The sequence below is a fragment of the Taudactylus pleione genome, unplaced genomic scaffold, assembly GCF_031769625.1.
Source record: "Taudactylus pleione unplaced genomic scaffold, aTauple2 ptg000421l, whole genome shotgun sequence".
NCBI lineage: Eukaryota > Metazoa > Chordata > Amphibia > Anura > Myobatrachidae > Taudactylus > Taudactylus pleione.
This window is the reverse complement of record NW_028284823.1, coordinates 10,738-154,916: the sequence shown is the minus strand read 5'-3', so window position 1 is coordinate 154,916 and position 144,179 is coordinate 10,738. Positions and strand designations below refer to the sequence as shown.

Sequence of the window (144,179 nt, the reverse complement as noted above, 5' to 3'; positions counted from 1 at the left end):
GGCCCAACTCTCAATGGCCTTAGCCACCCAGAAAATGGCCATGGACGGGCGAGTAATTGCTCCCGAGAGGGAATAAATAGACTTAAGGCAAGCCTCAACCTTTCTGTCTGTGGGATCCTTTAACGAGGAAACTGACGGTATTGGTAGTGTAGCACTCCTAAGGCGTGTGACGTGGGAATCCACCGCCGGTGGAGCTTCCCACTTCCTACAATGCGCCTCCGGGAATGGATAATTGGAAGCCAACCTCTTTTGAGGCACAAATCTCTTACTGGGTGTCTGCCAAGCCACCGCCATATGATCCGTTAATTGATCAGACAGGGGGAACACCGCCGAAGTCACCTTAGTCTTTTTAAAACTAGGGAATTTCGACTTAGGAGCAGGTGCCTCATCCTCTATTAGGAGAATGGCACGCACCGCGCTAACCAGAGCTCGTACATTAATACTCGACCGAGATTCCACCTCCTGAGCCGAGGTGTACGAATCGGAGTCGTCCTGGACCTCACCCTCATCTGAGGACCCTTCAGTGTCCGAAATCTGCACCCCATGCAACTTATGTGCACTCTTAGACGCCCCTGCAGACCTGTCATTCTGCAACATTGACTGAAAAGTCGAAGATGCAGCTGCCAGACTCTGGACTGAACTGGAGAGCACGTCCACCCATGGTGGATGAGCTGCCACATTGGCCTGGAAAGGCACCACACACTGTCGTGTAGCAGGAGTGGCCTGTAAATAGATAGGCAATCCCGAATAAGGGTCCACAGTCTGTGACCCAGAGGAACTCCGCAATAATTGCGGGGTACCCTGGGAATGGGAAATAGTAGGCTGGGACAGAGTCCTCGTAGGGACAGCAGACGGAGCCGCAAGGCGGTCCGCCAGAGACACCAGCACCTGTGAAAACATAGCCCATGGTGGCTCTTGTGTCATAGGGGGTCTGGATTGACCCGGAGTCAACTGACATCGCTCACAAAGGCCATCCAGAGATGCCTCTTCCCTATGTGATCCCGCAGAGCAGCGCCTGCAGGAAAACAACACTGGAGTCACGGAGTGCTCAACTTCACCCTCAGACATGACCAAATATAATGTACAGACAAAATATATATGGCAATAGAGGAAAAAAGAATTGCACTTCCCTGTGTGCTGAACAACAGTCCTGAATATGGCACTGTGTAGCACACAACTGTATGTGACAGACCTCACAAATACTTGATTTATATATGTGAGGTTAGTAGAAAAGCCCCTCCTCCACACCTGTAGGGCTAACTAAGAAGGAAAGAGATAGATATAAGCGGACAGTAATAAGAGAAAAATACAGACAGCAGCACTAGCAAAAGTCACATACCATGCAGGAAGATATACTCACTGCACCTTTACACTACACTCAACCGCCCAGATTCAGTGTCTGGGAGGGCTATAGTGCTGTGTACGCTGTCCTAACAGGGGAGAGGTACACAGGGGGACCGGTCCGCGTGCTCCCTGAGGGATCTGCGCTGCCACATGTAAAAAAAAATGGCCACCAGAGACCTCAGAGGAGGAGTGGCCGAGTGAACTGCAGCTCAGGGACGCTAGACATGCAGGCTGAAAAGCGCGCTGAGCTGAGGGGAGGAGCCGCTTAACAGGGAAAGTCTTCCTCCCCTGGCTGACCATTAACCCCAGGGATGCTGACTTCCCGCTTGCCGGTTATCCCTGGTGGTCTAGTGGTCCCACGGGTTATGGGGGGGGGCCCGCCACCACTGCCAGCAGCCTCCGGTCTGTCCCCAGGACCGGAGGCTAAAGGACTGCATTTTAAGGTCTTCCGCGCGCCGCCACTAGCCAGCGACGCGCGGCTTACCTTAATCCCCGGCGACTCCGGCAGCAGTCCTGGGAGGTAGACAGAGTCCAGCTAGTACAGATTCTGTCCTCCCGCCGCGATCCCCAGATCAGTACTGGCGTCGCGGCGCCAGTCGGGGATCAGAGCGGCAGCGTGGGCGTCTGTACAGACAGCCCTTCGCTGCCGTCTGAAGTAAAAAGAGAACTAAAATAAATAAAAATCTATTTAGAAAACAAAAAGCTTCTGGGGGCTGCTCCTGCAGCCCCCCTGCGCGGTGACCGACTCCGGCCGGGCACCAACTTACACTGAGGTGCCTGTGGCTTGGGGTATAGAGGAGGATCCAAGTGCATCCTGGGAGCTAAAAGTTAAACTGTGTGGTGCCCGTGGATCCTGATCCAGCTATCTCCCCAAGGTCAACTCTGTGGACCCCCTATGGACCCTGAAGTAGAAATAATAAATATATAATACATAAGGTGAATTTGTGTCCAAAGTGATGCTTATTGCCAATTCTTCCTATAGCTTACAATTTTACATATGGTTATACTCTCTAAGTTCAACATCATTGCCCATGTTCACAAATACAGATGGCTTTACAAAAAAGACACTATGTCAATATTTTCATTCAAACCATTGGGAACAATGGTTTTAAGAGTAAAAATCCAATAGGACTCCCTTTTTGATAACTGCAGTTCTCTATCACCTCCTCTCTCATTCTCCCTAACATGCTCTAATGCTGTAAAAGTGAGACTTTTTGTGTCTGAGTGATGGAATTCTTGAAAATGTCTGGGTAAGCTATGTGTGGTAATTTTATTTTTGATGTTCCTTAAATGCTCCTGTATATGGATTTTGAGACATCTTTTAGTCTGACCTATATATGTTTTATTGCATCCACAGGTTATCCTATAGACTACAAATTCTATAGACTACAAATTCAGTATTACAAGTCATTATATCTCTGATCTTATAAGATATATTTCCTTTTATTGGCCATACAAACGTTTTTTTCTCCATAACTTTACAACAGATGCACTTCTTACATGGGAAACAACCCATTTTTTTATAAAAAAAATATTTTCTTTTTGAGCTGTTGGTTCACCTTCTTTGATTTTTATTAATTTACTGGGGGCTACAATGCTTTTCTTATTATTTGCCCGTTTATAAACAATTATTGGTTTAGATGGAAGACTAGGGCCCAAAATAGGGTCCTTCTGTAGAATGTACCAATGCCGATCCAAAACCTTATTAATCAGTTTATTTTCCCTATTGTACTGTGTAACAAAAGGTCTGTTAAATTTTTTCTCATTAATAGGGTCCAATTTTTCTTTAAGAATGTCCTCTCTATTAAACCGTGAAGCCTTATCTACTGTCTTCATTATTTTTTCCTCCTGATAACCTCTCTCCAAAAATCTATCTTTAAGCATCTCTGATTGTAACCGGAATTGATCATCATTGCTACAATTCTTTCTTATTCTCAAAAATTGTGATTAAGATACATTGTTAAGCCAAACCGGGAAATGGCAGCTTGTTGCAGGAATAAAACTATTTGCATCTACTTCTTTAATATGGGTTTTAGTGATGACTTCCTGATCAATTTCACCACTAAGGACAATATCAAGATAGTCAATAGTGTTTTCATGTTGTTTATATGTGAATTTTAAATTGTATTCATTTATATTAATGTGTGATATCAAATTATTGATACTATCCTCATCTCCAGACCAGATTAGAATAAGATCATCAATATATCTCTGGAACAACATGATGTTATTCTTATCAAAAATTGAATCGTAGACTTATTGCTGCTCCCACTTTCCCATCAAAATATTAACATAAGATGGTGCAACTTTCGTGCCCATTGCTGTACCAAGCTTTTGTAGAAAAAATTCTCCCTCAAATTAAAAAAAAGTTATGTTCTAAAATGAATTTTAATCCATTCAGAATAAAATTCCTTTCATTTATTGTTATTTCAGGTGAATTCAATAATAATTCCTCAACCGCCTCTATACCTTTCTGATGTGGTATGGATGAATATAAAGCCTGAACATCGACTAACCCACCCATAAGAAGGTGACCATTTTATGTCTTTAATCTTAATAAACTAGTTGAATCCTTCAAGTAGGACTTCAAATTATTTACAAAAGGTTGCAATTTTAAGTCTAAAAAGTGTGAGAGGTTCGAAGTTAAAGAGTCGACACCCAAAATTATTGGGCGACTGAGAGGACTATCCCTATTCTTGTGTACTTTTGGGATGATAAAACAGAGGGATCCTTGGATGTTTAATGAATAAAAAATCAAATTCCTCTTTACAGATTGACCCTTCTTTATATGCCTTAGTGAGAAAATTTAATAGCTCATCTTGGTATCGATTCATGGGATTATTAAGAAGTCTTTCATAGGTGTTAGTATCATTGAGGATACTATACGCTTCCTTCAAATAGGCTGATCTATTTTGTACGACCACTGCCCCTCCTTTATCCGACGATTTTATAACCAAACTCTGATCTATCTTAAGTTCTTAAGTTGTTTCAAGGCCTGTTTTTCTTCAAAACTCAGGTTACTGTTATATTTATTTTTGCCAATTTTTAGATTTCTAAAATCCTCCCTCACACAATTATAAAAAACATCAATATGACTTCCCCTTGATTCTACGGGGTAAAACTTTGAAGGTAAGGATACAAAAATTGGACCCTATTAATGAGAAAAAAATTTAACAACAGACCTTTTGTTACACAGTACAATAGAGAAAATAAACTAATTAATAAGGTTTTGGATCGGCATTGCTACATTCTACAGAAGGACCCTATTTTGGGCCCTAGTCTTCCATCTAAACCAAGAATTGTTTATAAATGGGCAAATAATATGAAAAGCATTCGAGCCCCCAGTAAATTAATAAAAATCAAAGGTGAACCAACATCTCAAAAAGAAATTTTTTTAAAAAAATGGTTGTTTCCCATGTAAGAAATGCATCTGTTGTAAATTTATGGAGAAAAAAAGCGTTTGTATGGCCAATAAAAGGAAATATATCTTATAAGATCAGAGATATAATCACTTGTAATACTGAATTTGTAGTATTACAAGTGATGCAATAAAACATATATAGGCAAGACTAAAAGATGTCTCAAAATCCATATACAGGAGCATTTAAGGAACATCAAAAATAAAATGACCACACATAGCTTACCCAGACATTTTCAAGAATTCCATCACTCAGACACAAAAAGTCTCACTTTTACAGCATTAGAGCAAGTTAGGGAGAATGAGAGAGGATGTGATAGAGAACTGCAGTTATCAAAAAGGGAGTCCTATTGGATTTTTACTCATAATACCATTGTTCCCAATGGTTTGAATTAAAATATTGACACAGTGTCTTTTTTGTAAAGCCATCTGTATTTGTGAACATGAGCAATGATGTTGAACTTAGAGAGTATAACCATATGTAAAATTGTAAGCTATATGAAGAATTGGCAATAAGCACCACTTTGGACACAAATTCACGTTATGTATTTATTACATATTTATTATATAGATCACATTATTTCAAACACATAATATTAGTGTATTATTTTGTTAAGATAATAGCATTTAATAATCAGTAAACTTTTGGGATTAATTGTCTCACAAAAGTGAACAAATTCCAGGTGTCTTTAAGGATTAAAATAATCCTGACTAAAAGACCACTATTAGCAGTAATTAAGTAATTGTTGGTGCACTAGTTTTCAAAAATACTTTTAAGACACACATTATTTAATACGTGTAGTTATTATGAATTTATTCATTTAGCGAAAATGTCATTATTAATATTTGTTTCCGTCTATTTAAGGAATATATTCTACAGTATAATATAAAATTTGGATTTAAAATTCTTGGAATGTCTATTTAAAATCTCTATTGCAATAGCGATTTCAGTATAGCGATACAGCGAATAGCGATACACAAAATGGCCGCCGCAACGAAATCCTATAGTTGTTGTTCCCCTTTTCTAAAAGACAAGTTAATTGATTTGAAGACAAATCTTCTACAAAATGATTACCGTTTATGTAAATTAATAGGGGTGAGAATGGTGATTTTAGTCATACACAAAATGGCCGCCGCAACTAAGTCCCGTCACTGTTTAAAGTTAAAGATGTCTGACGCGGGAGTAGGGGGAGGCGCATAGGGTCTATTTGGTCACGTTGCTATGTGGTGTAATATAACACCTCCGTGATTGGTCCTAGGTGGAACGCTGAATCATGTGATTTTCCAGGAAGGACATGATGCGATAATTCCATTGGCCACTGTTGGAACGCTGTAACAGAGTGGAACGCATAATCCCGGAAGTCAGTTATTTTATCGAATATTTACGGTCTGTTTAGGGTCATTTGGGGATATAAAAAGTTTACACTATATTGCGACAATACTACTAAACGGTAGGGAGTCATCATTTGTAGGTAGTCATAATCCTTCACTTAGTTTAGACTTCTTACTTTGAACTGCTATTAAAGGAAGTGATGTCACTCCCTAGGATGAATAAAAGGCAGGCTAAGTCAGCTCACTCTCACACACACATGGAGAGGAGCTGTCTGTAGGATCTATTCAGAGCAATTGTTGTAAGTAAACTGCCAAATTCTTTATTTAGTTTACAATTATGTTTTATTGGATGTAATTATTCTTATTTAACATGTTGAGAATATTGTCTGTTTTTTATTATATGCGATAACATTTATACCTATGTTATTCATATGATATATTAGTACCAATCTGGGTATAATTAAGTCCCGGCTGTTTTCTGTGGTATTTTACTATGAAGATGCTACAATTGGTCATACAATTTATTTAAAGAGAAATATTTAATTTATTTCAATATAAATTGCATTAGAATCCTATATAGTAGGTTCTTTGATTTTGATTTTAATTGATTGTTACGGTCCATATAGGCTATTGAGTGTCTGGAGACTATTGTTGTCCAGATTTCTGACCATTGAAGACTAACCATTTGGAAGTCTCCCGTTTTTGTGAGCTTCACATTTGGAAAAGTATTTTGGTATGTATTAACATCACATTAAAATGGAATGTAGAAATCTACGATATATTAATACTTATTTGGGTATAATTAAGCGTCGGTTGTTTTCCGTGATACTTTATTATGAAGCTGCTAAAATTAATCATACAATTTGTTTAAAGAGAATTATTTTATTTAATATAAACTGTATCAGAATCCTCTAATATAGTGGGTTCTTTGATCTTAATTGATTGGTATGGTCCATATAGGCTATTTGGTGTCTGGAGACTATTGTTGTCCAGATTTTTGACCATTGAAGATCAACCATTTGGAAGTCTCCCGGCTTCTGTGAGTTCCATATTTGGAAAAGTGTTCTGGTATGTATTAACATCACATTAAAATGGAATGTAGAAATTTATTATCTTGCACCACCAGTATTCTGTACCTGTTCTTTCTTGTTGTTTAAGATATACCCCTGATGAAGTCCTCCTAAGGACGAAACGCGTTGGGTGTTTTTTTCTGATTACTTCTACCAATACTATAAGTTGGGACAGTGATATTGACCACCCATTCCATAATTGCCTATTTTCTAAATATTCATTATGTTGTATACAATAATTTAATAAATTATATTTTTAGGATACTAATAGTGGCCGTTGGGCCTTATTGGTTGATTTTTTTTCTTGGTGCGAGGGTTCTTGTTCTAGATTTAACTTAAGGAGCATTCTACCACTCTAAGGAGAGGTTTCCAGCTTCAACATTTTGATTGTCATTACTGTAAAGCTTTGATATTGATCAACGTCATCAGAAGAATAGTCCACGCCAAGTCTATATTTACAGCTAACCGTTGGGTGATGTTCCTATAAAAACGTCAGAACATCATTTGAAATCTGTTCCACAATATCGGTTTGAGACTAATTTTTTTGTTATTTATAAGGACTATGGCCCTCATTCAGAGCCACTCGCAAACAGCAGTACGCTCGTTGCGTTCCGATGTTGACTAACCGCGCATGCGTCGGTGTAACACTGCGCATGTGCGTACGGAAGATTGCGAGTTTTTTTGGTCTCGTTCGTCAAATAGCGTACAGGAAGTGACATGTCAAATGTGATTGACAGAACAGGGCGTTTTTGGGTGTTGACGGGGGTGGAGATGGAAAAACGCAGGCGTGGCGAGGCGTTTTTGGGGCGTACATACATTAGCAGATGCGAGCGTAAAATGTGTTCGGACCGACTCATACGTCACTGGATGATCCTCTTTCCCTTCAAAATGCTCGCACAGCTTAGGGTCTGGATTACTCGACCACATTGGCGATGGCCTTCTCCTCCGTCCCGGGACTCCACGATGTTGTTGCGATTAATCGCGGGTGGTCTGAAAAGCAATTAGTGTTGGATTGAAAACCGGCTTGGTATGTGTTTTGAAATCAGTTTTTTGGGATAGCACAAAACCGTATGCAGGTGGAAATCAGAGCTGCTAATGTCAGGATGACACAATCAATTTGCGTACATTTGTGGGGGTTTATTTTGGCCTCAATTTGGTGGTTAGGGCCTATTGTAACAATAATTTCATCATGTTTTAATTTTCTCACCTTTTTATTTTTGCCTGTTGAATTTGCCTCGTTATGTGAATTTTTAAACGTTCCTTAAAGAGCCCTTTTTTTAAAAATTGTTTTGTTTTTTTTTGCAAGTTTTTGCCTTTTGGGCCAGGATTAAATGTAACCCATTTGTACAATAATGTCACAATACAATGTCAGATTTTTGGCGTCAATTTATTGGTCAAACCAAAACTAAATTAATAAAAAATTTGGGGACATCTTTTTTTGGCAAAGATCAGTCCCAAAATCAAACAAATTGGCCCAACATAACTGTAGACATAAACGTACAACAAAAAATTTAAAACATTTCACAAGAAAGGAGAGGGAAGTTTTGACCAGAAAGGAATATGAGCCAAGCACAGAAGGAGTGTGGGAAAAGTCGCCATTGCTGTCACCGTTTTTTCACCCGTTTGGATGGGGGAGGGAGGGCGCCAGACCGGGTCCGGGATGTCATCGGGCTGGCCTGTCCAGAGGCAGATGTTGTGGCCTCTGGACTAGGCACAGGGCTAGGCACATTTGGAGGATTGGCTGATGTTGTGCCAGAGGTGGAGGATCCTGATGTTCCGGCAGGAAGGGAGGTCGGCTCCACCATGTGCTGGCGAACGAGCTGCTCCAGGGCATTGGCGATGCGGATGTTGGCCCTGGTATTTTCTGCCAGGGCCTGACCAATGGTCATGTTGGCCGCAGCATTTTGCTCCAGGGCCTCAGCCACCCGTACCAGACTGGCGTCCATCCTCTGCAGAATCTCCGTATGGAAATCCGATTTGAAATTGAGTTCTGTGAGGAGGGACACTGCCTGCGAGGGGGATTGCCCTGGACTGGCTTCTGCAGGGTCCTCAGCCGGATGTACTGGTTCCTCCCCTGCAGAGCCAGCAGAAATTCGGCGGCCAAGGCTCCCCTCTGGAGCAGACTCATCCGCCTGTGTCTCTGTTAGGAAAAATGAGAAAAGACTCACATTAGAATCTACATATTGGCCCACTAACATTTCAGAGTTGGTGACATCAAAAGATTTACCTGGGACAACATGAGGAGCCGCAAAGTCTGGCATGTCCGTATCCATGTTGGACATGCCAAACACCTCCACAGGCTGCACACACCCCTGTGCCAGCTCTTCTAAATCCGTCAACTCCAATGACACAGGGGTGGGACCCCCACCTGTCCCCCTTGCATGCCTAGCCCTGTCCGCCAGTTTTTGCTTTAGGCGATATTTGAAGTCGGCCCATCTGTGGGAAAAAATGGAAGCCATTATCCTTTTGTTTAAAATGGTGTTTGTTTTTAGGGGGGGCAAGTGTTTACTTACCGCCGTTTGACATCCCGGGCTAGACGGACATAATCACCCACCCTATTGACAGCAACGGCTACCTCTTCCCACATTCTCCACTTCTGGCTTAGACTCATATTCCTGTCTGCCTGTGGCAGGATGTCCACACACTTCTGAATCAAAACCTCCATCTCCTTTCTTGTGAAATGTGGCTGCCTTTTTTTTTTTGCAGCTTTGGCAGGAATACTGGGCCCAGCAGCCTCTTCCATGTCATCCTCCTCACCTATTTGTGTAAATATTCAGATTTCTCAAATTCACAACTTGCCCAATCTTATGTTTCAAATTAATCATTGATACAAAATGCATGAAAGACTTACCGCCTGACTCTTGGGCATTGTTTCCCTGGTCTGTCGCCATGTCTGAGGTCCAAACAAGAAATACACCAGAATTTAAATGTGTTTTCGTGACGTATTTATACATGCGTCCTTATTTTGCGGCCGCATCATTGATTGTGCGTTCCTATGATCCCTCCTTAATTGGTGCGGGAAACAAAACACTATTTATGGCTTGGTGTGTCTCGAGTCGAGGTGGCATTTTTGGATTGTTGGAGGTTACCTTGGTTGGAGTTTCTTGTTTGCGGATAAAGGAGTTGGCGTTTGGAGTTTATTTTGTTTGCTAGATTTGCGTTTTTATTTTCCGTTCTCTTTTTTGGTATATTTTTTTTTGGCCTCGTTTCTTGATTTGGTAAGTTTTGTGAAGTCTAACTTTGGTTCAATTGGTGTCTCATTGTGTTTCTTCTTGTTTTTAATTTTTGGATCCATAATTTCATATCTTTTAGCTTTTTATTAATTTCGGACCCAAAGACCTTTTGATTTGGAATCTTATATATTTGCTCTTGGTAAGTCCATTTTTTATCTTGTATTTGTGAACTAATTAGCGCATTTTTCTCTGTTTGTATAGTGACTTGTATTTGCGAACTAATTAGCGCATTTTTACTACTTACTATTGTGACTTGTATTTGCGAACTAATTAGCGCATTTTTACTACTTACTATTGTGACTTGTATTTGCGAACTAATTAGCGCATTTTTCTCAGTTTGTTTATTAACTTGTATTTGCGAACTAATTAGCGCATTTTTACTACTTACTATTGTGACTTGTATTTGCGACCTAATTAGCACATTTTTCTCAGTTTGTTTATTAACTTGTATTTGCGAACTAATTAGCGCATTTTTTAATGCTTATTAATCCTGTAAAAATTTTTGTGGTTGCCCTTTCGCTTTTTTGGCTTACATTTCAACCCATTTTGATGTACTGTGTGCAATGTCGTTTTGCTCTTTGGCCAAATGTGTGTTTCGCATATTTTAAGTTTTGCCTAGCACAAAATTTAGAAACATAAATGCACAGAGTAAAATGTCAAATTATTTTTGTGATTAATTTCAGTTTGGACGTATCATGACAATACCCCGGCATGTAAGCAGCAATGGATGGTATCATCAAGCTAAGTTGTTCTTAATTTTCTTTTGGGGTGGGTAAAAAGCCTTACATTCCAATCTTGCCATTTCAGGTTGATCTTGGGCGGATTGTTCTGGCCATGCTCCCGGAAGCCGACCAACCTCAATCTCGTCCCAGGCGTAGGCATCGTAGGCGTGCAAGGCCCCAGATATTTCGAACACGTGTCACCCTTTTTGGAATGCCCGATGATGAGGTTTTAAGATGCTACCATCTTCCTCCCAAAATCATCATAGACACTCTCTCATTAATAGAGAGTGATCTTGAGCGGCAAATTGACAGTCCAACAGCAATACCACCACTTACGCAAATTATGGCGGTGTTACATTTCTGTGCCTCAGGATCGTTTCAAACAACGGTGGGAATAGTGGTGGGCATCTCACAATCCTCCTTTTCCCGGATCCTGAGGGCAGTGATGGAGGCACTTTTCAAGCACCTCCATCATTTTATTCAAATGCCTTTGGATATGGGTGCCCTTAGTGTGGCCAAAGCCAATTTTTACCAAATAGCTGGCTTCCCACACATCATAGGGGTTGTGGATGGTACTCACATACCACTTCAGCCTCCAGCACGGCTGGAGGCCATATTTCGAAACAGGAAACACTATCACTCCCTGAATGTAATGGTGGTATGTGATGCCTCCCTCCAGATCCTGTCCCTGAATGCAAAACTACCAGGAAGTGCACATGACTCCTTCGTCATCCGGCAATCAGGGATATGGCACAAATTAACCAACCTACAAGCTGGTGATGCGTGGCTTCTGGGTAAGTGGAGACCTTTAGTACATAACAATGTTAAGCTTGATACACAGTGATCCTGATGTTGTCACTTCTTTTTCACAGGAGACAGTGGATACCCTTGCATGCCCTGGCTGCTCACTCCTTATTTGGCTCCCACACCAGGTCCACAAAGTGAGTTTAATACCGCACTTACAGCCACCAGGCAAGTGGTGGAGCGCTGTATCGGCCTTTTAAAAGGCCGATTCAGATGCCTCCACCGCTCTGGTGGCGAGCTCATGTATTTGCCGGATATGGTTTCGAAAATTGTGGTCCTGTGTGGGATCTTTCACAACATCGCCATAAGGAGTGGTGTTCCAATGCAGCCAGAGGATGCCTTACCTGAGGATGGCCCCCCCGAGGTTGGTCGGAGGTCAGTATGTGGGGGGGCCATACGCGATGATGTGGTGGCCCGATATTTTAGGTAATTATTGACCAAACAACAGTGTGTATACCCAATGTGTTACGGTTTTTTAGCGTTCATCTTTTTTTATATTAATTCTTGCACCATCTTCTGTTTGTTTGCATAATCTTTGGCACTCCCACGATGACTACTTCCTGCTACCCTTCAAAAACCTTTATGTGGAAACTTCGGGAATATATTCTGACACCAATATTGCAACGCCATATTTTTTAAATCATGTGGGAATGGACCTTCGTCAACCAGTTCTTGATTTGTTGTGTGTTTGTTTCGTGTTTTTGGTATGTGGTGTATTTCTGATTATCACTGTGTGTTTTGTTTGTGAGTGACCACTTTGTATTTTGATTTCTGTTGTGAATAAATATTTGGAGAGTGTAATTTGTTTCCTTTTTGGGCACGTTAGAAGCAAGTGTAAACAAACTCCCAAACGTTAATTTTATCTAAGGGGTAACCCAGTAATGAAGCAAGTGGAGCTAAAATTTAATATGTTTTCGGGGTACAAACCAACACAACAAGGAATCCTGTACAATCAGTTGCCTTCGTAAGATTGTCCTAAGCAGTTTGGCCACCAAATAGGAACCTGAAAAATGGTGTAAACTATCATGTTGACCACCACAAAAAAGGAAAATGACATTGGTACTGGGAGGTGTTTCTTGTGCCTGTTTGCATTAATAATACAACACACAATCTGTAGTGAGATTCTGTGGCAATCCTTGCTTGAAGAGTCTACTTATGTCAGTGTAAAGAATCTTGGATTTACTCCAAACGCATGAGACAGAGCTTGATTTAAAACTGATTTATTATGAAACAATTCGAAAATAAAATAAAAAAGAAACTAATTCCTAAGGAGGACCAACAGATGGTCAAGGCCCTGCATAAGCCCGGTGACCTGCTCCCGCATACGGCCCACACAATTCAGTATTTCTTCCCGACACCTCTGTTCCTCTGTGGGTGACAAAAGTTTGGGGATTAATAAATCGATAATGAAGCAACATTCTAAAAAAACACAAAACAAGCAAAACAAAACTTACAAGCTTGTGGGCCAAAAAAACATTACACGGATAAAACCCAGCACCCCAAAATGTCGTAGGCCAAAAATACAAGGGCCCTAAAAAAAGGCAGACAGGTGTGATATGTGTATGGTGACATCAGCAGGAACAGGTAAAGACAACCCCCAAAAATACCCTAAGGCGACAGAAAGGCAAAAAAAATGGGGACGACACATGATTACATACAAACAGTTTGTGGTGTCCAAAATAAAATTTAAAAACATACCGTTCTCAAAAACGACAGAGCCAGAAGCCACTCCTGGACCACCTCGGAGGTGGCTACATTCCCCAAACCTAGGGGCAAGGTGTTTGAGGAATCCTGGGAGGGGGTATTTGGAGGGACGGATGGAGGAGAGGGGGAATTGGGCTGGAGGGGAAGTAGGCCTGAAATTTCGGCCACAGGGTCTGGGGAGGAGGGGGTAATAGACGAATTGGGGGTTGGAGAGAGGGGCCGGGACCGGCGTCTTGTCTGGCGATGCCGCCGTAGTGTTTGCTGTGCCCCTAAAAATTGAAAAAAATATTGTGGTTAGTTTCAACAGGAATCCAAAAAAAAAAAAAAAAAAGACTCAATAGGACAGACATGAAAACATGCACATGCAGATATGACTACAATGACTCAATAGGACAGACATGAAAACATGCACATGCAGATATGACTACAATGACTCAATAGGACAGACATGAAAACATGCACATGCAGATATGACTACAATGACTCAATAGGACAGACATGAAAACATGCACATGCAGATATGACTACAATGACTCAATAGGACAGACATGAAAACATGCACACGCAGTTAGGGCCCACAAGACAAACTTGAAAACCACAGTCCAGAACACTTACTTTCCGCAATCTGCATGCGAAAGCATGCCAGCAAGCGGGGCGTCCGCCGGTGCAGGTCCGACCACCTGCGCTCCAGCTGGCCAATATGTCGGTGTGAGCCGAAGGAGCGCAGGCGTCGACGTACCTCCGCATATGCGGAACGCTTGCGCCTATTGGAGATGGGTGGAGGCTGACTGGTGATCCGCCTGTCCATCACCTCCGTCAGCACCAGCAGTTCGCGCCTGGTGAATGCGGCGGATCTCATGATGGCAATGGTGTTTTTTTGGCAAAATATTTTTAATAAAGCACCCCAAAAAAATTTGATTGGCTAATGTATTTGGGAAATTAACAGGACAAATTCTATTGGTTAGTGTATGAGTCATGTGTTCGACAGGGCCACATATCTCTTGAGAGTTATGATAGGCTTGATGCAGTGACATGCGTAAGCAAATTTAAATAAAGAAATGAACCACAGAAAAATTGTGGGGAGACAAACAAATAGAACAATTGTTTAATTGGGGCTAACATGTCTTTTGAACAATAAAAGCGAATGTTTCAGCCGTACGTATTCTGCGAGCAAATACAAACACGGACAAGATTAAAGTTTATTGCATTGTGTTGAAAAAAAACAAAACAATTAAGCTAATTGATACATTGATTGCCATGATACGATTGAGGGAGGTAGGCAGAAAAAACAAGCAGGTAATCGGAATCTGACAGTCCCACTTCCGGTTTGTACTTGTGCGTGCGTTCCCTTCAAGCCATTTCGGGGATGTACGCTCGCTATTTGGCACGCTCGTTAGTTAGAGGAGGGGTCGCCTGAGTTTGGGGAGGATTTTTAGCTGCGTACGAAAATACGAGCGAGTGCTTGAATTTAAATATTTTTTTACGTACGCCGAACGTGCGTACGCCCACTTGCGAGTGGGTCTGAATCAGGGCCTATATCTAATAATAATTGAGGACTACATCTGTGATTTTTAGACATTGGTCCAGGACTGCAATTCTACGGACTATATGTATGAAATTGCCATTATTTTTAATTCAATTAAAAATGTTTTAATTATTAATTCTTAAGCACACTCTTATTTTTTGTTGGAATTAATATGTGTTGATCCTTCTAACAGGGGGTCTAAAAGGGGTTGCTGCTGAGTATCTAATAATAGACTGAAGTTCTTTTAAATTTACCTTTCCATAATTTAACACAGGTTAAAGGCTTTTTTTTGTATATATATATATATATATATACATATATATATATATATATATATATATATATATATATATATATATATACACACACACACACATATACATACATACATACATAGGCAGAGCTGCTACTTCTACAAGCTGGAAACAGGGGGCTATATATCGTACCTTTTCAACCTCGGGCTTTGTATTATTATAATTTCTATCTTCTCCACAGGAGGGTGCTATATCATTCCTTGTCAACACCCAAATTACGTTCCCTGGAAAAATGGATGCCACAACAGGGAGCTATAATACAGACATTTCCAACCTCCAACTATATATAATGTGAATTTCAAAGTTTTAATCTTTTCTTAATTTAATGACCTATGCAACTTTCTATGATTTCTATAAGACAATTTCCATTCCCTAACTTTTTTATTACAATAATAAATTATATGCCAACATCCCTCTCATGTCTTTATCTGTCTACTATAATCCAGTCTGGTTGTATCACTAATTTTGTTAATAACTGTACAACACAGCAGACTATGCTGATGCTATATAAATATATGTTAATAAAGAATGCTAATTGCCTGCAATTTTCTCTAGTTTTAATAATGCAAGCAGTTTTTTAAACATTCACAAGATGGTGCTATTTATCATATTCCTTTCCAATGACACTTATTTATTAATGGGCACAGAGAAAAGGATTACAAACCCGCATATAAGTGCAGTAAATGTGTATCGGTTGGGAGCAGTGGTATCCAAAACACCATATACTTAGCTCATGTATCGGATAATGATCACCCATCCAAAGCTCTGCTTGTCAGTATATATGATCGCAGCCAGCGGAAGTCTGTGTGTGTATATCACGGCGAGGAACAGGTCGGAGTGGTGAGAACAACGGGAGACTTCTTCCACACTGCTACACAGGATGGTGCCTGACCGCTCCGTCTGCTGACCTCACTCTAATGCCTCATGATAAAGCAAATTAGCTGTACTGTTACTACAGGCTAATTATTCTATTTATGCATGCAATTTCAAGGATTTATGATCACTTTAGGAATTTTAAAAAAATTATTAGAGGTGTTGAGCTTCAGTAATTTGATGTATTATAATTAGGCAAACCAGGCAGTTTTTCTGACTATGTTCAGATAGTTTTGTATTAATTGGTGTGTGTATTATTATCAAAGCCAATTAAGCGCTTTATTGAATTAATCACTTTATATTCGCATAGATAGACGGTAACTTTATGTTCATTGTATTACTGTCAATTATATGTTATGTGATTGGTGTTTGTCTTTTGTTTGTATTTACTACTATTTTACTTCTTAATTCATTAAAAGTTAAATTTTAACTATTGTTCATAGCAGTGTCCCCAAAAAGTAGTCTTCCTTTTCTCTGTGCCCATTACTGTGCTTTGCTGACTCTGGGGAGCACCACCAACGCCTTAATTGATATATGACTTGTGGTTTTGGGATTGTCTAATAAGTTGGTCCTGATAATTAGAAAACTTTACCTTTCTTTGATCTAATTGGACAAAGTGGGGTATTATACAATAATCCTGTGCAACTTCAACCCCCTTGTGCTATATTAGACACTTATTTATTATAATGCCTGCACTTTTGATAGAATCCACAAGATGGTGCTATATCACTTTTCTGCAATTCCAGTCTCCAAATTTAATGTTTTATAAATTGTAACTCAGACACTTCTCTATAAGATTCCACAAAATTGTGCAGCATTCCATTCCATCCTCCAATGTTCTTTTAATAATATATGAAATAAGGACGAACATCTATAATTTTCTCTCTTTCAATGGTAGTGTTTTTACCATTCAATGGCAGCGTTCCGATGTTTGACACCATTGAATGGTAATGAAGCAATGGTCTTCCAATGATTACATTTTTTTTTTTTTTAATTCTGTCAGTTGCATCTCTGGTGTGTCTATGCTGGCTGCGGCATGCCTCAGATCACTAGCAGCCATGTCCTCCTTCTTCTCCACCCACACTGTAGGCGTATTGTGCATGTGCAGATCCAGAAAAGTGCGCATTCATGAACCAGTGCTATACATTTACCATTTAATGCTTTTGACGTGATGGTTACCTACTATCGCATTGCAACATTCAATGATGGGCTTCTATTCCTAATATGAAGTTCAAAGGGAATTCCAAAAGAGAAGCTAGAATATGGACATTCCATTTAAACATCCACTGTATTCTTAGTTTAGTAGTGAATGCAGTCAGGCAGTTTCTGCAAGGAAAGAAACAGGAAAACTTCCAGCTTCTGCTGGAGCTATGTGGAGAGAAGCTGGTGAAGGATGCAAGGGAGAAACTGGGGGGAAACGTTCACCTTCTGCTAGAGCTGCATGATCTGAAATTACAATATAGTCTAGGTTTGCTATTTTTAATCTAGCCATGAGAACGTCCGATAATAAAATATAATCAATTCGGGGCAAGGAACCATGCGCTGCTGATAAATGGGTACATGAATGATTTGTAGGATTGAGCAGCTGCCAAGTATCTGTCAAGTTTAGTGTGTTTAGTAGAGACGGAAGTATTTTCCACGTGGCTATATCTTGTCGAAGGGGTGGAGGGGCCTTATCCATGTGTGGGTCTAGTGTTATATTATAGTCTCCACCCATAATCAAGGGATAATTGCCTCTTTGATGTAATAGTTTGGTTAAGTGGTTAAAGAAAGACAGAAAGGTTGTATTTGATTCAGGATATTATATAGTAAGTCATGTTTAAATAAAATAGCGACACCTTATTGTGAAGGCAAGCTGTGACACAAGTGCCTAACCACGGGGCTCGGAGGACAGCCTAATCCCACAATTGCCTGTGTGTTTCCTGTAGAAACATTATGTCCGGATGTTGTCTTTTAAGGTGTGTTATGACCCTCTTGCGTTTTATAGGTGAATTTAATCCCCCGACATTCCAAGAGACAATTTTTAATTCCACAAGGTTACAAGTAGGTAACTCATCTATTTGAAATCTAGTATCTGCATTCCCTGTCGACATTTACATTATAGATTGTTTTCAATTTACAAAATATGTCTGCAATGTTTGGTGGGTCCAATAAAAATTTGGTATATGTAGGCCCCAGGGTGAACACCAGACGGATATCTACACAAAACATCAAATATGTCACATAACATTGACAGAAGACAAAAACAATAAAACCACATATGATTCCCTACTTCATTTTTCTCCACTTTTCAATTTTCCAACCAACGAAAAAAATGAATAGGTGTGGTCTGGGGTTGACTGCACTTATCCAGACTATCCACCAAAACAATAACATCAATTTCAATTTCACCCTAAGAGGGTGGGGGTATCTAATCTTATAAACTGCTAGATAACCCTTCACAATATTAATTTACCTCATACAACCCAAAGAAAAATAAAGATATTTAGGCTATAAGATCTAAACGGAGTTACTTTATTATATTTATCATTCATCTTTTATATAATTCTCTGGGATGATTTTGTAGAGGTATATCCTTTCCTTATAAATAAAGGTAAAAATAATCCCTCTTTTTTTTCTCCCTTTTCTTCTTCGTACTATTATGATTTTCGATCATGTACAGTACGACTCGTTAATTACAGTCAGGTCCATAAATATTGGGACATTGACAGAATTTTCATATTTTGGCCTCTATTCACCACCACAATGGTTTTGAAATGAAACAAACAAGATGTGCTTTAACTGCAGACTTTCAGATTTAATTTGATGGTAATTACATCCAAATCAGGTGAACGGTGTAGGAATTACAACAGTTTTAATATGTGCCTCCCACTTTTTAAGGGGCCAAAAGTAATGGGACTATCAACTCAAAAGCTATTTCATGGACAGGTGTGGGCTATTCCCTCGTTATTTCATTATCAATTAAGCAGGTAAGAGGTCTGGAGTTGATTCTAGGTGTGACATTTGCATTTGGAATCAGTTGCTGTCAACTCTCAATAGAGATCCAAAGAGCTGTCACTATCAGTGAAGCAAGCCATCATTAGGCTGAAAAATCAAAACAAACCCATCAGAGAGATCGCAAAAACATTAGGTGTGGTCAAATCAACTGTTTGGAACATTCTTAAAAAGAAAGAACGCACCGGAGAGCTCAGCAACACCAAAAGACCCAGAACACCACGAAAAACAACTGTGGTGGATGACAAAAGAGTTATTTCCCTGGTGAAGAAAAACCCCTTCACAACAGTTGGCCAAATCAAGAACACTCTAAAGGAGATAGATGTATATGTGTCAAAGTCAACAATCAAGAGAAGACTTCACAAGAGTGAATATAGAGGGTTCACCACAAGATGCAAACCATTGGTGAGCCACAAAAACAGAAAGACCAGATTAGAGTTTGCCAAACAACATCTAAAAAAGCCATTACAGTTCTGGAACAACATTCTATGGACAGATGAGACAAAGATCAACTTGTACCAGAGTGATGGGAAGAGAAGAGAAGGAAAGGAACTGCTCATGATCCAAAACATACCACCTCATCAGTGAAGCATGGTGGTGGTAGTGTCATGGCGTGGGCATGTATGGCTGCCAATGGAACTGGTTCCCTTGTATTTATTGATGATGTGACTGCTGATAAAAGCAGCAGAATGAATTCTGAAGTGTTTCGGGCAATATTATATGCTCATATTCAGTCAAATGCTTCAGAACTCATTAGACGGCGCTTCACAGTGCAGATGGACAATGACCCGAAGCATACTGCAAAAGCAACCAAAGAGTTTTTTAAGGCTAAAAAGTGGAATGTTATGCAATGGCCAAGTCAATCCCCTGACCTGAATCCGATTGAGCATGCATTTCACTTGATGAAGACAAAACTGAAGGGAAAATGCCCCAAGAACAAGCAGGAACTGAAGACATTTGCAGTAGAGGCCTGGCAGAGCATCACCAGGGATGAAACCCAGCGTCTGGTGATCTCTATGCGTTCCAGACTTCAGGCTGTAATTGCCTGCAAAGGATTTGCAACAAAGTATTAAAAAGTGAAAGTTAGATTTAGGATTGTTTAGTTTGTCCCATTACTTTTGGCCCCTTAAAAAGTGGGAGGCACATATAGAAACCGTTGTAATTCCTACACCGTTCACCTGATTTGGATGTAATTACCCTCAAATTAAATCTGAAAGTCTGCAGTTAAAGCACATCTTGATTGTTTCATTTCAAAGCCATTGTGGTGGTGAATAGAGGCCAAAATATGAAAATTCTGTCAATGTCCTAATATTTATGGACCGGACTGTATTTTTAGTATTTGACTCTCCATCTATTTTATAGTCATGGTGACCTAGGAGGTGAGTGAGAAGGCCAAAAAATGGCGTTTTGCTTGTGCAGGGCCATCAAAGAATACTGGGCGGCCATCTTCAAATACTCTCAATTTGGCTGGATATAGGAGGGCAAATCTACGGTTGTAGGAATGAAGATAGCTGCACACCTCCGAGAAAGCTTTCAGTTTCTGAGCCACCAACACTGAAAAATCTTGGAAAACCATAATTTGTGTGTTTGGATTGTCAGTGGATTCGACTTTCTATAAACAGTCAGAATTTGTTCTTTAGCTCTATAGTCTAAAAATTTTGCTACGACAGGACGGGGTCTAATGTTTTCACCCTGCCTTTCTGAGCACAAACGATGAGCTCTCTCCATTTGAGGGGTACCCAAATTATCAATAATATCTAATGCCAAAGGTAAATCCTTGGCAAGACAGTCGAGAAGTTGTGGGCCTTTGTACGATTCGGGGATTCCAATGAACCGTAAATTATTTCTACGGTGTCGATTTTCCAGGTCATCAATCTTATCCTGGAGAGACTGGATAATGGAAGAGTAAGAGGAGGTATCATCCTGGACATTCTGGACCCTGTCTTCTACATCACTAACTCTTGCCTCTAGAGTAGTTTAACGTGCAGCGTGTGCATCTATTCTTGGCTAAGGCTGCTTCTATTTTCATTTCAGTTCCCTCTAGTCTTTTATCAAATTGAGGCATCAATACTTTAGAAATGGCCTCCGCCATTTCTAGCATGGATAATGAGGCTATGGGAATAGCTCCTGAAAGTACAGAGCTTGAAGGATCTGTGACATCCTGTGTCTCTTGAGGGGAAGGTGAGGGGGCGTTTTCCATGAAGTTATATTTGATTTATCCATGTTAGCCGTTGATAGTGTAGGAGATGTAGAAGCTTTAGGGAAATATTTGTCTGTAGGCCAATAGGACAGAGCAAAGAGGGAGATTTATAAAGCTAAATCGGTCACACCAGCACCTCTAAGTTCACGATATTGTTATTTATTTAAAGGGTTATAGTAATAGAATTGTAAACGACACCCCTTTTTCGTTTTATGTAATTACATACTACTTAACGTCAAAAAATATCACAAAATATAGTGGTCACCAATAATATACTATCATTAGAAACTGTACTAGTTAAGTTTTACTCAAATCACAGTAGTAAATTTGAAGCTATGCCCCTGAAACAGTATATAGAATCACAAAATTACTTTTCCAAAGTAATTAACAAAAAAGACCACCCCACAATAAAGAATGGAAAATGTTTAAAAAAAATAATAATAATGGAGAACACAGCGAATAAATACAATCGTTATACAATATAATCCTGCTGTGGCACAATACCATCAATATATAAGACAGGTTATTTATCTGTCAGATATAATTAAATGAGAACTTATCTATTATTAGTAACAACTACAATATATTTGATAAGTATAATACCGATACAGTGGCTTTGTAATACCACTAGATAGGGGTGTTGCTTAAGTAAAAGTATAACTATTTAAAAGAACACAAATACAATTGTAGAAAGGAGAAAAGTTATGATGATATGGTTGCGAATTATAGCACATTATTATTTTAGTAGCATAATGAACTTGCTGGAGGTGTATAATTCTCTAAAGAAACAAAAATATAGGATCTCAAGATAGCAGGCAAAAGAAACAATTTCTTAAAAAAGTAGATGGACGAATTGGTATGTGTAATAGTCAGTCTCAAGTGGGAGAAAGAACAGCCATTTCAGGGGAGACGGATATTACTAGCACCAATTTTAAAAATAAGGATTAAGTAAGAGTGAGAGAAAGGATAAATAGGATAATGGGGATGGAGAGGGGGTTTTAGGAGGGCAGGGGTAAGACACAAGGGAGGTTAGGGACCAAGTAAAGGAAGGAAAGGATAAGTATGTAGAATTATTAGTTTAGAGAGGGGTGACAAACAATATTAGTACCAGGAAAGCTGTTGAATGACTATCAGGGCACCACCAATCCAGGGGAATGCGGGGGCTGCAGAGCAAATATTAGGGACATTCAGGAGTGTCAGATCAGTCACTTCTTGGTGTGGCGTCAGGGTCTCTCCAACGAAGTTGAAGCAGCCATATCCACCAACAAACAGCCTCCAGATAAGTGATTCGATATCCAGCGGAACTGACAAACGTGGGGGAGGTATATACTGCGATGTAGTGGCAGTATCAAATGCGGACACGAAACCAGCTTTCAGGGGACCACGAAGGAGCAAGGAAGATGGACCAGGGGAGAGGACCAGATGTGCAGTAGTCTGGCCGGGCTCTCGGATCAGCAGTAGCAAAGAGTCGGATATTCAGATGTTGCCAGTGGGGTGATGATCTCCGTCACAGCGGTAAGCAGGTAAGTGGACCAGCTTTGTGGGGATGGTAGCCTACTATGCCAGGTGTGTCCAGAAGCACTATCCGACTTGCAGCAGCATGTCACGCAAAGAAATTCCGACAGTAGGATAATAGTCTCTGTCACAGCGGGGCTTAAAAATGTAATGGTGCCAGCCTTGCGGGATGATCCAGCTACAATGGCAGGTGGTAAAAATCCAGGGGTATCCGGAGTCCTCGACCAGAAACAGCAGAAAGCTGGACAATTAGGTGTCACCAGCAGGGCGATTCTCTTCATCGCAGCGGGGCTAAGTAGCCAGCTGCCAGCCCTGCAGAGATGGCCACGGGATGGGCTCTATAGAGGCAGGTGTACAGAAGTTCTGCAATGTCCGGGGTTCTCCAAACAACAAAGGCAGAAGGCCTAAATAGCTGAATGATGGTCACTTCACCAGGGCGATGATCTCCCTCACCGCGGGGCTCAGGTAGGCAAGATGGCCACCGCATGAGCTCTTCGTAGAACAAAGGGGAAGGCAGCGGCACTATACCTGGTTGAAATAGAGCCACAGGGGAGATGGCCGTCACAAGTATAGCAACGATAACAAGCCATTTTGGGTACAGCAGCTTAAGCGGCCATGATGTCTTCCACGCCAAATTTTGCGCCAAACTCCACTGGTGTGCAGGCCGCAGCTATTCTTAGCAGAAATCCGGTGGAATGTGAGTGGGCAGTGGTAATATAGGTACCAAATGAATCCCTGATGCATAAACCAGATGATAGGGTAACTAAAAACCCTCCATTAGTGCATATGATGGGGGATTAGGCAAGATTTTAGGAGCCACTGCCCGGGAGTCAGTTAAAAGGCGGCCATTCCAGATGCCCCGCCCACCGGAAGTCCGTCATTAGATATTTTAAATGTCTAACTAAATTGCTGGAATATAAATCATGCTTCAGAGACAGTTGGTCTCATAGGAAAGATACCAGACAAATCTAAACGCTCTCATAAACCTATTTTGTTAAAGCCAACGTTTAGGATGTACTCTCCATGGGCCTGATTGGGAAAATGGCTTCCACAGCCGCCGGCAACTACAGCTTCTTTCCATGCTACACAGAAACAGCCTGTGTGTAATATGTACAGAACTATTTTCAAAGTCATAAGCTGCTGGTAAAGCCATCTTATTTATGTAATGACTGATGGTTTCACAATATGTTCTGCTGTATTTTTAAATTATTCTTTTATTTAATAACATAATTTCTGCTGGTTTTGCAATACGGTGTTATATGGATGAGTGACATACTGTATGCCACACTCTATACTGCTCACAATATATAAGGGAGCATCTGAAGATGGATGATATTAACCATTAGGTATGCAAACACACTGATATATACTATATATACACACAAATACACAATTTTTCCCCCCATTGGCTTTGGAAAATACAAATTTGATTCACTCGCTGTTATCAGCCTCTTCATGTCTTATTTTATTATCTTTTAACAAAAACATTTACTCCTCCAGCTTAATTCTATTACCCCTAATTCTAGCAGCCTTTCACAAGCCCAACTGTACCAACAGGTCAAAGTTAGTCTTCAATTCTAGACCATCATCCTAATGCTGGATTTACCAGACCCCTGCTTTATACTGTATATTTCACACTCTATTCTACAACTATATATCTTTTCTCCTTCCTATATTGTACCAGCTAAGAATAATAATAATTTCAATTATTAAAACTGGGTGCTGGTAAGGTCCCTCTGCACAGTGGCAAACTGTATAGAAGTAGTTAGTAGTACCAACACTGAGTAGTAATGTTCAATCTAAAGTTAGGCTGTTAGAGCACTATTTTATTTAGATGATCCTCTTGTTACAGGATAGAGTAAAGCTGCATACACACACGATTATTTGAACGATTATCGTTAAACAATATCGTTTAATGAAAATCGTTCACTTTGAGTCAAACGATGAACGATAATCGTTGCGCGTTCACGTTTGTAGTTCAGTCAGACTTGTCAACTCAACGATTTCTATTAAGGGAAGATGCAAAAATCGTTTGTAGTTAAAAAAAAATTGTTCATTACACTTTAAAAAATCTGACAGATAATCTGACAGAAAATAGTTCATAAAATCGTTGTGTGTGTATGCAGCTTAAGCGAGGATAAGATGTCTTGCTGCACAGGAGAAAACAAAAAATGACATAGCACAGCATTAAGGGGTTCACGTCCGGGATGGTCCTTGGCTGGAATTTTTTGGGGGTACCTTGCTTCTCGGACATGAACCCCTTACTGTTAGGGACGCCAGTATAGAGGAGCCTTGACGATTGGCCTGGCGCTTATTCATATATTTGCAAATGTATGTAACTAATACCTCTGAATCTCTATTATCATGTAGGATTTAAGTATTTTTTGTTGACTTTGCTACAGTGTGCTGGAGGGCAAATCCCCTTTTTTCTGTGTTCAGTGTAAACCCCACCCTTTACAAGCACCTATGCCAAGTCATTAAGCTGATATGAGTGACCACCATACTTTTTGTTTGCAGTCTTGAGAGGCATGAAGGGAGCCAGCATTAGGAGGAGGTGCTGATCCTTATATTGCCATGTGGAGGTTTCTGGGGTACCTCCTAGGTGAGTCAGCTCTCGGCTTATACATGTGCTGTTATCATGCAGTACACCAATTTGTAATTATATGACCCAGAGTGGGTGCTACCATTATGTAGCAATAATTATTTTGGGTTGAGCATTTGGGAGTGGGGCCCCCGGAGTTGTTCTGGCTGGACCTTTTTCAGGGCATCACCACTTAATCCACATAGATTATTTTTATCACTTTTCTAATTGTTTATTATTTATGTTGTTTTAATTCTTTCACATTTCATTAACACTTATTGAAATATCTTTACACATCTATCCTTTACACTTCACTATCACCTTTTTTTCCCCTTTTCGTGTTATGCCCTGGGGATGGTCTTTGGCCGGAATTTTTTTGGGGTACCTTGCTTCTCGGACGTGAACACCTTAATGTTAGGGACGCCAGTATAGAGGAGCCTTGATGATTGGCCTGGCGCTTATTCATATATTTGCAAATGTATGTAACTAATATCTCTGAATCTCTATTATCATGTAGGATTTAAGTATTTTTTGTTGACTTTGCTACAGTGTGCTGGGGGGCAAATCCCCTTTTTTCTGTGCACAGGAGAAAAAAAAGCTGTAACAATAAAATTTGGAGGCGCTATCCGGACAGGAACACCATTTTACAAGCCGAAGTTCTAAATATTGCATTTGCTTTTAAATTCTAGGTTGTAAATATTGTATAATATATTCAGTAAAAAGGCATGTGATGTAGTATTGTTACTGAGCTGTGGTTATAAGCCCAAATCCTTATAGCTGAATATCTATATTGAGCCATCAGTGGATTGTCGATAATAAAACAATGTACGAGTTGCTTTTCTTAATACAAAACGGAGAAGAAACATACACAAGGTAATGGCTCATTCACACCACAAGGTTTAATTGTTTTTGTTGCCCTTGGGGAAAGCAGATTGTTTTTGAAAAGCTACAGTATCATAGCTTGAACTGGCCCTTAAGGGACAATGCATGTTATTTTCAAATAGTTACAAGATTGGAAAATATGCTCCACAACCATTATAAAAATATATAACATGTAAGCTGGACACATTGATAACTCAGTAGTAATGAGACTGATTAGTTGTTTGAAATTATCCCCTTTAATTTGAGTCACCAGCAAATGTTCAGTGTTTTTTAGTGCAGAGAAAAACCAGCATATCTAATCTGGTAAATAAAACTACATACAATTGCTGACAATAATTAGAATAATTTGCATAAACTACAAAGCATCTTATTTCAAATGTTTAAACAAAAATGTGTCACTCCTGTGTGAGAAAGGGCCACGGGGGCCCTAAACTACATTGTATTCTTAAGCTTTGATCTTCAACACAAAAGGAATCTACTTCCCTTAATTAGGGCATTGCCACCACTTCTGCCGTCATTCCCAACGCCTGGAATGGGAGATAGGGATCAATAACCCATCAAATAAAAAAATATAACTTCTCTTTTTTGACGGCCTTGTCTACCATCGTGCCATATCTATGCGCAAGGAGTTTGTATGACAGAAATAGCAGAATGGGTGCAACCTATTGTACAGTACATACACACCACATGGGAGATGGAAGCTACATACGGCAATATGATGCTGCACAATTGCTACACTACACTAATATGCATGCTGTGTGTTACACACTGTACTGGAACAAAAAATACCTACATACCCCGAGTTATAAGATGGCCTGAGTGATTTCACTACAATGAACTGCTGTATTAGTGTAGCAAGGTAACTTGTTTTAAGGTCAAATTATTTCTTTACAAATACGCAACGAACTTAAAACGTGAAAAATCATTTAAACTGTATTTTCAGCAGCTTAACAAAAACAGACCCATGTAAAGGATGTGATTGATACCCTTACATAGCCAGTCCCCCTTTTTGACAGTTACTAAACCATGTATCCACTCGAAGTTGTCCGCTAGACTTTGCCAAGATCAGGAACCCAGTACAGCAAGCTGCCAGGGCTGGAGGCCAACCGAGCCGCAGGGCCTAGGGCTACTTTTGTTGAACTCCTAGCAATTTTGAAGTTTTGGAATCCCATAAATGTGTTGCTCCCTTTTATTGTTTGACTTGAGGCTTCATCCAAAAGAATAAAAGTATTTTTCAGAGTTGGGCTTTCTTCTGCTGGTTGCGGCGAACAGCGATCTGCAGATACAAGAACATTTTCTTAAAAATTCATTGATTATAGCCTACGTCCCCAGCAAATGTTTCTTTCAATATATAGCGTAATAAACTTATATTGTGAATGCCTCACATGGTTAATACCCTATAGACTACATAATAGGTTTGATATAAAAGGGACTTTATTTTTTTCCCAACGATACCTGCAGTCTTTTGTCACGCTATATATCTCCCAAGATGGGCATGTGCATTCAGAGGGGGGGTGTGAACATGTGGCCCCGATACATCAGGTGGCATTTCGCAGACTGGACCAGAACAGCAGATCCGCTAGTCAGAAGTGCCAACGTGCGGCTATCGAAGATCGCCGATCAGTCTGGGAATCTGTGAAATTCTTCATGTTAAAAATGTCCGATTTGATGATCTCGATCTTATTTGGGTCAAGATCGGCAAATCTGCAGATCAGTGAATTAGCCCAATACATCGCAGATGTAGGGGAGGGGGGGCTTAAGTGGAGCATTGGCTGGATCCAATATACTAGTACGACATAAATGCCTCTTTAATGTCTATCATGCTTTGACATTAATCAGTTGGGGTGCTCCCTAGAGTTAATATGAAGGTCATATTTACAGAACAACTCGAATGATTGAAACATAGTTAAAATAGGACTTTAAATGTCAAAAAGATACAGAAGTACACAGACACATAAATATACACAAATATATAGCAGGGGCAAAAATGATCTGCTAGAATAAGGCAAACTATTCTTAACATAGGACAGCAGTGTAATATTTATACACAATTATAAGTCACAGTCAATTGGACATTGCATAACTACTGTGCAAACCCATTGGAATGGAGCATAGTAATTTGTATGCAATTTCCACAATAAAAAATTCCTATCCCTCAGTAACAGCTGATTTATAGAGATGTTATTGTGTAAATGCTATTCCAAAGATGTACACATTGGGCCTTATTTTGTGTCAGATGTAAAATGGCTGTATTTGTAGTAAGCCGGTCTTATGGTGGGTACACACTGGGCGATATTACTGAGCGACTACACGATTACGACATCGTAATCGTGCAATCACTCAGTAATCGGGCACAAATCGTGCACGGTTATGTCGGAAACGACCAGCGATGCGCAGTCCCGCTGGTCGTTTACGACATTGTCCATCGCCTGAACATGCAGCACTATCTGACGACCTCGTCAGGTTGCTGCATGTTGGGGAATGGGGGACAGAGCCCGGCGCTGAACGATATCGTTAATGATATCGTTCAGCGACGGTGCTCAATGTCATGAACGACACTGAGCACAGCCTGCCAGGGACCCACTACACGATATCGTTCAGGGAGCATATCGTGTAGTGTGTACGCACCATTATTAAGTTATGCCAATGAGAGTATATGTAGGTCTAATGCGAGTATCCCTGTGACTTCAAGCAGGAAGATGCAATGCCTGCTGTTTTTCTTTAAAAACCGCAACCGTCATGTGCTGGGTGTCAAAGTTTTGTCAAAAAGGCTTCCCTTTGCTGTACACGTGCCTAAGAAAAGCACGGCCGATGTATAACTAAACTACCCAACACTCCCAGAAGCGATCTCTTGTGTGCAATAACAGCGTTGTCATTCAGAGATGTCCATTTCAGCAAAGAGGAACCCGGCCAGCATTCATCCGATGTGCAAATGCACTTTGATGCATACGCAGGTTGCTGAAATTCACTATTTGTAGCAGTATAATGAGCTGGGTCAGACTCAGAAGCAGTCGCACTGTGTTAAAGCACTGAAGTATAAGAACAGCCAGATAAGCACTATCATCAAGTGCATAACTGTACTGGAACTCAAATGCAAAACAGTAGAGGTTAGTAATTCAACTCTCATACAATTAGTACACACACACTAAATTAAGTTTATGTTAATATACCACCTTTTGTCAAATTTAAGATGTTTCTATCTCAAATTTTCCAAGACACAGCATTTCAGAGTGTTCCCACTAGGCTGTGTTAGTGGGGCGCCATTCCCTGCCCGATTTTAAAGGGGCGAAATTCGCCCTGCTCTTTCAACCTGCCCTGTACCTTCCCAACCAGCAGGCCGCAGAGTCCCACGGGTGTGAAAAGTTGTGGTGACTAATCACCACCAGGTGAATAGATGCCGTGTGCACGTGAGAGGAGAGTCGGGGGGAAATCCCAGCAGCTCCTTATCAAATGTTGCATATCAAATTAATCAGCAGTGTCTCCTAGTGCATTTTAGTCTTATCGCATTGCAACTTGGACGCCTTTTCTGCAAAAATAAGCTACAAAGAAAAGACAATCGGTGCTAGCAGAGTCTCACGGGACCTGGTATGTAAAGAGTGGCTTTTTAACGTGACTGCATCAAAGATGTATAGGGCCACATTTGTAGTATGCCCCTTTTTTGTTTTACCTTTTGGTACCTCAACCCTTATTTGATCCTAATGGGCTCCCAACCACGGTCCTCAAGGCACAGTCCAGGTTTTTAGCACCTCAGTTATATTGATTGTTATATTGGTTTAACCATCTCTGCACAAGCATGGATATCACTAAAACCAGGACTGTTAGCGTGCCTTGAGGACAGAGGTTGGAAATCACTGCACTAGACGATATGTCGTATGATCGTTAAATGTGTACCCAGCTTTAGTACTTTTGTAAAGATATTCTTATGCCTATCCCAAGCATGTTTTCCAACCTCGGTCCTCAAGGCACACTAGCAGTCCAGGTTTTAGTGATATCCATGCTTGAGCACAGATGGTTAAATCAAAATTATTGGGGCACTAATTAAGACACCTGTGCTCAAGTATGGCTATCCTTAAAACCTGTTACTGTGCCTTGAGGACTGTGGTTGGGAACCCCTGCTCTACTGTATTGGCCTCTACCACCTCTGATGGGAGGTTATTCCACTTAACTACCCTTTCTGTGAAGTAATTTTTCCTCAAATTTCCTTTGAATCTCTCTCTCTATGTCCACGTGTTCTAGTATTGCTCTTCCTTTGAATTTCCCTCATGTACCCTTAAAACCCTTGATATATTTGAAAGTTTCTATCATGTCCCCCATTTTCCTTCTCTGCTCCAAACTACACATATTAAGATCTTTTAGTCTTTCCTGGCCATGCACCATTTTAGTTGCCCTTTGTACTGTCTCTAATGTATTTATGTCCTTCTAGAGATATGGCCTCCAGAACTGAACACAGTAATCAAAATGAAGCCGCATCAATTACCTATACAGTACAGTGGCATTATTACTTCTTTCTTTCTGCTACCAATTCCTCTCCCTATGCAACCAAGCATCTGACTTGCTCTTCTCATTGCTTTGTTACATTGGTAATCAGGCTTTTAGTCACCTGAAATAGTTACTCCTAGGTACCTTTGCGCCTCAGTAGTTTCCATTATAGTACCGCTAATACTATAATTTTTTGAAACCCAAGTGCATGATTTTGCATTTTTTTGGCATCAAACTGTAATTGTCATGTTCTTGACCAGTTCTTTAGACTACCTAGATCCTCAATCATTTTATTTCACCCCTCCTGGTGTGTCTACCCCTATTGAATACCTTTGTCTCATATGCAAAATGGCATACTTTCCCTTCAATAGCATTTGCAATGCCCCTAACAAAGATATTAAAAAGCACTGGTCCAAGTACAGATCGTGGAGTGAACCGCTTGTAACCTTTCCCTACTGAGACTACACTCCATTTATTACAACTCTGTTTCCTATCCTGCAATCAGGTTCTTATTCATTCAAGTCTTGGAATCCAATCCCATTCCTCATATAAATTCTGAATTCCATGGACACTAATGAGGCCCATACATCTAGCCGCGATTGGGGCGATTCCCTGTTCTGCCGACGATGGGGGATTGGAGAAATCAAAATCTTGATTTACAGATTTCGACCCGAAAATAGCCGGAATAGGAGAGTTGAAGATTTTTAACATGTTGAATTTCCTAGATGGATCATCAATGTTTGATAATCTGCGTTTTTGATCGGCAGTACAGGGATTCAGACAATAGATGTATGGCCCCGCATAATATTCTGGTTTTCATTCCCTTAATTAAAATGATTCTTCAGCGATTGTTTCTGTGCACCCATTTCCTCTCTGCAATTTGTATCCTTTGGAGTACCACCACTATGGCCCTTGCTCTTCTCTATCCATACCATTTCTCTTGGAGATCTAATAAGCTCCTCTGGATTTCAGTATCACCTCCATGGGGATGACAGCCGAATTAAGATGTCCTCTCTGGATAATTCACATGTGTTGGCTCACATTATTAGAGGTGTTTTCTGTCACTTCATTTCGGATTTCCTCTCCCCACCACAAAATCAGATCTCAAAAATTTAATCTTCCCCATCTGTCATTTGTATTTCCCATCAAGAACTTTCACAAGATACAATCTGATCAATAAAAATATACAGTATGCTTCTTATACGTGCTTGATAAAGGTATTTATATATAATATATATATATGTATATATATATATATATATATATATATATATATATATATATATATATGTCAGAGTATGTATTCTGAAAGCTCCCAACTGCACTTGCAGCATCATCTACCATGAACCCTATCTGTCCTCCTCATTTGAGATTCATTATATTTGATGGTCCTTCTCCATGTAGCAGTTATCACCCTGGGGTCTCCTACACCATTTGCTTAACAACTTTGCAGCCTGGCTCTCCTCCTTTGCAGACATCCACTTTCTTATTCTTGACTTCAACATCCCTCTGTCTTGCCACTTCCAAACGCTTCATCTTAACCTCCTCTTAAAGACTCTAGTCAAGTATTGTCCCTCACATATTGTGGTTGCCACTATTAACCTCGTCATCACCCAAAACTGTTTCCACACTCGGACAATCTCCTCTTTAATCTCTAACTTCCACCCATACCCAAAGCGGTTTGCACTCAAGGTTGCCTTAAAAACCTTGATCAACTTCTCCATCACAACCTCTATTGAGCTTTTCCTATTGCCATCTCCTCCCAGTCCTGCCATCTCTCTCTCTCCATAACAATCCTCTCCAAAGCTCTGAGACTGCCCCTTCCAACCCACCTCACATCTGCAGAACTAAACCCCACCATGGAAACAAACTAGATAAGTCCAAAAAGCACTCCCACTCCATCAAGCGCCAATGGAGGAAATTCTTCAGTCACGTAAACACTCCCATCAGCTAATCCTCACTACACTGTCCTCTTGCATGTCAATCAATTTTACTTTAAATCTCATAACTCCACTATGAACAACAACCCACACAAATTTTCGCCATATCTCCCTTGCATGCTCTTTAAAAAATCTTAGTGGCTTGATTTCAACTAACTCCATTTATTTCTTCTCACACCCACCTCGACTATATAGTCTGGCTTCCACCCACTACACTCCATGGAATATGCCCTCATCAAAGTAACCACAGACCATCTCCTAGTAAAGTCCACTGGTTAGTTCTCCCTCATCATTTTTTCTTGATCATTCTGTTGCAGTTGACCTCTTTCTCCTCCTCCATCACACTGTTCCCTTGGCACTCAGGACATCATGCCACTCTCTTCATGCAATTCCCCATCTCCTTCACTCCATCTATATTGATAATTAACTCCGCCCACAGTGTCTCAATGTTTGGTCCCTCTGGTCGTGCTACCTATTCCTCAGCTACTGTACATTGCCAAAATTCACCCCTTCCTCGCTCAGGAGTTGACCAAAACTCTGGTCCACTTAATCGTTTCACTACTCCTCAATGGCCTTCTATTCATCTGAATTTCCTTTTTAAAGTCCATCATGAACACTGTGACCAGGCTAATCTCCTTCTGCAGCTGCTCCTCATCTGCTACACACCTTTGCCAATCTCCCCAGTGTGTGTGTGTAATAAATATATATATATATATATATATATATATATATAGGCAAGGGAGAGCTCTCACCTGAGGTCGACCTAGGTGACCCCACAAGCACATCCCACCACCATCATATTACAACTAGGGTAGTCCATATTAGTGGAGCAACACTACAGCTTCTACCACCGGTATAGTGGATGGGACACCTGGGGGTTACATGGAAAAAATAAGCAGTGTGTCTCAATTATCGGTTCATTCCAATGAACAGCTGCCTCTCCATTTATATGTGTGTTGGTCATTCTTACAGTTATCCGCACCACTAACACACACGCATACAACTCATGGTGAAATACTCCTCCTTGCTTTCTTTGCTGCGCTGCCTCATCTTTTTGATTTGTACAAATTCAGGGAGGCCATACCCTTCCAGAGACAGCTGCGCTCTACCCTCTCCCCTTCCCTTGAGAGCAGTGTACCACAGCTTTAAGTATTAATTTTATGCCTAAAATGCATACAGAAATGGCACAGTATAAATAAGATAACTTAAACTGGCATAAGATAAAACTGTAATCACTTGATCAAAAAGTTTGACAGCAGATGCTTCTAGATAAGCATTCAACTGATAACTGATAACTTCTAATTTAATGTTGGTCCATATTTATTTAAACCTGTTAAATAGGATTTTGTGTTCTTACCTGTTAAATCCTTTTCTATGATTCCATGGGGTCAATGGAGACTCTGGGTAGAGCAGGTGCGAGAGAGTCTGGGCACTACAAGGTTGAAATCCTTCCAGCACAGACTCCTCCCCGTCTATATTCCACCCCCTGCCAGCTAGTTTGCCAGCCAGTTTATACTAATAAAGCCAAAGAATAGGGGGAGGTTTGAGCAACCACCACAGAAGGGACTGGCTTGTCCGGGGAGACGGATGACCCAAGAGTGGATCTGGAGGGGGGACCTGTTCCATTTGGATAACAGTTTCCTCTGAAGTTTTCGAGTGTGGAACTACTAAGCAAACTTTACCATGTCGAATCTCGACACCAGTTTGAGAAGCAGAACAAGTGACTGAACTACTGAGATCTTGTCTGCCGGCAGGAAGATCCGTTGCAATCTTGTTTCCAAAAAAGCTCCCAGGTATACCATCTGCTGGTACGGAAGAAGAGAGGGCTTTCAGGATCCAACCATGTGCCTGTAATGAGGAGGTTGTCTAGGTAGGGAAAAAGTTTGGCCCCCTGTTGACGAAGGACAGCGGCCATGACGGACCTCACTTGCTGAGCACTGCGAAACAGAGAAGGGACTGATGACCCCGCCAGATTGGGACATTTAAATAAGCGTCCTTAGACGCCATGAAGACTAGGCTTCCAAAGATTAAATCATTAATTTGAGGGATTCCATCTTGAATTCAAAGTTGGAGATTCATCGATTTTAGATTCAAAATGGGACAGAAAGATCCATCTGGCTTTGGAACGAGGAAGAGGTTGGAACAGAAGCCTCTTCCCCGCTGATGAGATGGCACAGAATGTATGACTGCTGATGCTAAAAGGGAAAGGATGGACACTTATAGAGCCACTGCATTTAAAGCATGAGGGAAGAACCGACGAGGAGGTGAGCCCGAAGGTCAAGGGCGCAACCCCTGGAGACTCCGAATCCACCTTTCCGTAGTCAAAAGAAGCCAATGGTCTCTTAACTTAAGTAGACAAGCCCTCACCAATAAATCCCTGAGGGTGCAGAGAGGGGCGGATAAGACAGTCATGCAGCAGGCTTGTCGGCCAGCTTGGGAACAAATCAGTCATGCAGTGGGCTTGTCAACCGGCTAGAGGGGGAGGGGAAAACTTGGTCTCCCCTGGGGACAAAAGAGCCGAATGGAAGGCCTTGGTTTTGGAGCAGAGGAAGGTAGAAAGGTGGTTTTGGATGCAACTGCTGCCGCAATGATCTTCTCTGACTCCGGTCCGAACAGGAATTCTCATGCAAATGGAAAAGACTCCAAATAGTTTTTCGATTCCCATCCGCCTGCCAAGTGCGTAATCACAGGGCACGACGGGCAGCAATGGCAGATGCAGAGGCCCGAGATGACAAAATTACTGAATTCATGGCAGCCTCCTCTAAATACCTGGATGCCAATCTGAGATTATCCACCAAAGGAAACAGCTCAGCCCGTGGTGTACTACAGAGAAGGCCTTCATCTAAAGAATCCTCCCAGCCTTCCATGGCCTTCTAGACCCAAGAAGCAGACAGTGTTGGACGTAGAGAGATAAATAGAATTGATTTGAGGAAATCATCACATATCCTATTGGTCACATCCTTCAGGGAGATTTGAAGCATTTTAACCCTTTACTGCCGAGACTCTCACACACCTCCTATACCCAAAGTCTCCAGGGTTTCCCCCGGAAGAAAGCGAAAAAGGACGAGTTTTTAAAAAAGAAATAAGTATATTAATCTGATATATATGAGCACATAAAAAGGAGATTTATGGTTTTACCTTGTTAAATCCTTTACTTCGACTCCATAGGGGGCACAGGGATCACACTGGGCATAGCCTGGTGAGGAGAGTCTGGGCACCAAATAGTTATTTTTTTCCCCAGCAGCACAGGCTCCCTCTCCAGTACACCCCGACCCCAGCTTACCGTCCAGCCAGTTAAGTTAGCAAGCCTATAGCAGGAGCGAGGGACATCCTAAAGCCGTCCCCCAATGGAAGGGTACGCTCCAACTGCGAACCCCTTTGCCCGAAAGGCTGCACCTGAAGATGTAAAGGTATCAAATGTATAGAAACGAAACAAAGTGTAGGCAGAGGACCATGTGACAACTGTGCACAGCTGCTTCGCAGAAGCGCTACACTAAACAACCAAAGAGGCTCCCACTGACCCGGGAGTAATAGGCAGATCACGGCAAGGGTAGGAAGATCTGCCACAGAGTATGCGTGGCGGATAGTCAAGCGGAGCCACAAGGATAATCTGATTAGAAGCCAGCCAGCCACCAGTCATGCAAGGCGGGCCAGAGTCTGATGGAAGTAAGAGCCTGGAGACCAAAGATCCGACTGCAGAAGAAGACGCTGCGGAGTGCGCATCGCGGTCGCCAATTCGTAGCAACAATGATCACTGTGCACCCTTCCAAATGCAACCCGCACAGGTCCCACGGAAGCATGGAGTGCGGAGGAAAGACTTATATGGATGGGGAACGTTCACTGCACTGCCAGAACGGCCACCAGAAAAGTTTCAGGATCATTGGAGTGGGAACGGTATCTCGGCAACCTGTGGTTGTGTGAGACGCCATACTATCGACGCTCATCAAGCCCCAGCGATGAACTAGAAGCTGAAAGGCATCTGTATGTAGAGTCCACTCACTCAAGTAAACGTCAAGGCAGCCTAAGAAGTCTGCTTTCCAATGGTGTACTGCAGGGAGGAAGAATGCTGACAGAGCCACAAAATAATGCTGTGCACAAATGAGGCAGCGGCTAACTGCCTTTATGGCTCTGCAACTGAAACTGATGGTTTATTTAGGAGACAGCTGCTGCACTGTCAGACCATACCTGGACTGGACAATGCTGGAGTGTCAGTGGGGAGGAGGACCCTGTCCTTAATCCCAAAGGAGGGGCCCATATCCAAGTGGACCACCGTAGCCACACTACAAGAGAGAGACTGTCGTTTGCATTCACAGTAATGGATTGGATTTGCGCCATAGGGCCAGATTTTCCATGTGAAGAAGTCGGAAAAAAAACTGAGCAAACTCCACACTACCGAAGGGCCCAGGAACTACATATGCAAGAGTGTAATAACACTCAGCGGAGACACAAGAATGGAAGAAATGGTAACCGGACCCAAATGTAACATCTCCTAAGATGGCGCAAAGGAGAAAAGCTTCCAATGATGAGCCATCTATGGGACCAAAGCAGATCTATCATGATGTATATATGGAAAAAAGAGAAGATAAGAAATTTCATTGCACAGGAGATAAAGTAATGTAATTCACTCAAGAACTGGGTTAGAGGATAAATAGGAGGTGCTCCCAGGAGTATACAAAGTATTATAGTAGAGAGTAAAGAACAGGACTTCTATTTAGGGCACATTCCAAGAGGGTAAGGGGAAAGGGAGGGGGAAAAAATTATATCACAATAAAATGTACCTATTATTGGTTGCAGGTAGAATGGAGGGATGCCTCTAACTACCGTACTTTCATTGAGATAACAAGAGATATGGTAAGAACTTACCTTTGTTATCTCTGTTTCTACGAAGTCCATAGGGTCCACAGGGTTGACCTTGGGGTATAGGTTGGGAACCAAATCCGGGCACCACGCAGTTAAAGCTTGTAGCTCCCAGGATGCACTGGGTCCACTCTCCCTATAACCCCACCCCCAAGCCAGAGGCACCTCAGTTTGTAAGTAGCCAAAGGCCGGAGGAGGAGAGAAAAAGAGAGAGAAAACTGGAACACTCAATAACCATACTCACAGAAATGGGAGACGGAAAACCGGTGACCAGCCACACAGCCCATATGAAGCCAGGTGCGTCAGGGCGGGCGCCCTGTGGACCCTATGGACTTCGTAGAAACAGAGATAACAAAGGTAAGTTCTTACCATATCTCTTGTTTTCTACTTCAGGGTCCATAGGGGGTCCACAGGGTTGACCTTGGGGATGTCCCAAAGCAGTTCAACCAAGGGTGGGGACGCTCCTGTGCTGAGAGGAGAATCCGTCGCCAAAAAGGAAGCATCCTGAGAGGCAAAGGAAACCAATGCCTAGAACCTTAAAAAGGTGTGGACAGAAGACCACGTGGCCACCTAGTAAGGCAAAACAGCCGAGGCGCCACAGCGAGCCGCACACGAGGGTCACATGGCCCGAGAAAAAACAAGCATCAACAACAGGAAGGCCTACCCATGGGTAGGCCCCTGAGGAAGACCTACGAGGCCATCCAGCCAACATTTGGTTATAGGCCGGCCATCCTTTCCTGTGAAAACCAGAAATCTCAGACCACCAATAAGGAGTCCGATTTCCGTAAGGAACCTGAACGGATCACATAAATCCAAAGAGGCCAGACCACAGTCAATGAGGCCACACCAGCCGAGAGGACTGGGGACAGAATGGCCGTACCATAAGTTCCAGAATAATATGGAACCTGAAAACCACTAAGAAGAAACACAGGGCGAGAGCAACTCCCACCCTGACATGATGCCCTCCAGAAGAGGGAGCCACATGAGAACGCTCCCAATTCAGACAGACACTCTCCTGGTTGATATAAACACCCTGAGAGAAAGAGAGAGCCTAAGCAATAGACCATGTAATGGCTATCACAACCAGCGGTTCCATTGACTGTCCCCGGAGGTAACGAAGAACCACTACTTACTCCCAAGGAGTCCCTAGGGAGGACAAATGGAGGCATAATCAAGAAAACACTCCAAAGGATGAACTGGATACCAGAGTGGAGCAATTCCATATCTTAACCATACTGACAGTGTAGAGATCCGCACTGTCAGGAAGACCAGGCCAAGTGTGAAACCCAAGCCAGCCGGAAGGAATGCCAGAATATCTGGAAATCCTGGACACCGGAGGATTGTATCGACAGGTACAATACCATAAGATTTATGGCTGCCACAGTTTGTGGTAGGTCCCAGCAAAAGCTGATCCATGTGCTCTAATCATTCCAACGATGACAAAGCCAGGGAAGCCGTAAGACCACTGTAAGGACACAGTCAAAGACAAACGACCCAGGTCCAAGGCAAAACCAAGGACCCTGAGACAACAGGTCCGGGCAGTGAAGCATCAGGGATGGAGTATCGATGTAGAGACTCCGAAGATCCAAGTACCCCTGACATCTGGGGCAATCAGGAGCCACCAGCAGGAAAGCATCTCCGTCTCGATTGAAAACACTTCCAAAGACCTCGAGGAAGAAGGGAGACCGGAGAACACAGGTACACAAAGTGGAAGGACCACTTCACCGACAAAGAGTCGCTGAAGGTTGCTTCAGAATCCCCAGAGCTGGACTGTAACACCATAGTGTGATAAAGTCAGAAGGCCATGAGGGTCACCTCAGGGGGGCCCCCCCTGCTCACCAGGAGATGAAACCTCTCTTGGGGAAGAGACTAGTCCCCGGGATGCACGTCGTGACGGCTGAGGACTCCCGCTTCCCAATGGAGAGCTCCTGAAATGAACGCTGCCGAGATGGTCGGGAGGAGACCCTCGGACTATGTCCGAATATGTGACATACCTGTCATTGCCACCCAACGAACAGTGTTGCTAAAAAGGAAGCCACTGTCCTGACCCTGTCGGACTGAACCTTTTCAGGTTCACCGGGAAACAAGAGTTATGCCAGAGTAAGTTAATTGACAGGGTGGAATCGACAGACGTCCAACTGCACTGAAAAGGATTCGATCCAGACACTGTCCATAGCAAAGAAAACCCTGGACGAGATGGCCATAGCCACCCGGACAGGGACCGACTTGCCTCCGGAGAGAGCATCATCGTTTGAACAGTTATCCGACAGAAAAAACTCGTTCCATCTGGAGATGAGCCAATTATGGAAAGGCCTGGAATGGAACTGAGCCCATTCCACCATGCATCCCAGAGTGTAAAGACATCTGTCGACTGCGCAGACAACCATGTACTCCTAATGGAAGAGTGGAGATTCCGTCTTACGCCAGAAGAATTCTCAGATTCTGAGAATCCAGCAGGGATCCTAGATGAAGAATACCCAGAGAGGGATGCAGGGAGGACTTTTTCCCCGTTGATTAAACGTCTGCACCCTGAAGAAGCCACAGTCATCCTGACCTGGCCGTAAAGTACCCCGGTGATCCCGCTAAGAGCAGGAGGCCGTCCAGGTACAGGAGCATTGGGATATACTGAACAGAAGAACTGTCAGAAAATCCAAAACGCTGGTAAACCCCTGTGGGGCTGAGGACAGTCCCAACAGGCAGAGCCCGAAAAATTGTAAGTGTTGCTGTGATACAGCAAACCTCAGCCCATGCTGAGGAAAGGTCTCTGTAAGTACCCGTAGGCACGCGTCCTGTATATCCAGTGATACCATAAAGTCCCCAGGTTCCAAACATCGTATGATGGAGCATAGGGATTTCCTCCTGAGCCAAGGTAGCTTTAGGAACTGGTTCAGGGAATTGAGACAGAGAATAGGCCAAAGAGGACCATTCAGCCACCGCACCAGAAAGAAAACAGAACAACCAGTCCCTCACTGAGATAGTGGGGATGGCCTAATTAGCTCCGCTTACCGCAACAACTGCATAGCTTTCTGGATCTGTAAGGCCCTTGTAAAGAGGGCGTACCCTCCTACCCACGTAGCCGCGGCAACTTGACACTAATACCGGGCGAACTGAGAAAATCGGTATCTCTCAGTTGTAGGCCTGTCCCGGCAGGCTGAAGAGATATCCGTAGGTTCAGAAGCAGGATCGGCTGGCAGTCCAGGCCTGCTCGGTACTGGATATGTCGGCCCTTGTAGATGCCGACAGTCTACGAAGAAACAGACCTTTAGGCTGACCCAGAGGACAAAAAAGACTTAACAGACTTAGTCTGAGGCCTTGTAGTGGGCATAGCTGAAAGCGGTAAACTTGTCGTTAGTAATACTGCCAATGTTACTACAATCTTGTCAAGGTCAGGACCAAACAAGATCAACCCTAAAGATGGTATCTGCACCTCTGCATTCCCAGAGCGCAGCCATAGGGTATTACGGAGGATACAGTCGCAGCCGGAACTCTGAAAGTTAGGAGACTGGTATCCAATATAGGCATTTCCACCTATGACAACAGCATATATTACGTGAGCGACCAAATACATTTGAACCCCCGACGTGTTGGAGGGGAAAAAACGTTACAAATGCATCAATCCAATATGCAATAGTATTAACCAACCATGCTATAGCCATGGTAGGATGGGTAACAACTCCTGAAAGCAAGTATACTGATTTCAGGCAGAGTTACCACCTACGGATCCGAAGAATCCGACCACGCAGGAATGGGAGGCGTAGTAACGTCTGTAATCAGACGAGTAACACGCCCATCCACCCCAGGAGGGGCTCGTGATGACCCTCAGGGAATTTGGGACAGGAGGCCAAACACTGTTGTAACACCTCCTATCTGGCAACAGCCAGAGTCCCGCTATGCGATCCACCCGCTAGTCAGCAACAGGGAACCCGAAGGCACGCAATACTGAGGGTGTATGATACAGGTGCAGGTCAACATTCACTCTAACCAGAATGGACCTGCTACCAGCCCTAAAGCAGGGATAATAATACCTGAAATAGGCTTCCCCCCGTGTAAGAGGGAAAGAGCCCCAAACAGTACCCAGTTCACGGCAGAGCCAACTGGGAAGTAACCACAGGGCGTCAACCACGCCAATTAGCGTTTCGTAGAAAACGACATCCACCCAGGGTGGCTGTTGTGGTAATCCCTGCAAGGGGAATGACAGACTATTGTGGCACCAGGGGGAATTCATATACTGCGAAAAACCCCTGCAGGGAGCGGTAGTCTGTGTCACAGGGGAAGAGTGCAAGAAGCTGCGAGATACCCTGAGATGAAAAGGGCAGTATGGTGAAGTAACCCCAAGTGAGGTACAACAATGGGGCCCGCCCGGCGATCCGCAATTGAGAGGATCCCGAGAAAACAAACCGCCCAAGGGGGTCGTGAAAGAGGCCAGCACCAGATGACGCCACATACAGAACCCTTTATGAGTCAAATCCTCCGCACTAACACCTGCAGCACATGACTTGCAGGATAGTAAAAATGGGTACAGTATAACGCTCTATCTCCTGGTCAGACATATCTGACCAATCTTGGCGGAAATATTAAGCAGCACTATACTGGTCCTGACTGATGCCAAAAATTAGCTGCAGGGACCCCTTTTCAGCGTATGCAACACACAGTTCCATCTAAAATATGGCAACGTGCAGCACGCAACAGTATGTGACAAACCACACAAATATTAACAAGTATATAAATGTGAGGTCTCAGAACCACCCTAAGTACAGCTGTATTAGGGCAGATAAAGAAAAGGGATAGATATACACTGACAGGTGAGAGAATAAAGTACAGACAGTCAGCACTAGCATAAGTCACATACAATGCAGATATATACATATATACATAAACATGTCATATAATATACTGCACTATTACACTGCATTCAACTGCCCAGATTCAGTGTCTGGGAAGGCTACAGCGCTGTGTACACTGACCTGATGGTGAGGTACGCAGGGGGACTGGACCAACTGCCATCCTGAGAGATTTCTGCTGCACCACAGAGATAAAATGGCCGCTGGAGACCTCAGAGGAATCGTGGCCCGCGGAGGAAGCAGCTCAGCGACGCCAGACTATGGATACTGAAAGGCGCGCTGAGCTGAGGGGAGGAGCCGCTGTAACAGGGAAGGCTGCCTCCCCTGGCCGGCTATTAACCCCCGGGACGCCGGCTCCCTGCACTGATCGTTAAGTCCCTGGTGGTCTAGTGGACACACGGGGTATGGGGGGCCCGCCGCCACTGCCGGCGCCTCCGGTCTGTCCCCTGAGACTGGAGGCACAGGACTGCATTTGAAATGCGCGGATCACCGCAAGCGGTGATCCGCGACCTTACCTGCTCCCCGTGGATCCGGCAGCAGTCCTGGGCGCCCACAGAGTCCGGCTAGTACAGACTCTGGGGTCCCGCTGAGATCCCCAGATCTGTACTGGCGTCTCAGCGCCAGCGGGGTGACGGAGCGGCAGCTTAGACGTCCTATGGACAGTCCGACGCTGCCGCTCTGAAGAGTCCAAAGTCCATGGAAAAAACTTTGTCCCTAAAAAAATAAAATAAGCTTAGGGGCTGCTAATCAGCTCCCCCTGCGCTAACGGTGACCCGACTCCGGCCGGGCACCAACTTAAACTGAGGTGCCTCTGGCTTGGGGGTGGGGTTATAGGGAGAGTGGACCCAGTGCATCCTGGGAGCTAAAAGCTTTAACTGCGTGGTGCCCGGATTTGGTTCCCAACCTATACCCCAAGGTCAACCCTGTGGACCCCCTATGGACCCTGAAGTAGAAATCTACTAGGACTGATTCGTGGTGAACAGCTTTTTAATATTGTGTGTTTTTTTTCACATATGTTATTGTATTCTCTTTTTTTCCTTATTTTGCCTTTTCATTACTGAGAGTAATCCCACCATGTACACCTTTATATGTGTTTATTGTTTGCTCTCTGTATATTCACTATTGTTCTAGGTATACAGTACTGTGCAAAAGTGTTCGGCAGGTGTGGAAAAAATGCTGCAAAGTAAGAATGCTTTCAAAAATAGAAGTGTTAATAGTTTATTTTTATCAATGCAAAGTGAATGAACAGAAGAGAATCTAGATCAAATCAATATTTGGTGTGACCGCCCTTTGACTTCAAAACAGCATCAATTCTTCTACTTACAGTAGCACACCTTTTATTGAAGAAACTTGGCAAGGAGGTTGTTCCAAACATCTTGGAGAACTAACTACAGATATTCTCTGGATGTAAGCTTGCTCAAATCATTCTGTCTCTTCATGTAAGCCCAGACAGACTCGATGATGTTGAGATTAGGGCTCTGTGGGGGCCATATCATCATTTCCAGGACTCCTTGTACTTCTTTACACTGAAGATCGTTCTTAATGACATTGGCTGTATGTTTGGGGTCATTGTCCATGATGGATAAGTACCTGCCTGTATTTCCCAGCATTGAGGATACAATTAATCCTGACCAAATTCCCAACTCTATTTGCTGAAATGCAGCCCCAAACTTGCAAGGAACCTCCACCAAGCCTGTTGCCTGCAGAGACTCATTATTGTACCGCTCTCCAGCCCTTCCGTGAACAAACTGCATTCTGTTACAGCCAAATATTAAAAAATTTGACTCATGAGTCCAGAGCATCTGCTACCATTTTTCTGCACCCCAGTTCCTAAGTTTTCATGCATAGTTGGCCTTGTTTCCACGTCAAAAGGTATGGCTTTTTGGCTGCAATTCTTCCATGAAAAACACTTCTCCGAACAGTAGATTGGCATACTTGGGTCCCACTGGTTTCTACCAGTTCTGAGCTGATGGCACTGCTGGACATAATTCCGATTTTGAAGGGAAGCAAGCATGATGTTTCCTTGGCAGACAACTGCATCTACGGTCCTCATTGTTGCCAGTTTCTTTGTGCTTCTTCAAAAGAGCTTCAAAACAGAGCATCTTGAAACCCCAGTCTGCTTTGAAATATTTGCCTGGGAGATACCTTGCTGATTAAGTATAACAGCCTTGTGTCTTCTTGTTGTGCTCAGTCTTGCCATGGTATATGACCTGTGACAAGAAACGGTCTTCCAAAACCTCTTTTTTGTAGAAGAGTTTGGCTGTTCCTCACCCAGCTCTAAGCCTCCTACACAGCTGTTTCTGTTTCAGTTAATGGCTGTTTCAACCTATATATGAAAATGATGATCATTATCACCTGTTTGGTATGATTGGTTAATCATACACCTGACTATAATCCTACAAAATCCCTGACTTTGTTCAAGTGTACCTAGAAGAATTGATGCTGTTTTGAAGGCAAAGGATGGTCACACCAAAATTGGTTTGAGTTAGATTTCTCTTGTTCACTCACTTAGCATTTTGTTAATTGATAAAAATACACTATTAACACTTGTATATATATATATTTTTTTAATAATAGTTTTTATTGAAAGTTTAATACAAAGAAATGGGGATACAGACGGAAAAAGAAGGGAAGAGGGGGAAGCCAGATATATTACAAATCACAATATAAATCAATCAATCTTAGTCAATTTACATATAATTAATACTTTAGGAAAAGAAAGAGGTTTTCTAAAACACTTCACAACAAATATAGACAAGATACTAAATAATCAGTTAATGGAACTACCCCAAATAAGCATGAGGTTAACAGAGAACACAGAGATCAAACGGAACACTATAAATGGTGGAATGGCCTTGTTTTTCCCTATATTCTCCCCATTTATACCATTTCATATGGATGGAATTGACGGAGGATTAGCATTTGGTATCTGTTGTTTCAAAAACAAAATACTTATGGATCTTGTTTTCTATGATTCTGATGTTGGGAAGAGAGGCAGTCTTCCACCCCTGAGCAATTGTAGCTTTTGTAACAATCAACATATGACCCATAATATATCTCTCTCCACGTTATAATTCCCCAGGATAAAAGTGGAATAAGGCGGTGCGGTGCCTATACCTCCCCTGTCCTCTTCACACTGTCTCTCTTCAGTGGCCCCTCTGACCCGCTCCCGCGGAGTGGAGCCGCGGGCTCAGCGACAGGGCCGGCTCTGCTGCGATCCTCCGGTCACGTGTGAGGTCTGCAGGGTCTGCCGCTCTGGACCTTCTCAGCGGCTCCCACTGTCTGGAACCACCGGCTCCTGTTGTTGACGGGTGAGTCCTCCTGTGCCCTGTGTCCTTCCTGACGACCTGCCCTGCGGACTTGCTGTGCAGCTCACCGGGGGCTGCTGTGACTGGGCTGCCCAAGTGACATTCAGCTCTTGTCTGATTCTCACACCTGGTGACCCTTAATAGCGGAGATACTGTGGGCAGCCCAGTCCACTAACGGGCACCCTACCACCTCATGGTTAATCATAAAATTTTCCCATAATTCACTCCTGATAGGGGCTGAGGGGCGAGTTCTGTCGGCTGGACCGGAATCTCTGTTTTGCCCATGCTCCCTATACATGTGCAGGGGCTACTACTGTGAAACACTATTACAAACTTCGTTTTTAACCTTTTCCTCTGCTCTATTGCTGCACCATTATTGATTACTGGAGTGGTTTTTGCTAAATCAACATATACTGGGTCAAATCCGCCCCGTGCAACTACACTGGTGTTCTTGACCTATATCTGATCCTGGATGTCATAAGTGCCGTGGAAACGGTGGACGTTCTAGATATAGACTCATGCTGTTCCTGGTGTAATATGTGATCCTCTGCTCCCCCCGCTTCAGAGCTACAAGCATACTTATTACTTTTCTCTATGTATCCACACATTGCTATATTATTCTTGTTTAACACGATACTATGAGCAGATCAGGGAATAGAACAAGAAAAACTGCCTCACAAGATATCTCACAACATTTCTCCCGCCGTGGGTCACAGACCTCAGTTACTTCACCTGCTACCTCTATATCTCAACCAATGATGGATCCCATGTCAGCCCCCTCGACAAAAGAGGACATGCAATCCTTTCAATCCATGATATTGGACCTTAAAACCTCACTCACAAGTGCTCTTCAAACGGCTATTGGTGAATTGAAATCTGACATCGCCGATCTGGATTCTCGTACCTCATTGTTGGAATCACAAGCAAACACCCATAGGAATTTCCAAGAAAAAACAGGCAACAACATGGACTGCCTACATAGCGAACTGGAGTTTCTCCAAGAGAAGACGGAGGATCTCGAAAATCTCGAGAGACGGAACAACCTCCGAATCCGTAATATCCCGGAGGCCATTACAGCTTCCGACTTGGAATCCTATCTCAAGAGACTGTTTATTTCAAAAGCTCCTTCACTGACCGCTGAGTCCATACAGATAGAGCGAGCTCATCGAGCATTGTGACCCAAACCCAAAGATTCTGACCCTCCTAGGGATGTTATTCTTAAATTGCTGTCATTCCAGATCAAGAACATCATCACCATGGCCAGCAGAAACACTACCTCATTTTTGTTCGAAGGATCCCATATTCAAATATTTCAAGATTTGGCTCCGGCCACCTTAGCTAAACGCCGCGACCTCCGAGCAGTCACAGCTACACTCCGGGATCACGGCTATAAATACAGATGGGGATTCCCCTTTCGTCTCTCAGTGAACATTGAGGGCTGCCTTCATTCTGTTCGCTCGGTGGAAGAGGGGAATCAACTGCTTAGAAAGCTGAACCTGACATCTATTCCTGATCCAGTTCTTGGTCATTCTGGAGCATCGTCGCCGACTTGACCTACTTCCGATTTGGGTTTGAATGTCTTTTGTAGCCCTTTATGACTCTAAAATTAATATTCTGTTTCCTACAAGTTATTCTTTAATTGACTCAATGTCTTTACTGTCAACTAGAAATTTCCGAAATGTTTGATATATCGTTATCTTTTATTGCTGTGGCCCCGCCTAACATACAGGCAAAGATTTTCTTTTCAAGAGCTCAATCTAGTTCTAATAGTAGTGAGGGCTTTTATTTTTTATTTTATTATCTTGATTTAATGTGTGCTGGAACATAGTCATAATATTATCTGTGTTTGCCGCGCTAGCATCTATACATGTACACTATTGATAATGATACTAAGGTTACTAGTGTTGCCTCTTTGCCCGTTAATACAATGTCTTGCGATTATAATGTGTATTGTGGCACTATCATGAGACCTATGCTCTTTTTCATCTTTTCTCTTCTCGTTATCTTGTTCATAATGTTATATGCTGTTCAGTATTAATCAATAATTATTATATGTAGCTCCTAGGCGGGAGTGGTGGTAATTTCACCTGTCACTCCACCCCCCAATCTTGGGATTATAATTATATATACTAATTTTGCTTCTTAGTAGGCCTATTATTAATTATACTATTCAATCCCACCTGTGAGCTCCCATTCCTGTGGAGCTCTACTTTTGTGGCCGACTATCCAGATCTGTAGGATATTCTCGGCCGTTTAGTCTTTATTTTTGTTTTCATCTCTTATTTTATTTTCTTGTTACCCCCTTTTTTTTTTTTTTTTTCTTTTTCCCCTTTCTAGCGGACCCCGGAGTTTTGTTTTTTATTTGGCAATTTAAGTTATTTGAAACCTTATCGCGATGCCTTTAATAAGTTTATCCATTAACACAAAGGGTCTTAATACACCCCAAAAGCGCTCACATCTTCACAAGACCCTCCGTAAATTGAAAGGAGATATTATTTTCTTACAAGAAACCCACTTGAAAAATAACTCACACCCGTCACTATCCTCCAAAACTTTCCCAATGGTGTGGTATTCCAACCATGCCTCCAAACGTAATGGCGTGGCAATCTTGCTCAGAAAGTCCCTCCCTTTTCAATTTCTAGATTCCAGAAGTGACTCTGAGGGCAGATATATTATGATACGAGGTAAACTCGGACATGAGGAGATTACATTAGCTAACATATATGCCCCTAACACTGGCAAAACCAGATTCTTTCGTAAATTTTTTCATGATCTCAGTATTTATCGTAAGGGTAAAACACTGGTAGGGGGAGATTTTAACATGACTCTCGCTCCTCATATGGACAAATCAGGCTCCCCCCCTCGTAGAGACATATCAACCCCATCCTTAGCATTACAAAAAAATATAGCTGAGAATGGGCTTTTTGATGTATGGCGTTCTCTTAACCCCACCATCCGAGATTACACCTTTTACTCTATACCTCATGATGTCTATTCCCGTATTGATTTATTTCTTTGTTGTGCCTCACTCTCACAGTCTGCAATTCATTCCAAGATAATTCCTAACACTTGGTCAGACCATTCAGTTTTGTCAGTAACATTTGACCTTTTAGAATCTAAGAATGGTAGGTCACCATGGAGACTCAACGAGACTTTACTAAAAATCCCCCAATTTCAAGAACTGATCAAATCTAAAATTCAGGATTACTTCGTTCTTAATATGCAGGGAGAGTGTACTATGTCGACGGTTTGGGAGGCCCATAAAGCAGTCATACGGGGATCGATTATCCAATATGCATCTCGTAGAAAACGAGAACAGAGACAACAGATAGATCACCTGACCAACTCCATTGCAGATCTTTACAGAGAACACAAACGCACTCACTCCAGACCACTCTTACCCAACTTTCTAAAACAAGAGCTGAAGTGCAATCTCTCCAAGCTGAAGAGGTCGAACGATCTCTGCGCTGGGCTAATCAAAATTTCTATGACAAAAGCAACAGGGCTCATACCTTATTGGCAAATAAACTCCGAAATAAAAAAGCTGCCCAGGCCATCTACTCAATTAAAGACCCCACTGGCCGTTTGACCTATTACCCTAAATGTAACAACAAGGTTTTCTTGGATTACTATCGAGCTCTATATAATTTAAAACCACCGGTTGACCCATCCTCATATGCCACTGAGTCCCAATTGTATCTAGATTCCTGTGCCCTCCCCCAAATTGATACATCTGCTCGTCAGCTGTTAAATAATGATATCTCAATTGAGGAACTTGAAGCGGCATTAAAAACCCAGAAACCATCTAAGGCCCCAGGCCCAGACGGATATTCAATGGCCTACTACAAAACATTTGCCCCTCAGATGTTACCATATATGGTTAAACTATTTAATGGTGTCATGAATGGAACCCCGTTCCACACTGATTCTTTGGCTTCTCGTATTATAGTTATCCCCAAGCCCGGTAAAGACCCTTCCCTTTGTACCAATTATAGGCCCATCTCTTTAATAAACACTGATCTTAAATTATTTGCCAAGGTACTTGCTAGTAGATTAAATTCTGTGTTAACATCTTTAATCGACACTGATCAAGTAGGCTTTATGCCGGGACGTCAGGCCTCAGATAATACAAGACGCACTATTAATTTGATCCACCATATTAATGCCTCCAAAACACCTTCTATAGTCCTAGCACTCGACGCTGAGAAGGCGTTTGATCGCATTTCATGGCCCTTCTTATTCTCTACCCTCTCCATTTGGATTCAGAGGCCATTTTATCACGGCTATTAAAGCCCTCTATTCCTGTCCCTCTTCTATGGTTTTGACGAATGGCATCTGTTCCCCCCGATTCACCCTCAATAACGGCACACGACAAGGCTGCCCATTATCACCCCTTATATTTGCCCTATGCATCGAACCACTAGCAGCCTGTATTCGAGCTAATACTGATATACAGGGCATCACAGTGGGTCAAAACCATTATAAAATATCCCTTTGCGCAGATGATGTTCTCCTGACTTTCAAATCCGTTAATATCCCTTCCTAACCTTCAAAAGGAGCTCTCCATTTACGGTTCTTTTTCGGGATACAAAATTAATCATTCTAAATCGGAAGCTTTGGCATTATATGTCTCTCCGCAAATGCAGGCCACGTTAACCTCTTCGTTTCCTTTTCTTTGGAGGCCATCCGCTATAAAATATCTTGGGATATTCATCACTAAAAACTATTCTTCTCTGTATCAGGCTAATTTTGTCCCTCTGATTAATAATTTGATTCAGGAACTTCAGATCTGGGACCGGATGTATATTTCGTGGTTTGGTAGAATAAACGCTCTCAAAATGAACCTTCTCCCCAGTTTATTATATCTTTTCCAGACTCTTCCAATTTCGGTGCCCCGCGCAACCCTCATTTCTTTACAAAAACACTAACAGATTTGTATGGGCGGGTAGTAGACCACGTATCAAGAGATCAATTCTTAGCAAAAGTACAATCACGGGGGGCTTGGGACTCCCTATTCTACAGTCTTACTATGAGGCATGTCATCTTAATCACATCCTGTCATGGCATTCTGACCCAGGAGTTAAAAAGTGGGTTGATATTTAGAACTCCTTAACACAATGTGGTACGCTTAATACGTTGGTTTGGCTTCCTAAAAATTGTAGGCCGGCGTCAGTGTACTCAATCCCTACTATAAAATTTTCTCTCCAACTATGGGACAAAGTGCGCACCACCTATGATCTTTCTCCCTATCCGTCCCCACTCACCCCAATATGGGATCATCCTCAATTCCCCTCAGGATGTGATAGAAAAATGGCAGCTCCATGGCAGGCTCGAGGTATAGATTTATTCATATCAAAGGCGATTTTGCTCCCTCCTCATTCCAGAACTTCCAAGATCGCTTTAACCTCCCTTCCTCTTGCTTCTTCCAATATTTTCAAATTATTAGTTTTATCTGCTCCCAATCTAAATCTTCTTCGCTGCGCAACCCTACCTCATTTGAACGTTTGTGTTTATATTCAATTGGGAGAAGAGGGAATATCTAAATAATTTACAATTCAATTTTGGCCCCCGATTATCCTCCACGCGAACCGCACGAATTACTGTGGGAATCTGACTTAGCTACAAATATAGATGAGGATCAATGGGAAGAAATTAGATTACGTACCGCCAAAGCTTCTATTAGTGTATCCATACGCGAAACTTGCTATAAAGTATATACCCGTTGGTACTTCGTACCTACTAAACTCCATGCCATATTTCCTGCTACATCCAAAATGTGTTGGAGACTTTGTGGTCAAGAGGGGTCATTTTTCCACATTTGGTGGTCTTGTCCCTCTATCCGCCTTTTTTGGTCCCATGTTCGCCAATTGATTAATCAGACTCTTGGTACGGGATTTACTTTAGATCCATTATCAGCTTTATTGAATGCACCACTTGTTGGTGTATCTAAAACCCAGGATAAACTGATTACACATATATGTAATGCAGCTAAAACCCTTATAGCCAAACATTGGAAAGACCACCGCCCACCCTCAAAAGAGGCTCTTATAGCTAAAATTAACTACATTGCATCAATGGAATATATTTCCAGTTTACAAAATAATTCGGTAACAAAATATCATCTGATTTGGTTACCATGGTTTCACTCTCAGACTCGTCCTGCTCCTGGAGTCCGTTGAAAACTTTACCCTAAAACTCCCTCCCTTTTTTCCCCTCTGAAACCACCCACCCCCCTTTTTTTTTTTTTTGTTCCTTCTCCTCTTTTCTTTTTTCCTTTTCCTCTCTATTTCTCTTTTGTGTTATAAAATACAAAATTATTGAGATGTTATGGTTAATAATGCTTAGTAAACGATCGGTATTATTTGTGTTGACTTTGGCTAATTTATTAAATACCGAGATGTGTCTATTGGTATTATTTACTTATTTCTGTGTAAGTATATAGTTTGAATGTGTTCTAATTTATCACATATTCAAGACAATGTTTTGTTTATCTGTTTTTCTTTATGCAAACTTATGTTTTCCAATAAAATATTTTGTTTAAAAAAAAAAAAAAAGTGGAATAAGGCAACTAGAGGCTCTGCTTGAATGGTTACACCAACTATTTTACTTATCATAAAAAATACTGCATTCCACAAGGGGCGAAGTAGAGGACAGGACTAAAAGACTTGAAAGAGGTCTCCCACCAACCACAACCTCTCCAGCAATATTGCGAGACAGAGGGCCAGATGTTATGCTGCCTTTCAGGTGTAAAATATGCTCTCTGAAGTAATTTGTAGTACATTTCTGAATGGTTGATAGATTTGGATATAGTAAAACTGGAACGAAAAATAATATTCCAGTCCTCATCAGAAAGGTTCACATCCACATCCCTCTCCCATTTAAGTTGACACGGAAGTTTCCCTTTTTTTTTTTACATTATCTGATACTGATACCACCAAGATATACCACCTTTGTGATTAGAGGATCGTAGGCGAGTCAGCAGCAGGGATGGAAAGGCTGGCTTTTTAAGTGGAGAAGGGAGGTGACTGTGCAACCAATGTCTCAGCTGTAATATTTATGAAAGTGCTGCCTCGTTTAACCAAACTGAGTTTAAAGGGACACAAAAGAAGCAAAATCCTCCCCCGTGAATACATCCCCCAAAGAAGAGAGGCCCACCTTCGCCCATGAACCTAAGTGCATATCATGGATCAAATTGGCTATTGATCGGAAAGAAAGATTAGGAGAAGGCAGGGAAATTTCTTCATCTAAGGAAACTCAGGCATGCCAACATACTATTGTAATCTGGACTGCTTTACAGAATCCCGGTCTGAAGGAGATTTCAGAAGAGGGCAGCCAGAATAGATCAGGAAGGGGAAAGGGGCGCATAAGTTCCCTTGCAATAATTACCCAGGGTTTGGGAGTGTCTATTATGAACCAGTCCCTTGCCTGGCTAAGTATACACGCTGAATGGTATCTCTCAAAGTCTGGGAAGGCCACTCCACCTGTCTCCTTAGAGAGGGAGAGAGTATTTCTCGCTATTCTGGGTCGATTCCCTTTCCAAATATATTTAGTGAGAATTTGGTAAAATTTGTTACATATGGATTTAGATAGGGGTCTAGTAATGGCCCGAAATAAATACATTAGTTTCGGGAGCAGCACCATTTTTGCAGCCAAAATCCTTCCTAGCCAGGACACCCCATGTAGCATCCATTATTTTGTTAAAGTTTCATAAGCTTTCAAGAGGGGCCCAAAATTACATTCAATAAGATCATGGCCTCTAGCTAAATGCACCCCCAGATATTTGAGGGACCAAGATTTCCATGTATATCTATAAGTCTCCTGTAGTTTCTCCAAAAGTACATTTCAGATGTTAAGAGGGAGGACTTCTGTCTTTGTTGTGTTTGGTTTGTAAAAGGACACTGCTGCGTAGTGATCTAAGATAGCATGCAATGCTGGGAGAGACTCTTCTGAATGGAGTAAACATAGTAAGATATCATCTGCAAATAAGTTTATTTTATGGGTGAAGCCTTCAAGCAAGGGACCATGTATGGTTTTGAGGGTTCTGATAAGACTCCGCCAGAGGCTCAATGGCAAGCACAAATATGAACGGCGAAAGTAGGCACACCCCTGGCGTGTGCCGTTGGTTATGTCAAATTTGTCTGATAGACAACCGTTTACAAATACCTTCGCGGAAGGGCAAGTATATAGGGCCGAAATGGAATCTAAAATTCCTCCCTGGAAACTGAATAAAACCTTCATCAAATAAACCCAGTGCAGGCGGTCAAATGCCTTTTCGGCATCAAGCGATAGGATCAACAAAGGCTCCCTACGGTAGTCATAATATTCTATAATATTGATAACTCTACGTGTATAGTCTGGGGCCTGCCTATGCATTACAAATCCGACCTGATCCGGTGTAATGAGAACTGGCAACAATTGAGATAGGCGACTAACAATCAATTTGGCAAACAATTTGACATCTGTGTTCAGCAAAGCAATAGGTCGGTAATTAGCTACAGTGTTAGGGTCTTTGCCGGGTTTTGGTATGGCAATTATACGTGCCTAAAAGCGTTAGCTATCTCGACAGGGTCCGATACTTTAGCCCCATGATGATTGTAGATTCTCTGTATCTGACCCCTAGCGCTTCGTCCCCGTAATTTACTAGCCAACAGTTGACTTGCTCGATTACCAAATACATAGAATTTTTTATTTAACCTGGCAATATTATGCTGTACTTCTCTAAGTGAGAAGACATTCACCCTTTCTCGAGCATTGAGGAGTTGTTTATATAGTATTTTATTAGAGGGATCTGCTTTATGAGCTTCTTCTAATTGCGCTGCCTCAACTTCCGCTTTCTCATACTGCTGTTTATATTCTCTCTTAAGCCGAGCCGTGACTTGAATTGCCGAACCTCCGATAACTGCTTTCAATGAGCACCAAAAGTTAAAAATGGAAGTTTCTTCCGGCTTATTGGTGCTAAGAAAAATGGAAAGAGCCTCCTGAACTGCTTTATGAGCCTCCGGCTGAGCCAACAGGTGATTACCTAGTCTCCACGGGCCCGGGACTACTGTCCTATTCCCTATATCCCATTTCACAAAAAGGGGGGAGTGGTCTGACCAAGTCATGGGAAGGATATTGATACTGCTAATAGAGAATAAGGTCCATCTATCACATAGGGCCAAGTCTATCCGGGAATACGTCCTATGGACATTCGAATAAAAAGAATAATCTCTTACTGTAGGGTGTTTAGCTCTCCAGGCATCAAACAACCCGTGCTCTACTAAAAGCTGCTGAAAATCCTTAGAAAACTCCTGTGGTGTATTTGAAAGGGAATTTGTTGAATGGGATCTATCCATGGTTTTATCCAGGACCATATTAAAGTCTCAGAGGAGTAATAATGCTCCTTTAGAGTATTTTTGTAAAGTCAAACAAAATTTTCTACAGTAGGCCAGTTTCCCTGTATTGGGAACATAACCTGAGACAATAGTAACTACAACATTTCTAGCAGTCCCACTAGAATTAGATACCTTCCCTGTGGGTCTGCATATTTTAAGGTCAGTGTAAATGCGCAATGTTAGGAAATAAGGAGTGCTACTCCTGCTTTCTTTTGAGGCCCATTAGCTGTGTAGCAATGAGGGAATCTAGCGTTGTTAAATCTTGGAGGGGCAGACTGCTGAAAATGGGTCTCCTGAATCACAACAATATGGGCTTTAAGATTATAAAAATACCGCAGTGCTAGATTTCTTTTTTGGGGAGAGTTCAATCCTTTCGCATTGATTGATAATAAATTAACCATATGTATACAAACAGGGTGTAAAATACTGTGCAGTGACCATCATCATAAAAACAATCCTGGGATTGCAAATCTGGCTCGGGAAAAAACAAACACATAAACGGGTAACAGATAGAAAAGGAAAGAGAAAAAAAAAACAAAAGAAGGGGTATAAGAAAACATAAATGACCCCACTTGGAGCCAACAAGAGTCATGTAAAAACTACGATTCTTAGGAATTTGTGATTGGAGGGTAGTAGCCTATCCCCGTCACCATAAACGAAGCAATTAACACTATAAATAAACAAAGCATATAACCATATCTCTAGTTACAAACGAGATTACCCAGGCAATGCAATTATGCAAAAAAGATAGCACGTAGTTTCAGCCTCCCCCCCGAATTTACGGGGAAGGGGCAGGAAACATTACCCCTAAATGAACAGTACCTGAGTATAACCCCCTAGGAGAGCATGGCCATACAAAACTTGGTAACAAATGAAAAAACGTATCCAGAGATACATACAAGAATTTAAATAAGTAACAGGCCTACTTGTATATGAAACATATACTAGAAATCAAGTTAGATAATAGAGTGAAGATGTATTGTTGCTACTCTGAATAAATTGAGACATTCAAAATACTCACAGAACTTTCTAAGAATATATATAGTAGCATACAGCAGAAAGGAAATTATAACGTGTACTTATGCTTGAAATCCCACCATAGATCAGTCTTTCTGCAGGTTTTGATTGGATCAAGAATCAAAAGCATTTCCAGCAATGTTCCACCTAGAGAGGGTTTTCCACCCTTCATCCAGGTTGGTAACTATGACAGTGGAACAATCACGTGACACTAGGAGTTTGGTAGGAAAACCCCATCAATAAAGTGTGTTAGCTTTCCTGAGGGCACTAGTAATTGTATAGAAGGATATTTAATTTCCCCCGCATCTCCCACCGCAGACGCCTCTGCTGGCCACACTCAGGGTGGGAGATGTGGGGGAAATTAAATATTTGGCAGTGAGATGTCTGTAAACTAGGCAGTTTTAGATAAGGGCCATCAGGAGCTCTTGAGCCACATATCCGTCCCTGATGGCTGCCAGGCCACGCCCCCTCAACACTTGTTATTTTTGAAAGCATTCTTACTTTGCAGCATTTTTTCCACACCTGCCTAAAACTTTTGCCCAGTATTGTACATTCATTGCAGATTTGTTTGCCAACTAATACTATATGTAGATCTTTGTATTTCGTTGCATACTAGGATAGTGACTATTAAGGAATATTACCCATGAGGCCTGACTGTGTATAGCATCCTGGATGTCTGAGGTTGGCTTAAAATCCCCTGGTGTGAGGGCCTGAATGATGGATTGAAGTAGAACCAGAGAAACCTCAAGTCCCTGCTAGTGCCCTGAGAATGAGATGGAACGAGCAGACCAGTGTCTGACCAGGAACAGGCTGGTATAATAACCCTATTCCCCTGAGATGGGGGACCAGGACGATGACCCTAGAAGCCAGAGCGGAGCGAACGGAGTCTCCAAGAGCTCCAGGCTGTTGCCGGAAGTGTCTAGAAAACTACGCAGCTGACCCAAGTGACACTCATGGTCCATACTACAAAAAAAGCAGGAGCCGGCCGGCCAGGCCACGCCAGGTTCCCCCAGTTGGATACAAATATACGATAAGCAGCGCTGATATGAAAATGTATACAATTACAGTAAATGAATAATGAACATAAGTAATAAAACAATGAAAAAGCAGTACTGGGTATATAGCCAATAAAAAGATGATGTCAATTGTTGGTATAAAACATCAATTAGTGCATAGAACAATCTAAAAGCACAAATATGGAGTCCCTGTAGGCATTAATTAGGTCGACATGTTGAATGATAAACACCAGATAAAGAGATACAGTCAGGTGCATTAACAGAATTTTCATATCTTGGCCTCTATTCACCACCACAATGGCTTTGAAATTAAACAAACAAGATGTGCTTTAACTGCAGACTTTCAGATTTAATTTGAGGGTAATTACATCCAAATCAGGTGAACGATGTAGGAATTACAACGGTTTCTATATGTGCCTCCCACTTTTTAAGGGTCCAAAAGTAATGGGACTATCAACTCAAAAGCTATTTCATGGACAGGTGTGGGCTATTCCCTTGTTATTTCATTATCAATTAAGCAGGTAAAAGGTCTGGAGTTGAAAAGTTGCATTTGGAATCAGTTGCTGTCTACTCTCAATATGAGATCCAAAGAGCTGTCACGATCAGTGAAGAAAGCCATCATTAGGCTGAAAAAATCAAAACAAACCCATAAGAGAGATAACAAAAACATGAGGTGTGGCCAAATCAACTGTTTGGAACATTCTTAAAAAGAAAGAATGCACCGGAGAGCTCAGCAACACAAAAAGACCCGGAAGACCACGGAAAACAACTGTGGTGGATGACAGAAGAATTATGTCCCTGGTGAAGAAAAACCCCTTCACAAAAGTTGGCCAAATCAAGAACACTCTCCAGGAGGTAGGAGTATATGTGTCAAAGTCAACAATCAAGAGAAGCCTTCACAAGAGTGAGTATAGAGGGTTTACCACAAGATGTAAACCATTGGTGAGCCACAAAAACAGGAAGACCAGATTAGAGTTTGCCAAACAACATCTAAAAAAGCCATTACAGTTCTGGAACAACATCCTATGGACAGATGAGACAAAGATCAACTTATACCACAGTGATGGGAAGAGAAGAGTATGGCGAAGGAAAGGAACTGCTCATGATCCAAAACATACCACCTCATCAGTGAAGCATGGTGGTGGTAGTGTCATGGCGTGGGCATGTATGGCTGCCAATGGAACTGGTTCCCTTGTATTTATTGATGATGTGACTGCTGACAAAAGCAGCAGAATGAATTCTAAAGTGTTTCTGGCAATATTATATGCTCATATTCAGTCAAATGCTTCAGAACTCATTGGACGGCGCTTCACAGTGCAGATGGACAATGACCTGAAGCATACTGCAAAAGCAACCAAAGACTTTTTTAAGGCTAAAAAGTGTTATGTTATGCAATGGCCAAGTCAATCCCCTGACCTGAATCCGATTGAGCATGCATTTCACTTGATGAAGACAAAACTGAAGGGAAAATGGCCCAAGAACAAGCAGGAACTGAAGACATTTGCAGTAGAGGCCTGGCAGAGCATCACCAGGGATGAAACCCAGCGTCTGGTGATGTCTATGCGTTCCAGACTTCAGGCTGTAATTGCCTGCAAAGGATTTGCAACAAAGTATTAAAAAGTGAAAGTTAGATTTAGGATTGTTTGGTTTGTCCCATTACTTTTGGCCCCTTAAAAAGTGGGAGGCACATATAGAAACCATTGTAATTCCTACACCGTTCACCTGATTTGGATGTAATTACCCTCAAATTAAATCTGAAAGTCTGCAGTTAAAGCATATCTTGTTTGTTTCATTTCAGCTTGTTTGTATATTACCGGCTTGTGTCAAGATGGAGAGGGTCCTTAATTAGTGGTAGTATCACAATCGGCAATAGTCCAAAACGCAAATGGATACAGCCTCATGTAACCGGTACTGGAAGGTCTTGAAAAAGCTGCTCCTGTGTAGCGAAAAGCACTGGTGGCTTTTTACCCTGATATTGACATTGGCACTTGTCCATTTGGACGTCAGCTACTTCACCCTCCCATTGGAACACCGTGCTTTGGATTTGGGACTTTGTGCAGCATTTCCAGTACCGGTTATATGAGGCTGTATCCATTTGCGTTTTGGACTATTGCAGATTGTGATACCACCGCTAATTAAGGATCCTCTCCATCTTGACACAAGCCGGTAATATACAAACAAGCTGGATTTTGCAACTACCACGTATCGCTTTATCTGGTGGTTACCATTCAACATGCTGACCTAATTAGTGCCTACAGGAACTCAAGATTTGTGCTTTTAGATTGTTCTATGCACTAATTGATGTTTTATACCAACAATTGACATAATCTTTTATTGGCTATATACCCAGTACTGGTTTTTTATTGTTTTATTACTTATGTTCATTATTCGTTTAATTTAAATTGTATACAATTTAAATTGTATACATTTTCATATCAGCGCTGCTTATCGTATATTTGTATTGCTTTGTTACAGGTTGACTACTTCTTTTTTCAGCAGCTGCTTGGATAAACGACACATGACAGTGCCCTCTATACTATATTCTTTATAGTGATTTTCCTTTCCCCCAGTTGGATGTCCGCCCCAACATGTGGCAACAGACCTGCCAGCTGTCTGGTGGACCAAGGTCATCTACCTTGGGAACCAGGGCCCATAAAGGTGGATTCGGACCAGGAATGTTCCACAGAAGGCAGGAAATCCACTTTGGGGCGCTGCCACGGAAATTACTCTCACGTCCAACTCCAGACCACAAGTACCATCCCTAAAACAAGGGTCCACAGGGTTGACCTTGGGGTATAGCTGGATCTGGATCCACGGGCACCACACAGTTAAAGCTTTAGCTGCTCCCAGGATGCTCTTGGGTCCATCCTCCTCTAGACCCTGCCACCGAGCCACAGGCACCTCAGTTGGTACGCAGCCCAGGCCGGAGGAGGAGACTAAAAAGAGAGAAGGAAGACTGGAACACACAAGAAAACCAGACTCACAGAAATGGGAGACGGAAAACCGGTGACCAGCAACACAGCCCATTTGAAGCCAGGTGCGTCAGGGCGGGTGCCCTGTGGACCTTATGGACTTCGTAGAAACAGAGATAACAAAGGTAAGTTCTTACCATATCTCTTGTTTTCTACTTCAGGGTCCAAGGGGGTCCACAGGGTTGACCTTGGGGATGTCCCAAAGCAGTTCAACTAACGGTGGGGACGCTCCTGTGCAGAAAGGAGAATCTGGCGCCCAAAGGATGCATCCTGAGAGTCAAAGGTGTCAAACGCATAAAACCTCAAAAACGTCTGAATGGAAGACCAAGTGGCTGCCTTGCACAGCTGAACCGCGGAGGCACCACGTCTAGCAGCCCAAGAAGGACCCACAGACCGAGTGGAATGAGCCTTAACAGAGGCTGGAACAGGTAAACCTTCCTGTACATAAGCCTCACGAATAACAGAACAAAGCCAACGGGCAACAGTTTGTTTGTTGGCAGGCCAACCCCTCTTATGAAAACCAAAGAGGACAAACAAAGAATCTGACCTTCTTACAGAAGCAGTCTGATCCACATAAACTCAGAGCACGTACAACGTCCAACGAAGCCTCACCAGCTGTAAGATCAGGTGACTGATTGATGTGGAACTTAGAGACTACTTTAGGCAAAAACTCAGGACGAGTGCGAAGGTGAAAAATTAAGAAGGGGGGACTACAGGAAAGCGCCCCCAACTCAGATAACCTCCTGGCTGAAGCAATTGCCAGGAGAAAAACAGTTTTAAGTGTTAAATACCTGAGGTCAACCGACTCAAGAGGCTCAAAAGGAGGTCCCAGCAGGACCCGAAGAACCACCGCCAAGTCCCACGAAGCCACTGGAGGCACAAAGGGAGGCTGGATTCGAAGAACACCTTGGAAAAAGGTGTGAACATCAGGCAGTGTAGCAATCCTACGTTGGAACCACACAGACAGAGCCTACACATGAACCTTCAGGGAGGCCATACGTAAGCCTAGGTCAAGACCTGACTGAAGAAATGCCAAAATCCTAGAAACCCTGAACACCTGAGGATCAAAGTTTCTAGACTCACACTACTGAAAGTAAGTGTGCCACACCCTGTGGTAAATCCGAGCTGAGGCAGGTTTACGCGCCCTCAGCATGGTACTGATGACAGAGCTTGAAAACCCCCGGGACCTTAAAACGGCTGTCTCAAGAGCCACGCCGTCAAAGACAGTCGACCCAGATCCGGGTAAAGGCAGGGCCCCTGAGATAGCAGGTCCCGATGCTGAGGTAGAAGGTACGGAACGTCGATGGACAAGCTCTTAAGATCGGAGTACCAAGGACGTCTGGGCCATGCTGGAGCCACCAGCAGAAACGTGCCTCCGTCCTGTTTGATGCCAGGATGCGAGACACATCCAACATCGCCGCTCGACTGAGAGTTCCTCCCTGGTGATTGATGTACTCCACTATGGTGGCGTTGTCGGATTGCACCTGTACCGCCCTTCCGTGAAGAGCGGTGCCTGACGACAGCAGAGCCCTGTACACGGCCCGCAGCTCCAGAACGTTTATGGGAAGAACCAACGGCCCTGAAGAGACAACAAGCCGGTCACTGCCAACCAACCCCGGAGACTGGCATCTGTCGTGAGCAGAACCCAGTCCGGGATCCAAAAGGGGTAACCCTCGATGAGATGACCTGACTGAAGCCACCAAGCTAGAGACCGGCGCACTTCCGGGGACAAGACCAGCGTCTGGGATCGGATCCGGTGAGGTAACCCGTTCCATTCGGACAGAATCTGCCCCTGCAGGGGCCTGGAATGGAACTGGGCAAATTCCACCATGTCGAATGCCGACACCATGGACCCCAGGACTCTCATTGCTGAGTGGACCGACACCCTGCAACTGCTTAGGCAACTGTGTATCCTCAGTTGTAGGGAGGACACCTTTTCTGGAGTCCTTTGTTGACGAGAATCCAGCAGGGCTCACAAATGGACTATCCGTTGTGATGGGATCAGAGATGACTTGTTCTAATTTATCAACCACCCGCGTGCCTGAAGACAAGCAATGGTCAGGTGGAGATGTCGAAGAAGTACCGCCGGGGAGCTCGCCAGCAGAAGAAGATCATCCAGATACGGCAGCAGCCGTATACCCTGGCCCCGAAGGTGGGCGGCCATAATTGCCATCACCTTGGTGAACACCCTCGGAGCCGTGGAAAGGCCAAAAGGCAACGCCTGAAACTGGTAGTGATGTTGTAGGATAGCAAACCTCAGATACCGCTGGTGTGCAGGTGCTATGGGCACGTGGAGAAAGGCGTCCTGGATATCCAGGGAGACCATGTAATCCCCGGGTTCCATCGCCAGAATGATGGAACGTAATGTTTCCATCCTGAACTTGGGAACTCTGAGGCATTTGTTCAGAGACTTCAAATTCAGGATAGGGCGATGAGAACCATTGGGCTTCTGTACCAGAAAGAGTAGAATAGTACCCCATCCCGCATTGAGACTGCGGAATGGGAACAATGGGCCTGATTCAGAGCTGAACGCTCTGACCAGAGCGCTCGCTCTGAATCAGGGCCCTCCTACCTTTTTTTGGAGCGTCCTCATGGACGCTCGCATAGTGATGTCAGTGGGGCCGGCTCACTAGTGATGTCAGTGTCAGCTCACTAGTGATGTCAGTGTGCCGGCTTGAGACGGTAGGCGTTCCCATGGGAACGCCTCTGTCTGGCAGGCACGCCCCCGGCACGCCCACCAAAGGGGGCGTGCTGTCAAACAACATCGATAGCACGCCCCCATTGGTGCGAGACCCGGAGGGATGGAGAGCAAGTCGCTCTCCGGGTCTCGCGCATGCGCATGACGGAGCTCCCTCCATCGTGCGCATGCGCAGTGGGGGACATCGACCCGCTTGCGAGCGTACTGCCGCTCACGAGCGGGTCTGAATGACCCCCAATGACCCCTGCTTGTAGCAAGGATTGTATAGCCACCTGAATCTGGGAAGCTTTGGTCTTGTCCAGAGAAGGAATCGTGCAAAAAAGCTGGTGGGGCAGCCTGACCCGAAAAGACAGGGCGTACCCCTGAGAGACTACTTCTCGAACCCAGGCATCCGTTGTGGTATTGTGCCAACACTGGGCGAATTGGAGAAGTCGGCCTCCCACTCTGAGGTCCCCCAGAGGGAGGCCTGTCCCATCAGGCAGCAGATTTATCCTCCTGCTTGGAATAAGGGCACCAAGCACTCCAGGCTTACTTCTTGGGTTTAGAGGCGGTCTTAGCCGCCGCCTGTCTCGGGAAGGACTGACCTTTTGCCTTACCTTGAACCCGAAAGGAACGAAAGTCCGAGCTCCGGACCTTGGCAGGCGTTGCTGCTGAAGGAAGGAAAGCTGACTTGGATTTAGCCAGGGTATCCACTATTTAGTCCAAGTCCGGACCAAATAGCAATTCTCCATTGAAAGGTAAGGCCTCCTTTCTTTGAATCAGCGTCCGCTCTCCAGGACCTCAGCCATAAGGATCGGCGGGCAGACACTGCTGCAGCCGATACTCGAGAGGTCAGCAGACTAGCATCCAAAGAGGCTTCTCCAATGTAGGAAGCAGCGTCTCTCATCTGTCCTAACAATGCCCTCTGGACATCTGGAGCATCGTCCGGAAAGGTATCCTCTAATGCGTTGGCCCAACCCTCAATGGCCTTGGCCACCCAGGAGATGGCCATGGACGGTAGGGCCACTACCCCTGAGAGGGAGTAAATGGACTTTAAGCAAGTCTCAACTTTTCTGTCCGTGGGATCCTTCAGCGAAGATAGACGGTAATGGCAAAGTAGCGCTCCTTATTAAACGTGTGACATGGGAATCCACCGCCGGTGGAGTTACCCATTTTTTACAATGTGCCTCAAGAAAAGGATAATTAGAAGCCAACCGCTTCTGTGGCAGGAATCTCTTACTGGGTGCCTGCCAAGCCACCGCCATATGATCCGTCAACTGATCAGACAGGGGAAACACCGCAGAAGCCACCTTAGTTTTTTTTAAAACTAGGAAACTTCGACTTAGGAGCTGGTGCCTCATCCTCTATTAGGAGAATGGCTCGCACCGCCCTAACCAGTGCTCGCACATTATTGGACGACTTGGTATCTACCTCCTGGACCGATGTGTCAGAGTCAGTGTCTTCATGAACCTCCCCATCATCTGAGGAACCATCGGAGTCCGATAAATGCGCCGCCTGCGCCATTAGTATGCGTTTTGACGCCCTTGAAGGCATGTCATTCTGCAACATTGACTGAAAAGCCGAAGACGCGGCCGCCAAATTTTGTACTGAGTTGGAGAGCACATCCACCCAGGGTGGAGGAGCCGCCACAGGGGCCTGGAAGGGCACCACAGACTGCTGCGTCACAGGGGAATCCTGTATATACATAGGTAACCCCGCATAAGGACCAACAGACTGAGACCCGGGGGGGGTTCCGCAATAATTGCGGAACACCCGGGGAATGGGGGACGGCCGGCTGGGGAAACGCCCTAGTAGGGACAGCAGTCGGGACCGAAAGACTGTCCGCAATAGACACCAGCACCTGAGAAAACATTGCCCATGGTGGTTCCTGCGTCATAGGAGGTTTTGATGGGTCAGGAACCACCTGGCACCGTCTACACAGGCCATCCTGTGACAAATCCTCCCTATCCACTCCTGCAGAACAGCGTCCGCAGGAGACCAACACCGGAGCCACGAAGTGCTCAATTTCCTCTTCCGACATGACAAAATATTATATAAAAGATATATCTGGCAACAGAACAGAATCAAGCGTACTCACCAGTGTGCTGAACAACAGCCCACAATATGGTACTGTGTAGCACATAACTGTATGTGACGGACCTCACAAATATGTGATTTATATAGGTGAGAAACACCTGTAGGGCTTGTAGGAGAAGGAAAGGGATAGGTATAAGCTGACAGTAAGTAGGTAGAAATAAGCACAGACAGGCAGCGCTAGCAAAAGTCACATACCATGCAGAGAAGATATACTCACTGCACCCTTCCACTACAATCAACCTCCCAGATTCAGTGTCTGGGAGGGCTATAGCGCTGTGTACACTGTCCTTGATCGGGGGAGAGGTACACAGGGGGACCGGTCCGCGTGCTCCCTGAGAGATCTGCGCTGCCACATAGAAAATGGCCCCCGGAGACCTTAGGAGGAGGAGTGGCCGAGTAACTGCAGCTCAGCGACACCAGTCTACGTGCTGAAAGGCGTCCCGAGCTGAGGGAAGGAACCGCTAAACAGGGAATGCTTTCTCCCCTGGCTAGCTATTAACCCCCGGGTTGCCGGCATCCCGCTTGCCGCTAAATAACCCTGGTGGTCTAGTGGACTGACGGGGTATTCCTCCGATGGAGGGGGAGCCTGCCGCCACCGCTAGCAGACCCCGGTCTGTCCCCTAGAACCGGGGGGCAAAGGACTGCATTTATAGTAAGACCCGCGAGCCTTCTCCCTGGTGACTCCGGCAGCAGTCCAGGGAGGTCCCCAGAGTTCGGCTAGTACAGACTCTGGCCTTCCGCCGCGATCCCCAGTGTGATACTGACGTTGCGGCGCCAGCGGGGAGTAAGAGCGGCAGCGTGGGCGTCTGTGCAGACAGCCCTTCACTGCCACACTGAAGAGCCCCTGTTAAAAATAAGAACAGGCTTTTTTTTTTTTTTTTTTAAATTAAAAAGCTTTGGGGGCTCCTGCAGCCCCCCTGCGCTGGGTGACCCGACTCCGGCCGGGCACCAACTCAAACTGAGGTGCCTGTGGCTCGGGGGTGGGGTATAGAGGAGGATGGACCCAAGAGCATCCTGGGAGCAGCTAAAGCTTTAACTGCGTGGTGCCCGTGGATCCAGATCCAGCTATACCCCAAGGTCAACCCTGTGGACCCCCTATGGACCCTGAAGTAGAAATACAGAATAGCCTCTAAGATTTTAGAGTCTGTGAGAGCAAGCCAAAAACGCAGCCCAAAGAATGTCCTGGCCACCACAGCAGATATCGGCAATTAAGAGATTCAGACACTTGTGTCAATGACCTCCTAACCAATTTAGGTGACACAACAAACCAAATTTAGGCACTGGGGTCGTTGGAGCGGCAGTGACGGCATCCTATAGGATGCCCTTCACTGCCCGCTCTGAAAAATAAATAATATAAAATAGAATTAAAGTAACAGGGGGCCACTAAAAGCAGCCCCCACAAGACAGTGCCTGCTCTTGCAAACACCAAACTGAAAACTGGCTGGCTGGCCAGTGACGGGGTATAGTGGAGAGGAAGTCTGTGCTGCTAGGAAAAAAGTAACTATTTGGTGCCCAGACTCTCCTCACCAGGCTATATCCAGAGTGATCCCTATGCCCCCTAGTGGAGGAAGAAGAAATAATAGATGCCAAAAATATAAAAGAAATTACAGATTGTCACTTATTTATACATTTATTTCCAAATAGCTATTTAATGAATAGATTAAAGAAAGGTAATTGGAAGAGGGGAAAAACAAGAGATATGGTAAGAACTTACCTTTGTTATCTCTGTTTCTACGAAGTCCATAGGGTCCACAGGGTTGACCTTGGGGTATAGGTTGGGAACCAAATCCGGGCACCACGCAGTTAAAGTTTTTAGCTTCCAGGATGCACTGGGTCCACTCTCCCTATAACCCCACCCCCAAGCCAGAGGCACCTCAGTTTGTAAGTAGCCAAAGGCCGGAGGAGGAGAGAAAAAGAGAGAAAACTGGAACACTCAATAACCATACTCACAGAGAAGGAGACGGGAAACCGGCAACCAGTAACATGAAGCCAGGTGCGTCAGGGCGGGCGCCCTGTGGACCCTATGGACTTCGTAGAAACAGAGCTAAAAAAGGTAAGTTCTTACCATATCTCTTGTTTTCTACTTCAGGGTCCACAGGGTTGACCTTGGGGATGTCCCAAAGCAGTTCAACCAAGGGTGGGGACGCTCCTGTGCTGAGAGGAGAATCCGTTGCCAAAAAGGAAGCATCCTGAGAGGCAAAGGAAACCAATGCCTAGAACCTTAGCGAGCTGCCCACGAGGGTTACATGGCCCGATTAAAAACAAGCATCAACAACAGAAAGGCCTACCCATGGGTAGGCCCCTGAGGAAGACATAAGAGGCCATCCAGCCAACATTTGGTTATAGGCCGGCCATCCTTTCCTGTGAAAACCAGAAATCTCAGACCACAAATAAGGAGTCAGACTTCCCTAAGGAACTTGAACGGATCACAGAAATCCAAAGAGGCCGAACCACGGTCAATGAGGCCACACCAGCCGAGAGGACTGGGGACTGAATGGCCGTACCATAAGTTCCAGAATAATATGGAACCTAAAAACCACCTTAAGAAGAAACACAGGGCGAGAGCAACTCACACCCTGACATGATGCCCTCCAGAAGAGAGAGCCACATGAGAACACTCCCAATTCAGACACCCTCCTGGTTGATATAAATACCCTGAGAGAAAGAGAGAGCCTAAGCAATAGACCATGTAATGGCTACCACAACCAGCGGTTTCATTGATTGTCCCCGGGGGGAACGAAGAACCACTACTAACACCCAAGGAGCCCCTAGGAAGGACAAATGGAGGCATAATCCAGAAAACACTCCAAAGGATGAACTGGATACCAGAGTGGGGCAATTCCATATCTTAACCATACTGACAGTGTAGAGATCCGCACTGTCAGGAAGGCCAGGCCAAGGGTGAAACCCAAGCCAGCCGGAAGGAATGCCAGAATATCTGGAAATCCTGGACACCGGAGGATCGTATCGACAGGTACAATACCAAAAGAATTATGGCTGCCACAGGTTGTGGTAGGTCCTAGCAAAAGCTGATCTAGGTGCTCTAATCATTCCAACGATGACAAAGCCAGGGAAGCTCTAAGACCACTGTAGGGACGCAGTCAAAGACAAACGACCCAGGTCCAAGGCAAAACCAAGGACCCTGAGACAACAGGCCTGGGCAGTGAAGCATTAGGAATGGAGTATCGATGGAGAGACTCCAAAAATCCAAATACCCCTGACATCTGGGGCAATCAGGAGCCACCAGCAGGAAAGCATCCGTCTCGATTGAAACACTTCCAAAGACCTCAAGGAAGAAGGGAGACCGGAGAACACAGGTACACAAAGTGGAAGGACCACTTCACCGACAGAGTCACTGAAGGTTGCTTCAGAATTCCCAGAGCTGGACTGTAACACCACAGTGTGATAAAGTCAGAAGGCCATGAGGGTCACCTCAGGGGGGCCCCCCCTGCTCACTAGGAGATGAAACCTCTCTTGGGGAAGAGACTAGTCCCCAGGATGCATGTCGTGACGGCTGAGGAATCCAGCTTCCCAATAGAGAGCTCCTAAAATGAACGCTGCCGAGATGGTCGGGAGGAGACCCTCGGACTATGTCCGAATGTGTGACATACCTGTCATTGTCACCCAACGAACAGTGTTGCTAAAAAGGAAGCCACTATCATGACCCTGTCGGACTGAACCTTTTCAGGTTCACCGGGAAACAAGAGAGTTATGCCAGAGTGAAGGCCCAAGACAGCCTAAAGTTCCAACAAGTTAATTGGCAGGGTGGAATCGACAGACGTCCAACTGCACTGAAATGGATGCGAACCAGACACTGTCCATAGCAAAGAATACCCTGGACGAGATGGCCATAGCCACCCGGACAGGGACCGACTTGCCTCTGGAGAGAGCATCATCGTTTGAACAATGATCCGACAGAAAAAAACTTGTTCCATCTGGAGATGAGCCAATTATGGAAAGGCCTGGAATGGAACTGAGCCCATTCCACCCTTCCAAAGGCAGACACTGAATATTTGACCACGCATCCCAGAGTGTAAAGATATATGTCGACTGCGTAGACATCCATGTACTCCTAATGGAAGAGTGGAGATTCCGTCTTACGTCAGAAGAATTCTCAGATTCTGAGAATCCAGCAGGGCTCCTAGATGAAGAATACCCAGAGAGGGATGCAGCGAGGACTTTTTCCCCGTTGATTAAACGTCTGCACCTTGAAGAAGCCACGGTCAGCTGACCTGGCTGTAAAGTACCCTGGTAATCCCGCTAAGAGCAGGAGGCCGTCCAGGTACAGGAGCATTGGGATATATACTGAACAGGAGAACTGTCAGAAAATCCAAAACACTGGTAAACCCCTGTGGGGCTGAGGACAGTCCCAAAAGGCAGAGTCCGAAAAATTGTAAGTGTTGCTGTGATACAGCAAACCTCAGCCCATGCTGATGAAAGGTCTCTATAAGTACCCGTAGGCACGTGTCCTGTATATCCAGTGATACCATAAAGTCCCCAGGTTCCAAACATCGTATGATGGGAGCATAGGGATTTCCTCCTGAGCCCACGTAGCGTTAGGAACTGGTTCAGGGAATTGAGACAGAGAATAGGCCAAAGAGGACCATTCAGCCACCACACCAGAAAGAAAGCAGACCAACCAGTCCCTCGCTGAGATAGTGGGGATGGTCTAATTAGCTCTGCTTACCGCAACGACTGTATAGCTTTCTTGATTTTGTAAAGAGGCCGCCTGAGCAATGAGAGGGCGTACTCTCCTACCCACGTAGCCGCGGCAATTTGACAATAGTACCGGGCGAACTGAGAAAATCGGTATCTCCCAGTTGTAGGCCTGTCCCGTCAGGCTGAAGATATATCCGTAGGTTCAGAAGCAGGATCGGCTGGCAGTCCAGGCCTGCTCTGTACTGGATATGGCGGCCCTTGTAGAGGCCGACAGTCTAGGAAGAAACAGACCTTTAGGCTGACCCTGAGGACAAAAAGACTTAACAGACTTAGTCTGAGGCCTTGTAGTGGGCGTAGCTGAAGGCGGTAAACTTGTCGTTAGTAATACTGCCAATGTTACTACAATCTTGTCAAGGTCAGGACCAAACAAGATCTTCCCTATATATGGAATCTGCACCTCTGCATACCCAGAGCGCAGTCATAGGGTATTAAGGAGGATACAGTCGGAGCCGAAACTCTGAAAGTTAGGAGACTGGTATCCAATATAGGTATTTCCACCTATGACAACTGCATATATTACGTGAGCGACCAAAGACATTTGAACCCCAGACGTGTTGGAGGGGAAAAAACGTTGCAAATGCATCAGCCCAGTATGCAATAGTATTAACCAACCATGCTATAGCCATGGTAGGATGGGTAACAACCCCTGAAAGTGAGTATATTGATTTCAGGCAGAGTTACCACCTACGGATCCGAAGAATCCGACCACGCAGAAATGGGAGGCGTAGTAACGTCTGTAATCAGACGAGTAACACGCCCATCCCCCCCAAGAGGGGCTCGTGATGACCCTCAGGGAATTTGGGACAGGAGGCCAAGCGCTGTTGTAATACCTCGTATCTGGCAACAGCCAGAGTCCCGCCATGCGATCCACCCACTAGTCAGCAACAGAGAACCCGAAGGCATGTTAGACTGAGGGTGTATAATACAGGTGCAGGTCAACATTCACTCTAACCAGAATGGACCTGCTACCAGCCCTAAAACAGGGATAATAATACCTGAAATAGGCTTCCCCCCGTGTAAGAGGGAAAGAGCCCAAAACAGTATCCAGTGCACGGCAGAGCCAACTGGGAAGTAACCACAGGGAGTCTACCACGCCACTTTGCGTTTCGTAGAAAAACGACATCCACCCAGGGTGGCTGTTGCGGCAATCCCTGCAAGGGGAATGACAGACTATTGTGGCACCAAGGGGAATTCATATACTGTGAAAAACCCCTGCAGGGAGCGGCAGTCTGTGTCACAGGGGAAGAGTGCAAGAAACTGCGAGATACCCTGAGATGAAAAGGGCAGTATAGTGAACCGCAATTGAGAGGATCCTGAGAAAACACACTGCCTAAGGGGGTCGGCACCAGATGGCGCCGCATACAGAACCCTTTATGAGTCAAATCCTCCACACTAACACCTGCAGCACATGACTTGCAGGATAGTAAAAATGGGTGCAGTATCGTGCTCTATCTCCTGGTTAGACATATCTGACCAACCCTCTTGGCGGAAATATCAAGCAGCGCTATACTGGTCCTGACTGATGCAAAAATTAGCTGCAGGGACCCATTTTCAGCGTATGCAACACACCGTCTCAGAACCACCCTAAGTACAGCTGTATTAGGGTAGACTGTAAAGAAAAGGGATAGATATACACTGACAGATGAGAGAATAAAGTACAGAGAGTCAGCACTAGCATAAGTCACATACAATGCAGAAAAAAAAAAAAAAAAATTATATATATATATATATATATACACAATTACATATACACACACATGCATATATACGCACACACACACACATAAGCATGACATACAATATACTGCAAAATGTCACTGCAGTCAACTACCCAGATTCAGTGTCTGGGAAGGCTACAGCGCTGTGTACACTGACCTAGTGGTGAGGTACGCAGGGGGACTGAGCCAAACGCCATCTCCGGAGATCTGCTGCTGCACCACAGAGAAGATGGCTGCTGGAGACCTCAGAAGCAGCGCGGCCCGCGGATGAAGCAGCTCAGCGACGCCAGACTTTTGACACTGAAAGACACGCTGAGCTGAGGAGCCGCTGTAACAGGGAAGGCTTGCTTTCCTGGCCGGCTATTAACCCCCGGGACGCTGGCTCCCTGCGCCGATCGTTAAGTTACTGGTGGTCTAGTGAACACACGGGGTATGGGGGGCCCACCGCCATTGCTGGCGCCTCCGGTCTGGCCCCAGAGACCGGAGGCACAGGACTGCATTTGAAAGCGCGGATCACCGCAAGCGGTGACCCACGACCTTACCTGCTCCCCGTGGATCCGGCAGCAGTCCTGGGCGCCCACAGAGTCCGGCTAGTACAGACTCTGGGGTCCCGCTGAGATCCCCAGATCTGTACTGGTGTCTCAGCGCCAGCGGGGTGACGAAGCGGCAGCTTAGACGTCCTATGGACAGTCCGACGCTGCCGCTCTGAAGAGTCCAAAGTCCGTAGAAAACTTTGTCCCTAAAAAAAATAAATAAAAGAAAGCTTAGGGGCTGCTCCCCCTGCGCTAACGGTGACCCGACTCCGGCCGGGCACCAACTTAAACTGAGGTGCTTCTGGCTTGGGGGAGGAGTTATAGGGAGAGTGGACCCAGTGCATCCTGGGAGCTAAAAGCTTTAACTGCGTGGTGCCCGGATTTGGTTCCCAACCTATACCCAAAGGTCAACCCTGTGGACCCCCTATGGACCCCCTATGGACCCTGAAGTAGAAAGGGTGAATTTATATCTGTAATGTTATTTTTAGGCTATTTGAACACCCAATAATCTTCAATCAATAGGACGGAAGTAACATGATCCACTTGTCTTTTTGGTTTATTATAAATATCTGTCAAAATAGTGTCTTGGTTGATAACACACATGTATGTAGTAAGGAAAATTTGATATTACCATGTGATGGTTCTGTGGCAGGTGGATCTATCTTCTTAATCGGGTCACATTCAATCAGTGGAGAATTTGGAACCGGAGACTTTTCTAATGTGTTCCTAGACTCAATTATAGATATATAGAATTCCTCAAAGGGGATGGACAGGACATTTGCATCATTAGGTTTCACAAAATCATTTCCTTGCTGTAAACAGATAAAAAAAAATTAAAAAATGTGTTCACATTAATCTAATTATAACTTTACATTTTTTGTTTATAAACAAAAAAACTGCAAGGCTTGTGTCAGCAAACTGATACAGACCTCTTCGTTGGGATTGTCCTCCTGATTTGTATCTAGGTTTACAAGAGGCGGCTTTGGCACATCGAGTGGCATTGTATTGCTTGAAAAAGACCAATTCTCATCCCATATATCTTCACCAGTGGGGATGGCTTCTAAGTATGGCATCTCAGGTTCTGCCTCCTCTTTTACCTGAATAAAGATGAATATATTCTTTACAGTACCCGGTATCCCCGGGAAGAATAAAAATCTCCACCACCCATAAACAAATGTGGGCCATAAACCTACTTCTCCGATTCCGCCAATCTGACCAGATTCCCAGATCGGCTACCATTGATAAATTGCGATCCGGGGATATTCACCATGTAAAGAATCCCCGACTTGCTGATTTCCAAAATTTGAGTCAGGGAATCAAGATTGTCCAACATGTATAATATCTCAAAATCACTGGCAGAATGGGGAATTGCAGCAATCAGTTGCAACTATATAGGCCCCTTTAGGCTATTTTAAAATGGATAGCGTATGGCAATTCTAAAATAGTCTGTGCACCCATGGAAACTTATGTTAGTTTATGTTATGTGTAGTTGAATTTAGAGCAATCAGCCTTTGGAATCAGTCGAATCTTCAGTCAAAGCATAAACTCAATCCTGGGTTGGTTGCAGGCCCTAATGTGAACTAGCTGCAGCGAGTATTAGACAGAATTACGTATTTATTTCTGTAAATAGTAACAGCAGAGGTAATGTGGTCATAGATTTGCTATTACATTAGAACAGATAATTTTGTGTCAGCTTTGAATGGAAGAAGATAGGAGTGATGAGGGACCAATATTTAAAAATAAAATGACTCATTAAAGTATAGATCTGCAAGTGTGATATCCTTTGTTAGTAACATTTTTGTAAAGGAAAAAAAGGATGTAAAAAAGTAAAGAGAAAGATGGCAAATAGAAGTATCGAAAGGTGGGGGGTTATTGCTGTAAGTGCAATTGAGAACAGGGGAAAGTGACAGATATATAGTACAGCTGCATGCAATCTCTACAATTACTATAGTCCAAAAGCATATTGAGAAGTTATCATCAGTATTTTCTTTAAACCCACACAGCTCTCAACATTTTAATATGAATTATTCATCAGAAAAATATATAATCCAAAATAATGAACCGATCTATTATCTCAGCAGTGAACAGATGCTGCATTTTACCAATTAAATGAATGGCACTTGTTTCTATAGAAGCTTTACCAAATGCAAACAAATAAGTGATAATTACTGTTTGGAAAACAATGTCCTGCTGCAAGGCTTCTTGGTCATCTAGACGCTCTACTGTTTGGGTTTCAGTCTGCATTGAATCATCCTGCGAGTCTTCTTGTGGCTCTTCTATAGACTTGAATAGGTAGTGCACAAATGGGTTACACTTCACCGAATTCTGCAAGAGGAGCAAGACAAGATTTCTGTCAGTGATGTTTATATATTAAGATCCAATTTGCAGCTATTTTTAAGAAGGATACATAAAATTATCACTATTTACTATAGATCAAGGAAAAGGTTACATCTCAAAGTTATCAAGATAGAAAGAAAAAAAAAAAAAAAACTCTTCTAAAGCCCCTTTCAGACATGCGACCCGGGAAATTTCCTGCTCACACCCGGGAATTTCTCCTGTGCAAAATCCCAGGTATTTCACACTACAGCGTCTACCCGGGAAATTCCCAGGTAGACCCCTTTCAGACATAAGCAGGGTTTTTTATTGTTTTACACAGTTTTATTAAAGTGGACGGTAAGGTGCAGAGGGACAGGTGGGGAAAGTGGCAGAGGGACAGGTCACTGAAAATATCTGCTCTTACTCCCTCTCTCTCCCCCCAGCCCCTCTCCCGTATGCAGCATGTGTGAAAGAGCAGAGCAGTCTCCCTGTACCTGTAGTTTCCCAGCGCAGCTCCGTGCAACAGTGAGAATACGGGGAGGCTGTAATCTCTCCCTCCACGTCTGCCGGTGACAGCTGGACAATTCCCCCGCTGGGGCTGATGACAAAGGGGGGGCGCTGCTCTCAGTGCTGCCGGTGGTGAGTATGGGAGGGGGGTGCGGGCGCTGCTTTCGCCGATAATTACAGGGATAGGTAGTGATTATATGGGCCACTGGTGCCGCCTCCCCGGTGGCTCAGTCCGAGCCAGGGCCAATCAGAAGCTGCCTGGTGCAGCCTCCACGTCTGCCTGGTGACAGCTGGCACAATTCCCCCACTGGGGCTGAGGACAGGGGGGCCGCTGCTCTCAGTTCTGCCAATAAGAAGCTGCCTGGTGCAGCCCGGGAGTAAAATCCCCGGGTTGCACCATTCACACTAGAGCAGGGTAGACTTCCCGGGACTTAAGTCCCGGGAAATACCCTGGCCAATTGCAGGGTCGGCTACCTTTCACACATACATGAGACCTGGGAATTTTGGCCGAGGCAGGCTAAAATCCCGGGAATCTCAGTATGTCTGAAAGGGGTATAAATGGATTTTCATAATAAATACTGGAATAAAAGCATGGTGAAGAAACAATATAAACATTATACACCGAAGAGATAAACAATTATGATTACCAGCCTAATATGATGTTGCTCTCCAAGGCATGGACTCTATAAAGACCTCTGAAGGTGTCCCGTGGTATCTGCTACCAGCAGATATATTTAACTCTTGTATGTTGCAAGGTGGAGCCACTGCGAACACATAGCTAAGATGCTTAATTAGATTGAGATCTGCTGAATTTGGAGGCCAGAGGTCCACATGAATGACCAGATGCACTGTTTTAGAGCAGAACATTGCCCAAAGCATCACTCTCCTTCTACCATCAAGTTTTATTTTTCCCGACATTGGTGTCATCTATTCCCTACGTACATATACGTAACTGGTCGTCCACATGATGCAACATAAAACAGGATTCATCGGACCAGGCAACCTGCTTCCACTGATCCATGGTCCACTTCAAAATGTTTGCATGCCCATTATACGTATTTTTTCAACACTGGACTGTGGTGATCATAAACACTGACTGTCCTGCTACATAGCACCATACACAGTAGGTTCCACACAAGACAGGATTTGCCTTCATTGATTTCTCACATAGACACAGTGATCACGATGGACAAATATGTGGCTACCAGGGACCCGCCACTTAGAAATGGTTAGGTAGGACCCCATTTTTTCAGAGTCCCATCATAATTTATGCTTTAGAGCTCCCCACATGCCACCACACTTCCTCAAAAACCCCTAGAATGCCAATCTGATAGCCCCAATAGCATCAGTTTTGTACACAGAGGTCGGACTGCTGCGGTAGCTAGCCTTCTGCAGGAGATTTCGGTGAAAATCTTCTGCGTTATATATAAAATTATGCAGAAACTGTAGTTTCTGCCAAATTTTTTTTTTTTTTTTTTTTTTTTTAAAACTGCAAACCAATAAATGCATTTTAAAAATATACCAAAAAGATTTTCTTCTCTTACCTTTGAACAAAAATGCTCAAAGAATTCTCTGCTTCTATCTGTGTACTCTTCTGTCCTTTTATTCTGTGAGAGCTGGATGGCAGCAGCTGCGCTCATCCTGCAGGTCCTTATGGCTCCTAGTCTTCTTGATGTGTGGGAGGCAGAGTTGGGGACAGGAGTAGGAGGAGGGAAGCCTGGGACAAGTGTAGGAGATGGGGAGCCAGGAACAGGAGGATTCGGGGAATCAGAGATTATAGGTGGAGGGGAGCTGGGGACAGAAGGAGTAGGCAGGGACTGGAGAAAGGGCTGGGTGCCACCGGGTATTGGAGGTGGAGGGGTAGGCAGGGACAGGAGAAAGGGTTGATTCTATTTCCCCTGCATCCTAAGGACCTGGACATGACATGGAGTGAGGTCGGAAGTGCGGTTCTATGCCCTCTCAGCGTTATGTTGTCTCAGCTGGAGAATCTGACCACTGATAGTAAAGGTTTATACCCTTGCGGGTTCGCTTTGCTCGCCACAAGGTTACTATTCCCCCTCCATGCCCACGTGGATAGTAACTGATAAAGTCAGGGCCGTTTGTTGAAGGGCATCCTCTCCCTCTCTAATACCCGGTGGCTGCCACACTACAGTATGGCAACTGTCATCGACTTCTCAATCCACAATCAGCAGGTGATGACAATGTTCAAAATTTACCCCTGCTAATTGGATACTGGCTAAATTATAAATACTATTTTAACATGAAAAAGTATAGCCACTAACAGCATCTCCACAAAAGACCCTGCTCTGGCTGGGCACGAAACTAAACTTAGGACCCCAAACAGTCATCAGGGGAGGAGCCAAGTTTACAGATACTTAAAGTGTCCAGGCCACTGCTTCAATACATAATGGGTATTCCCTGTTTCCCTTAATGGAGGACAGAAAAAATAGGTGTAGATTTATAAGTAGTATGCGTGCATATGTAGACATGTATTGCATCATTAGGTTTTATCTCGCTTACCTTGTAAAATCCAGGCTCTTGTGCTGTGCTGGCAAGTCTGCGATTCATCAGTAGCTGATGCAGATAGAGGTCTTCCTCAGTTGAAGTATCACAAAGAAAGAGATACAACTGGTCTAATACATATTGAAGCACCACTCCAACCAAAGGGCCCTTAGTACATTGCTGTTGGAAACTCCTAATGGCTTCAGTTGACCACTGATCCTACAAGCAAAGTGATACTTGTTGCAAAAATAACCCCAATATATCAAAGCATGATTATGGTACAAATAAGCTCAGTGCAATATACAGAGTTTTATTTTTCACCTCATTAAATTACCTCCACAGGCTTCACAAAAGCTAGTGAAGATGGCACTGCCTGGGCAGGTAGGTTCATATAGCAAGCCCTGAAGAAAAAAAGAATATATAAGGAAACATGAGGGACACTTATTTAATTGGGTGATGCAACTGAGAAAACAAAGATGATAAAAAGATCACAAAGAGCACGGGGCAAATCAGAAATAGGTCAGAGATTAAAGGGCCTATTCAGAGTTGCACACACGTTGGCCGCCTATGCATCAGATTTGTGGTCATGGAAATAAAGGTGTATATTCGCCTGCATTCAAAGTTGGCCACATGTATGCGACCATACCGCCCCTTATCCTTCTGCTTGTGTATACGGCAGTCATCACTATCAGACGAATCTCTGCTACAATCAACTCTAAACAGCCTGCAATTCTGTCTACACTCCTACGGAACGTGCAAATGCCCAACTGCCCCCACCACCTCAATTACATCTCACATGGAGACATAGCTCAGATGCGTACAACTACGAATAATCCCTAGCTGCTCAAAGTTGCATATGACTGGCTACGGTGCATGGGAATTGCATAAAACAGCAAGATATATCTGCAAAAAAATAAACTTGCATGCAGCTCTGAATCAGGCCCTATTGATTTATGCATACCAAGCATATTGAAATACCAAAGAAACATGCTCATCATATGTAACACTTTCCACACCTAATATAATTCTGCATTTCATAACGTCTACATTACCTGTATTCATATATAACACAGCTGCTTTGCATTTAAAGCCAACAGTACACAGACTAAGATTTTGCTTGTTCTGTTGTCAGAATGGATATTTAGGGCTGTATCCTATTAGCCCCGAAAATTTTCCAGGCGTGAAACGCAGTAGTTTTTCCCGATTTTACCTGATGCTTTTTTCGGGCTATCCACAATTAGCCTTGTCCGAAAAATTTTCCATCTTATGCTCAATCCCCGCTCAAGGGAAATCGACGGGAAAGTCGAACGATTGCCAGTCGCTCCAGTATGTACCCAGCTTAACTCAGCTAAATTATTTTCAATCACCGTACTCTTCATGCCTATCTGCAGAGGATGTAGTTAAATTGCCGGCGGGCGGGAAGCAGGCTGCCGAAATACAGCCGCAGGAATCCTGCTGCCTGGCAAAATGCCGTCGCCGATATATCCTGAATGTCCGGACTTCGAAAGTATCACTTTCCACGGGGGTATGGGGAGGGGGGGGGGGGGTTAAGTTTAGGCACCCCCGGGGAGATTAGGGTTAGGCACGCCCCCCCCCCGGGGGAGACTAGGCTACGGGGAGGGGGGTTAGGCACCAAACAAGAGGAGGGTTAAGTTTAGGGGGGTGGGGGGAAAGGGGTAGTATACTTACTAACCCTGTCGGGATCTTCAACGTTCAGCCTTCCGGCGTCTGTATTTGAACTATTCAACCGCCAGTATTTAATTCCTGTTCCGTCTGCACAGTGCAAATTGTATCAGATGTGTAGAACTAATTATTGAGCTCCTCACTTTTGACTTAAGACTGCGTTTGATTAGTCTTCATCAGTGTGGGAGAACACCTTCTGATCTAACCAATTAACTGGAACCAAGGAAATTATACTAATGCACCTGTAACTGAGACCAAAGGAACAGTGTGGCTTTTTAATATACAGTATACTGAGATTGCAATATATAGCTTGGGGACTTCTATATTAAATTGTGTAGAACAGCTCCATGATTTGTAAATATGAACTATGGAATTACTGATTATTACTGCATACTTATCTAGTATCAGGTATAATTTTATATTGTGTGAATAAACTTTTTTTTATGAATGTTTTTTATTAAATTGTTTTTCAATTAACTTTATTGGAGTCAGTTATTTTCATTATTGTACAGAATTTGCTATTGAATATGTGCAACAATACATCACATTGATACCATAGATGATCTGGTTTCGCTTTGATTATTTCATGCAAACTACTGCTGAAAACATTTTCCACTTTCTACAGAAATTAAAACAATTCAAGTCCAGTGAATAACCTGAAACAGTACAAAGGAAAACAGACAGATTTTTTCTTTTTAAAAAAAGTTAGGTTAGCAAAAACTGAAAAATAAAAGTAAAAATATGAGATATGGTAAGAACTTACCTTTGTTATCTCTATTTCTACGAAGTCCATAGGGTTCCACAGGATACCTTGGGTATAGGTGTGACGTCAGTCATCGGGCACCATAGAGTTAAGCTTTCAGCCTCCCAGGATGCACTAGGGTCCCCCTCCTATACCCCGCCCCCGAGCCAAGGCACCTCAGTTAGTTACCAAGCCATAGGCCGGAGGAGGAGAAGGAAGAGAGAGAAAGAAGATCTGGATACACACAAGAATCACACTCTCACCAGAGGGAGACGGAAAACCGGTGACCAGAACAAAGCCCATCTGCAGCACAGGTGCGACAGGGCGGGAGTCCTGTGGAACCCTATGGACTTTGTAGAAATAGAGATAACAAAGGTAAGTTCTTACCATATCTCATATTTTCTATTTCAGGGTCCATAGGGTATCCACAGGATACCTTGGAGATGTCCCAAAGCAGTATCCTTTAAGGGTGGGGACGCTCCTGTGCTGAAAGGAGAATCCGCCGCCCGAAGGAAGCATCCTGAGAGGCAAAGGTGTCAAACCTGTAATACCTCACGAAGGTATGGACAGAGGACCACGTAGTAGCCTTGCAGATCTGGACTGCAGAGGCACCACGTCGAGCTGCCCACGAAGGACCCACAGACCTAGTGGAATGAGCCGTCACAGAAGGAGGAACCTGCAGACCTTCATGAAGATAAGCTTCAGAAATAGCCATACGGATACAGGCTGCCAAAGTTTGCTTTGAAGCAGGCCAACCCTTTTTACGGAAGCCATAGAGGACAAACAAGGCGTCCGACTTCCTAAACGAAGAAGTGCAGTCAACATAAGTCCTTAAGGCCCGCACAACATCCAAAGTGGACTCACCCACTGAAAGACCAGGTGAGTTAAAGGCCGGAACAACTATTTCCTCGTTAACATGAAACTGGGAAACAACTTTGGGAAGAAATTCAGGCCGAGTGCGGAGCACTGCCCTGTTCCCATGAAAAATCAAGAAAGGGGGTCTACAAGAAAGAGCCCCTAAATCAGAAACACGTCTGGCCGAAGCTATGGCCAGAAGGAAAACAGTCTTAGCTGTTAGCCATTTAAGATCCACTGAGCCCAGTGGTTCAAACGGCGGTTCCTGGAGAGCCCACAGGACCACAGCCAAATCCCAAGGCGCCACAGGTGGAATAAAGGGCGGCTGAATGCGGAGAACACCTCGCATAAAGGTGCGCACATCCGGGATTGTAGCAATCCTACGGTGAAACCAGACAGGCAGGGCCGAAACCTGTACTTTCAAAGAAGCAAGGCGAAGCCCATGATCTAGTCCCGTTTGTAGGAAGGAGAGGATCCGAGACAGACGAAACTCCAGCGGTGCATAACCTCTCGGTCGACACCACTGGAAGAACGTATGCCACACGCGATGGTATATCCTCGCTGAAGACTGTTTCCGTGCTCGTAACATGGTATACGCACTACAGAGCTGGAAAACCCCCTGGACCTCAACATGGCTGCCTCAACAGCCACGCCGTCAAAGACAGCCGAGTCAGGTCCGGGTGAAGACAAGGACCCTGCGACAGAAAGTCCGGTCGTAGCGGCAACCGCAGAGGACTGTCCTCGGACAGACCCTGAAGGTCTGAGAACCAGTGCCGTCTGGGCCACGTGGGAGCTATCAACAGGAGCGTCCCTCCTTCCTGTTTGAATTTCCGGATTACTCGTGGAAGGGAAACCGGAGGAAACAGGTAAGTGAACCGGAACGTCCACCGGACGGACAGAGCATCCACCAGAGACGCCTCTTCGTCTCTTGTGCGAGACCCGTACACCGGCAACTTGTTGTTGTGCCGGGACGCCATGAGGTCGATCTCTGGAAGACCCCACTTGTCCACCAGCAGTTGAAAAACGTCCGGGTGCAGGGACCATTCCCCCCGGATGAACGTCCTGGCGACTGAGAAAGTCCGCCTCCCAATTTAGCACTTCCGGGATGAAGACAGCTGATATGGCCGGCAGATTGCGCTCCGCCCATACCAGGATCCGAGACACCTCTACGAGAGCCGCCCGACTTCGGGTTCCTCCTTGCCGGTTTATGTAGGCCACGGTGGTAGCGTTGTCCGACTGGACCTGCACTGGGCGACCCTGGAGAACCCGATGTGCCTGCTGGAGAGCATTGAAGACCGCACGGAGTTCCAAGATATTTATTGGAAGTTCCGCTTCTGTCGGAGTCCACCTGCCCTGGAACAAGTGTGGACCCGAAACTGCTCCCCAGCCCCGAAGACTGGCGTCCGTTGTCAACAGGACCCAATTTTTTACCCAGAACGGACGTCCCTTGCTGAGATGGGTCGTCTGCAACCACCAGGCAAGGGACAGGCGAACCTCCGGGGTGAGCACTATCGTCTGGGACTTTAGAGACTGAGGCAGCCCGTTCCACTTGGACAGGATCAGGTGCTGCAGAGGTCTGGAGTGAAACTGGGCATATTCCACCATGTCGAACACCGACACCATGGAGCCCAGTAACCTCATCGCCGAGTGTAGAGACACCCGGCGGCTGTGCAGACAACTGCGCACCTTCGACTGTAAAGCAGAGATCTTTTCCCCCGTCACAAAGATCCTTTGCTGTCCCGAGTCCAATAAGGCTCTGAGGTGCAGAATCCGCCGAGACGGGATTAGAGTGGACTTCTGCCAGTTTATTAACCAGCCGTGCCGTTGCAGTAGCGCAATGGTCAGGTCCAAGTGGCGCAGGAGCAGCTCCGGAGATCCTGCCACTAATAAATGGTCGCCCAAGTACGGCAACATGCGGACTCCCTGCAGCCGCAGAGAAGCCGCCATGACCGCCATCACCTTGGTGAACACACGCGGTGCTGTCGCCAGGCCAAAAGGCAATGCCCGAAACTGAAAGTGGTTGCTGCGGATTGCAAACCTGAGGAACTGTTGATGGCGTAAAAGAATAGGGACATGCAGGTAAGCGTCCTGTATGTCCAATGACACCATGTAGTCCCCAGGTTCCAGCGCCAGAATGATGGACCGTAGGGTCTCCATCCGAAACTTCGGCACCCGCAAAGACTTGTTGAGAGCTTTGAGGTTGAGAATCGGACGATACGACCCATTGGGTTTCTGCACCAAAAAGAGATTGGAATAGAAACCCTGGCCCCTCTGGGAGAATGGAACAGGCACTATAACTCCAGCCTGGAGCATAGTGTGCAAGACCTTCCGCAGCTCCGTGGCCTTGTTCCGGTCTGATGGTAGACCCATGGTGAAAAATCGAGCCGGGGGTCTGTGCTGGAAAGAGAGGGCATACCCATGGGAGACCACCTCGAGAACCCAAGTGGTGGCCTCCCACTTTGGGATCCCCCAAAGGGAGGCCCGGACCGTCAGGCCGCAGGCTTGTCATCTGGCTTAGGGGCCAGACGTCTGGTACTCCATGCCTGCTTCCGGGGCTTGGCCGATTTCTTGGGACCAGCCTGTCGGGGAAAAGACTGTGGTTTGGGCCTGCCCTGGGCCCTATAAGACCGAAAGGACGATGGTCCTGAAGCAGAAGGAGCAGCGGCCGACGGGAGACATGCCGATTTGGCTGCCGCCAGCGTGGCCACAATCTTGTCCAGATCTGGACCGAAGAGAACTTCTCCGTTAAAGGGCAACGCCTCCAAACCCTTTTTGGATCAGCGTCCGCCTTCCAGGATCGCAACCACAAGGTGCGACGAGCAGCCACCGCTCCTGAAGAAATTCGAGACACCAGGGTACTAATGTCTAAGGCCGCCTCGTTGATATAAGTGGCCGAATCACAGAGATTACCAATCAACTCCGCCTGTTCGGCCGGACAGTCGGAATCAAAAGACACGTCTAATGAATCCGCCCAGCGCTCCATCGCTCTGGCAACCCAGCAAATGGCCATAGCCGGCCGCGCTGCCCCCCCCGCAAGGGAATAAGCGGACTTCAGGCAGATCTCCACCTTGCGGTCCGTAGCATCCTTAAGGGTGGACATGGATGGTATCGGCAATGTGGCACTACGGACAAGACGGGTCACGTGAGAATCCACCTGTGTAGGGGATTCCCACTTAGCAAAATAATTCACCGCGAACGGATAAGCCACCGCCAGGCGCCTCTGCGGCTGGTATCGCTTGCCAGGCTGTTTCCATGCCTCCTCTAAATGGTCCACTAACTGACCCGAAAGAGGAAAGACTGTGGCGTCACCCTTCACATCCTTAAAAAAGGCATACTTGGATTTAGCCGCTGGGGGAACTTCGTCCTCAATCACCAAGGCTGTGCGGACTGCCCGAATAAGTCCAGGAATATACACCTTGGACCTAGCGTCAGCGTCCTTAGTATGGAGAGGTTCCTGATCGTAAGGATTCAGAATCTCCCCATCATCAGACGTCCCTTCGTCATCCTCATAAGGAGCCGACAGAGACGCCACCAGCCGTTTATCTGGCCGCATCACAGCGTCCCCCTGCAACACATCCGACAAGTGCTGTACAGAACTCGTCAGGGAGTTAACCCACGCCGGCTCCTGAGAAACCGGGAGAGGGGAAATAGGGAGACTGCGGGGTACCACCAATTGTCTTGGGAAACCCTGCATGGGTGACGACACCACTGACTGCTGGGACAAACCCATCTGCGTAAACGCGGGCTGCGGAGCTAACTTGCCCACTAAGGTTGTAAGCGCCTGAGCGAAACAAGCCCAGGGCGGCTCCTGTAGCGGTACTGTAACCGTAATAGGCAGCGCCATTGACAAACACTGCCGGCAGAGGCCCTCCGCGCTACCCTCCCCTCCGCTAAAGGTACTTTACACGTAGTACACTGTAGCCGGAGAGGAAAATCACTTTCAGACATGATGGTACAAAGTATGTGACCCCTCTCACCAATTGTTTTTTTAAAGAGGCGAGAGACCACCCTGCAGCACCGCACCGCAAGGGCTTAGCAGAAAGAACAGGGACAGTAATAAAGCTGAGTGTCAGAATAGAAGATACAGGCAGCAGCGCAAGTACAGTCACATACAATGCAAAGAAAATCAATTCCTGCACTAACCAGCGCTGATCAATCAACTACGTAGACACAGAGTCTGGTAGGACACAGCGCTGCATACACAGACCTGACCACAGCAGAGGAGAGGTATGCGGGGGCACCCAGACCACGATGCCTCCGTCCAGGCTTCCAGCAGCGTTCACCATGCGTTCAGGAAGATGGCCGCCGAAGAGCAGAGAGGAGGCTGGCCTGGGGGAGGAGCGCTGCCACAGGACCAGTCGGCAATGTGCAGAGAGGGCTGTGCGCAGCGGGGGAGGCGCCGGCTGTGAGACAGGGAAGGCGTGCTCCCCTGGCATGCATTAACCCCCGGGACGCCGCAGCGCTACCGCTCTGCTGCGGTCCACTGTCCCAGGGGGGTAGTGGAAGCGCAGGTTACATACCTGGCTCCACGCTGCAGCCAGTCCCCAGGGAGCCCCCTGCCTGGGGACTCTTGACCATGTAACAGCGGGGACCCACCGCGGGACCCCGCTGCTTACCTTGCTGTCCCCCTTGATTCCGGCCATGGTCCGGAACATCTGGGGTCACCGCTAGCTGTGACCCCAGATGCTCACCAGCATCCCCGGATCGGTACCGGCGTTCTGGTACCGGCGGGGGTGTAGGGAAGACAGCATGGACGTCAGGACTGACTGTCCATGCTGTACATCCAGATGTGCAGCCACAGCTGCATGCAGGAAAACTTCAGGAGCTCTTCTTAGCCCCCACTCCAACAGGTGCACCCGACACCGGCCGGGCACCAAACTAAACTGAGGTGCCTTGGCTCGGGGGCGGGGTATGGGAGGGGGACCCTAGTGCATCCTGGGAGGCTGAAAGCTTAACTCTATGGTGCCCGATGACTGACGTCACACCTATACCCAAGGTATCCTGTTAATACCCTATGGACCCTGAAGTAGAAATTTTAGTTAGAGAAAAAAAAAAAAAAAGACCTTTTACAGGGAACAAGTAACGGGAACTTACAGCTGTTCTGCAGCAAAAAAGAGACTTGCCTGGGCCATGAAGAAGGTCTTACGAACAAAAAACAAACAAACTATACTTTCAATCTTTGGTTCATAAAGGACTATGGACCTCATTCAGAATCGGTCGTTGCGGCCGCACGGTCGTACGCCACCGATGCTCGCTAAACAGCGCATGCATAAAGTTCGCAATGCGCGTGCGCAAATTAGCTGCTTATGATCAGAAATTTCTCTCTCCTTGTACACAGCTAGGTCGGTAGTTTGAGTGACAGATTGAGGCGTTTGTGGGTGGTAACAGGGGAAGGTGCTTGAAAACGGGGGAGTGGAGATCCGACCGCAGGCGTGCCAAATTATGCGAACAGCGTTTTATGGGAGTGCATAATTAACAAAGTAGTGTCATGGCACACGTGACATGGGTGGTTTTTACACTGACATGATCGTAGAGCTTAAGAGAGGGTATGGTCAACCTTAAGCTCTACGACCAGTTCCGATGGTCTCGATTAATCCTTATATGACCGGAGATGACGTGTAATGCGTACGAGACGGGGGCGTATTTTTTATCTTCCGGCCGCTTCCTCCCCTTGGTCGGGCAACTAACGATCCGAACTTAGGGACGCAAATGCGAGTGCATCATTTGCTTATGCGGCCCCTTTTCCCGTGCGGCCGCAACGACCGACTCTGAATGAGGTCCTATGTTTGCTATTGAGTAGATAAAAGGATAGTAATTAAATGTGTGGGGTTTAATTACTAAGCAGCTTGTAAAAGTCACTACTTTCCAGCATGTTTAGCCAAAATTTAAAAGGGCATGCCATGTTTTATCAAAAGCATTAACCTTTGAAATTTGGGGCTTAAACACGCTGTAAATTGGCACCTTGCCTAAATAAATAAACCTCAATACCACCAACGGTTATTTAGAGACGAAAATTTCAGCGACGGTGACTGGCACTCTGACCGTAAGGCCTACTACAGCTTTTTTCAGCACCAAGCAATACCCTCTCTTGGTCAAGGGTTCAACCTACAGCAATATGGCCTAGTTGGTCAAGGGTTCAACCTACAGCAATATGGCTTGTCAGAACTACCTTCGAGGAAAATTATATGATAATAAGTTTCATATCATAGAATAGCCGGGGCAGTCTGCAGACTATTATACCGCATCGAGCTGATTTAGGATGAACTGGACAGAAGGGTGAAAGCAAAGTGACCTACAAGTGCACAACACATTTGTAGGTAATCCTGCATCAATGTTAGGAAGCACTTTCTGTACAACATTTGATTTCCATTGCAAAAAGGACATCACAAATGTGTTCGGCGGTTATATCTGCAAAACGTTACTTTGATGAATCAAAAAGTTTAGATGAACGGTTGAAAAAAATATATATAATAGTTTTGTTTTTCTCCAATTGTTTTCGAGGTGTGGCTGTTAAAGAACAAGACTGTACTAAAAATAAACCATACTGCGCGAGTTAAATGGAAGTGGGGAAACCTTTACCTTGGACTATCCCAAAACAGTTTTGCAAGTTTCACCATTCTCGCAAAGATAGCTTGCGGTTGTACAGCATTTGAAGTAGTTGTGTTTTTCACGTGCGTCGTAAAAATGCTTAGTTCGAAAGTAGAGTAACATGTTAACTTAAAACCTCAAATCTTTCCGTAGGCTAACCCAGGTTTGCAGGGCAGATTGTATGTCACATGCATGTGTTTGAGTGGCACAAAAGATTTAGTGACTGTAAAAGATGATGAACATCCTGATAGGCCTTGCACATCAAAAACAAAAGAAAATGTTGAGAAAACTAGTCGAACTGACTGTCATCTCAGCATCCGAATGATGAATCAACATTACTACAAAAATATTCTAGCAACTTTGCAGGAAAGAATCCAGAGTCGTGGAAAAATAGTTTAATTCTCCAACAGGACAACACACCAGTCCGCACAGCTCTCTCTGGGCCTGATTCTGTAAGGATCGTAATTGCAAAGCTGCACTCAGGCTATAGATATATGATGTATGCACTAAGGCAGCTTTGCAATTGCGATCCTTGCAGATATGGTAACGCACAGGAGGCATCATGTCCCCTGTGCATTACTTAACCGAGCTACGTTGTTCAATGCAGCATCAGTTAAATCTGCGTACCATTGGCCGGCTGCGGTGACCCATAGGGTCCCGCAGCCGACCGCCGCAGTTTAGAGGTAGAGTCCAGGAAATCTCCGTCACCCGACGGAGATCCTGGCCTCTTCCCTTCCCCCCAACAGCGGCGACATGCCTCCATTTCAGGTAACGGAGACAGTCGCCGCCCCCTACCCACCCCCAAACAGCAGCAGACTGTCAATCACTGACAGTCTGCTGCCAGTTTGCAAGCGGACACATGTGCAGTACAGGTCTGGCGTCTGCGCAGATTCCCAAACAAGAAACAGAATCGCAGGGCTAGAACACCATCCATACTCATCATATCTAAAACCATGTGACTTCTTTCTGTTCCTTTAAGTCAAATTTGTACCTAAATTCTGCATCAGTTACTGAGGTAAAGAAAACGACACAGCTGTTGAGACAGCTGACAGATAACACAAAAACCTTTTCCGCCTGTATTTTATGCAAAAATTTAGCCTAAATTTTTTTTATCAAATTCAATTCCAGGACAATTTCGCCTATGCGGAAACTCGATGCATTGAATTCTCCAAAAAAGATTCTTCAATCAATAGCAGGTGAAAAGAAGTGCAAAATCTTTATTTTGGGGTGCAAACATGGGGAAACTACTCAGAACCCTTGGGACAGCCCCCAAAGGACAAATCAGAAAAAAAAAAAAACCCTAAGAACACCCCAAAAAAGACATGTCATTTTTAGAAGTAAAAATTTAAAAAGTGGGGGGACAAGCCTAAAAACTAGCGAAATAGGCTTCTTGGGGGCTGCAAGGATGGGTCAGGTGTTTTTGGATTTGCAGGTGCATGCAGCAGGTGGATTTTCCACATTTTTTTAAAAGTTCACTTTAGAGACATAAAAATAGGCTAGCACCCATTTTCAAGTACCCCAAATTTGACAGGACTACTTATTTTCACCAAAAAATACTGCTTTATGCTATTCTTCACCACTTGTGCAAAGACGCTAATAGCAAGCAATTTACACAACTTAAGTACCGCAAACACATTTATTAGGGCTATTAATACACATCTGCATTGACTCCCTATGTTAGTGCATCTTTTTTGGGGGTACAGGCTGATTTCCCAAATTCTTTCAGCACTTTTCACCTGTTCCGCATTCACCTAATTCCATTTTCGCCTGCTTTGCAATTGAATTAGGCGAAACGCGGGGACGCGCATGAAATGATTTCGCCGCTGAAACAGGCGAATAGTCGGACGGGCGAAAATTTTCCGACTTTTCGTATCAAATTGAATACCCTTCTATGTAACCATTTTATTTTTTTTGTTTGAAGTGTTATTTCCTAATTGCCTATGCCCCAACAGTTTAGAAAATACCAATTATGCCCCACAAACAATGCTTTTGTGACCTGGTCAGTGATACAAGGGTTGTTCCAAAAGTAATGCCCAAATTCTCACAACTCAAAATGTTATTATAGATACAGATTTGAAAATTAGCAGTAAAATACTTTGAAGTCTTAGTAACAGAATGACTCTACTCAAAAAAATCACCATCTGCCCTCAAACATTTTCTCCACCTCTCAACCCAAGCTGTGAATCCACTTTGGAAAAATTCCAGTGGTTGGTGTTTGACCCAGGAACGTATGGCGTTTTTAACAACCTCTGTCTTCAAAATGTTGATCCCAGAGACAGTATTTGAGAGGGCCAAACAGATGAAAGTCAGAAGGGGCCAAATCAGGACTGTATGGTGGATGTGGCATTATTGCCCACCCCATTTTGGCAATGGCCGCAGATGTTGTCATCGAAGTGTGAGGTCTGGCATTGTCGTGGTGTAAGATGACATTTGACAGTGGAATTGTTGACCTTTTTTGCGGATGGCTTCTTTCAGCTTCTTAAGTGTAATAATGTATCGATCACTGTTGATTGATTGGTTTTGTTCCAAGTATTCAATGAGAATAACACCTCGGCAATCCCAGAAGAATGTGGCCATGACTGTTTACGGATCGCTGTGATTTAAACTTTTTTGGCCTAGGTGAACTTGGGCGTTTCCATTTTTGAATGGGCCTTTGTCTCTGGGTCATAAAGGAATACCCAGGTCTCATCTCCTGTAATGACATTTTCCAAAAAAGTCTCAGGGTTGGCTTCAAAGTTGGTCAAAAGGTCATTGCAAACTTCTACCCTCTGGGCCTTATGATCCCTGATTAATTGCTTTGGAACCCATTTAGCACACACTTCACAATATCCCAAATCATTGATTAGTGTTTTTACAGTGCCATGGCTACATTCAAGTTCACCACTGATATCTCTGATGGTCACACGATGGTCTTTCTGAATCATGGCATCGACTTTGTGTCGGTTCTCTACTGTCACTGCAATTGATGGTCTGCCACCACGAGGTTTGTCGCACATGGACGATTCTCCCGATTGAAAACGCTTCATCCACCTTCTGACATTGCTATAGTCAATTGTAAGCTCACCATACACTTTTTTCAGTCTTCTGTGGATTTCTGTAGCACTGCAGCCTTCTTTTTCCAGAAAATCATTGACGGCTCTTTGTTTCATCTTGGATTCCATGGTATTTCTTGGTCTACCTAAACAAATATACATATATAGCTAGCAGACATATTAAACTACAAACTGACAAAGTTTCAAATAAATGTTGCATATTATTTCAGAGTTATGAGCATTTAGGCATTACTTTTTGAACAAACCTCATATTTTGAAATGTTCTTATTTTCCAGGACATTTCTGATACTTCAGTGCGGTTGCAACACGGGGGCTGCAACGTAGTCCAAAGCTGCCATAGGGGAGCCCAATAACACTGACTGTACCTCCAAATGCTGCTTCATATTGCCAGAAGTCTGTAGGAACGGTAAGCTCACTTGGTGTATTTCACAGCCGCCAGGACAGAGCATTCACCCGCAACCCTACCAATCGCGTCAAGTGGGAGCAACTGGTGTACTCGAGGAAGGTCCTGATGCCTCCACTACACATCGAGTTGGGCCTTATGAAACAATTTGTTAGAGCTCTGGATAAGGATTCAGCAGCCTTCAAGTTCCGTCAAGACTTTATCTCTAAGCTGTCTGAGGCAAAGGTTAAAACCAGCGTTTTTGTGGGACCACAGATTAAGATCCTGTAGTACAAGGAATTCCCAAAGATGCTCGCTCAGAAGGAGAGTGCTGCTTGGGTCAACTTTATCGCAGTGGTTCAAGGCTTCCTGGGCAATTACAAGAAAAAAAACTAGGTGGAGTTGGTTGAGACTTTGGTGAAGAACTTCAGCACAATGGGGTGCAGGATGTCCCTCAAAGTCCATATTCTTGACATTCATCTTGAGAAATTCAAGGAGAACATGGGAGCGTACACTGAGGAGCAAGGCGATGTCTGCCACCAGGATAAATTGGAGTTTGAACGCCGCTACCAAGGACAGTAAAAGGAGAACATGATGGGAAACTACATCTGGGGCGATTCGTGAAAGTGATGTATTGTATAATTGTAAATCTCGAAAAGCTATTCTCTTCTAATTCTTTTGTGGTCATGTCTGTACAATTTTATATATTCTAATTTTCATACATACGTGGATTTTTTCTCACATTGTGTACAAGAAAATATAAATACGCCCTTTACTCATCTGAAATAGGTAAAATTCAAAGTATAAAATGTCCCAAAGCAAAGTTTGAGGGGAATACATACCATTTTCCATACTTTTGAGACATAAGCATTTAAGAAACAGCACTTATAGTGTATTGAGCAACAGCACAGCTGTGTGGATGCGGAAAGGGAGTACATAGAAGGGAACGGAGCTAAAATGTACATATAAAATGTATTTATAATTAAACAAATAATAGCATCAGTCTCATTATTTAATAGCCACACCTCCTATTTGCTGTATGCTTTCTTTTCAGAGAACATAACATTAAACTGTGTAAATTCCAATAAAAGGTTTTCTAAAACTTCTGACTGTCAATGTAAGTGAGCAAACACAGTGTCCCCTGAGAAACAGATTTTATAGGGATTACATAAAAATCTCGATTTCTCTTACATCTTCTCTGGGGGACACGGTTTACACTGAGATTTGCCAAAGCAAGCCTAAGATTGGTGGGCAGTGATCGCAAAATACGCGCTACAGGAAGTTGGGCACCCCGTTTTAAAATCTGAGCGGGTCCTGCAGAACGCTGTGTGTGCTGAGTGCAGTGCTGCAACAGCTTATCACCACCACTGGCAACCGTCTTCTCAACCAATCACCGCCAGCAGATTCTCATCAACTTATTGCGGCCGGCAGCGCTCTTAGCCAGTAAGGTAAATCCAGTACTGGATTTACCGCTGGGCACAGGCCGGCTGGCTGGAGATGGATGCGAGAACTACAGCTCCCAGAATCCGAGTCCACCTTCTGCAGCGGCCACTCCCTCCCCAATCTTAGCCTCCTCTACTGAACCTCCCACCTCTGCTCTTTGCCTCCCCCTATTCCCCACGGGCTTCCTCCTCCTGCAGACTGGCAGCACATGCTGTAAGTAATGCAAACTAATGTTGGTACATTAGTAACCGTGTGTATGATGGGAGTACATTGTTGCTGTGCATGTGAGGAGAGCTGGGGGACAGGACACGTACATACTGCTCAGACACTGATCACAAGAGCTGGCAATCTACCTCCCTGTGTATCTGTGTGCAGGAAGCGGCTCTGTGCATTGTGGGGTCATGCACTGGTGCCCCCGAGAGTATGTGAAAGGGACGATAGGGGCTCCGGGCAGGGTGGGTAAGAAGAAGGGGTGCACCCTGGGTGCCACTCCCCCCACGTGTGTATGTAGGGGGCAGCACTCAGTGATTGCTGTGTGCGTAGTGCTGCTCCCTGGCGGTTCTTTCTTGTTATTGCAGCGCAGTAGTGGGGGCATTAGACAGTGCCCCATGCACTTATTCTGGGCAGAGGATCAAAGATTATATGGGGTATATTAATCACAGGTTAATAATCCCACCATAGGGCTTCTATATTATTCATATAAAGCATTTTTTCAATGTTAAATTCCTTTTGAAATATTTGTTGCTCTTGTAAAAACTACAGAAGAGCAATAAACATGATGCTATCATTCCTCTGAGACACCTATACCTACTGTAAGCTTCAGAACTAACACTCCATTATCCAGCTATCCTGTATTTAGTGTCCTTAATCAGTGCTTGCTACCCAGCTGCCCTGGTCCTAAGTTACCCTCTAATACTAAGCAAATTTCCAAACAATCTTTGAAATCGCCCCACAGGTCACAAGTTACCCCCATACTGTGTTTACTTCCATAATAAATACACATCACTACATACCTCCCAACATTTACAGTTGGCAAGGCGGGAAGGGGGCGTGGCTTAAGTAAAAGGGGCGGAGCCTCACGGCTTACCCCCGTTTTCGTCACTTTGGTGGCGTGCCCAGCACTCTCCGAGATGCTGGGCAGCCCCCAGGCTCTCCCTACACAAGAGAACAGATGCCGTGCGCATGCGCACGGCATCTGTTCTCCTCCTGCACGCATAGCAGAGCAGCGGTTTGCACTCTCCCAACTTCCCCGCCCCCCGAGGGACACTGTGGCCTGCGGGCGGGACAGTCCCAGAAAAATGGGACTGTCCCGCTGGAAGCGGGACATTTGGGAGGTATGTCACTATAGGCAGGAATACTGGATTTACCTTACTGGCTAAGAGCAGTGGAAGTGTGCAGCTGTCAGGACTGATACTGAGAATTACTTTTCAGTTCCACAGCATAAACACCTTACACCCAGCACTGCCTGTCCCTAACCTCCCCCTTGCGCCCCATACTACCCCAGCTATCTACCCTTGCTCCCTCCGTACCCTTAGTACTACCTGCCCCTAATTTTTGTTGCCCCCAGTACTGCCCCAGCTGCTATCCACCCTTCCCCCCTTCCTAGCCCCAGCTCTACCTAACCCTAGCCCCGCCTTGCCCCCAGCACTGTCGCAACTGTCTGCACTTACCCCTCCCTACCCCCAGCTCTGCCTGCCCTAACCCAACTTCTCCCTGCCTTTACCACCAGCTCTAACCCAAATGCTGCTTGCCCTTAACCCCCTGTACCCAAACTACTACCTGCCCCAAGCACTGTCCCAGCTGCTGCCTGCCCTCACCCCCCATGATATGTGATGGGACCCAAAAACAGTGGAGTAGGACCCCAATTTTTCTAAGTGAGGGGTCCCTGGGACCCACAATTTTTTTCAATCAGCACAATCGCTGGGTGGGAGTATGCCAGTAATGCTGCACTCAACAATCCGCACCCAAATGGTGCAACCAAAAACAAAAGGTGTTGCAGCTGTAAAATTTCATATAAACGTGTGCACAGAAGACAGCTGTTTTGCTGAGGTCTCATGCCATGCCACACCACCCAAGGAAGCACTCACAGCATGAGTAGTGAGTGTCTGGATGTATTTTGGTACCCGCTTCCCAGCACACACATATGCCTGCCAAATAGTATCAGTAAGACATCTTGCTACAGATTGTTTCAATGTTGGTCAAATGAATATAGAAGCACCATACAGAGCAAGGAGACCTCTGTTCTACAAATGGTAGCAGTACAATCAAATGTACATTTTTAAGATTTGAAGCACTTCCAAGAGATGGAGAGTACTTGAACTACTGTAACAGAAGTATCCTGCCAAAGTCACATAACATGCCCTCCTTGGTATGTATGGTGCGATCTGGATGATGTGGACCCTCTCTGGAGAACTCTATAAATTGGTGACCAATATCCTGTCCTATAAAGAGAAGGGAGACGCCTGGAGAAGGCTGAGCGAGAGAAGCTATCATTCCTGCATTCAGCTTCCGAGAGGACCAGTGAAATGTCTGTCCAATACAGGATTGCCCCTGGACCGTCAAGCCAGGATCTAAGACTGGAAATTCCATGAATGAAAATGTGCAAATGGCATGGGCACAACAGGAGTCAACAGTCTCCCCATCAACTGCATACAGAGGATAATAGACAATTCTCTAATACCAACAGTCTTCCCCTGAACCTATGGGGTTCGAATCTTGAACCCCAACAGGAACAGTCACTGGCCTTTGGCGTCAACAAGAGGCGCAGAACCACCATAGGAGCCCTCTCTATGAATAAGTGGGTGAACAGGGTGAAGCTCAGGACTGGCTGAAGGAAAAATCAAGCTTTCACATCAGACACAGATTTAAACAGAATCCCAACCCTCGCTGTGAATCTAGAATCCTACTAATGCCCCTGACAGTAGACTAGATTCCAAGATCCTAGGAGTAAGTTCACATCTAGGAGAGTGCACCAGATTAAGGGATCTTCTACATACAAAGGCAGAAGATCAATCTGAGAAACATTTGATTAAATGCCATTGGGCAATTGGTCTACCCAATACTCAATGGCCCTGTTAACCCAAGCCCTTACTACAACTAGTTTAAGAAAAGCTCCTGCCACCCTAAAGATATCTTTGACAATGGCCTCATATCTGTCAATGCTATAATTTAAGGTGATAGTGTTAGTGGCAGGAATGACCACAGATTTGGTCAGCCTTGCTATAGTGCCATCCACTCTAGGAGCAACCTTATTATTTTGCTGTATACTTTTCTGCAAAAAAGGAAGTAGATTTGAATCTATGAGGCACCTAAAACTACTCGTCTGGATTTAGCCAAGCCTTCCCCAAAACCTAAAAAAATATAAATATAAAAAAATGGGAAAACACAAAGCAATAGTTGGTTTTTGATGGACTTAAATAAGGAAGACGACACAGCCACTAAAGGACCTCTGGCTCCTGGATATGGAGAGTCTGGTGGATAGCTTGAACCAGCTCTTCAACACCTTGGCTGGTAGGAAAAATCAGGAGCCTGCCAAATCAGTACCCAGTAATGGAGAATCAAATAACCCAAGAAAGAACATGCCTTAAGGTGCGTACACACTACACGATATGCTCCCTGAGCGATATCATGTAGTGTGTCCCCGGCAGGCTGTGTTCAAAGTCGTTCATGACATTGAGCATAGCCACTGAACGATATCATTAACGATATCGTTCAGCGCCGGGCTCTCTCCCCCATTCCCCAACATGCAGCAACCTGACGAGGTCGTCAGATAGTGCTGCATGTTCAGGCGATGGACAATGTCGGAAACGACCAGCGGGAGTGCGCATCGCTGGTCGTTTCCCACATAAAAGTGCAAGATTTGTGCAAGATTACTGAGAGACTGCACGATTACGATGTCGTAATCGTGCAGTCACTCAGTAATATCGCCCAGTGTGTACCCACCATTAGAAAGACCTCCACATTTGTGTGTGTGTATAATATATATATATATATATATATATATATATATATATATATATATATATATATACACACACACACACATACACACACACTCGCAGACAGTACTGTGAACATTTTTTAAGCAGATGTGGCAAAAATGCTGCAAAGTAAGAATGCTTTAAAAAAAAAAAAAAAAACAGCAGTGTTAATAGTTTATTTTAAATCAATTAATGCAAAGTGAATGAACAGAAGAGAAATCTAAATCAAATCATTATTTGGTGTGACCAGCCTTTGCCTTCAAAAGAGCACTTGCACACAGTTTTTGAGTGAACTCGGCAGGGAGGTTGTTGTTGTTATCATTTATTTATATGGTGCCACAAGTGTTCCGCAGCGCCTTACAAAGTATATAAATATAAGTGAACAAGAAACCAGTGACTTACAGTACAATACAGGACAAGGATATGCTGCATTAGCGATCATAACACTCAAACTAAGCAGCAGGGAGACAGCAATCAAGTGTTAGGTGCCCTTGTGGGGAGTAAGGAGTAGAAGAAAGTATAAGGAGAAGCACATAAGGGAAGAAGGCCCTGCTCGTGAGAGCTTACAATCTAAAGGGGAGGGGCAGACAAACAAGCGTGACACAGATGGCGCAGACAGGGAGAAAAGAGCATGTAGTGTAGTGGGCTAGGGTGAGAGCCGTTAGGCCATGATGAAGTAGTGGGTCTTGAGAGGCCATTTTAAGATTTGTTCCAAACATTTAGGAAATCAAACCACAGATCTTCTGTGGATGTAAGCTTGCTCAAATCCTTCTGACTCTTCACGTAATCCCAGACAGACTCGATGGTGTTGAGATCTGGGCTCTGTGGGGGCCATATCATCACTTCCAGGACTCATTGTTCTTCTTTACACTGAAGAGTTTTCTTAATGACACTGGCTGTATATTTGGGGTCATTATCCTGCTGCAGAATAAATTTGGAGCCAATCATTCAGACACCTCCCTGATTGCATTTCATGATGGATAAGTACCTGCCTGTATTTCTCAGCACTAAGGACACCATTAATCCTGACTAAATCCCCAACTCCATTTGCTGAAATGCAGCCTTAAACTTGCATGGAACCTCCACCATGCTTCAATGTTGCCTGCAGACACTCATTGTACCGCTCTCCAGTCCTTCATCGAACAAACTGCAGCCAAATATTACAGCCAAATATTTAAAATTTTGACTCCTCAGTCCAGAGCACCTGCGGCAATTTTTCTTCACCCCAGTTCCTATATTTTCGTGCAAAGTTGAGTCACTTGGCCTTGTTTCCACATCAAAAGGTATGTTTTTTTGGCCGCAATTCTTCCATATATTCCACTTCTGGAGAGACTTCTCCGAACAGTAGAGGGGAGTACCTGGGTCCCACTGGTTTCTGGCAATTCTGAGCTGATGGCAATGCTAGACATCTTCTGATTTTGAAGGGAAGTAAGCATGATGTGTCTTTCATCTGATGCATTAAGTTTCCTTGACCGACCACTGCGCCTACGGTCCTCAACATTGCCAGTTTCTTTGTACTTCATTAAAAGAGCTTGAACAGGACATCTTGAAACCCCAGTGTGCTTTGAAATCTTTGCCTGGGAGAGTCCTTGCTGATGCAATATAACTACCTTGTGTCATGGTCTGATTATTTTGTAGATCTGGCTCAGGACCTTTTGATATGGCTGAAGTGCATGAGAAACAAGGTGGCTTGATCCAACTCTGGCTCATGAGTATGAACAGGAGGCCTGAACACTATTGCTAGTTTAGGAAACACGTACTTGCTAGTCTTGAATCGAGGTGATTACCCAGGCCACTGGGCCACTCAGGGGGCAGACCAGACCAGGGATATGCTTCAGGGACAAGGGTGACCCCGGAATTCACAATATCATAGTACTAGTAGATAGGAACTCAGTACTCAGGTCAAGGATCAGAGTCTTAGTATAAATATTACAACGTAGGAAAGCTGCAACCCTGTGACAGCTCTAATACAAGACGTGGAAATGGAACAAGTGAGGAACTAGGAAACTGAAGTTAGGATAAGTAATACAGCTACTGAGCACCTCAGTGCGCAGTCTGTATACTTCACACTGAACCCTAGCCTTAGGACCAGCACCCTTCTCTGAACCAGTCAAAGACAATAGCACACAGTGCAGGCAAACCAATAGCACTTAGCAGAATAGTATAACTATATACCTGGACAACAGCTGAGCACAGAGCAGAACAGCATAAACTACTAACATGCAATGTCCCAGCGGTATAATGGAACAATATCGCAGAGGAGCACACTGGACTCCGTACAGGCAGGTAACAGTCACGGGTAAATGGAAATAGTATACTTGCAGGCTCGGGTGCAATACATAAGCTGACTTGTATGCAGTATGGGAACTACAGAGCAGGCAGGTAACAGAGCATAGAAACAGAAAAGTAGGATGGATATTTATTTGGACTCCCACCATCACATACATCATTCCTCTGCAGCCACGGTTGTTTTCCTTGTGATTTGTGCTCCAGCCTTCACAGCGCTATCGCTGGATGCCAGAGGACGCCTTGACAGCTAATTCAGCCATTATTGGTAGAGTTGCACTGCTGCTAATTACTTTTCATCTGGGACTATGTGGAAGGAGCCCTAAATCCACCTACTAACTAACACATGAGTTTCCAAGTGGATTATAATAGCTATATTGGAATTTTTATCCAGGTAACAGAGCATAGCAATGAATAAGTCTCAAGATGATAGACAGAGTGGACGCTGCAATGCTGGCGGGTGTTGGAGACACATCGGCCGGTGGATTGTGGTTCTATGTGAAAGCTGCAACATTGACATGTGTTGGAGACACAGCGGCAGTTGGAAACTCAGTAGGACAGCGTGAACACTGTGGTGCTGGCAGGTATTGGAGACACAGCAATAGATGGATGGCAGATCTGTTAACAGCGTGGACGCTGTGATGCCGGCAGGTGAGTGGTACTCAGCGATGAAGGTAAATAGCTGGAATCAACAGAGTAGCAATGAAGTCATAGAGGACACGAATATAGGATACAAAGTAAACTAGGAGCCTTGAACTATCCAGGGTAGGAACACATTGTACAGGCAATGGTTTGCACACAGGAACTGGTTTAACCACCTACCTGGCATGGTCGCAATTTTCTGACCACACCAGGCAGTTCTTTATCTGCTCGCAAAATTTCAACCAGTTAGATAAAAATGAGGGCGGCTGTAGGAAGAGAATCTTCCCGCAGCTGCTGCTCTCAGAGGGGCCTTCCGGTCCCTCTGCTTGTCTGTACCCTCTACCCATGTGTCTGCTGTGTTGCTGATCACTGCTGATTGGTCAGCAAAGGGGACCCCCCCCAACCCAGCGGCTGCAAAGATTAGCAGCCGCTGAGAAAAAGTAAATTAACCTCCCCCCTCATCCCCTCAGTGTACCTGGTGCCTGAAACCGGTTTCAAATTGAAAGTCGCGATGGTCGCAATGCTAACGATGGTGGTTCCGATATTGTTTGAAAAAAACATTTAGTTTTTTTTTTACAAATCTTAAAAAATATATAAATATTTTTTTATTATTTTTTATTAAATCATTTTGGATAAGTTGAAATAGATGTTCCTCACCTAATTCACTCATAAAAAAAACCCAGACAATTTTGGAGCGGTTTTTAGAAGAAAAAAAATAGTCAGTTAAGTGATTAAATAGGGAGTGGTCTCTAGCAATTGAACTAGCAGACCAGGTGAGCAAACAGGTGCTGCAATTAATCACAAGGAGACATCCCTGTGATGTTTTGAGACAGCAATGAATGAATGTTTGCACCGGTCAGCAATGCTAAGACCCAGATTCGTGACATCTTGTTGCTGTGCTCAGTCTTGCCTTGGTGTATGACCTGTGACATGAAACGGTCTTCCACAACCTCACCTTTGTAGCAGAGTTTGGCTGTTCCTCACCCAATTTTAAGCCTCCTACACAGCTGTTTCAGTTACTGACTGTGTCATACACCTGACTATAATCCTACAAAATCCCTGACTTTGTGCAGCTGTATCTAGATGAATTGATGCTGTTTTGAAGGTAAAGGGTGGTCACACCAAATGCTGTTTTGATTAAGATTTCTGTTCATTCTCTTTGCATTTTGTTAATTGATAAAAAAATAAACACTTCTATTTTTTGAAAGCATTAAAGCATTCTTACTTTGCAGCATATATATATATATATATATATATATATATGAGAGAAAAAAAACAAAAAAAAAACAACACCAGGGGCTGAGATTATTATACAACAATTAAAGAACAGCCCCCTGTACTATGTATATTGTTTCAGCTTGTGTAATGGTCAGTGCGATCCCTCAGAAAAATGGTACTACTGTTTTAGTCTTTAACAGAGAAGACGTCCCTCTAGGTTTGTTGAGGGTGGAAATGGTGCCATATATGAACTCTGCTGTGGTAGCAGCATCCACCATATCCTTGCCACAGGAGCCTTAAGGTACCCACAAACTAGACGAAGTGCTCACGATGCAATATCGTGAGCGATTCCCCTTGAGCTCTCCCCGGCAGCTCCCTGACACGATATGGTGCTAAAAAGTGTAAAAACTGACCAACGATCTATCTTGCTTCCTTAACGATTTCCAGTGAGTCGTGTACGAGATTGGAAGATCTTGCTAGCAGTAGGCAAGATCTGAAGATGCGATGAACGACCCACGGGTACGTGCATCGGCATTGTGACCGTGAATGGAACTCACAATTTGGATATATTTTACACAATTTGTCACTCCGACGCGACAAGATCGTACGAGTCATGTAAAATATCGTCTAGTGTGTACGCACCTTTAGAACAGACCTCTGTGATCAGCAGCCAAGCATTTCCCTGCAGATAAGCTGTGACCGTACTTACCTTCTACAGCAAACTCTCAGTATCCAGCTAGCAACTCCCTGAGCAGGGTCCCGATACAAGTTTAACATGCTCCTCGGGGATCCCTTTGTAAGGGAGAAGCTGGCGCTTGTGGTAACTCCTAAAAAAAGGGACCATAGCACTTAATGTTTCATAGAAAATAAAATCAGCAATGTTGCACAGCAGCCAAAACCTGCCTCCCTGCACAGGCACTTGAGCTAAAGGAGTTCCTATTGGAGGTAGTAGTTGTATTGAGGAAGGCAGCATCAGTACAATGTTAACTAGTTAAGTATCTTCGCAAGTGCCCAGGCTCTATACCCCCATATACTATGTAAGAGGAAAAACTATAGGAAAAAAAAATATTGGAAATGCTTTATGTAAATAAACCATTCTTTTGATGGCCTGAGATGGCAAGAGTGAGCAAGATCAGTAACACTCAACATGATTATAAAATTTAAAAATGTATAGCACAGTTGTAAATTCTTACTTGAGGAATCGCAGCCAGCATCTTTTCACAGTGGCTACATTGCCAAAGTCAGGATAGTACACTTGAACTTCTTCAGAATTGATGACTAGGTGGACAATTACCCTGTACCACCAGACATCTCCTGCAATGCAGAGAGCGTAGATCTCCCCAACAGAGATATCATCGTCTGGTACCACATAGCGATTGGACACATGTTCACTGGAATAGCAGCATCTAACAGGAAATTAAATCTGATTAATTATCCACAAGACTTATCGAGCAGGCAAAAATATATGTTCAATACTAGAGATACTACTGTATAGCAACAGGTCTTTCCATATGTTAAAACAATTCAAAAATTTTTTTCCCATGTGTATATAGTTCTTGTATTCCAAATCAACCAGACTTGAATTCAGGACACTTTAAACAAACACTGTATAACATTATTAATGGGCATAATAACGTAATATTAAAATGAATAATGTCCATTCTTCTAATGTCTATGATCTCACCGGACAATATTAACCTGAACTGCAGAAAGTCTAGCAGAACTGACAGATGGAGGGTGAACTAAATGTACATGATCTTGCCCATCCTGACACTTAACAGTCAGGGGAACCCTGACTGAAAGAATGGAGTGCCCGCTTTCCAACAATGTAGTAGTACTTAGTAGTTATGGTCTGGTGATCACTAGACAATAAACACCCTATACTACAGAAAGTATTAGGAAATCCAGACATTGTGGGGTTGGGGGTGGCCTGTTTACTGCCCACTTCTACCCCATCATGGCATGAGTAATCCCAGGTGTCACCTCAATATATGTAGTAGCTGGTCTATTTTTTTTATTTTAAATGGATGCCTTTTTGCCTCACCAATTATTCCTACACATTTTATGCATTTCATTCAAACTTGTAAAAACTAAAAATAAATATGCATTATTTTATTAAGATAATCTGTTTGTAGAATCTGTCTTTTTGTTGTTTTGGAAAGGTGGATTAATGTCGAAGCAAGAACCACACCCACACCTTGCAAATTCAATAAAAAAAAAACTGACACCGCTTTACCGTTTTTGGTAGATTGGCATTGCCACATGAGGAGAAATAAGCAATGCATGCTATTTTAAGGAAGTTCAAAGTCTAATTTGTGCATAAATATTTACGGATATTGTTGTTGGAATGTGACCAGCCCAAAAGTTTCAAAGGCGCCTCAGCAGTGAAGAAGAAAACGATTTTTATTAAAAGTAAAAAACAGCAATGACAATACTTCATGCAAAGATTTAGATTTTACAAATATAGAACATTATAAAATCGAAGGTTCAAAGCAAGGTATTTGAAGATGGCAGGTTTCCTTGTCGCGCAAACTGCTGGGTATGTCTATTACTCTAGGTCAGTGGTTCTCAATTTTTCACCATACATTATAAAGAACATTGCTGTGTCTAAATACCTCTGAGAAAGGTGCATAGACTAAACGCATCAGCAGATTTATTAGCTGTGGTGGAGAAGCTGAGTCTCTGACTAATTTGCTTTGTTTTGAAACCAGTGGAGCTTTGAGGAATACTCAGTATATTGAAAGCTCTATTACGGGACTTCTGTGCTAGGTAAAGTGGCCGTTTACTACAAATCATTTACTTTGCCACACTGTTTGGGATGTAAAGGCATTGCCACAGAACTGTATTTGTAAGTTCTGCTAAGTGGGTCGACCCGATTCCAGATAAGACTCTGTTTTTATAAAGTCAAGTGGACACACTGAAACCTGGTTCCTTATTCTGGTTGCATTGATATCTGCTAGTTCATACAAATAGGGGCATTTCAATAAATACATAATATAATATCTTTTAAACCTGGAACAGCCATTAGGCTGATTTACTCCACATAATAAAACACAAAATAAGTTTTGCATCATAGTGTATCTAGGTTGTAATCCACTTGGGAACATTATAAAGTGACGTCCCACCTCATTTCTATCATCATGTCCTCCAGCTTCTGAGAGGTGTCTTTGCTGTAGCATCGAATAAAGAACTCACTGGGGGAAATTATATTCTCCACAAAGACCCCAATTATGAAGCCACGTTTCATGCGAGATAAACAACGAAGCTTCTGCTTTCTCACAGCATCAGGTGGGATCTCTTGATCTGACACAGGTATCTGCAAGTCCAGGGGTCTCCACTGAAAGAGCAGAACAACAAAACATGAAACACATTATTTTAGACTCAGAACATTTACAAGTTAGTCCTTTTATTTCAATATCCATATGAGCAGGAAGTGGGCTGTCCATCACTGTTCAACATTCCACGGATGTTGCACAATGCCATGACAGTGCTTCCAGGACACCCAGTCAATGTATGTAGGAAATAAATTACAGCTCAACAGAAATATGCACTTCTACCTTGGTAGCAGTAAATTCAGTGACCTCACTAGGCAAAGCAAAAGACATGTCCAGTTTGGAACTACTGTAGATAAGAACTTCCCTGTATGTATTGTATGAGAGGCTTTGTGTGCTGCAGATAACTAAGAGGCCTGTCTTGTGCGTGCCATAACTGGAAGTTACCGAGTCATTTTGATAGGGGCAGCTGTCTCGTACCAACAGACATCTCGACCATCCCACCTTGTAAACCATTAACGAGGAATGAGGTAACTGGCGAAGTGCAGATAAAATTAAAAAAAATAAAAAATCAATCAAGGCCATGAAATTCACGCCAAAGCCATGAGGAGACAGGACTTTGTGAAGAGAAGGCTAAGAGACTATCCATCTATATCATTTGTACAATCGTTCCATGTGTAAGCACAATATTGTATGTACGGGGGTATTTAGGAGTTCAGTGGATATTGTTAACAAGATTGGATCGTATGTACCCATCTTCAGAGATCTTTTTCTTAATAAAATGGGATCATCCCAGCGGTCTATGTTATTGTCACCATATTCCGTCCATTTATTCCGAATAAACTGCTGAAAATGGTTGGAGCGGTATAAATGAGCAGAGAAGAGTCAAAGGTCTAGGCCTAGCACCAGATTCAGGGGAACGGATGGAGACTGAGACAATGGCATGATCGGACATTAAGATGTCAGCGTTAGTACTAGTAAGAATATAGGGAACAAAAAATGGTCATCAAGCAAAATGTAATTGATGCATGAAAATATGAGTGATGTACCCCCAAATGAAACGTGCAAGTTCTGTCCGTCTGAAGTAAAAGTCGCCAGAACCTACAACACCAAGCTCCATTTTTAATTGAAGGAGGGGACCCCTAGAAACTAATAAAGATAACACTGCCAAGGCAAATCAGTTTTTTTTCTGGGTTAGTCACATTATTAAAGTCTCCACCCAACACCAAGTTAGGGGTCTCCAGACTTAAAAACTGTTGATTTGAGTAATAGGACAGCCTGGGCAGTATTAGGGGTATAGATGGCAATTAGAGTGTCCTTGGGGTCAGAAATTCGGATGTCAAGTAAAATATATCTGCCCTGGGGATCAGTAATAGTATCCAGAATAGTATAAAATAGGTGCTTAGCAAGGACAATAGCTACACCACAGGTTCTCAAACTCGGTCCTCAGGACCCCAAACACTGCATGTTTTCCAGGTCTCCTCACATAATCACAAGGGAAATAATTAGCTCGACCTGTGAATCTTTTAAAATGTCAGTAAGTAATGAATACACCTGTGCACCTGCTGGGTGACCTAGAAAACATGCACTGTGTGGGGTCCTGAGGACAGAGTTTGAGAACCACTGAGCTACACCATGCGATTTAGTACAGTGCAATGTAACCAGGTAGCCCCCTGTCCATCTGTACAACATTGCCTTGTTACTTGAAGAAACACAATGTCTAATCCAGACCATCTGACATGTTGGAAAATCTGCTTGCATTTGATTGGGGAATTTAGTTTGCTAACAGGCAGATGAGGGGAAGAGGGGCTGTGCTGAGATTAAGTTGCAGACTGAGTGGTCTGTTTAGAGCATAGGTTTTCAGACTCTGTCTTCAGGACCCCAAAACAGTTCAATAAAACAGGAGTTTCTGCGGCTCAGACTTAAGAGGTCATCTATCAGCAATTGATGTAATTAGTGAGAAGGTCTCCACAGTGTTACATATTGACAGTATAGTATCCTGAGCCTCACTAATCCTCTGAACTGCTCGTCGAGCTTCGCAGTCAGCAGATGCTGTAAGAGGGTCTAATTTGGTGCCAAGCTTTTTATTTAAGTTTTATAGATCATAAGCAATAACATTTTAGACATCTCCTTGGCCATACCAATGGTATAAATAGGGGGAGTCTCAGTGAGGAGGGGGAACTACCAGATAACATCACCTCAATCTGACGGCGAGGGTCAAGAGAGGAAGGGTCTTTTATTTAGCCATTTTTGAAACGTCTGTAGACAGTGAGGAACATGGACGTTGAGGTTTGGACATGCATTTGTCCATGCCCAGAAGCGAGAAAATAGGTGGGAGCAATAGCCAGACACTAACCACAGGACCCAGAGGTATAAAGGCGATACACAATATAATAAGTGTAGTTATAAAGGTAGTGTAACCTTGCTAGAACAAAATGGCTTAGGCTCAATCCAAGTAAAACTGACCCAGGTTCAGATTAGTGAAAAAAAAAATAAAGCACAGTACTTGAAAACAATTCTAGTCAGCAAAAAACATTATATTTAGACCATATGTGGCCCAATACTTATCTAAAGTGAGGGGGGAGACTAAGCAGCGGAAAGTGTCATATCAGTAAAGCAAATAGCAGACTAGTAACAACCAGAAATTACAGAATATCAGGTAATTGCCAGCAGGTGGCAGCAAAACATTAGAAAAAAGAAAATGCAATAGCATTTAACATTATACCAAACATAAAACACTGAATAATGGATAAGGTAAGAAAACACTCAAGTAGAAACCTGGCAGTATGGAAAATGAAGACCACGCTGATGAAAAAGTTGAATAAATCTATGCCAGCTCCAGTTGTGGGGATAGGAGACTAGTTACGCGCCTGTAGCAACCAATAAGGACAATAATGATGATATTCATTAGGAAAAGTCGCAGAGTTCAGGATCAATTAAACAGTCACAGGATCTAGTAATCGGCAGCACCAGGGTCAGATTTGCAGAGGTCCAGGCAAGAAGTAGTCAGGGAGGGAGAAGAGGCAGTAATAGGACTCCATAAGTCCAAGGTGGAATCATGCGGGCTCAGGGGAAGTCTCTAGTAATAGAATAGGAGAGGATAAGGTAGAATAGAGAGGGGAGGGGTGAGGGAGGGGGTTAGTAAGGCAATGGACACCTTTGTCCAGGTCAGGAGGTCCAGGTCGCTCGCACAGCAGATTGCAGAGAGGACAGGTAGGTAAGGAACAGCAAAAAAACGGACAGCGGGGGCCCTGATGTCCAAGCACCACCTCAGTCAATGGGATGATGCTAGCGCAGCAGCGGTACGCAGAGGCAACTACTCCAATGAGTCCCAGAGAAGGAGGCGCAATAAAAAAATCTGTTTTTTAAAAAAGTAGTCTGGACCCGGAGATTAGACAAACCGTGAGAAGCAAGGGCTTTCACCGTTGTGGTGATTGCCTGATGAGCAGAACATGTAAATCAAACACGCGTAAACTATCCCATTTTGCGGTTAATGGAACGACCTACATAATTAAGGATTTTGTCACTTGCCACTCAAAAAATTTTATATATGTGCATGTGGCTTAAGCCATGTCGGAAAAACATGTAGAAATTTGAAAACACGATTGGCAGAACATGTCTATAACATCCGGCAGACATATAAAGGCAGAGAGACACATACTATCTCTGCCCATTTTAAAAGTCATCACGAGTCAAAAGAATGTTTCATTACTAATTTTTGGGGTATTCAGGTAATTACCCCAAAATGGCACACTAGGGATATTGAAAAAAGGCTATCTCAAGCGGAGATGAAATGGATCCACCGTTTGGGAACCCTTGTTCCCGGGGGATTGAACGGGGACTTTGAATTAAAATGTTTCCTCACTTGATACTACTGGACATTTTATATTTATGCATCCTGCATCTTTTATATATGCATCTTGCACTTTTTTGAGCATGTCAGTATTTTTTATCCTATTTTATTATGTGTTTTTAATTATTGTTTTTGTGTGTTTTAATTTTTACTTTGAGGACGTTTTATGAATGATGGACATTTATTTATATTATCCATGAGAACTCCTGTTATGATATGATGGCTGTGCTGGATTAACATGGAGACTACTGTGAAGCTATTCCTTTATTTCCCTGCTTTGTATCTACTTCCTGGTTGCTGGAATACAAGTGGAACGCATGGCGGCCATCTTAGTTCCGTTTTTTGTGGAGATCACTGCAGAAGCATGGATTTCAGTATAACAACTTCCTGGTTGCTGGAACACAGGTGGAACGCATGGCGGCCATCTTGGTTACTGTTTGTGTGGAGATCATTGTATTAACAGCATGACACGGACACTGATTACAGTTGATTAGTTACATTTGTGTAAGTATTTAGGGAGGGTATTTATGTTTCTATCTAAGAGCCAAGTACACGCTTCTGACGAAGGACTTGGAAAGTCTGAAACGCGTTAAGCGTGGCTCTATGTTGTTTGGACTCCTGCTTTGCTGCACTTGTTGTTTGGTGAATACATTCTGGATTCTGGCTGGAGTGTCCGGAGCTCTGACCAGGAATTGTCCTTTTAAACACCTGAGGACTGCCAGAGTTTACATCCCATTTGCTGCAGTGCTGACATCCCAGGATTTCATTTATATGCCTGATTTCCATCTATGTTTGTGAGTGTAAACCTGTTCTATTAAAACGCTTGTTATATGTCAAAGGTGTTCTACACTATGTTGTTTTCTTCTTATTGCCCACCTGCACTTGTATATTTGATTATATGCAGTGCTATGGGAGATAGGTTTTGAAGATATCTATCATTAAAAGGAGAAGCAAACCCTGTGACCATTTATCCTAGACATCTGTACAGGATTAATCATTCTGGGTGATTATTTTTTCAATTTTATTGCATGTGGTATTTAGAGAGCGCTTTATTATTTGGTGTAATCCTTCTATATTTTTCTTCACAATAAGGGTCACGCCAGACCCCTCCACACGTGATGCCTGAGCCAGGGAATAGGCATGGGTGATGGGTCTGGCAGCAGGGAACATCTTCACAGCTGCTAGTATGCGGCAATCGGTGAGCAGCAGTACATTGAGTTTTCTGTAAGACAAAGCTTCTGTACACCAAGAAAGCAAGGTAGATCCGGCCACAACAGCATGATGGATGAGATGCAGTGGGGATGAGAGCAGTGTAGAACCAATATAATAAGATGAACATGCTCCAGGAGGTCACCAAAGTCCAAAGCAGAGGTCAGTATTAAAAGAAAACCACTGTAAAAGTAAGGATGGCACAGTATAGTGGATGGGTCTAAAAGGTGACCATCCAGATGCGCTGCCCACCAGAAGAGAATTTCACTTTTTAATAATTTACATCTAAATAATTTGCTTAAACGTGACAGTGCAATGACTGGGGTGATGCCCTTGCAACTAGGGAGGCATGACTACATGAATTTGTATTGGACTCCAACAGCGTAGGGTATAAACACTTCATTTTCGATAGCAAAGTCTTGACAATAATTTATGAGAAAGTAAAAAAAAAAAAAACAAAAAAAAAAAAACACCACCAAGACCCAATATAAAAACTAGTTATACAGGCTGAGTCTCCCATATACAAATATTCCGAAATACAGAATATTCCGGAAATACGGAATATTTTTGGCATGACTAAGATAGTGAAATCTTTGATGGTTCAATGCAGACAAACTTTGTTTAAGGCACAAAATTATTGAAAATAAAGTATAAAATGACCTATAGGCTGTGTGTATAAGGTGTAAATGAAACAAATTAATTTCAATTATTGAACACAAACTTTGTTTGAGCCACAAAATTATTGAAAGTATTGTATAAAATTACCTTCAGGCTGTGTATAAGGTGTATATGAATCATAAATGCATTCTGTGTTTAGATTTGGGCCCTAATCCTAACACATTTCAATATGGTATGCAATTATTCCAAAATACGGAATATTCCAATATCCAAAATACCCTTGGTCCCAAGCATTTTGGATATGGGAGACTCAACCTGTATAGTAACTGAGGAATATGTACCTGAGTTCTACCCAGATATATAAAACTTACCTTGCACAAGGGAAAATGCTATAGAAATACATTTAAAGTCTCGGAAGTCTAGGGAGTGTGTGAATATGGTGTCTATTTATCAAAGGAAAATAGCCCTAAATCCTTTGAAAAAGGGACCTGTGATGCTTCCCCATGTAACAGCGCATGTGGAAGCATGTAGAAATGCAAGCAGTGTAAATGCACTCTTTTTGCATGCAGGGTATATACTGGTTGCTGTTGAATGTAGCCTACAAATACTGAACAGCTTTATTTTTACACTGTGATTCAGATTTCAGTCTCTCACATATAAATCTCTGCACATGTTACATCTGCCCCACCTGCAGTGCAGCATGGGTTTACCAAGGTGCACAGTTTCTTGCTCTTCCTTAAGCTATTCCCAACTCAGAATCAGGCCCAGAGTGACTGTCCATTAGAAATCTACAACTACTAGCACTCATCATTTGTGTCTCTTTTAATCTGTCATCTTCCATATATCACTGCTGAAACTTATATTAATGGTTCATCCACCTTTTCTAGGCTCCCACCAGTAATTGAGACCCAACATGGGAACAATTTTGAAAGCCAAACAAATTCTTTAGTCTGGGACTTCCAGAGGCAAAGTTCTGTTTTTTGTTTTTTTAGTTTCGTCCTCACTGAGCTTTGCCTGCCCCATTACAGACCAGTTACACCTCCTTAGGTGTAATTGGAGATACCACTGTAATACGTACATAACTTGTCAACGGTTTGTTCCAGAGCATATGTGGTGCAAAAACATGCAAGATACACTTAGCAAACAGGGGTACGTTCAAATCTGCAATAGCCCCAGTGAGTCTATTAAAATGCACATCGAAATGCTCAGTGAAAGAGCATGATTTTAACCTTTCAGAATAAGTTTTAAATAAAATATTGCATTTTTAATAATATAAATAAGTCTTCCACTCCAGTTATCCTACTAACAATTCTATACTACCACAAATCATTTACATTAAACTGAACTGCACTCACTCTAATGCACATTACACAGGCTATGAATTAATGTATAATTGTATAATCTACCATGCTGATCACTTACCAACTAGAAAACTATAGATTTGTTACCTGCATAAAACCGTTTACCTTTACATGGCAAGCAGGTTCAATATTGTTGTGCATGGTGCCCTTAATGTACCAGTGCAGTATAATAATAATTTATTTATATAGTGCTTTATACATCAGCGCTTTCTAAATAAAGGATAATAACGCAAGAGTAAAATGAATACAATGTCAAGATACAATTAGCAATACCAAAGTGCTTGCATCAGTAGTAGAGATTTTTATCATCTGTGGTTTCAGGCATTCTGATTTCGGTATAGATGAATTCCATCTTGAAATGGGTTCATCGCGTGGTAGGACTTTATTATCTAGGAGAGAGTGCACAAAACAAATGATTTGGGAGATGTACTATTCTTACAAAATGTACTTTATTCATTCAAAATAATGTCTGCGTTATACTAGTACAAAGTTTCCAAAGGTTTACTTCAGTTAATAATAACTAAACCTCTTGGAGAGATTGTAATATAAAAATCACCCCTACTGATGGCGTAGTCAAATGACCATTAAAAAAAGAAGGAAAGAAAAAGATAGAAATCTGTTTAAGTGTGGCATAATTGACACATATTTGTACGGTCATATGAAAGGACTTTTTTTTTTATATTTTACATGGACTACAGAATGTAGTGTGAGGGAGCATTCATTTCATTCAGGATGAGCAGAGTCCCAGAAAATTCCTGCTGATTGGGCGAAAACATTTATTTCACAACACTGAGCATGCGCATTTCAGGGAATCCACAAGATATATCGTTCCGTGTGTATGCAATGAACGACCAATGATGCGCGCTCCTGCTGGACGATAATGATATCTTTGGTAGTCAGTACATACAGGGCAATTTGGACGATATCGTCATGAATTGCCTGCTCGGAGATGTGGCAGGATGACTTCATTGAAAGATATCCATCATAGATATCTTTCAGTGTGTACACCCAATATCGTTTGTCCAGCACTACAAAAAGTTCAAGGGAAATCGTTCAGAGATCTCGTTAATGCAGCACATCGTTCCTTGTGTACCCAGCTTAAGATTTCAGATGTGGTCAGAGCACAATGGCAGGGTCATCTTCGTGGGCACGGAAAGCTCAGGCATTAGCCAAGGAGCGTTGCAGCACCAAAGGTTTTACTAGACATTATAAGAGTTAAAAAGAAAAAAACAAACACTTTGGGCATTCTTCCTGAACAGCTGGTCCAGGCCACCTGCAACAAGCCTGGGCAATTAAGTACCCATTCCTCCACGCTTAGGTGCCCCATGTTTCAAATGCCCACTTCAGGAGTAGAGTTTAAAGGGCAACAAAATAAAGCATTTTTTCATGCAGCATATACTGGTGTTTGAGTATTTCTTTTCAAATTAATCCTTCCTATGCAATTGCTTGGGTACATCCCATAGTAAAGACTACCATGGAGGACAGAAGACTAGAAAAGCAGCTTATTCTCACCAGTTATTCCTTTTCTTCAAAGTACTTCATGGCAGCCTACATTATACCCACAAATATTTTTCGAAGATTGTGTTTCAGTTAAATTCGGACGAGACACTCAAAACATGGAGGAACGGGAAATGTACTGACATAGGGTGGGCATTGAAGTTATTTCCTGTTTATATTATCAGGAAGTAGTCATGGAAGTCATCTCATCGACACACCAGCAGTCACCATCGGCTCATTAGCCACAAGACCAGCCTTAATAATGGCTGCCATGGAGTACTTTGAAGAAACAGAATTGCTGATAACACTGTACAACAAATTAATACTTTTAATTTGTTTCCTTTCTAAATATAGTCATACATTACTAATTTGAGGTCAAGAAAAACTAAAATGATTTCAGAATGTTTTTACTAGCTCTATATTTTGAGCTACACTACTTGCACTGTATGTACATTAGTAATAATATGAGATATGGTAAGAACTTACCCTTGTTATCTCTATTTCTACGAAGTCCATAGGGTTCCACAGGATACCTTGGGGTATAGGTGTGACGTCAGTCGCAGGGCACCAAAGAGTTAAGCTTTCAGCCTCCCAGGATGCACTAGGTCCCCCTCCTATACCCCGCCCCCGGGCCAAGGCACCTCAGTTAGTTACCAAGCCATAGGCCGGAGGAGGAGAAGGAAGAGAGAGAACAAAGATCTGGACACATACAAGAATCACATTCTCACCAGAGGGAGACGGAAAACCGGTGACCAGAGCAAAGCCCATCTGCAGCACAGGTGCGACAGGGCGGGAGTCCTGTGGAACCCTATGGACTTCGTAGAAATAGAGATAACAAGGGTAAGTTCTTACCATATCTCATATTTTCTACTTCAGGGTCCATAGGGTATCCACAGGATACCTTGGGGATGTCCCAAAGCAGTATCCTTTAAGGGTGGGGACGCTCCTGTGCAGAAAGGAGAATCCGCCGCCCGAAGGAAGCATCCTGAGAGGCGAAGGTGTCAAACCTGTAATACCTCACGAAGGTATGGACAGAAGACCACGTAGCAGCCTTGCAGATCTGAACTGCCGAGGCACCACGTCGAGCTGCCCACGAAGGACCCACAGACCTAGTGGAATGAGCCTTCAGAGAAAGAGGGACCGGTAGGCCTTCATGAAGATAAGCTTCAGAAATAGCCATACGGATCCAGGCTGCCAAAGTTTGCTTTGAAGCAGGCCAACCCTTTTTACGGAAGCCAAAGAGGACAAACAAAGCGTCCGACTTCCTAAACGAAGAAGTGCGGTCAACATAAGTCCTTAAGGCCCGCACAACATCCAAAGAGGCCTCACCCACGGAAAGACCCGGTGAGTTAAAGGCCGGAACAACTATTTCCTCGTTAATATGAAACTGGGAAATAACTTTGGGAAGAAACTCGGGCCGAGTGCGGAGCACTGCCCTGTTCCCATAAAAAACCAAGAAAGGGGGTCTACAAGAAAGAGCCCCTAACTCAGAAACACGTCTGGCCGAAGCAATGGCCAGAAGGAAAACAGTCTTAGCTGTTAGCCATTTAAGATCCACTGAGCCCAGTGGTTCAAACGGCGGTCCTTGGAGAGCCCTCAGGACCACAGCCAAATCCCAGGGCGCCACAGGTGGAACAAAGGGCGGCTGAATGCGGAGAACACCCTGCATAAAGGTGCGCACATCCGGGATTGTAGCAATCCTACGGTGAAACCAGACAGATAGGGCCGAAACCTGTACCTTCAAAGAAGCAAGGCGAAGCCCATGATCTAGTCCCGCTTGCAGGAAGGCGAGAATCCGAGACAGACGAAACTCCCGCGGTGCATAACCTCTCGGTCGACACCACTGGAAGAACGTATGCCACACGCGATGGTATATCCTCGCGGAAGACGGTTTCCGAGCTCGTAACATGGTACGCACCACAGAGCTGGAAAACCCCCGGGACCTCAGCATGGCCGTCTCAACAGCCACGCCGTCAAAGACAGCCGAGTCAGGTCCGGGTGAAGGCAAGGACCCTGAGACAGAAGGTCCGGTCGTAGCGGCAACCGCAGAGGAATGTCCACGGACAGACCCTGAAGGTCTGAGAACCAGTGCCGTCTGGGCCACGCGGGAGCTATCAACAGGAGCGTCCCTCCTTCCTGTTTGAATTTCCGGATTACCCGTGGAAGAAGGGAGACCGGAGGGAACAGGTATGCGAACCGGAACGTCCACCGGACGGACAGAGCATCCACCAGAGACGCCCCTTCGTCTCTTGTGCGAGACCCGTACACCGGCAACTTGTTGTTGTGCCGGGACGCCATGAGGTCGATTTCTGGAAGACCCCACCTGTCCACCAGTAGTTGAAAAACGTCCGGGTGCAGGGACCATTCCCCCGGATGAACGTCCTGGCGACTTAGAAAGTCCGCCTCCCAATTGAGCACTCCCGGGATGAAGACCGCTGATATGGCCGGAAGATTGCACTCCGCCCAAACCAGGATCCGAGAGACCTCTACGAGAGCCGCCCGACTGCGAGTTCCTCCTTGCCTGTTTATGTAGGCCACGGTGGTAGCGTTGTCCGACTGGACCTGCACCGGGCGACCCTGGAGAAACCGCTGTGCCTGCTGGAGAGCATTGAAGACCGCACGGAGTTCCAAGATATTTATTGGAAGCTCCGCTTCTGTCGGCGTCCACCTGCCCTTGAACAAGTGTGGACCCGAAACTGCTCCCCAGCCCCGAAGACTGGCGTCCGTTGTCAACAGGACCCAATTTGGAACCCAGAACGGACGTCCCTTGTTGAGGTGGGTCGTCTGTAACCACCACGTAAGGGACAGGCGAACCTCCTGGGTGAGCACAATCGTCTGGGACTTCAGAGACTGAGTCAGGCCGTTCCACTTGGACAGGATCAGGTGCTGCAGAGGTCTGGAGTGAAACTGGGCGTATTCCACCATGTCGAACACCGACACCATGGAGCCCAGTAACCTCATCGCCGAGTGTAAGGACACCCGGCGGCTGTGCAGACAACTGCGCACCCTTGACTGTAAAGCAGAGATCTTGTCCTCCATCACGAAGATCCTTTGCTGTCCCGAGTCCAATAAGGCTCCAAGATGCAGAATCCTCCGAGACGGGATTAGAGTGGACTTCTGCCAGTTGATTAGCCAGCCGTGCCGTTGCAGCAGTGCAATGGTCAGGTCCAAGTGGCGTAACAGGAGCTCTGGAGATCCTGCCACCAATAACAGGTCGTCCAAATACGGCAACATGCGGACTCCCTGCAGCCGCAGAGAAGCCGCCATGACCGCCATCACCTTGGTGAAAACACGTGGTGCTGTTGCCAGGCCAAAAGGTAACGCCCGAAACTGGAAGTGGTCGCTGCTGATTGCAAACCTGAGGAACTGTTGATGGCGCCAAAGAATAGGGACATGCAGGTAAGCGTCCTGTATGTCCAATGACACCAAGTAGTCCCCAGGTTCCAGCGCCAGAATGATGGACCGTAGGGTCTCCATCCGAAACTTCGGGACCCGCAAAGACTTGTTGAGTGCTTTGAGGTTGAGAATCGGACGATATGACCCATTGGGTTTCTGTACCAAAAATAGATTTGAATAGAAACCCTGGCCCCTCTGGGAGAATGGAACCGCCACTATAACTCCAGCCTGGAGCATAGTGTGCAATACCTTCCGCAGCTCCGTAGCCTTGTTCCGGTCTGATGGGAGACCCGTGGTGAAGAAGCGAGCCGGGGGTCTGTGCCGGAAGGAGAGGGCGTATCCGTGGGAAACCACCTCCAGAACCCAAGTGTCTGTCGTAGTGGTCGACCAACACTGGGCGAACTGTAGCAGGCGGCCTCCCACCCTGGGATCCCCCAAAGGGAGGCCCGGACCGTCAGGCCGCAGGCTTGCCATCTGGCTTGGGGGCCGGACGTCTGGTACTCCATGCCTGCTTCCGGGGCTTGACCGATTTCTTAGGGCCAGCCTGTCGAGGAAACGACTGTGGTTTGGGCCTGCCCTGGGCCCTAGATGACCGAAAGGACGATGGTCCCGAACCAGAAGGAGCAGCGGCCGACGGGAGACAGGCAGATTTGGCTGCCGCCAGCGTGGCCACAATCTTATCCAGATCCGGACCGAAGAGAACTTCTCCGGTAAACGGCAACGCTTCCAGACCTTTCTTGGAATCTGCGTCCGCCTTCCAGGATCGCAGCCACAAGGTGCGACGAGCAGCTACCGCTGCTGAAGAAATTCTAGACACCAGAGTACTAATGTCTAGAGCCGCCTCGTTGATGTAGGTGGCCGAATCACGGAGATTGCCAATCAACTCCGCCTGATCGGCCGGACAGTCGGATTCAAAAGAAGCCTCTAATGAATCCGCCCAGCGCTCCATCGCTCTGGCAACCCAGCAAATGGCCATAGCCGGCCGTGCTGCCCCCCCTGCAAGGGAATAAGCGGACTTCAGGCAGATTTCTACCTTGCGGTCCGTAGCATCCTTAAGGGAGGACATGGATGGCATCGGCAATGTGGCACTACGGACAAGACGGGTCACGTGAGAATCCACCTGTGGAGGGGATTCCCACTTCGCAAAATAATTATCCGCGAACGGATAAGCCACCGCCAGGCGTCTCTGCGGCTGGTATCTTTTGCCAGGTTGTTTCCACGCCTCCTCTAAATGGTCCACCAACTGACCCGAAAGAGGAAAGACTGTGGCATCGCCCTTCACATCTTTGAAAAAGGCATACTTAGATTTAGCCGCTGGGGGAACTTCGTCCTCAATCACCAAGGCTGTGCGGACCGCCCGAATAAGTCCAGGAATATATACTTTGGACTTAGCATCAGCGTCCTTAGTATGGAGAGGTTCCTGATCGTAAGGATCTAGAATCTCCCCATCATCAGACGTCCCTTCGTCATCCTCATAAGGAGCGGACAGAGACGCCACCGGCCTTTTATGAGACCGCATCACAGACTCCCCTTGCAACACATCCGACAAGTGCTGTACAGAACTCGTCAGGGAGTTAACCCACGCTGGCTCCTGAGAACCCGGGAGCGGGGAAATAGGGAGACTGTGGGGTACCACCAATTGTCGTGGGAACCCCTGCATGGGTGATGACACCACAGACTGCTGGGACAAACCCATCGGAGTAAACGCGGGCTGCGGAGCTAACTGGCCCACTAAAGCTGTTAACGCCTGAGCGAAACAAGCCCAGGGCGGCTCCTGTACCGGTGCTGTAACCGTAATAGGCCGCGCCATGGACAAACACTGCCGGCAAAGGCCCTCCGCGCTACCCTCCCCCTCCGCTAACGGTACTTTGCACGTGGTACACTGTAGCCGGAGGGGAAAATCACTTTCAGACATGATGGCACCACGTATGTGACCTCTCTCACCAATTAAGTATTAAATAGGCGAGAGACCACCCTGCAGCACCGCACCGCAAGGGCTTTAGCAGAAAGAACAGGGACAGTAATAAAGCTGACAGTTTAGAGAAGAAAAGATTACAGGCAGCAGCGCTAGCACAGTCACATACAATGCAGAAAAATAACAATTCCTGCACTAACAGCGCTGATCACTCAACTACACAGACACAGGGCCTGGTAGGACACAGCGCTGCATACACAGACCTGACCACAGCGGAGGAGAGGTATGCGGGGGGACCCAGACCACGATGCTTCCGTCCAGCGCTTCCAGCAGCGTTCACCATGCGTTCTGGAGAAGATGGCCGCCGAGGAGCAGAGAGGAGGCTGGCCTGGGGGAGGAGCGCTGCCACAGGACCAGTCGGCAGCATGCAGAGAGGGCTGTGTGCAGCGGGGGAGGCGCCGGCTGTGAGACAGGGAAGGCGCGCTCCCCTGGCATGCATTTAACCCCTGGGACGCCGCAGCGCTACCGCTCTGCTGCGGTCCGCTGTCCCAGGGGGTAGTGGAAGCGCAGGTTGGTCGCCTGGCTCCACGCTGCAGCCAGTCCCCAGGGAGCCCCCTGCCTGGGGACTTAGGACCATGTGATCAGCGGGGACCCACCGCGGGACCCCGCTGCTTACCTCTGTCCCCCTTGAATCCGGCCATGGTCCAGAACATCTGGGGTCACCGCTAGCTGTGACCCCAGACGCCCACCAGCATCCCCGGATCAGTACCGGCGTTCTGGTACCGGCGGGGTGTAGGGAAGACAGCATGGACGTCAGGACTGACTGTCCATGCTGTTCATCCAGATGTGCAGCCACAGCTGCATGAAGAATAAGCTTCAGGGGCTCTAGCCCCCACTCCAACAGGTGCACCCGACTCCGGCCGGGCACCAAACTAAACTGAGGTGCCTTGGCCCAGGGGCGGGGTATAGGAGGGGGACCTAGTGCATCCTGGGAGGCTGAAAGCTTAACTCTTTGGTGCCCTGCGACTGACGTCACACCTATACCCCAAGGTATCCTGTGGATACCCTATGGACCCTGAAGTAGAAATAGTCATAGTGAAAAGCTATTTTAAAATAATGTGATATTTTCTTAATAGAAAATAACAGTTGTTTTAATTCAATCACAAATAAGAACACAAAACGAAACAAAAACATACAGCATCCGAAACAAACATACAGCATACGAAAGTACTATTTAATATAGTGGCCTATTCATGGGGGTGCTTTCTCTTTGCTTGTCACTTGTACTCCTCTTCTGGGGCATCTCTTGTCACTGTCCAACAGTAGTGATTCACCTACCCTGATATCTTTGTTCCACTGCTGAAATGTCTTGGTGGAATCGCTCACTATGCTTGTCACTCAGTGCACCACAGTTATCTTGTGTGGGTAATCCCGTGAATCGCATATATTTGAATAGGGGAGGGGACAAATAACTGATTCATTTAATTGGGTCACTAGGCAACGCCCCCTCTGCGCGGAACGCAGATTGCTGGTAAGATTCTCTCCATTCTGCCCACTTCACTAGGAATACCCCTACATCGTCATAAATGGGCTATATCTTGGAACTCAGGGCCTGATTCAGAGCCGGACGCTATTTGCGGACGCTCGTTCAGAAAAAGGGGCTGGCTATTTAAATTGAGCACTCGCTCTTTGCGGTCTGTTGACGCCTCTATGTCTGAGCGAGCGAGCGAACGAAACATGCGCTTGCTATTTTGTAAACACGGCCCTTGGCCGCTCGCATCATACGTCATCTCCGCTATTTATTAGATTAATCGAGTACATCGAAAGGCTTATGAACTGCTCACTATTCTTGTGGTAGCATTTTCCTACGGCAATCATGCGAGCAGTTCAGGCTAAGTAACAACCAAGTGACGTGGTCGATGACGCTGCTTTGTTAATTATGCACACCTTTAAAACGCCCGTTTTGACCATTTGGCACGCCTGCGTTCGGATCTCCACTCCCAGTTTTCAAGCACCTTCCCCTGTTACCACCCACAAACGCCTCATCCTGTCACTCAAATTAGCAGGCATTCGCTATTTTGCAAACACACGATTTCCGACCGCACTGACTGGTTGGCGCATGAGCAATTACAACCCATACGCATGCGCAGATGTGCGAACATCGCTCAGAGTGAACGAGCAGCCGCTTTTACGAGCGGCTCTGAATCAGGCCCTCAGAGATAACAGGGTTTTAAAAGTCATTCATTCTTTGCATGCTGAAATCAATTAGAAGTAACTATTTTCACATCGGAAACATTTTCATTGCTGTGCAGTGTAATAAGAGTCTTCTATTATCCATTGAATCCTTTTCTGGTATGGCTCACTATGGGACTGTTACCAACCGCGTTTTGGCCTCTTAAATAGTGCCCGGACAGGATGGGTTTAATCCAGTGTTTTCCCAGGCCAGGACAATCAGGCGCGCCGCAGGAAGTAAGGTCATGATTGCATCAGCTGGTTGATTTGTGCTCCTAGGTATTTAAATGCACTTGGATCCATGCTGCCTTGCCGACTATACTGGATTTGTTGTTCCATCGGCTGCTGCATGGTCAGCACGTTACTTACCTATTGCTGGACGCGCTGTCGTCCTGCCACCATCGTGTATCTCTTTACTCCAGACCGGCCGAATCCTGCTCACTCCTGGCGCCTCCTGGTTCCAGTCCAGCTTCTTCGGATCCCTGTGCTGCCATCGCCTCACTAGCCATCACCATCGACTCAGTGGCCGCACCATCGGTCCCTTGACCGAATCATCGGCCTGTTGGCCAGTCCATCGGCTCACTAGCCATCACCATCGGCTCAGTGGCCGCACCATCGGTCCCTTGGCCGTACCATCGGTCTGTAGGCCACGATCATCAGCTCCCTAGTCGCAACATCGGCCTGTTGGCCATCTCATCAACACACCAGCCGTCACCATCGGCTCATTAGCCACAAGACCAGGCCCTCTTAACACTTCTGCTCCAAAGTCTGATCTTCTCAAATTCCAAGTCAATCTGGACTTTTGACGGTTACCGTAAAAGGTATATCTGGAGACCGTAACAAGGACAGAGAGCTAATGGGGCATGTAGTTTGTAGGCAGTTCTGCTGTTTACAGTGAAAATGTCGACGGGAGAATGCTGGCATGTTTGTAATGATAATTAAAGCATTTTAATTGGGTTGGCTTAACTTTAATCATGATACTTTATGATCATGTTTAAAGTCGTAAAGCTGACAGTTAAAATGCTTTCAAAACAACATTACAACACACGGCCCGAGTGTCTGTTCTTATAGATCCGGTTACTGGGACTCTGGTAACCTCAACTACTGACAGCTTAGTTAAATTCCAGAGCTATTACAAAGTTCTCATCAACTTCTCTCCGAGGACAATAATATGAGATATGGTAAGAACTTACCCTTGTTATCTCTATTTCTACGAAGTCCATAGGGTTCCACAGGATACCTTGGGGTATAGGTGTGACGTCAGTCGCAGGGCACCAAAGAGTTAAGCTTTCAGCCTCCCAGGATGCACTAGGTCCCCCTCCTATACCCCGCCCCCGGGCCAAGGCACCTCAGTTAGTTACCAAGCCATAGGCCGGAGGAGGAGAAGGAAGAGAGAGAACAAAGATCTGGACACATACAAGAATCACATTCTCACCAGAGGGAGACGGAAAACCGGTGACCAGAGCAAAGCCCATCTGCAGCACAGGTGCGACAGGGCGGGAGTCCTGTGGAACCCTATGGACTTCGTAGAAATAGAGATAACAAGGGTAAGTTCTTACCATATCTCATATTTTCTACTTCAGGGTCCATAGGGTATCCACAGGATACCTTGGGGATGTCCCAAAGCAGTATCCTTTAAGGGTGGGGACGCTCCTGTGCAGAAAGGAGAATCCACCACCCGAAGGAAGCATCCTGAGATGCTGTAATACCTCACGAAGGTATGGACAGAAGACCACGTAGCAGCCTTGCAGATCTGAACTGCCGAGGCACCACGTCGAGCTGCCCACGAAGGACCCACAGACCTAGTGGAATGAGCCTTCAGAGAAGGAGGGACCGGTAGGCCTTCATGAAGATAAGCTTCAGAAATAGCCATACGGATCCAGGCTGCCAAAGTTTGCTTTGAAGCAGGCCAACCCTTTTTACAGAAGCCATAGAGGACAACAAAGCGTCCGACTTCCTAAACGAAGAAGTGCGGTCAACATAAGTCCTTAAGGCCCGCACAACATCCAAAGAGGCCTCACCCACGGAAAGACCCGGTGAGTTAAAGGCCGGAACAACTATTTCCTCGTTAACATGAAACTGGGAAACAACTTTGGGAAGAAACTCGGGCCGAGTGCGGAGCACTGCCCTGTTCCTATGAAAAACCAAGAAAGGGGGTCTACAAGAAAGAGCCCCTAACTCAGAAACACGTCTGGCTGAAGCAACGGGCAGAAGGAAAACAGTCTTAGCTGTTAGCCATTTAATATCCACTGAGCCCAGTGGTTCAAACGGCGGTCCTTGGAGAGCCCTCAGGACCACAGCCAAATCCCAAGGCGCCACAGGTGGAACAAAGGGCGGCTGAATACGGAGAACACCTTGCATAAAGGTGCGCACATCCGGGATTGTAGCAATCCTACGGTGAAACCAGACAGATAGGGCCGAAACCTGTACCTTCAAAGAAGCAAGGCGAAGCCCATGATCTAGTCCCGCTTGCAGGAAGGCGAGAATCCGAGACAGACGAAACTCCCGCGGTGCATAACCTCTCGGTCGACACCACTGGAAGAACATATGCCACACGCGATGGTATATCCTCGCGGAAGACGGTTTCCGAGCTCGTAACATGGTACGCACCACAGAGCTGGAAAACCCCCAGGACCTCAGCATGGCCGTCTCAACAGCCACGCCGCCAAAGACAGCCGAGTCAGGTCCGGGTGAAGACAAGGACCTTGAGACAGAAGGTCCGGTCGTAGCGGCAACCGCAGAGGACTGTCCATGGACAGACCCTGAAGGTCTGAGAACCAGTGCCGTCTGGGCCACGCGGGAGCTATCAACAGGAGCGTCCCTCCTTCCTGTTTGAATTTCCGGATTACCCGTGGAAGAAGGGAGACCGGAGGGAACAGGTATGCGAACCTGAACGTCCACCGGACGGACAGAGCATCCACCAGAGACGCCCCTTCGTCTCTTGTGCGAGACCCGTACACCGGCAACTAGTTGTTGTGCCGGGGACGCCATGAGGTCGATTTCTGGAAGACCCCACCTGTCCACCAGTAGTTGAAAAACGTCCGGGTGCAGGGACCATTCCCCTGGATGAACGTCCTGGCGACTTAGAAAGTCCGCCTCCCAATTTAGCACTCCCGGGATGAAGACCGCTGATATGGCCGGAAGATTGCGCTCCGCCCAAACCAGGATCCGAGAGACCTCTACGAGAGCCGCCCGACTGCGAGTTCCTCCTTGCCTGTTTATGTAGGCCACGGTGGTAGCATTGTCCGACTGGACCTGCACCGGGTGACCCTGGAGAAACCGCTGTGCCTGCAGGAGAGCATTGAAGACCGCACGGAGTTCCAAGATATTTATTGGAAGCTCCGCTTCTGTCGGTGTCCACCTGCCCTGGAACAAGTGTGGACCCGAAACTGCTCCCCAGCCCCGAAGACTGGCGTCCGTTGTCAACAGGACCCAATTTGGAACCCAGAACGGACGTCCCTTGTTGAGGTGGGTCGTCTTTAACCACCACGCAAGGGACAGGCGAACCTCCGGGGTGAGCACAATCGTCTGGAACTTCAGAGACTGAGGCAGCCCGTTCCACTTGGACAGGATCAGGTGCTGCAGAGGTCTGGAGTGAAACTGGGCGTATTCCACCATGTCGAACACCGACACCATGGAGCCCAGTAACCTCATCGCCGAGTGTAAGGACACCCGGCGGCTGTGCAGACAACTGCGCACCCTTGACTGTAAAGCAGAGATCTTGTCCTCCGTCATGAAGATCCTTTGCTGTCCCGAGTCCAATAAGGCTCCAAGATGCAGAATCCTCCGAGACGGGATTAGAGTGGACTTCTGCCAGTTGATTAGCCAGCCGTGCCGTTGCAGCAGTGCAATGGTCAGGTCCAAGTGGTGTAACAGGAGCTCTGGAGATCCTGCCACCAATAACAGGTCGTCCAAGTACGGCAACATGCGGACTCCTTGCAGCCGCAGAGAAGCCGCCATGACCGCCATCACCTTGGTGAAAACACGTGGTGCTGTTGCCAGGCCAAAAGGTAACGCCCAAAACTGGAAGTGGTCGCTGCTGATTGCAAACCTGAGGAACTGTTGATGGCGCCAAAGAATAGGGACATGCAGGTAAGCGTCCTGTATGTCCAATGACACCAAGTAGTCCCCAGGTTCCAGCGCCAGAATGATGGACCGTAGGGTCTCCATCCGAAACTTCGGGACCCGCAAAGACTTGTTGAGTGCTTTGAGGTTGAGAATCGGACGATATGACCCATTGGGTTTCTGTACCAAAAATAGATTTGAATAGAAACCCTGGCCCCTCTGGGAGAATGGAACCGCCACTATAACTCCAGCCTGGAGCATAGTGTGCAATACCTTCCGCAGCTCCGTAGCCTTGTTCCGGTCTGATGGGAGACCCGTGGTGAAGAAGCGAGCCGGGGGTCTGTGCCGGAAGGAGAGGGCGTATCCGTGGGAAACCACCTCCAGAACCCAAGTGTCTGTCGTAGTGGTTGACCAACACTGGGCGAACTGTAGCAGGCGGCCTCCCACCCTGGGATCCCCCAAAGGGAGGCCCGGACCGTCAGGCCGCAGGCTTGTCATCTGGCTTGGGGGCCGGACGTCTGGTACTCCATGCCTGCTTCCGGGGCTTGACCGATTTCTTAGGGCCAGCCTGTCGAGGAAACGACTGTGGTTTGGGCCTGCCCTGGGCCCTAGATGACCGAAAGGACGATGGTCCCGAACCAGAAGGAGCAGCGGCCGACGGGAGACAGGCAGATTTGGCTGCCGCCAGCGTGGCCACAATCTTATCCAGATCCGGACCGAAGAGAACTTCTCCGGTAAACGGCAACGCTTCCAGACCTTTCTTGGAATCTGCGTCCGCCTTCCAGGATCGCAGCCACAAGGTGCGACGAGCAGCTACCGCTGCTGAAGAAATTCTAGACACCAGAGTACTAATGTCTAGAGCCGCCTCGTTGATGTAGGTGGCCGAATCACGGAGATTGCCAATCAACTCCACCTGATCGGCCGGACAGTCGGATTCAAAAGAAGCCTCTAATGAATCCGCCCAGCGCTCCATCGCTCTGGCAACCCAGCAAATGGCCATAGCCGGCCGTGCTGCCCCCCCTGCAAGGGAATAAGCGGACTTCAGGCAGATTTCTACCTTGCGGTCCGTAGCATCCTTAAGGGAGGACATGGATGGCATCGGCAATGTGGCACTACGGACAAGACGGGTCACGTGAGAATCCACCTGTGGAGGGGATTCCCACTTCGCAAAATAATTATCCGCGAACGGATAAGCCACCGCCAGGCGTCTCTGCGGCTGGTATCTTTTGCCAGGTTGTTTCCACGCCTCCTCTAAATGGTCCACCAACTGACCCGAAAGAGGAAAGACTGTGGCATCGCCCTTCACATCTTTGAAAAAGGCATACTTAGATTTAGCCGCTGGGGGAACTTCGTCCTCAATCACCAAGGCTGTGCGGACCGCCCGAATAAGTCCAGGAATATATACTTTGGACTTAGCATCAGCGTCCTTAGTATGGAGAGGTTCCTGATCGTAAGGATCTAGAATCTCCCCATCATCAGACGTCCCTTCGTCATCCTCATAAGGAGCGGACAGAGACGCCACCGGCCTTTTATGAGACCGCATCACAGACTCCCCTTGCAACACATCCGACAAGTGCTGTACAGAACTCGTCAGGGAGTTAACCCACACTGGCTCCTGAGAACCCGGGAGCGGGGAAATAGGGAGACTGTGGGGTACCACCAATTGTCGTGGGAACCCCTGCATGGGTGACGACACCACAGACTGCTGGGACAAACCCATCGGAGTAAACGCGGGCTGCGGAGCTAACTGGCCCACTAAAGCTGTTAATGCCTGAGCGAAACAAGCCCAGGGCGGCTCCTGTACCGGTGCTGTAACCGTAATAGGCCGCGCCATGGACAAACACTGCCGGCAAAGGCCCTCCGCGCTACCCTCCCCCTCCGCTAACGGTACTTTGCACGTGGTACACTGTAGCCGAAGGGGAAAATCACTTTCAGACATGATGGCACCACGTATGTGACCTCTCTCACCAATTAAGTATTAAATAGGCGAGAGACCACCCTGCAGCACCGCACCGCAAGGGCTTTAGCAGAAAGAACAGGGACAGTAATAAAGCTGACAGTTTAGAGAAGAAAAGATTACAGGCAGCAGCGCTAGCACAGTCACATACAATGCAGAAAAATAACAATTCCTGCACTAACAGCGCTGATCACTCAACTACACAGACACAGGGCCTGGTAGGACACAGCGCTGCATACACAGACCTGACCACAGTGGAGGAGAGGTATGCGGGGGGACCCAGACCACGATGCTTCCGTCCAGCGCTTCCAGCAGCGTTCACCATGCGTTCTGGAGAAGATGGCCGCCGAGGAGCAGAGAGGAGGCTGGCCTGGGGGAGGAGCGCTGCCACAGGACCAGTCGGCAGCATGCAGAGAGGGCTGTGTGCAGCGGGGGAGGCGCCGGCTGTGAGACAGGGAAGGCGCGCTCCCCTGGCATGCATTTAACCCCTGGGACGCCGCAGCGCTACCGCTCTGCTGCGGTCCGCTGTCCCAGGGGGTAGTGGAAGCGCAGGTTGGTCGCCTGGCTCCACGCTGCAGCCAGTCCCCAGGGAGCCCCCTGCCTGGGGACTTAGGACCATGTGATCAGCGGGGACCCACTGCGGGACCCCGCTGCTTACCTCTGTCCCCCTTGAATCCGGCCATGGTCCGGAGCATCTGGGGTCACCGCTAGCTGTGACCCCAGACGCCCACCAGCATCCCCGGATCAGTACCGGCGTTCTGGTACCGGCGGGGTGTAGGGAAGACAGCATGGACGTCAGGACTGACTGTCCATGCTGTTCATCCAGTTGTGCAGCCACAGCTGCATGAAGAATAAGCTTCAGGGGCTCTTCTAGCCCCCACTCCAACAGGTGCACCCGACTCCGGCCGGGCACCAAACTAAACTGAGGTGCCTTGGCCCGGGGGCGGGGTATAGGAGGGGGACCTAGTGCATCCTGGGAGGCTGAAAGCTTAACTCTTTGGTGCCCTGCGACTGACATCACACCTATACCCCAAGGTATCCTGTGGATACCCTATGGACCCTGAAGTAGAAATAACAATTCCTGCACTAACAGCGCTGATCACTCAACTACACAGACACAGGGCCTGGTAGGACACAGCGCTGCATACACAGACCTGAGCCACAGCGGAGGAGAGGTATGCGGGGGGACCCAGACCACGATGCTTCCTTCCAGACTTCCAGCAGCGTTCACCATGCGTTGCAGAGAAGATGGCCGCCGAGGAGCAGAGAGAAGCTGGCCTGGGGGAGGAGCGCTGACACAGGACCAGTCAGCACAGTGCAGAGAGGGCTGTGTGCAGCGGGGGAGGCGCCGGCTGTGAGACAGGGAAGGCGCGCTCCCCTGGCATGCATTTAACCCCTGGGACGCCGCAGCGCTACCGCTCTGCTGCGGTCCGCTGTCCCAGGGGGTAGTGGAAGCGCAGGTTGGTCGCCTGGCTCCACGCTGCAGCCAGTCCCCAGGGAGCCCCCTGCCTGGGGACTTAGGACCATGTGATCAGCGGGGACCCACCGCGGGACCCCGCTGCTTACCTCTGTCCCCCTTGAATCCGGCCATGGTCCGAAGCATCTGGGGTCACCGCTAGCTGTGACCCCAGACGCCCACCAGCATCCCCGGATCAGTACCGGCGTTCTGGTACCGGCGGGGTGTAGGGAAGACAGCATGGACGTCAGGACTGACTGTCCATGCTGTTCATCCAGATGTGCAGCCACAGCTGCATGAAGAAAAAGCTTCAGGGGCTCTTCTAGCCCCCACTCCAACAGGTGCACCCGACTCCGGCCGGGCACCAAACTAAACTGAGGTGCCTTGGCTCGGGGGCGGGGTATAGGAGGGGGACCCAGTGCATCCTGGGAGGCTGAAAGCTTAACTCTTTGGTGCCCTGCGACTGACGTCACACCTATACCCCAAGGTATCCTGTGGATACCCTATGGACCCTGAAGTAGAAATACCTTTACTATACACAGACAATGGGATATCTTGAATGGGGACATCAGAGTCTAAGGTTTCTCAGGGTATCTAAACACAAGTCCCCGGGCCCTGATGGCTTCAGTGGTGACCATTATTAAATGTTATCCCCTATTACCACCCAATTCTTTACTTCTCTTTTTCAGTCTCTTCTTAAAAGGACAGTCTATCTTTTCACCAATTTAATAAACCTTGTACCATCTTTATTCCTAAATTACTATGCCCTGGCGAACATTTCGCCAATTTGAACCCAGAACATATGTACGGAAAATGCTTTGCTAGGCAATGGCTAGCGCATATGTTAATACGATGGAATTGAGTAATAAAAGTTGTGTGTGAAACATAACCAGCTTAGCCACAACCTTTCATGGTTTTTGGGGATTTTTTATTATTGTAACATTTCGCCAATTTGTACGATGATATATTTGGCCATGGACTCTGAAGCAAGTTTCCAGTGGGTATTGCAAGTTGAGACCCTACAGATGCAAACGATAATGCACTATTACTCCGCCTCACAGTCTCCTGCCAATGAGTGGCTGCTGTCAGATCTCGTGGAAAGCAGGGAAAAGAGGTGTTGCTTTTGAGGTGCAAACCCGGTGCCGATTTGCTGGAGTTGCGAGCCTGGAATTGACGTGTTGGAGAAAGTATGTGAGGGAAAAGCGCTCCCTACGGCAGTAGCCGCACGTGTTGTGCTGCTCGCACGCCCTCCCTCATTATGTAATAACTACATCACGCAGCCAGGTGGCCAATCAGGAGCCGAACTGGGCAGAGCGTAAACAGTTTCCACACATGGCTAGGGCGCAGAGTCCATGTTAGAGCACAGACCACCAGTAGTGCGCAAGAACAGCAGCCGGCAGCGGTCACCCCTATCCCGCTTCCCCCGGGTCACTGTGCCGGCTCTGTGTTCTGGTAGTTTCGTTGTTATTTTAAGGTTAGCTATACCAAAGCATTTATTATGGTATTTGTCGATTTTTTTTTTCCCCATCAAGTTTTACAGATTTATTCCAAATTCTGTAATTTATTGCTGATTGAAATCCGTTGCAAAAAGAATCGCATTCATAGCTTAGTCTTTAAGATATTAAAAAAAAGAGGAGTTCCGAACAAAAGGACTAAGCAAAATTATATATATATATATATATAAATAATTGGGGAAAATTTCTGAACTTGTCTCCACATACAGACCCTGAACACGTTTAAATCATGACTTCAAAATACTGGCTAAGGTGATTGAAAACCGCCTTCAATCTATTCTCAGGCAGCTTCTCACTCAAAACCAACTATGCTTTACGCATGGTAGATTCTCTGTGTTCTGATGACCTTGGCTGCTCTTGTGGCATCGTCCCAGATGCCCCGTCTGAAGCTTGATATGCTCCTTAATTTGGATGCAGAAAAGGCGTTCGATATGGTGTCCTTGAAACACCTGCAGAGAGCTGCGAGCCTTAGGTCCGATGTTTTCCTAGTATATTAACTTTATCTATACTAACCCAATTACACATTTGCTTATCAATAGCCATTGATATAACAAAGTCTAGGGGCACCAGACAGGGCTGTCCTCTGTCATTGCTTCTATTCATCCTGGCACTGGTCCCCTTAATCTGAACATTACAGGCCTATGATGACTTTAAGGGCATTTCTGTAGGAGGTCATATGGTTAAACATATGGCCCTTGCTGCAGATCTTCTTTTATAGATTTCTGACCCCCAGCTTTCACAGCAGACAATACTGGATAAGATTGAGGAGTTTGGGGTTGTTTCAGGTTTCAGTACCAATCACTACAAATCTGTGGCAATGCATTTAGCCTGTGTAATTAAGCCATCCTAGGCTAGTCGTTTTAATCTGTCCAGGGCGGTCAAGTTCCTTAAGTATGTGAGAATTCAATTTCCTAAGCAGATATGCTATTTATATGACCTTAATTTGCAACACCTTCTTAAGGACTCCTTGGCAGATAGTCGAGCCAGGCCAGTCTGATCAAAATGTTCACACGTTCCCGAAGCTAGTCTACCCACTCCAAAGGATACCTATTTTGCTATCTCCTCGGGATGCTTGATTGAGTGATAGGAAATTCTGGAACTTTATTTGCACCACAAGTGCCCTAGGATCAGTTTCTTTACAACAGTCCCCCTCTAATGGAGGTATCAATTAAACTGTATAGCTACGCAGGGACATTTCGGTTAGTGGTGGATTGGCTGCATGCCCAGGACTGTCATGCGAACACCCAGTTGGAAGAATCTTTTTTTACAGGGACAGAGTCTTGTCTCCTCCGTATACACACACAGAAACAGGAACTCTGCCCAGACGTCTTACAGAGCCCTCTCTTGATGTCCACAATGACCGTTTGGCACCTTATTTGCCATCACTTAGCCCTGAACAGAAACATTCCCTTGTTCTCCCCTTACTGGCCAATCCTGAATTCGCATGGTCATCAGGCCTCCTACCCCTTCACAGCTTGGATTGGGAGGGGAATCGCCTCTGTTCGGGCCTTGCTCGAGGTCTCTTCCAAACGCCCTCTCACGATTCTAAAGCTCCTTGATAGATATTATGTTCTGGGTACACGTTTTTGCACTGCACCAGGTCCAACACCACGCTAATTCTGTTGCTTGGTTGCTCTCACCTTTTGACTGGTCTAATGCCCTAGATAAAAAGTTCTCTCAACACCCATGGAGCAGGAGAGCCATTTCAAGGTTTTATACATTTTTCCACTGTAAATCATACGTCCATTAAGACTGGAATTTTGGCTTGGATGAAAGTGTTCCAGCTTATTTCCTTGGATAGTGCCTTGATTTCTTTGTCAGATTTAATTCTGTTTTGCTTTCTAGTATTTATCAGGAAATGTCTCATCACCCAGGCAATGCTTTTTGATTGGCTACTTTTTTTACTCTGATGCTTGTCCTAAATGCCTGGCACAGGATGCCTCTATCATTGTATGTGGGAATGCAGCCTGATTTGCCATTTTTGGAGGTGGGTCAGACACTACTCGACTGCCCACTGTGTTAATTTTGTCCCTCTCTACCATGAATGGGGTATTTTGGGTATTAATTCTACTCCTTCCTAGCCAACCAGGGGCCTGCAAGATATTTTTATTGATCCTCTCCGCCATCGCTAGAAAATGTATTCTACACATATGGATTACAAGCTAACTCTCCAACTTTTAACTTTGTTTAAAACTAAGTTGTTTTATGCTTTCCATATGGATTGGATGGAATCTTCCCTCCAAAAAGAATCACGGATCCAAGGGTTTTTTGAATTATGGGCAAGTTTCATTGACATGCTGTCACCTGCCCTCAATTCCCAGTTTCAGTCGGTTTTAAATGCAATTAATTGTATGAAACAGATTACTCCACCCATTTAGACTCATCCTTTGATACGGGCTGTCTCTCAACGATTTAAAAAGTAGTGCTGTAAGGTCGGCTACACCTTTGTATATTGCTTTATTTGTACACCTTTTTTGTCATATTAGAGCAGTTTTAGTTTTATACCGCTCTCATCTTTTGTTACTGAGCTTTTACATCCTATTAGTTGTGTTGTACGGTTTTGTTTGATTGCCATATGTGTTTTGCTCCAATACATTTTCTAACAACTTTGGCACGTCAGCACGCTCGCATTAACATTACACTGTAGACACTGTCACCATAGCGTATATGTATCCAGACTAATGGTGCATACACACGGTACAACTTAATCCACCATAGATATCGTTGATTGATTTCCCCCCAACTTTCTGTAGTGCATGCCAAACGATTTTGGTTGTACAGACTGACAGATATCTATGACAGATATTTCAGTAAACCTATCTTTTTACAGGCAAATCTTTACAAAATCATCCAAGTTGGCCTGCATGCATGAAAGACCATAGATATTGCCATCGTTCATGCGGGTTGCGCATCGTTGGTCGATTATTCACTGCATAAAAATTAACAATATGAACAATTTATCGTTGACCGATATCATTCAGGAAAATCGGTCCATGTGTATGCAGCTTAATACTATAAGCTCCTGGAGACTGGACATAACTAGTTCCTCTTCCTGAAGAACATATCTCTGGGCTCGACTCCAGGTAGCCAGTTTGTACCAAAGAACACATACTGTAGGCTCGTATTCAATTTGTAGCAAAAAGCCGTTTTCGCGTGTTTTTGGTGAAAACTTTTCGCCGATGACGTCATTTTCGCCTGTTTTGATTTTACTCCGTATTCAATTTGGAAGACTTTTCACCTAGGTGGAAAGTTAATGCTATGTAATAGGCGTAAAACTTTTGCCTATGCATAGCAGGCGAAAAAAGTGCAGAATTGTGGTTTTGGGGTGCAACGTTGCGGGAACCCCCGTGCAGCCTTCAGACAGTCCCCCAAAGGTAAACTGTGTCAAAAAAAAATGTAAAAAACACTTAAGGACACCCCAAAAAATCACTTTGAATTTGGGGGCAAAAAAAAATAAAAAGTTGGGAGACAAAGCTAAAAACTAGCTAACTTGACTCTGGGGGGTCCCCAAGTATGCCCCAGGTGTTTTTTTTTTTTTCATTGCAGGGGCTTGCGGCAGGTGGATTTTTCACGATTCTTTCAACTTAACTTTAGCAACTTAAAAATATGCTGGCCCCCATTTTCAAGTAACCCAAATTTGCTGGGATAATTTATTTTCTGCAAAAAATACTCCTGAATACTATTCTGCACCACTTATACAAAAACGCTATTTAGCCCGTTTAAACACACCAAATATCTTCAGCAAGGCAAATCAGGGGGTACCATAGCTAACCCCCATGTCAGACCATCTTTTGGGGGGTGTCAGGCTGATTTCCCCAAATATGACAGTACTTTCCGCTTAAGTTTCTCCGGGTCCCGTATTGGCGTACTTTCAAATTGAATACAGCGATAAGCGGGCACGCGCGCAATACTTTTTCGCCTGCAAGACACGCGATGTAGGCAAAAAGTCCGGGAGGCGAAAAAGTATCGCGGCTCAGCTCAAATTGAATACGGGCCATAGTAGGAAATCTAAATAAAAGACAACTTGTCAGCTGCTGAAGAAAAACGGACAAGAATGGAAAACCCTGTATCCCCCAGTGAAGTATGTGAGAAACTAACTGAACAAGTAGTAGAACAATTAAATTTTCTGACGACTGAATAGCCAAAAGCAGCTAACCTGAAACCTATGGTGTTGGGAAAAATCAAAACTGAGGCACAGGGGGAACAAAACTACAAACGTAAACTATTCAAAAGAAAAGTTGTTAGTAGGTCCATAAAATTCTGTTCTGGAAAAATTTGGATTTTACCTGAAGAACAGTTTATTGTACTCCATGATGTACATCTGTGTTTGCTTTTTATAAATATTCAGCAAATATTTGTAGGACATACAGAACCCTGTATCCAGGAAGTTCTCCACCCCCCCCATATACTGTACATTGCAATAAGCTATATGTAATAACACATTGTAGAATGAGGTAACAAAATAATGGATAAGGTGGGAAAATTGCATGGAAACACAGGCCTACAGCTCCATCATATAGTTTCCATGCATGCCAGGAGCATATACCAATTCAAGCACATCACTGTCAACACTAGATTTAGACGATGGTAAATTATAAAAAAAAAAAAAACTATTACTGTATAAGAAGACCATAAAGAAAGGAGAGTTACGTTCGTTTGAACTACTTTGACAACACCTACAATAAATTTGGTTTTTCAGTTACAAAAAGAAAACACATTTGAAGGCCAAATGCTATTTTGAACATTTTAAGACATTTAATAAAATTCTTTTTCAGTAAATATTTCTAGGTCGGACTATGGTTTCTCAGTACAGGAGAAGTCTGTGCAGGGTCAAGCGTCAATATATAAACAACACGATTTATTGTGAATTAAATTGATAAGGTTCAATTAAAATATAACTGCTCATCGAAAGTAATTTTATTAATGTCTCACCAGTCACATCTTTTTTCTGTTTTTTGTCACTATCAAAAATATGCCAATCTTGCCCATCCATTGTACATTCCAAATAGAGCATGTCACCCAACGATCCGACAAGGTCCAATACAGACATAAATCCCATCTCTCTGAATGGCAGGTCCTTTCCTGTGTATTTCTAAAGATAGATAGGTAATAGGAAATATAACTACATTTTTAGTGAGTATCAGCAATTATAAGCAAAGTAGTCCCTCTCAGATTGTTACTACAATACCTGCATCCTTCACATCAATGAAATAGACGTGGCGTAGCACCTACATATGCCTGTATACATGTATAAGTGGGCAACTCCAAAGAAACTACATATTTGCTCCTTTACCTTTCACATCTTAAAAGGATTACAACCATTTAATGGAGAATTCCAGTCCCTAAAAATAAACTTATTTGGGGTCTAGCAGCCATGTACAAATGTGTCCTAATACACTATATCTTCAGGCAGACAACACAATGTCATTAGCAGTACAATGCCTGAGGGGCATATACGAGTGAGCAAAGTAGCGGTGGGCGTGCTAGATATCAGGGGACACATCCAATGGTGTGAGCACTGGACCTTAAGGTCTCGGGACCAGGAATTATTTTAATTTTCAGATTCGGGTGGACATATGTGTACACATTTTCAACCTATACAATTTTACTTTTGATATACGATTGAGTATATGAAATCATTTTAACCAATTTCTTTTACGGTTTATATATCAAAAAGAACTTGTAAACTGCAGTTCCTTAGTGATATGTAAGGTATTTTTGTAAAATGGTTCCAAGTAGTGGAAGGAGGAACTTAGGGAAAATATTATCAGAGCGTAGTGCAACTTTATATATATATCATGACAATGTATACAAAATTGCTTAAAAACAAAAAACACATCTACACTAACTAAAGTGTTACCTTATAGAGAATTGACAATTGTGAAACCGGGAGTCCTTGTGAATGTTGGTTAACAACCTGTTTAAAATCAATAGAAAGTGTGTCAGCATTTTTGTTTATTTCATCAAAATTTATATGGTTTGCTCTGCATGTCAGTAAGGATAAAATCAAAATGACAAAGAATGAAAAACAAGTACCACTACCATATAGGACGGCCACGCTTAAGGTTACATCGCCCTTGGACAACATGGTCTTCCAGGCGGATTTGTTTAATGTCTACTACAAAGGATTCCATGCACAGGCCGAAGTAACCGGCCAGGCATCAGTCAAATTTGTTTATGCCGTATACCTGTATGGCTAAATACTGAAAATGAAAATTATAGCTATGTCATTGATACTTACATGTTTTATATCTCGTCGATGCTCAGGGCTGAAAACACCACCTGTTCTCTTCTGTGATAAGCAGAGTTTCAAATCCTTGTCCAGCTGCAAGAAAACATAGCGCTAAATCCTATGACTGTGTAAGTTCTTTCTGTGTCCAGGCTTAGAGACTTTAATTTAGTGCATTAAAGATCATATTTTAAAAACATAAAAAAATCCCATTTTAAAAGCGATGTATGCAGGGAATGTGTAATACTACACTTACAGACCACATATGTGAGTTTACTTTACATTAATAAAATAATTTAGCCAAAATAGTTATCCTACAGGGATTACCAACCAGTGCATTAAGCTTGAAAAAAAATAAAAATAAAAATGAAGATATTTACCCAGGAAGATGTTAACTAAATTTTAAATGGAAATTAAAATGTGCAAATATTTGACAGGTATTGTAAAATGCATTAGTTTGTTCATGATCAGAGTTTTATTCATTACACTGTATTAATCCTGGTGTCTAAATAAAAGTTAACAGAAAAATTGTTATCATGCAGTTTCCATTGTTTTCCCTTCTCCCTTTTTAAATTATTTCCTTTGACAAAACTTCTCTTTATAGAATTATACATTTAAAAATATGAGATATGGTAAGAACTTACCCTTATCTCTATTTCTACGAAGTCCATAGGGTTCCACAGGATACCTTGGGGTATAGGTGTGACGTCAGTCGCAGGGCACCAAAGAGTTAAGCTTTCAGCCTCCCAGGATGCACTAGGTCCCCCTCCTATACCCCGCCCCCGGGCCAAGGCACCTCAGTTAGTTACCAAGCCCTAGGCCGGAGGAGGAGAAGGAAGAGAGAGAACAAAGATCTGGACACATACAAGAATCACATTCTCACCAGAGGGAGACGGAAAACCGGTGACCAGAGCAAAGCCCATCTGCAGCACAGGTGCGACAGGGCGGGAGTCCTGTGGAACCCTATGGACTTCGTAGAAATAGAGATAACAAGGGTAAGTTCTTACCATATCTCATATTTTCTACTTCAGGGGAGACAAGCAGATTTGGCTGCCGCCAGCGTGGCCACAATCTTATCCAGATCCGGACCGAAGAGAACTTCTCCGGTAAACGGCAACGCTTCCAGACCTTTCTTGGAATCTGCGTCCGCCTTCCAGGATCGCAGCCACAAGGTGCGACGAGCAGCTACCGCTGCTGAAGAAATTCTAGACACCAGAGTACTAATGTCTAGAGCCGCCTCGTTGATGTAGGTGTCCGAATCGCGGAGATTGGCAATCAACTCCGCCTGTTCGGCCGGACAGTCGGATTCAAAAGAAGCCTCTAATGAATCCGCCCAGCGCTCCATCGCTCTGGCAACCCAGCAAATGGCCATAGCCGGCCGTGCTGCCCCCCCTGCAAGGGAATAAGCGGACTTCAGGCAGATTTCTACCTTGCGGTCCGTAGCATCCTTAAGGGAGGACATGGATGGCATCGGCAATGTGGCACTACGGACAAGACGGGTCACGTGAGAATCCACCTGTGGAGGGGATTCCCACTTAGCAAAATAATTATCCGCGGACGGATAAGCCACCGCCAGGCGTCTCTGCGGCTGGTATCTTTTGCCAGGTTGTTTCCACGCCTCCTCTAAATGGTCCACCAACTGACCCGAAAGAGGAAAGACTGTGGCATCGCCCTTCACATCTTTGAAAAAGGCATACTTAGATTTAGCCGCTGGGGGAACTTCGTCCTCAATCACCAAGGCTGTGCGGAACCGCCCGAATAAGTCCAGGAATATATACTTTGGACTTAGCATCAGCGACCTTAGTATGGAGAGGTTCCTGATCGTAAGGATCCAGAATCTCCCCATCATCAGACGTCCCTTCGTCATCCTCATAAGGAGCGGACAGAGACGCCACCGGCCTTTTATGAGGCCGCATCACAGACTCCCCTTGCAACACATCCGACAAGTGCTGTACAGAACTCGTCAGGGAGTTAACCCACGCTGGCTCCTGAGAACCCGGGAGCGGGGAAATAGGGAGACTGTGGGGTACCACCAATTGTCGTGGGAACCCCTGCATGGGTGACGACACCACAGACTGCTGGGACAAACCCATCGGAGTAAACGCGGGCTGCGGAGCTAACTGGCCCACTAAAGCTGTTAACGCCTGAGCGAAACAAGCCCAGGGCGGCTCCTGTACCGGTGCTGTAACCGTAATAGGCCGCGCCATGGACAAACACTGCCGGCAAAGGCCCTCCGCGCTACCCTCCCCCTCCGCTAACGGTACTTTGCACGTGGTACACTGTAGCCGGAGGGGAAAATCACTTTCAGACATGATGGCACCACGTATGTGACCTCTCTCACCAATTAAGTATTAAATAGGCGAGAGACCACCCTGCAGCACCGCACCGCAAGGGCTTTAGCAGAAAGAACAGAGACAGTAATAAAGCTGACAGTTTAGAGAAGAAAAGTTACAGGCAGCGCTAGCACAGTCACATACAATGCAGAGAAATAACATTTCCTGCACTAACAGCGCTGATCACTCAACTACACAGACACAGAGCCTGGTAGGACACAGCGCTGCATACACAGACCTGAGCCACAGCGGAGGAGAGGTATGCGGGGGGACCCAGACCACGATGCTTCCTTCCAGACTTCCAGCAGCGTTCACCATGCGTTGCAGAGAAGATGGCCGCCGAGGAGCAGAGAGAAGCTGGCCTGGGGGAGGAGCGCTGACACAGGACCAGTCAGCACAGTGCAGAGAGGACTGTGTGCAGCGGGGGAGGCGCCGGCTGTGAGACAGGGAAGGCGCGCTCCCCTGGCATGCATTTAACCCCTGGGACGCCGCAGCGCTACCGCTCTGCTGCGGTCCGCTGTCCCAGGGGGTAGTGGAAAGCGCAGGTTCAGTACCTGGCTCCACGCTGCAGCCAGTCCCCAGGGAGCCCCCTGCCTGGGGACTTAGGACCATGTGACCAGCGGGGACCCACCGCGGGACCCCGCTGCTTACCTTTGTCCCCCTTGGATCCGGCCATGGTCCGGAACATCTGGGGTCACCGCTAGCGGTGACCCCAGATGCTCACCAGCATCCCCGGATCGGTACCGGCGTTCTGGTACCGGCGGGGGTGTAGGGAAGACAGCATGGACGTCAGGACTGACTGTCCATGCTGTACATCCAGATGTGCAGCCACAGCTGCACTGAAGAAAGCTTCAGGGGCTCTTCTAGCCCCCACTCCGACAGGTGCACCAAACTAAACTGAGGTGCCTTGGCCCGGGGGCGGGGTATAGGAGGGGGACCTAGTGCATCCTGGGAGGCTGAAAGCTTAACTCTTTGGTGCCCTGCGACTGACGTCACACCTATACCCCAAGGTATCCTGTGGATACCCTATGGACCCTGAAGTAGAAATAGCTTTATTGATTTATTTTACATCCAATTTTCCTAATTCCATTATTAATATAGATCTTTCTTTTCCACGATGATGTATTTCTTTATGCTTCCTGGAAGTTAACTTCATGTACCTCCACAACTTACCCCCATTCATTACCTACCACTTTATGGCCACCGAGTTACAGTGTCTGATTATTCCAAATATCCATTTACTGTATAATCAGTGGTTCTCATCCTGGGAAAACCACAGTGATACGTAGGTGTACTTTAAATAATTTCACTTATGGCAGCTATCTTGAGTGCTATGAGTCTTAGGGCCAGATTCAATTAACCACGTTAACCCGTTTACGTGGGTTAACGCGGCCTCCAATAGGATTTGAAGCATATTTTTGTTCGCAAGCCCCTGAGCAGGTAATAAATCATTAATTTTAAAGTAAAAAAAAAAGTTGGGGCTTGAATCAAAACCCCTGAGACACCCTTCTCTAATGATATATAAGGCACTTAATTAATTAGCATAATTTAGCTAATAAGGTCATTTTTGGGATGATGTTCTGCAAAAAAAGCAGAATGGGTTAAATTATGTAGTACAGGTATATGGGGGTGTTTTATTGTTGGGATAGGTGTTTTAAGCTTGTAGATGGGAGTTACAGCTGCTTTTTTGACAAATGTTTTAAAATGGCAAAAAAAAATGACAAAATTCAACTTGCAGATGTGCTCACATACAACTTACCTCTGTGCGCTACAAGTTTTACTAAACAATGCATGAGCGCCGTGCAACTCGATAGCGCCGAGCATCTTTTGGTGTCACTTTTTACCTTCAAATGAATCTTATTCGCTAAGCGAATCTGCTGATTAACATGATATGAGACATGCCTACACCGATCAGCCATAACATTAAAACCACCTGCCTAATATTGTGTAAGTCCCCCTCATGCAGCCAAAACACATCTGACCCAGCAAGGCACGTGTGATATCCCACCAGGTGTTTGCAGGGTGAAGTGTAAAGTTTTCTGATCTTACAATGTTGAAATGGTTCCCTTGTTTCCTCTTGGACAGTCAGAGAAGTAAGGAGGAATATACAGGTATAGAAAATGGATAATATATATATATATATATATATATTTTTTTTTTATATATATTTCCAAGGTCCGGCACTCACTTAAATAAGTGATATCCTGGCCTGGTGCCCCCACAAGTCAACACTCACATATCCTTCCAAGGTGTGGCACTCACGGTACTTAAGAAACTCCAGACACAGCATGGCAGCAGTCAACGTTTCAGTTTATATTCCAAACTGTTTTCAAGATATATATATATATATATATATATAATATATATGGTATATAATATAACAATCCACCAACTGCCGGCACTCCCTTCAATCAGACAATAGCTCCGGTGCACAGTTCCAGAATAATCATACACAAAATCCAGCGAAAAGAACGGCACTCAGAGTCTTAATACTTGCAAACATATACCGTGTATTGTCAGTCTACACATGTTTCGGGGATACAACCCCTTCGTCAGGACCACATACAACAAACAACATATTACAAAGACCCCTTAAATACCCCCCTATCTCCATACCTGAGCTTCAGTCACCCGCAGCGTCCACGTGTCCAGCCATCGGGTTTCCGCTGCCACACTTCCGGGCCATGCAAGAGTGTGTTGCCATGGTAGCGCATCGCTTGCGTTCCATAGCCCTCACTCTCCTGCGTTCCACCGGATGCTGCCGCATGAACTCCCCAAGACCGATAGACAAGTGGCACCAGGTGACAAGAGCCTATATATACACAATGAGACAACATAAAATCAAAACAGTACAATAAGATAAATCAAATACAACCACTCTAATTTCCTTGCATGTAATTTATCTACATCTGTGTTTGACCATGATTTGTTCCTTACATTATTAGAACTAATTTTGAATAGGAATTATTTCCTATTCGATGGTGAAATATATTTACAGCTACGAGGTTGTGCCATGGGGTCATCTGTGGCACCCTCGTATGCTAATGTTTTTATGTTTGCTGAGGAAAAAAGATTATTTTTGACGACCCTAATATCATGCGACAAATTCTTTGGTATACCCGATACATAGACGACGTGTTTCTTCTATGGCCCGGGGGGGGTGGATTCCTTTTAAAATTTAAATGAGTAGGATCGATGAGTCAGAATCCCCCTTTAAATTTACGTATGTATTTGACTGCAAGGAAATTAATTTTCTTGATGTAAAAATCATGATTAAGAACGAGTTGATTGAGACAGAGGTCTACAGGAAGGAAACAGATAGGAATACTTTTTTGATGGCTTCTAGCCATCATCCAGTGACCCTGAAACAGGGCTTGCCTCTGTCACAGATGATGCGGTTTGCGCGCATCACGAGTGACAGAGATAAGCTCCCGGGACTGCTGGATGATTTGATTAAGAGATTAGTGGCCCGTGGATATGACTTGAGGAAGTTGCAGGTACAAAAATCTAAAGTACTAGATATGTCTAGAGAAATGCTTTTGAATCCTTCTAAAAGGGCTGAGAATCGGTTCATTCCATGGACAAGTAATTATACAGTAGCCAGTCCCATCATTAAAAGAGCCACTAAAGCATTGTGGCCGATTGTAACATCTGACAATGATTTACCAGCATTTAAAAATGTGCGACCTCTGGCAGCATTTAAGAGAGGTAGGAATTTGTGAGATAGACTGGTGAAGACAGACATCACTGGGAGGGGTGTTCCGAATCCACCCAATGTTTATTATAAGCCACCGGGCTGTTATAAGTGTATGAATTGTACTACATGTTCTTTTATGATACCATGTAAATCATTCAAACACCCTCATAATAACAAAATCTTTGATATTTGGCATGTTCTAACGTGTAGTAGTACTCATGTGGTTTACATAATTGTATGCCCATGTGGTCTGAATTACGTTGGTCAGACTACGAGAAAGTTTAGTGAACGTATGGCAGCTCACTGCTCGGCCATTCGGTTATCACTAAATGGCAGAGTTATTGATCAACCTGTGGCGAAACACTTCAAGGAAAGGGGCCATTTGTTGTCAACACTTAGGTACTTTATGATTGATCATATACCTCCTTCATTGAGAGGAGGGGATAGAGCTAGGAGACTCCTTGTGAGAGAAGCACAATGGATTATTCGACTGGACACTATTGGTCCAAAAGGACTTAATGATAAAATCAATTGGAATAGCATTATGTAGTTCTGCATTTATTAGACTGTTCTTGTTTGTGCAAATTCTGTGTTACCATGATATTTAGGAGCATTCAGGGTTTAAGATTTTTGTATTAAGAGAGGTCGATACTACTCACATTAGAGTGGTTGTATTTGATGTATCTTATTGTACTGTTTTGATTTTATGTTGTCTCATTGTGTATATATAGGCTCTTGTCACCTGGCGCCACTTGTCTATCGGTCTTGGGGAGTTCATGCGGCAGCATCCGGTGGAACGCAGGAGAGTGAGGGCTATGGAACGCAAGCGATGCGCTACCATGGCAACACACTCTTGCATGGCCCGGAAGTGTGGCAGCGGAAACCCGATGGCTGGACACGTGGACGCTGCGGGTGACTGAAGCTCAGGTATGGAGTTAGGGGGGTATTTAAGGGGTCTTTGTAATATATGTTATTTGTTGTATGTCATCCTGACGAAGGGGTTGTATCCCCGAAACACGTGTAGACTGACAATACACGGTATATGTTTGCAAGTATTAAGACTGAGTGCCGTTCTTTTCGCTGGATTTTGTGTATGATTATTCTGGAACTGTGCACCGGAGCTATTGTCTGATTGAAGGGAGTGCCGGCAGTTGGTGGATTGTTGTTGATTGTGCCTGGATGGTTCATCTGTGGCACACGTTGCCTGGCACCCATTACTATTATTTCTTCAAGGACCTGTTACTATATCTCTCCTATTACCTGTGAGTAAAGAATTGGCAGGAATGGATACTGCGAGTACATCACTACCCATGGATTCTGCTGGCTGCCGGGGTATATTTCTAACAGACCCGGGTGAAACGTTCAGTTACTCGGCATCTGAGATTGAGGACATACTCAGTAAAGAGGTACTAACTCTGAATGACCCAGTGAGTAACTCATATGACCTTTACCAACAATTGCTTAAATTGAAACGCAGAGAAATTGACTATCTGCTGCATAGTATATCCTTATCGGAGTACTTCAGGGAACATAAAATCCCAAGAGGCTTTAGGGTACGAAATGTACCGACAATTGGGCGTCATAATCCTGAGTTTGTCCGCAAATGGATCGGCATTTTAAATAAATGTGCCTTTGACTTGATGGTGGCAGTCATCGAAGAATCTAACAGGGAGTTATCTGTGACTAGGAATAAAATTGCCGCTTTTGAAAGAGATTACAACAAAACCCTGGATGAGGATACCAGTCAAAATTGGCTGAATAAAATAGAAGCACAGTGCACTGTATACAAGAATAATTTAATTAAATTCAAGAAGAATAAGAAATATAAAGTGGACTCGGACTATGAGGACAATCATGTGTATAGGTGGTTATCAGGAGGTGAGAACCCACAATTCCAACGGATGAATACAGCTAGGCGTAGACCGTGGCAGAAAAAAGCCAGTGGTCTCTCCCGCGACGGTAACACGTCCAATAGCAATACGGATAGTGATTTTGTTATCTCAGAATCGGAGAATCAAACATCTACTACCACGATCCCTATGGATCATGGTGGATTTGAGAGCGTAATTGTCTACGCCAAACCCCCACCCGCAGGGGACGGCAAAACCAAAGGGGGTGCCAAAGGAGGAAGGAAGGTGACAAGGAGAAAAGTTTAATTTTCAACCTTTCACAGAGATCTTTAACCCAAATGGAAATTCAGGTTTTGAGTAAGGGACTAAGGTCCTCATTCAGACCCGGACGCAAGTGACCGTTCGTACGTTCGGGGTACGTAAAAAAATATTTAAATTCAAGCACTCGCTCGTATTTTCGCACGCAGACAAACATCCTCCCCAAACTCAAGCGACCCCTCCTCTAACTAACGAGCATGCCAAATAGCGAGCGTACATCCCCGAAGTGGCTTGAAGGGAACGCACGCACTAGTACTACCCGGAAGTTGGACTATCAGATTTCGATTAACTGCTCGTTTATTCTGCCTACCTCCCTCAATCGTATCATGCCAATCAATATATCAATTCGCTAAATTGTTTTTTTTTTTTTAACACAATGCAATAAACTTTATTCATGTCAGTGTTTGTGTTTACCCGCAGAATACGTACGGCTTAAACATTCGCTTTTAATTGTCAAAATACATGTTAGCCTCAATTAAATAATTGTTCTATTTGTTTTTCTACCCGCATATTTCCCGGAGTTCATTTCTTTATTTAAATTTGCTTACGCATGTCACTGCATCAAGCCTATCATAAGTCTCAAGAGATTTCTGGCCCTGTCGAACACATGACTCATACACTAACCAATAGAATTGGTCCTGTTAATTACCCAAATACATTAGCCAATCAAAAAATTTTGGGGCACTTTATTAAAAATTATTTTTAATAAAAACACCATTGCCATCATGAGAGCCTCCGCATTCACCAGGCGCGAGCTGCTGGTGCTAACGGAGGTCATGGATAGGCGGATCACCAGCCAGCCTCCACCCATCACCAACCGCGAAAAGCGTTCCGCATATGCGGAGGTACGGGCCCGCCTGCGCTCCTTCGGCTCACGCCGCCAGATCGGGCAGCTGGAGCGCAGGTGGTCGGACCTGCAACGGAGGACGGCCCGCTTGCTGGCATGCTTTCACATGCAGATCGCCGAAAGTAAGTTTTATGGATTGTGGTTTTCATGTTTGTCTTTGTGGCCCTAACTGCGTGTGCATGTTTTCCCTGTATTTCATATTTATTCATTGTACTCATATCTGCATGGCCATGTTTTCCCTGTATTTCATATTTATTCATTGTACTCATATCTGCATGGCCATGTTTTCCCAGTATTTCATATT

The 144,179-nt window shown here is 44.9% G+C and overlaps 1 protein-coding gene across 1 annotated transcript; it reads right to left on the bottom strand.

Moving 5' to 3' along the window:
- Positions 1–26,505: 26,505 nt before the first annotated feature.
- On the bottom strand, positions 26,506–140,434 carry TDRD5 (tudor domain containing 5). The gene is made up of 14 exons (XM_088447126.1): positions 140,387–140,434; positions 139,901–139,975; positions 134,843–134,944; positions 134,462–134,518; positions 133,534–133,693; positions 110,843–110,958; positions 103,382–103,593; positions 101,450–101,662; positions 77,719–77,785; positions 77,403–77,603; positions 74,229–74,384; positions 72,989–73,156; positions 72,691–72,871; positions 26,506–27,787 (listed from the first exon to the last, which is right to left on the bottom strand). Exons 1-14 carry the CDS (start codon positions 140,432–140,434, stop codon positions 27,561–27,563), a joined length of 1,983 nt encoding a protein of 660 aa, XP_088303252.1. The 3' UTR covers positions 26,506–27,560.
- Between the last annotated feature and the right edge of the window lie 3,745 nt (positions 140,435–144,179).

Excerpts from the sequence above, each read along its gene's own strand:
- TDRD5 (XM_088447126.1), bottom strand. The coding sequence starts at position 140,434 with ATGATTTTTACATCAAGAAAATTAATTTCCTTGCAGTCAAATACATAC. Across the intron at positions 77,604-77,718 it reads CTTTTGTGAAGCCTGTGGAG|GATCAGTGGTCAACTGAAGC; the intron begins GTAATTTAATGA and ends CTTTGCTTGTAG. Across the intron at positions 74,385-77,402 it reads AAGAGCCTGGATTTTACAAG|AATTCGGTGAAGTGTAACCC; the intron begins GTAAGCGAGATA and ends CTCCTCTTGCAG.